The sequence below is a fragment of the Carcharhinus amblyrhynchos genome, unplaced genomic scaffold, assembly GCF_965287045.1.
Source record: "Carcharhinus amblyrhynchos unplaced genomic scaffold, sCarAmb.v2.hapA scaffold_43, whole genome shotgun sequence".
NCBI classification, from domain to species: domain Eukaryota; kingdom Metazoa; phylum Chordata; class Chondrichthyes; order Carcharhiniformes; family Carcharhinidae; genus Carcharhinus; species Carcharhinus amblyrhynchos.
The window spans coordinates 4,210,462-4,322,015 of NW_027649784.1; the positions used below are offsets into that span (position 1 = coordinate 4,210,462).

Sequence of the window (111,554 nt, forward strand, 5' to 3'; positions counted from 1 at the left end):
AGAACAATGTTGGTCAATGTGAGGTCATCCATTTTGGTAGGAATAACAGCAAAATGGACTGTTATTTAAATGGTAAAAAATTGCAGCATGCTGCTGTGCAGAGGGATCTGGGTGTCCTTGTGCAAGAATCACAAGGAGTTGGTTTGCAGGTACAGCAGGGAATGAAGAAGCAAATGGAATTTTATCCTTCATTGCTAGAGGGATGGAGTTTAAAAACAGTGAGGTTATGTTACAGCTGTATAAGGTGCTGGTGAGGCCACACCTGGAGTACTGTGTACAGTTTTGATCTCCTTACTTGAGAAAGGATATACTGGCACTGGAGGGGGTGCAGAGGAGATTCACTAGGTTGATTCTGGAGTTGAGAGGGTTGGCTTATGAGGAGAGACTGAGCAGGCTGGGGCTATACTCATTGGAATTCAGAAGAGTGGGGGAAGATCTTATAGAAACATATAAGATTATGAAGGGAATGGATAAGATAGAAGCAGGGAAGTTGTTTCCACTGGCGGGTGAAACTAGGACTAGGGGGCATGGCCTCAAAATAAGGGGGAGCAGATTTAGGACTGAGTTGAGGAGGAACTTCTTCACACAAAGGGTTGTGAATCTGTGGAATTTCCTGCCCAGTTGAGGCTCCCTCATTGAATGTTTTTAAGACGAGGATAGATAGATTTTTGAACAGTAAAGGAATTAAGGGTTATGGTGAGCGGGCGGGTAAGTGGAGCTGAGTCCATGAAAAGACCAGCCATGATCTTATTGAATGGGGGAGCAGGCTCGAGGGGCCGAATGGCCCACTCCTGCTCCTAGTTCTGATGTTCTTATGCTTCCAGACCTGCTGAGATTTTCCAGCATTTTCTCTTTTGGTTTTGGATTCAGCATCCACAGTAATTTGCTTTTACCCAGGGTCCTACTCTTTCCCTGGTTATCCTCTTCCCATTGATATACTTTTGGAATATTTTGGGATTTTCCCTACTTGTACCAGCCAGAGCTTTCTCATTTCCCCTGAGTGCTTCCTAAAGCTGCACCCTGTCCTTTCTACACCTCTCAAATCTCTGATTTACTCCCCTTGTACCACGGATGACAATAGTTAAGTCAGCAGCAACAGAAATTAAAAATGGAAAGATATTTGATTATGGAATGGATTTAGGAAAATGTTAACAGCGTTTAATTGAGCGTTTTGGAATAATTTGTATTGCAGAATTCTAATCTGCCACAGCGCCTAAAGCAACCACCGTCAGCAGTGATACATGTTTCTGTTTTATATTGCAACGCTGTTTTCGATTCGATCTGGTAGCAGATATTCATACTTCAGTTCCAGGTTCTCATTCCTCTTCTCAATCTCAAGGGTAACTTGCTGCAGATCTTTCTGGAAGGCCTCGATACAGGCCTGCGGCTCTGCCTCAGTGAAACGTTCTTCAACGTAAATTCCAAGTTTCGCCTGCAGGAAGAGAGAGGGAGAGAGCTTTGCTTGTGGTGAGGCACAGGATCAGAAACAGTCCCGACTGCAACACAACACCATATAAACAACATTGCACTTCCAATCTCAGAGGTGGACGCAGAATCTTTCATTGAATCATAGAACCTTACAGTGCAGAAAGAGGCCATTCGGCCCATTGAGCCTGCACCGACCACAATCCCAACCAGGCCCTACCCCCACAGCCCTACATATTTACCCTACTAATTCCCCTGATACTAGGGTGAATTTAGCACGGCCAAACAACCTAATCCGCACATCTTTGGACTGTGGGAGGAAACCAGAGCACCCGGAGGAAACCCACACAGACGCGAGGAGAATGTGCAAACTCCACACAGACAGTGACCCGAGCTGGGAATTGAACCCGGGTCCCTGTTGCTGTGAGGCAGCAGTGCTAACCCACTGTGTCACCGTGCCGCTGGGATTGAACCCGGGTCCCTGGCGCTGTGAGACAGCAGCGCTAACCCACTGTGTCACCGTGCCGCTGGGACTGAACCCGGGTCCCTGTGAGGCAGCAGCGCTAACCCACTGTGTCACCGTGCCGCTGGGATTGAACCCGGGTCCCTGTGAGACAGCAGCGCTAACCCACTGTGTCACCGTGCCGCTGGGATTGAACCCGGGTCCCTGTGAGGCAGCAGCGCTAACCCACTGTGTCACCGTGCCGCTGGGATTGAACCCGGGTCCCTGTGAGACAGCAGCGCTAACCCACTGTGTCACCGTGCCGCTGGGATTGAACCCGGGTCCCTGTGAGGCAGCAGCACTAACCCACTGTGTCACCGTGCCGCTGGGATTGAACCCGGGTCCCTGTGAGGCAGCAGCACTAACCCACTGTGTCACCGTGCCGCTGGGATTGAACCCGGGTCCCTGTGAGACAGCAGCGCTAACCCACTGTGTCACCGTGCTGCTGGGATTGAACCCGGGTCCCTGTGAGGCAGCAGCGCTAACCCACTGTGTCACCGTGCTGCTGGGATTGAACCCAGGTCCCTGGCGCTGTGAGGCAGCAGCGCTAACCCACTGTGTCACCGTGCCGCTGGGATTGAACCCGGGTCCCTGGCGCTGTGAGACAGCAGTGCTAACCCAGTATGCCAGCTTGCCACCCACATCTCACTCTAATCTTTCATTGGTTTGATTAGTAAGTTTGTGGATGACACAAAGGTTGGTGGATTTGCAGACGGCGGTGAGGACCAATAGAGGATACAACAGGATATAGATCGGTTGGAGACTTGGGCGGAGAGATGGCAGATGGAGTTTAATCCGGATAAATGTGAGGTAATGCATTTTGGAAGGTCTAATACAGATAGGAAATATACAGTAAATGGCAGAACCCTTAAGAATATTGATAGGCAGAAGGATCTGGGTGTACAGGTACACAGGTCACTGAAAGTGGCAATGCAGGTGGAGAAGGTAGTCAAGAGGGCACACGGCATGCTTGTCTTCATTGGCCGGGGCACTGAGTTTAAAAATTGGCAAGTCATGTTGCAGCTTTATAGAACCTTAGTGAGGCTGCACTTGGAATATGGTGTTCAATTCTGGTCTCCACACTACCAGAAGGATGTGGAGGCTTTGGAGAGGGTACAGAAAAGATTTACCAGGATGTTGCCTGGTATGGAGGGCATTAGCTATGAGGAGAGGTTGGAGAAACTTGGTTTGTTCTCACTGGAGCGACGGAGGTTGAGGGGAGACCTGATAGAAATCTACAAGATTATGAGAGGCACGGACAGAGTGGATAGTCAGAAGCTTTTCCCCAGGGTGGAAGAGTCAATTACTAGGGGGCACAGGTTTAAGGTGTGAGGGGTAAGGTTTAAAGGAGACGTACGAGGCAGATTTTTTACACAGAGGGGGGTGGGTGCCTGGAACTCGTTGCCGGGGGGAGGGAGTGGAAGCGGATACAATAGTGAGTTTTAAGGGGTGTCTGGACAAATCCATGAATAGGATGGGAATAGAGGGATATGGTCCTCGGAAGGGTAGGGGGTTTTAGTTCAGTCGGGGGCAGCATGGTCAGTGCAGGCTTGGAGGGGCCGAATGGCCTGTTCCCGTGCTGGAATTTTCTTTGTTCTCTCTGATGAACAGATCCTAGAACAGCTGCTGGGTTCACTTTGCAGCACAGACTGTCCCAAAATCATAAAATCCTGCCCCAGGTCAGAGGAACTGTCCATGGGCCACCCACTCGTGGAGGATGTGGAGAGAGTACAGACAAGGTTTACCAGGGGGTGTTGCCCTGGTTTGGAGGCTATGAGGAGAGAGTGAATAAACCGGGATTGTTCTCCCTGGAAAGACGGGGGGTGAGGGGGGTGAGGGGTGCCCTGATAGAAGTGAATAAAATTATGAGGGGTGTGGATAGGGTGAACAGTTGGAAGCTTTTTCCCAGGGACAGAAATGACAAACACAAGGGGCACAAGTTCCAGGTAACAGGGGAAGGTTCAGTGGAGATTGGGGGGAGGGGGGGTGGAGTTTTTTACACAGAGGGCGGTGGGGGTCTGGAACTCGCTGCCAAGTGAGGTGGTTGAGGCAGACACATTAGCAACATTTAAGACTTATCTGGACAGACACAGGGACAGACGGGGAATAGAGGGATACAGGCGGCTGGTCTGGATAGGACAGTGTGATTGGGACAGTATTGGAGGGCCGAAGGGCCTGTTCCTTCACTGTCCTTTGTTCTATTCTGATTCCTATGGTGGGGGGAACGGAAAATTCTGGGCTATGGGTAACAGCTTCTTTCGTTTTTCATTCATTCCTGGGACATGGGCGCCTCTGGCTGGGTCCAGCGTTTATTGCCCATCCCTAGCTGCCCTTGGGGGACAGGTGTGAGTCACCCACATTGCTGTGGCTCTGGAGTCACATGTAGGCCAGACCGGGGTAAGGACGGCAGATTTCCTTCCCTAAAGGGAACCAGATGGGTTTTTCCGACAATGGGTCATCAGGAGATTCTTAATTCCAGATATTTTTTATTGAATTCAAATTCCACCGTCTGCCGTGGGTGGGATTCGAACCCAGGTCCCCAGAAACGTTACTCTGGGTCTCTGGATTACTAGCCCAGTGACAATACCACTGTGCCACTGCCTTCCTGACAGCAGGACCTTCTGGTCCCATTGAAGACATCCCCCCTCCCCTCAGCCCCATAACATGCTGTAAATATCAGCGGCACTGGAAGATCCCAGCAGCAGCCAATGGGGGGTCACCCCCCTCTTACAGCTGGAAATCACGTCACGGGAGGAAATCTACTCCAACAATAATCCATGTTTGATAAAGGGCAGTTGCTTCTTTTCTGTCTGAAATGGGGGGGGGGTTGCTGCTGCTACTTACTGTAGAGGGTGGTGTCTTACTGAGCAGGTAGATGGTGGCGATGACTGTCGCTGTTTCCAGTGTCCCAGGCAGTGTGCACATAATATCCGATTTAACCGTCTTGCCCTTCTCACTGGGTGCTGGTTTCTGCATTGTCGAGGGGTTATTTGGCATCCAGGAGCCCCAGTCATACTGGCAAAGTAACCAAGCAGGAGAAACAGCAATTACAGATCATCACTCAGTCAATCTGATAACAGACCCATAGAATCAAAAACTCCCTACAGTGAAGAAGGAGGCCATTCGCCCCATCAGGTCCACAGGGACTGTCTGACAGACTATCTTATCCAGGCCCAACACCCAAACTACCCCTGTAACTCATACATTTGCCCCACAAATCCCCCTAAGCTGCACATTTGGGTGGCACAGTGACACAGTGGGTTAGCACTGCTGCCTCACAGAGCCAGGGACCCGGGTTCAATCCCAGCGGCACGGTGACACAGTGGGTTAGCGCTGCTGCCTCACAGGGACCTGGGTTCAATCCCAGCGGCACGGTGACACAGTGGGTTAGCGCTGCTGCCTCACAGCGCCAGGGACCCGGGTTCAATCCCAGCGGCACGGTGACACAGTGGGTTAGCGCTGCTGCCTCACAGGGACCCGGGTTCAATCCCAGCGGCACGGTGACACAGTGGGTTAGCGCTGCTGCCTCACAGGGACCCGGGTTCAATCCCAGCGGCACGGTGACACAGTGGGTTAGCGCTGCTGCCTCACAGGGACCCGGGTTCAATCCCAGCGGCACGGTGACACAGTGGGTTAGCGCTGCTGCCTCACAGGGACCCGGGTTCAATCCCAGCAGCACGGTGACACAGTGGGTTAGCGCTGCTGCCTCACAGGGACCCGGGTTCAATCCCAGTGGCACGGTGACATAGTGGGTTAGCGCTGCTGTCTCACAGGGACCCGGGTTCAATCCCAGCGGCACGGTGACACAGTGGGTTAGTGCTGCTGCCTCACAGGGACCCGGGTTCAATCCCAGCGGCACGGTGACACAGTGGGTTAGCGCTGCTGCCTCACAGCGCCAGGGACCCGGGTTCAATCCCAGCGGCACGGTGACACAGTGGGTTAGCGCTGCTGCCTCACAGCGCCAGGGACCCGGGTTCGATTCCCAGCGGCACAGTGACACAGTGGGTTAGCGCTGCTGCCTCACAGCGCCAGGGACCCGGGTTCAATCCCAGCGGCACAGTGACACAGTGGGTTAGTGCTGCTGCCTCACAGGGACCCGGGTTCAATCCCAGCAGCATGGTGACACAGTGGGTTAGCACTGCTGCCTCACAGCGCCAGGGACCCGGGTTCGATTCCCAGCGGCACGGTGACACAGTGGGTTAGCGCTGCTGCCTCACAGGGACCCGGGTTCAATCCCAGCGGCACGGTGACACAGTGGGTTAGTGCTGCTGCCTCACAGGGACCCGGGTTCAATCCCAGCGGCACGGTGACACAGTGGGTTAACACTGCTGTCTCACAGCGCCAGGGACCCGGGTTCAATCCCAGCGGCACGGTGACACAGTGGGTTAGCGCTGCTGCCTCACAGGGACCCGGGTTCAATCCCAGCAGCACGGTGACACAGTGGGTTAGCACTGCTGTCTCACAGGGACCCGGGTTCAATCCCAGCGGCACGGTGACACAGTGGGTTAGTGCTGCTGCCTCACAGGGACCCGGGTTCAATCCCAGCGGCACGGTGACACAGTGGGTTAGCGCTGCTGTCTCACAGGGACCCGGGTTCAATCCCAGCGGCACGGTGACACAGTGGGTTAGCGCTGCTGCCTCACAGGGACCCGGGTTCAATCCCAGCGGCACGGTGACACAGTGGGTTAGCGCTGCTGTCTCACAGGGACCCGGGTTCAATCCCAGCGGCACGGTGACACAGTGGGTTAGCGCTGCTGCCTCACAGGGACCCGGGTTCAATCCCAGCGGCACGGTGACACACTGGGTTAGTGCTGCTGCCTCACAGTGCCAGGGACCCGGGTTCAATCCCAGCGGCACGGTGACACAGTGGGTTAGCGCTGCTGTCTCACAGCGCCAGGGACCCGGGTTCAATCCCAGCGGCACGGTGACATAGTGGGTTAGCGCTGCTGTCTCACAGGGACCCGGGTTCAATCCCAGCGGCACGGTGACACAGTGGGTTAGCGCTGCTGTCTCACAGGGACCCGGGTTCAATCCCAGCGGCATGGTGACACAGTGGGTTAGCGCTGCTGTCTCACAGGGACCCGGGTTCAATCCCAGCGGCACGGTGACACAGTGGGTTAGTGCTGCTGCCTCACAGGGACCCGGGTTCAATCCCAGCGGCACGGTGACACAGTGGGTTAGCGCTGCTGCCTCACAGCGCCAGGGACCCGGGTTCAATCCCAGCGGCACAGTGACACAGTGGGTTAGCGCTGCTGCCTCACAGGGACCCGGGTTCAATCCCAGCGGCACGGTGACACAGTGGGTTAGCACTGCTGCCTCACAGGGACCCGGGTTCAATCCCAGCGGCACGGTGACACAGTGGGTTAGCGCTGCTGCCTCACAGGGACCCGGGTTCAATCCCAGCGGCACGGTGACACAGTGGGTTAGCGCTGCTGTCTCACAGGGACCCGGGTTCAATCCCAGCGGCACGGTGACACAGTGGGTTAGTGCTGCTGCCTCACAGCGCCAGGGACCCGGGTTCAATCCCAGCGGCACGGTGACACAGTGGGTTAGCGCTGCTGTCTCACAGCGCCAGGGACCCGGGTTCAATCCCAGCGGCACGGTGACACAGTGGGTTAGCGCTGCTGCCTCACAGGGACCCGGGTTCAATCCCAGCGGCACGGTGACACAGTGGGTTAGCGCTGCTGCCTCACAGGGACCCGGGTTCAATCCCAGCGGCACGGTGACACAGTGGGTTAGCGCTGCTGCCTCACAGGGACCCGGGTTCAATCCCAGCGGCACGGTGACACAGTGGGTTAGCGCTGCTGCCTCACAGGGACCCGGGTTCAATCCCAGCGGCACAGTGACACAGTGGGTTAGCGCTGCTGCCTCACAGGGACCCGGGTTCAATCCCAGCGGCACAGTGACACAGTGGGTTAGCGCTGCTGCCTCACAGGGACCCGGGTTCAATCCCAGAGGCACGGTGACACAGTGGGTTAGCGCTGCTGTCTCACAGGGACCCGGGTTCAATCCCAGCGGCACGGTGACACAGTGGGTTAGCGCTGCTGCCTCACAGGGACCCGGGTTCAATCCCAGCGGCACGGTGACACAGTGGGTTAGTGCTGCTGCCTCACAGCGCCAGGGACCCGGGTTCAATCCCAGCGGCACGGTGACACAGTGGGTTAGCGCTGCTGTCTCACAGCGCCAGGGACCCGGGTTCAATCCCAGCGGCACGGTGACACAGTGGGTTAGCGCTGCTGCCTCACAGGGACCCGGGTTCAATCCCAGCGGCACGGTGACACAGTGGGTTAGCGCTGCTGCCTCACAGGGACCCGGGTTCAATCCCAGCGGCACGGTGACACAGTGGGTTAGCGCTGCTGCCTCACAGGGACCCGGGTTCAATCCCAGCGGCACGGTGACACAGTGGGTTAGCGCTGCTGCCTCACAGGGACCCGGGTTCAATCCCAGCGGCACGGTGACACAGTGGGTTAGCGCTGCTGCCTCACAGGGACCCGGGTTCAATCCCAGCGGCACAGTGACACAGTGGGTTAGCGCTGCTGCCTCACAGGGACCCGGGTTCAATCCCAGAGGCACGGTGACACAGTGGGTTAGCGCTGCTGTCTCACAGGGACCCGGGTTCAATCCCAGCGGCACGGTGACACAGTGGGTTAGCGCTGCTGCCTCACAGGGACCCGGGTTCAATCCCAGCGGCACGGTGACACAGTGGGTTAGTGCTGCTGCCTCACAGCGCCAGGGACCCGGGTTCAATCCCAGCGGCACGGTGACACAGTGGGTTAGCGCTGCTGCCTCACAGGGACCCGGGTTCAATCCCAGCGGCACGGTGACACAGTGGGTTAGCGCTGCTGCCTCACAGCGCCAGGGACCCGGGTTCAATCCCAGCGGCACGGTGACACAGTGGGTTAGCGCTGCTGCCTCACAGGGACCCGGGTTCAATCCCAGCGGCACGGTGACACAGTGGGTTAGCGCTGCTGCCTCACAGGGACCCGGGTTCAATCCCAGCGGCACGGTGACACAGTGGGTTAGCGCTGCTGCCTCACAGGGACCCGGGTTCAATCCCAGCGGCACGGTGACACAGTGGGTTAGCGCTGCTGCCTCACAGCGCCAGGGACCCGGGTTCAATCCCAGCGGCACGGTGACACAGTGACTTCATGAAGTCACGTGTTGGTCTGATCAGCTAGGGCTGGCAGATTTCCATCTCTAAAGAGACTTGAATGAACCAAATGGGTTTGTGATAATATTTTTGTGGTCGCCTTTCAAGCTTAATTTCCAGATTCTTCCGGAATCCAGATTTCACTGTCTGCTAGGGAGGGATTCAAGTCAAATCCTCATTGCTGGTAAGAATGCCATTGTGCCTCCACTACAGTCCGCAGTTCAGCTCTGTCTGTTTCGAATGTCAAGTTACTGTAGCCCACGAAACCCAATCCATCACACAAACCAGCCTCCCGTCCATTGACTCTGTCTACACTTCCCGCTGCCTCGGGAAAAGCAGCCAGTATAATTAAGGACCCCACACACCCCGGACATTCTCTCTTCCACCTTCTTCCATCGGGTAAAAGATACAAAAGTCTGAGGTCACGTACCGACCGACTCAAGAACAGCTTCTTCCCTGCTCCTGTCAGACTTTTGAATGGACCTACCTCACATTAAGTTGATCTTTCTCTGCACCCTCGCTATGACTGTAACACTGCATTCTGCACCCCCTCCTTTCCTTCTCTATGAATGGTCTGTATAGCGCACAAGAAACAATACTTTTCACTGTATCCCAGTTGATGTGACAATAATAAATTAAATGAAAGTTATTTTGGTTGAATGGGAGGGTTACCTGTCCACTATTCACGGCCGCATGCCTGGCTGAACAGGTGAACATGATCATAGTCAGAAATTTGATGAGTTCTGCTCTGGTGTGGAAGGTTGTTGGAAAACCTGGAGAGAGAATATTTACCATGTATCAGGAAGTTCCCTGACAGGGATGTGTCATTCACAATTATAACTTGTTCTTTTTTACTTCTAGGAACGCAGGCTCCATCACAAATCACATCAGCTCCTAAAGAATTAACCATCCAGCGAGAAGGAGCACTTTAAACGATAGATTCACAAGTTTATTAACTATTATAAAGGTAACAAGTCAGAAAGGTGAAAGAATATAAAGTGTCAATGACCAGCCATGATGTGGAGATGTTGGTGTTGGACTGGGGTGGGCACAGTAAGAACTCTCACAACACCCGGTTAAAGTTTTCGGAACACTGCTCCCCACTCACCCAATGAAGGGGCAGTGCTCCGAAAGCTCGTGCTTCCTGATAAACCTGTTAGACTTTAACCCTGGTGTTGTGAGATTTTTTAATTAACAGCGATCGGGAGTTAGAATAGCTGCTCCTTTAACGGCCTCTTTAAGTTTGGGAGTCTAACGAAGTAATGGAAACACAGAAATTAGAAGCAGGAGGAGGCTGTTCGGCCCTTCCAGCCTGCTGCCCCATTCACTTTGATCATGGCTGATCATCAAATTCAATATCCTGATCCCCTCCCTTTCCCCCCCATATCCCTCAATCGTTTAACCCCCAAGAGCAAAATCTAATTTCTTCCTGAAATCACAATGTTTTGTCCTCAGCTACTTTCTGTGGGAGTGAATTCCACACATTCCCCACCCTCTGGGTGAAGAAATTTCTCCTCACCTCAGTTCTAAATCCTCAAACTCTGACCCCCCTAGTTCTGGACTCCCCCCACCATGGGGAACATTCTTTCTGAATCTACCCTGTCTAACCCTGTGTGAATTTTATAAGTTTCTATCAGATCCCCTCTCACTCTTCTAAACTCCAGTGAATATAATCCTAACCCACTCAGTCTCTCCTCATATGACAGACCTGCCATCCCAGGAATCAGCCTGGTAAACCTTCACTGTGCTCCCTCTATAGCAAGGACATCCTTCCTCAGATAAGGAGTCCAAAACTGTACACAATATTCCAGGTGAGGCCTCACCAACGCCCTGTACAATTGCAGTAAAACATCCCTATCCCTATACTCCAATCCTCTCACTCTGAAGGCTAACATACCATTTCCCTTCTTTACTGCCTGCTGTATCTGTGCGCTTACTTTCAGCGACTGATGCACGAGGACTCCAAGGTCTCACTGAGTATCCGCCTCTCTCAATTTACACCCATTCCAGTAATTATCCTGGCTCACCAATTGGCAGGAACGTTTGGTTTGTGACCGCTGCAATGTATGACCTCCAGACGGTCATATTTGGGCTGGTGCTCACACGTGGTCTCGAAGAGGCGCTACTAAGCGGTGGAATCCCATCGGAGCGCATTCCTGCCCGGAAAGGATTCCACATTCCCCAGACCCACTCCCCCGGGGATGGACCCCACCGTCTGAGCTGCCTGATGGAAATACTCTCCCTGCTCTTTGCCGTGGCACGGAGGGGTTATGCTGTACGGACTGAGCTGCACACCTTCCTGTGCCGTGCCCTCACCCAATGCTCAGACAAAGGTTCATAAGATACAGGAGCAAATTAGACCATTCGGTCCATCAAGCCTGCCCCTTGATCCTGTCTGATATGCTCCTCATCCCTGTTTTCTCCCTGTAACCCTTCACCCCCCCATTTCCCAATTAAAAATCTGTCTAACTCCCCCTTAAATTTACTCACTGCCCCGTCCTGAACTGTTCAATCTCTCTTCATACACCAAACCCCTGAATCAATCTAGTGAACTCTCCTCTGAACTGCCTCCAATGTCACACATCTTTCTCCAAATTTGGCGACCAGAACTATGCATGGACATGGCGTGTCTTGTCGCTGTCCAGCGGCGGATGTCCCCAGTGGAGACCCCTCTCCGGAGGGGTCCTTCCCCTTAACACCAGGGACCTGGGGTGGAGGGTAGCGCCACAGCGGTTCCACACAACCGAAACTTGTACCCAAAGCCAAGAAACCGGCCCTTTCTGTGGTCTTGAGGAGTTCGGAATCATGCCTACATTAAATGTTTTAGGCTGCACGTTTTAAAAAGGTTTTTAAAATTTCTTAATCATGTTCTGTTTACACCTCGGCCTCACACTCCTGATCTAGGGGCACGGGGTGTGTGTGTGTGTGTGTGTGTGTGTGTGTGTGTGTGTGTGTGTGTGTGTGTGTGTGTGTGTGTGTGTGTGTGTGTGTGTGGGGGGGGAGAGGGGAAGGAGATGGACCTTCTCATGGACCTGCACCTGGGGTCTGGCCAGACTCACCATAAACAGGTGCAAGCAGCAGGCAACTGGGGTGGTGGGAGGGGGCTAGGAGGAGAGGGAGATAGAGGGGGTGGTGTGGGGATCGTCCGACCTGACTGCCTGCCCCTCTACGTAGCTACATTCGAGACTGGCTGTCTGACAGTGTGATTGGGATAGTATTGGAGGGCCAAAGGGTTTGTTCCTGCACTGTACTGTTCTTTGTTCTCACAGTCTATATTATCCAGTCTCTTTAGAGTCCTCCAGAACAACAATCATACCATCTTCTGTCGTTAGAAAGTATTCTGGTTATTGTTTTCTTGGAGGAATCACTTTATGTCATGTTGTTTCTTCAATAACTTCACTAATTTGAATTTGAGGTTTTGTTATTGGACAGTTGGGTGTTTTGTTCTCTGAGTCACACCTGGCCAGCCTTGACCAAGCTAAAACCCAACTGCACACTTAACCAGTTCAGTTAATTACCCCAAAGAGAGAGAGCAGATTGTGAGGGATCAGGAATCATGTTCAAAGTCAGACCTGATGATTGTCTTGCCAAGAATCCTTCGGTAAAAATTTCTGTGGCCCACTCTTGAATTTCAGAGTCACCCAGAACTGTGGCATCATCCTTGTAGTAGATTTTAACAATGTTTTCCACAAACCTTCCACAGAGAGAAAAAATATCTGTTAGTTCATGGAAACCTTTTCCAGCAATCCTGATATTGTTCAAAAACCACCTATATTGATAACCACCTATAGATTACCACCTACAGAGTGTCACCTATACATTACCAGCTATACGTTACCACCTATAGATTACCACCTACAGAGTGTCACCTATACATTACCAGCTATACGTTACCACCTATAGATTACCACCTACAGAGTGTCACCTATACATTACCAGCTATACGTTACCACCTATAGATTACCACCCACAGAGTGTCACCTATACATTACCAGCTATACGTTACCACCTATAGATTACCACCCACAGAGTGTCACCTATACATTACCAGCTATGCGTTACCACCTATAGATTACCACCCACAGAGTGTCACCTATACATTACCAGCTATGCGTTACCACCTATAGATTACCACCCACAGAGTGTCACCTATACATTACCAGCTATGCGTTACCACCTATAGATTACCACCCACAGAGTGTCACCTATACATTACCAGCTATGCGTTACCACCTATAGATTACCACCCACAGAGTGTCACCTATACATTACCAGCTATGCGTTACCACCTACAGATTACCACCCACAGAGTGTCACCTATACATTACCAGCTATGCGTTACCACCTATAGATTACCACCCACAGAGTGTCACCTATACATTACCAGCTATACGTTACCACCTATAGATTACCACCCACAGAGTGTCACCTATACATTACCAGCTATACGTTACCACCTATAGATTACCACCTACAGAGTGTCACCTATACATTACCAGCTATACGTTACCACCTATAGATTACCACCCACAGAGTGTCACCTATACATTACCAGCTATACGTTACCACCTATAGATTACCACCCACAGAGTGTCACCTATACATTACCAGCTATACGTTACCACCTATAGATTACCACCCACAGAGTGTCACCTATACATTACCAGCTATACGTTACCACCTATAGATTACCACCCACAGAGTGTCACCTATACATTACCAGCTATACGTTACCACCTATAGATTACCACCCACAGAGTGTCACCTATACATTACCAGCTACACGTTACCACCTATAGATTACCACCCACAGAGTGTCACCTATACATTACCAGCTACACGTTACCACCTATAGATTACCACCCACAGAGTGTCACCTATACATTACCAGCTATACATTACCACCTATAGATTACCACCTACAGAGTGTCACCTATACATTACCAGCTATACATTACCACCTATAGATTACCACCTACAGAGTGTCACCTATACATTACCAGCTATACGTTACCACCTATAGATTACCACCCACAGACTGTCACCTATACATTACCAGCTATACATTACCACCTGGACATTACCACCTACAGACTGTCACCTATACATTACCAGCTATACATTACCACCTATAGATTACCACCTATAGATTACCACCTACAGAGTGTCACCTTTACATTACCAGCTATACATTACCACCTATACATTACCACCTACAGAGTGTCACCTTTACATTACCACCTATAGATTACCAACTACAGAATGTCACCTATACATTACCACCTATAGATTACCAACTACAGAATGTCACCTATACATTACCACCTGTACATTACCACCTACAGAGTGTCACCTTTACATTACCACCTGTACATTACCACCTACAGAGTGTCATCTATACATTACCACCTATACATTACCACCTATACATTACCACCTACAGAGTGTCACCTATACATTACCACCTATACATTACCACCTACAGAGTGTCACCTTTACATTACCACCTATAGATTACCAACTACAGAATGTCACCTATACATTACCACCTATAGCCAGAGGGTGGTTGTAGAGGGTTGTTTTTCAAACCGAAGGCCTGTGACCAGCGGTGTGCCTCAGGGATCAGTGCTGGGCCCACTGTTATTTGTCATTTATATTAATGATTTGGATGAGAATATAGGGGGCATGGTTAGTAAGTTTGCAGATGACACCAAAATTGGTGGCATAGTGAACAGTGAAGAAAGTTATCTCCAATTGCAATGGGATCTTGATCAATTGGGCCAGTGGGCTGACGAATGGCAGATGGAGTTTAATTTAGATAAATGTGAGGTGATGCATTTTGGTCGATTGAACCAGGGCAGGACTTACTCAGTTAATGGTAGGGCGTTGGGGAGAGTTACAGAACAAAGAGATCTGGGGATACAGGTTCATAGCTCCTTGAAAGTGGAGTTACAGGTGGACAGAGTGGTGAAGAAGGCATTCGGCATGCTTGGTTTCATCGGTCAGAACATTGAATACAGGAGTTGGGACGTCTTGTTGAAGTTGTACAAGACATTGGTAAGGCCACACTTGGAATACTGTGCACAGTTCTGGTCACCCTATTATAGAAAGGATATTATTAAACTAGAAAGAGTGCAGAAAAGATTTACTAGGATGTTACTGGGACTTGATGGATTGAGTTATAAGGTGAAATTGTACAAGACATTGGTAAGGCCACACTTGGAATACTGTGTACAGTTCTGGTCACCCTATTATAGAAAGGATATTATTAAACTAGAAAGAGTGCAGAAAAGATTTACTAGGATGTTACTGGGACTTGATGGATTGAGTTATAAGGTGAAATTGTACAAGACATTGGTAAGGCCACACTTGGAATACTGTGTACAGTTCTGGTCACCCTATTATAGAAAGGATATTATTCAACTAGAAAGAGTGCAGAAAAGATTTACTAGGATGTTACCATAAGAACATAAGAAATTGGAGCAGGAGTCGGCCATCTAGCCCTTCGAGCCTGCCCCGCCATTCAATAAGATCATGGCTGATCTGAAGTGGATCGGTTCCATTTTCCCGCTTTCTCCCCATAACCCTTAATTCCCCTGTCTATCAAAAACCTATCTACCCGTGATTTAAATATATTTTGTGAGGTAGCCTCCACCACTTCAACGGGCAGAGAATGCCAGAGATTCACCACCCACTGAGTGAAGAAGTTCCTCCTCAACTCTGTTCTAATGTGCGCCCCCCCCTTATCTTGAGGCTGTGCCCTCTAGTCCTGCTATCCTTTCTAAGCGGGAAGAATCTCTCTACCTCTACCCTATCCATCCCGTTCATTATCTTATACATCTCTATAAGATCCCCCCTCATCCTTCTAAACTCCAATGAGTACAGACCCAGTACTGGGTCTTGATGGATTGAGTTATAAGGAGAGGCTGGATAGACTGAGACTTTATTCTCTGGAACATAGGAGCTTGAGGGGTGATCTTATAGAGGTCTAAAAAATAATGAGGGATACAGATCAGCTAGATAGTCAATATCTTTTCCCAAAGGTAGGGGAGTCTAAAACTAGAGAGCATAGGTTTAAGGTGAGAGGGGAGAGATACAAAAGGGTCCAGAGGGGCAATTTTTTCACACAGAGGGTGATGCGTGTCTAGAACAAACTGCCAGAGGCAGTAGTCGAGGCAGGTACAATTTTGTCTTTTGAAAAGCGTTTAGACAGTTAAGATGGGTATAGAGGGATATGGGCCAAATGTGGGCAATTGGGATTAGCTTAGGGGTTTTAAAAAAAAGGGTGGCGTGGAGAAGTTGGGCCGAAGGGCCTGTTTCTATGCTGTAAACCTCTCTGACTTACAGAGTGTCACCTACACATTACCACCTCCAGATAGTCACCCATAGATTGGCACCTACAGATGACCACTTACAGAGTGTCGCTTTAAAATATTTTAGCCTCCCTCCCTGTGTGTGCCTGCAGCAATGAAGAGAATGGAAGATCCGGGAGATGGATCTCCGAATGACAGCTGCCCAGCGGGGGGAATGACCAATTTCAACATCCTGACTAATAGGAACAAGAGTCGGAGTTTTAACTCAATGAGACTGCAGTGTGTAAGGCAGCGAGATTTTAGCAGCAGCAACTCCAGGAGAGGAACCAGAATAAAACCTCAATAAGGAAAAGACCAGAGAGAGAGGGACAGACACAGAGAGACAGGGACAGAGACGGACAGAGAGAGAGACAGGGACAGAGAGAGAGACAGGGACAGAGAGAGACAGGGACAGAGAGAGACAGGGACAGAGAGAGAGACAGGGACAGAGACAGACAGAGAGAGACAGGGACAGAGAGAGAGACAGGGACAGAGACGGACAGAGAGAGACAGGGACAGAGAGAGAGACAGGGACAGAGAGAGACAGGGACAGAGACGGACAGAGAGAGACAGGGACAGAGACAGACAGAGACAGACAGAGAGAGAGACAGGGACAGAGAGAGAGACAGGGACAGAGACGGACAGAGAGAGACAGGGACAGAGAGAGAGACAGGGACAGAGACAGACAGAGAGAGACAGGGACAGAGACAGACAGAGAGAGAGACAGGGACAGAGACAGACAGAGAGAGACAGGGACAGAGACAGACAGAGAGAGAGACAGGGACAGAGAGAGAGAGACAGGGACAGAGAGAGAGACAGGGACAGAGACGGACAGAGAGAGAGACAGGGACAGAGAGAGAGACAGGGACAGAGAGAGACAGGGACAGAGAGAGACAGAGAGAGAGAGACAGGGACAGAGAGAGAGACAGGGACAGAGACAGACAGAGAGAGACAGGGACAGAGAGAGAGACAGGGACAGAGACAGACAGAGAGAGACAGGGACAGAGAGAGAGACAGGGACAGAGACAGACAGAGAGAGACAGGGACAGAGACAGACAGAGAGAGAGACAGGGACAGAGAGAGAGACAGAGAGAGAGAGACAGGGACAGAGACAGACAGAGAGAGAGAGACAGGGACAGAGAGAGAGACAGAGAGAGAGAGACAGGGACAGAGACAGACAGAGAGAGACAGGGACAGAGACAGACAGAGAGAGAGACAGGGACAGAGAGAGAGACAGAGAGAGAGAGACAGGGACAGAGACAGACAGAGAGAGAGAGACAGGGACAGAGAGAGAGACAGGGACAGAGACAGACAGAGAGAGACAGGGACAGAGAGAGAGACAGGGACAGAGACAGACAGAGAGAGACAGGGACAGAGACAGACAGAGAAGCGACAGGGACAGAGAGAGAGACAGAGAGAGAGAGACAGGGACAGAGACAGACAGAGAGAGACAGGGACAGAGACAGACAGAGAAGCGACAGGGACAGAGAGAGAGACAGGGACAGAGACAGACAGAGAGAGACAGGGACAGAGACAGACGGAGAAGCGACAGGGACAGAGAGAGAGACAGGGACAGAGACAGACAGAGAGAGACAGGGACAGAGACAGACAGAGAAGCGACAGGGACAGAGAGAGAGACAGGGACAGAGAGAGAGAGACAGGGACAGAGAGAGACAGAGAGAGACAGGGACAGAGACAGACGGAGAAGCGACAGGGACAGAGAGAGAGACAGAGAGAGACAGGGACAGAGACAGACAGAGAGAGACAGGGACAGAGACAGACAGAGAGAGACAGGCACAGAGACAGACAGAGAAGCGACAGGGACAGAGAGAGAGACAGGGACAGAGAGAGAGAGACAGGGACAGAGACAGACAGAGAGAGACAGGGACAGAGACAGACGGAGAAGTGACAGGGACAGAGAGAGAGACAGGGACAGAGACAGACAGAGAGAGACAGGGACAGAGACAGACAGAGAGAGACAGGGACAGAGACAGACGGAGAAGTGACAGGGACAGAGAGAGAGACAGGGACAGAGACAGACAGAGAGAGACAGGCACAGAGACAGACAGAGAAGCGACAGGGACAGAGAGAGAGAGAGACAGGGACAGAGACAGACAGGGACAGAGACAGACAGAGAAGAGACAGGGACAGAGAGAGAGAGACAGGGACAGAGACAGACAGAGAGAGACAGGGACAGAGACAGACGGAGAAGCGACAGGGACAGAGAGAGAGACAGAGAGAGAGAGAGACGGGGACAGAGACAGACGGAGAAGCGACAGGGACAGAGAGAGAGGGACAGAGACAGGGACAGAGAGAGAGACAGGGACAGAGAGAGAGAGACAGGGACAGAGAGAAAGTGATAGAGAGAGAGGATAGAGGGAGAGAGAAACAGAGGGAGTTAGATAGAGGGAGGGAGAGACAGATAGAAAGGGAGAGGCAGAGAGCATATAGAGAGAGGGAGAGACAGAGATAGAGAGGGAGAAACAGAGTGTAGAGACAAAAAAGAGGGAGAGACAGAGAGAGAGAGGGACAGAGTGGGAGAGACAGAGAGAGTGAGAGAGACAGAGAAAATGGAAGAGACTGAGAGAATGGGAGAGACAGAATGAGAGAGATAGAGAGAGTGGGAGTGACAGAGAATGGGAGAGACAGAAAGTGAGAGAGAATGGGAGAGACAGAGAGAGAGAATGGGAGAGTCAGAGAGTGGGAGAGACAGAGAGAATGGGAGAGACAGAGAGCACATAGATAGAGTGAGAGACAGAGAGGGTCAGAGAGAGAGCGCAGATAGTGTGAGAGACAGAGAGGGTCAGAGAGAGAGTGCAGATAGTGTGAGAGACAGAGAGGGTCAGAGAGAGAGTGCAGATAGTGTGAGAGACAGAGAGGGTCAGAGAGAGAGTGCAGATAGTGTGAGAGACAGAGAGGGTCAGAGAGAGTGTGCAGATAGTGTGAGAGACAGAGAGGGTCAGAGAGAGAGTGCAGATAGTGTGAGAGACAGAGAGGGTCAGAGAGAGTGTGCAGATAGTGTGAGAGACAGAGAGGGTCAGAGAGAGTGTGCAGATAGTGTGAGAGACAGAGAGGGTCAGAGAGAGAGTGCAGATAGAGTGAGAAACAGAGAGGGTCAGAGAGAGGGTGCAGATAGTGTGAGAGACAGAGAGGGTCAGAGAGAGTGTGCAGATAGTGTGAGAGACAGAGAGGGTCAGAGAGAGAGTGCAGATAGAGTGAGAAACAGAGAGGGTCAGAGAGAGGGTGCAGATAGTGTGAGAGACAGAGAGGGTCAGAGAGAGTGTGCAGATAGTGTGAGAGACAGAGAGGGTCAGAGAGAGTGTGCAGATAGTGTGAGAGACAGAGAGGGTCAGAGAGAGAGTGCAGATAGAGTGAGAAACAGAGAGGGTCAGAGAGAGGGTGCAGATAGTGTGAGAGACAGAGAGGGTCAGAGAGAGAGTGCAGATAGTGTGAGAGACAGGGTCAGAGAGAGAGTGTAGATAGTGTGAGAGACAGAGGGTCAGAGAGAGGGTGCAGATATTGAGAGACAGAGAGGGTCAGAGATAGAGTGCAGATAGTGTGAGAGACAGAGAGGGTCAGAGAGAGAGTGCAGATAGTGTGAGAGACAGAGGGTCAGAGAGAGGGTGCAGATATTGAGAGACAGAGAGGGTCAGAGATAGAGTGCAGATAGTGTGAGAGACAGAGAGGGTCAGAGAGAGAGTGCAGATAGTGTGAGAGACAGAGAGGGTCAGAGAGAGAGTGCAGATAGTGTGAGAGACAGAGAGGGTGCAGATATTGAGAGACAGAGAGGGTCAGAGATAGAGTGCAGATAGAGTGAGAGACAGAGAGGGTCAGAGAGAGAGTGCAGATAGAGTGAGAGACAGAGAGGGTCAGAGAGAGAGTGCAGATAGTGTGAGAGACAGAGAGGGTCAGAGAGAGAGTGCAGATAGTGTGAGAGACAGAGAGGGTCAGAGAGAGAGTGCAGATAGTGTGAGAGACAGAGAGGGTGCAGATATTGAGAGACAGAGAGGGTCAGAGATAGAGTGCAGATAGAGTGAGAGACAGAGAGGGTCAGAGAGAGAGTGCAGATAGAGTGAGAGAGAGGGAGAATGAGATTACAGAAAGTAATGCCAGAAGCAATGTGATTGAAATTCAGAGAGTGCCTATACTTTGTCACACCTTCCCTCAGGGGTAGGCAGGCGAGGATGAATATTGCAATAATATTTGAGGAGTAAAGAGGATGTGATGGAAACTGCGGCTGTAGAAATCTCACCTGTTAATTGCGGACCATATTTTCAGCGCATCATCTCTGTAATAATATTTGGGCAGTTTTCCCACTCCTCGAGAAGCGATATTTTCCGGGAGACATAGAGATGAATAAGTAATCTGTTCCGTAGCTCGTTGCAGAATTTGTACTTTAGCAATTCCACCTGTGGAGAATGCCTAGGATTACAGAATTCAGAGTCCGATTACCCAGTCCTCCTGCTATATTTAAGAACATCAGAACTAGGAACAGGAGTGGGCCATTCGGCCCCTCGAGCCTGCTCCCCCATTCAATAAGACCATGGCTGGTCTTTTCATGGACTCAGCTCCACTTACCCGCCCGCTCACCATAACCCTTAATTCCTTTACTGTTCAAAAATCTATCTATCCTCGTCTTAAAAACATTCAATGAGGGAGCCTCAACTGGGCAGGGAATTCCACAGATTCCCAACCCTTTGTGTGAAGAAGTTCCTCCTCAACTCAGTCCTAAATCTGCTCCCCCTTATTTTGAGGCCATGCCCCCTAGTCCTAGTTTCACCCGCCAGTGGAAACAACCTCCCTGCTTCTATCTGATCGATTCCCTTCATCATCTTATATGTTTCTATAAGATCTCCCCTCATTCTTCTGAATTCCAATGAGTATCGCCCCAGCCTGCTCAGTCTCTCCTCATAAGCCAACCCTCTCAACTCTGGAATCAGCCTAGTGAATCTCCTCTGCACCCGCTCCAGTGCCAGGATATCCTTTAACAATCTCTAACAGCTCCCTGAGGGAATGCCGGACTGTGAGGGGATCACTGAACCCACTCAGCCTCTTCTACAATACCCTGCCTGGATCCTATGGAGCAGTCCCCCCCCCCCCCCCACTCCCCCCCCCAATACCCTGCCTGGATTCTATGGAGCAGTCCCCCTCCCCGCCAACTCCCCCCCCCCAATACCCTGCCTGGATCCTATGGAGCAGTTCCCCACCCCCCCCCCCCACTCCCCCCCCCCCCCCCCCCAATACCCTGCCTGGATTCTATGGAGCAGTCCCCCTCCCCGCCAACTCCCCCCCCGCCCCCCCCCAATACCCTGACTGGATCCTATGGAGCAGTCCCCCCCCCCCCCCCCGCCCCCCCCAATACCCCTCTTAGTTAATCAAACTCTGACATCTCGATGTAAAACTAACAAACTGATCTAGCATCAACCAGTGGGAGTAAGCTCCAAGTTCCTCACACCCTTCCTTTGTTGAAACGTTTCCTAATTTCACCTCTGAGAGTTTGGACTCTAAATTCTAAGATGACAGAATCACAAAATGGTTAGCACAGAATGAGGCCATTCAGCCCATCAGACCCGTACTGGCCCTCTGAGGGAACATCTCATTCCTGCTGCCCTCCTCATCCCAGCAACCTTTTCCCATTCAGATGATATTCCAATTCCCGTTTGCAAGCCCCCTTTGAATCCGTCATTCCCACATTCTCAGGGCAGTGCCTCCCAGATCCTAACCAGGCGCTGTGTGAAAGTGCTTCTCGTGTCCCCATGGCTTCTCTCTCTTTCAGTCTGTGCCGTCTTATTCACACTCCTTCCACAATGGGAAGAGTTTCCTCCCGCTACTCTGTCCCAGCCCCCTCATCACTCTGAACAATCAAATCCCCTCTCCATCTTCTCCCGTCCAGGGAGAAAGGTCCCAACCTCTCCAATCTCTCCACATCACTAAAGACCCTCATCCCTGGAAACATTCCCATCAATTTTTCCTGCATCCTTGTTAATGCCTTCACTTTCTTCCCAAAGTGCGGCTCCCAAAGCAGACAAATCTTCCAGCTCTGCGTGAGCCAGTGTTTATAATAAGTTTAATACCTCTCCCCAGTCTCCGATTCCCCAACCAGCAAACATTATCTATCGCTATCCATCCTATCCAGAAAGTGGCAGAGAGCTTCTGATCTGAGAGGTTCATATTCACTGGGAGAGGGTAAAAGAAAGTCCCCTTTCTATATTCCACTGTCCCCCAGTATATCCCCTCTATCCCACTGTCCCCCAGTATATCCCCTCTATCCCACTGTCCCCCAGTATATCCCCTCTCTATTTCTCCTGTTCCCCAGCCTGTCCCCTCTCTATATCTCGCCATCCCCAGTCTGTTCTCTTTCTATATCCCACTGTTCCCCAGTCTGTCCTCTCTCTCTATCTCACTGTTCCCCAGTCTGTCCTCTCTCTCTATCCCACTGTTCCCCACTCTCCCCTCTCTCTCTATCATACCGTTCCCCAGTCTCTCCCCTCTCTATATCTCGCCATCCCCAGTCTGTCATCTCTCTCTATCCCACTGTTTCCCACTCTCCCCTCTCTCTCTATCCCACTGTTCCCCAGTCTGTCCTCTCTCTCTATCTCACTGTTCCCCAGTCTGTCCTCTCTCTCTATCCCACTGTTCCCCAGTCTGTCCTCTCTCTCTATCCCACTGTTCCCCAGTCTGTCCTCTCTCTCTATCCCACTGTTCCCCAGTCTGTCCTCTCTCTCTATCCCACTGTTCCCCAGTCTGTCCCCTCTCTCTCTATCCCACTGTTCCCCAGTCTGTCCTCTCTCTCTATCCCACTGTTCCCCAGTCTGTCCTCTCTCTATATCCCACTGTTCCCCAGTCTGTCCCCTCTCTATCCCACTGTTCCCCAGTCTCCCCTCTCTCCCTATCCCACTGTTCCCCAGTCTGTCCCCTCTCTATCCCACTGTTCCCCACTCTCCCCTCTCTCTCTATCCCACTGTTCCCCAGTCTGTCCTCTCTCTCTATCCCACTGTTCCCCAGTCTGTCCTCTCTCTCTATCCCACTGTTCCCCAGTCTGTCCCCTCTCTCTCTATCCCACTGTTCCCCAGTCTGTCCTCTCTCTCTATCCCACTGTTCCCCAGTCTGTCCTCTCTCTCTATCCCACTGTTCCCCACTCTCCCCTCTCTCTCTATCCCACTGTTCCCCAGTCTGTCCTCTCTCTCTATCCCACTGTTCCCCAGTCTGTCATCTCTCTCTATCCCACTGTTCCCCAGTCTGTCCCCTCTCTCTCTATCCCACTGTTCCCCAGTCTGTCATCTCTCTCTATCCCACTGTTCCCCAGTCTGTCCTCTCTCTCTATCCCACTGTTCCCCAGTCTGTCCCCTCTCTCTCTATCCCACTGTTCCCCAGTCTGTCCTCTCTCTCTATCCCACTGTTCCCCAGTCTGTCCTCTCTCTCTATCCCACTGTTCCCCAGTCTGTCCTCTCTCCCTATCCCACTGCCCCAGTCTGTCCTCTCTCTCTATCCCACTGTTCCCCACTCTCCCCTCTCTCCCTATCCCACTGCCCCAGTCTGTCCCCTCTCTATCCCACTGTTCCCCAGTCTCCCCTCTCTCTCTATCCCACTGTTCCCCAGTCTGTCCTCTCTCTCTATCCCACTGTTCCCCAGTCTGTCCTCTCTCTCTATCCCACTGTTCCCCACTCTCCCCTCTCTCCCTATCCCACTGCCCCAGTCTGTCCCCTCTCTATCCCACTGTTCCCCAGTCTCCCCTCTCTCTCTATCCCACTGTTCCCCAGTCTCCCCTCTCTATCCCACTGTTCCCCAGTCTGTCCTCTCTCTCTATCCCACTGTTCCCCACTCTCCCCTCTCTCCCTATCCCACTGTTCCCAGTCTGTCCCCTCTCTATCCCACTGTTCCCCAGTCTCCCCTCTCTCTCTATCCCACTGTTCCCCAGTCTGTCCTCTCTCTCTATCCCACTGTTCCCAGTCTGTCCTCTCTCTATATCCCACCGTTCCCCAGTTGTCCCCTCTCTCTATCCCACTGTTCCCCAGTCTGTCCTCTCTCTCTATCCCACTGTTCCCCAGTCTGTCCTCTCTCTATCCCACTGTTCCCCAGTCTCCCCTCTCTCCCTATCCTACTTTTCCCCAGTCTGTCCCCTCTCTATCCCACTGTTCCCCAGTCTGTCCTCTCTCTACCCCACTGTTCCCCAGTCTGTCCCCTCTCTATCCCACTGTTCCCCAGTCTCCCCTCTCTCCCTATCCTACTTTTCCCCAGTCTGTCCCCTCTCTATCCCACTGTTCCCCAGTCTCCCCTCTCTCTCTATCCCACTGTTCCCCAGTCTCTCCTCTCTCTCTCTATCCCACTGTTCCCCCGTCTGTCCTCTCTCTCTATCCCACTGTTCCCAGTCTGTCCTCTCTCTCTATCCCACTGTTCCTCAGTCTCCCCGCTCTCTCTATCCCACTGTTCCTCAGTCTCTCCCCTCTCTCTATCCCACTGTTCCCAGTCTGTCCTCTCTCTCTATCCCACTGTTCCCCAGTCTGTCCTCTCTCTCTATCTCACTGTTCCCCAGTCTGTCCTCTCTCTCTATCCCACTGTTCCTCAGTCTCCCCGCTCTCTCTATCCCACTGTTCCTCAGTCTCTCCCCTCTCTCTATCCCACTGTTCCCAGTCTGTCCTCTCTCTCTATCCCACTGTTCCCCAGTCTGTCCTCTCTCTCTATCTCACTGTTCCCCAGTCTGTCCTCTCTCTCTATCTCACTGTTCCCCAGTCTGTCCTCTCTCTCTATCCCACTGTTCCTCAGTCTCCCCGCTCTCTCTATCCCACCGTTCCCCAGTCTGTCCCCTCTCTATCCCACTTTTCCCCAGTCTGTCCCCTCTCTCTCTATCCCACTGTTCCCCAGTCTGTCCTCTCTCGATATCCCACTGTTCCCCAGTCTCCCCTCTCTCTCTGTCCCACTGTTCCCCAGTCTGTCCCCTCTCTATCCCACTTTTCCCCAGTCTGTCCCCTCTCTCTCTATCCCACTGTTCCCCAGTCTGTCCTCTCTCGATATCCCACTGTTCCCCAGTCTCCCCTCTCTCTCTGTCCCACTGTTCCCCAGTCTGTCCCCTCTCTCTATCCCACTGTTCCCCAGTCTCTCCCCTCTCTCTCTATCCCACTGTTCCCCAGTCTGTCCTCTCTCTCTATCCCACTGTTCCCAGTCTGTCCCCTCTCTCTATCCCACTGTTCCCCAGTTGTCCCCTCTCTCTATCCCACGGTTCCCCAGTCTGTCCTCTCTCTCTATCCCACTGTTCCCAGTCTGTCCCCTCTCTATATCCCACCGTTCCCCAGTTGTCCCCTCTCTCTATCCCACTGTTCCCCAGTCTGTCCTCTCTCTATCCCACTGTTCCCCAGTCTGTCCTCTCTCTATCCCACTGTTCCCCAGTCTCCCCTCTCTCTCTGTCCCACTGTTCCCCAGTCTGTCCCCTCTCTCTATCCCACTGTTCCCCAGTCTCTCCCCTCTCTCTCTATCCCACTGTTCCCCAGTCTGTCCTCTCTCTCTATCCCACTGTTCCCAGTCTGTCCCCTCTCTCTATCCCACTGTTCCCCAGTTGTCCCCTCTCTCTATCCCACTGTTCCCCAGTCTGTCCTCTCTCTATCCCACTGTTCCCCAGTCTGTCCTCTCTCTATCCCACTGTTCCCCAGTCTCCCCTCTCTCTCTGTCCCACTGTTCCCCAGTCTGTCCCCTCTCTCTATCCCACTGTTCCCCAGTCTCTCCCCTCTCTCTCTATCCCACTGTTCCCCAGTCTGTCCTCTCTCTCTATCCCACTGTTCCCAGTCTGTCCCCTCTCTATATCCCACCGTTCCCCAGTTGTCCCCTCTCTCTATCCCACTGTTCCCCAGTCTGTCCTCTCTCTATCCCACTGTTCCCCAGTCTGTCCTCTCTCTATCCCACTGTTCCCCAGTCTCCCCTCTCTCTCTGTCCCACTGTTCCCCAGTCTGTCCCCTCTCTCTATCCCACTGTTCCCCAGTCTCTCCCCTCTCTCTCTATCCCACTGTTCCCCAGTCTGTCCTCTCTCTCTATCCCACTGTTCCCAGTCTGTCCCCTCTCTATATCCCACCGTTCCCCAGTTGTCCCCTCTCTCTATCCCACTGTTCCCCAGTCTGTCCTCTCTCTATCCCACTGTTCCCCAGTCTGTCCTCTCTCTATCCCACTGTTCCCCAGTCTCCCCTCTCTCTCTGTCCCACTGTTCCCCAGTCTGTCCCCTCTCTCTATCCCACTGTTCCCCAGTCTGTCCTCTCTCTATCCCACTGTTCCCCAGTCTGTCCCCTCTCTCTATCCCACTGTTCCCCAGTCTCTCCCCTCTCTCTCTATCCCACTGTTCCCCAGTCTGTCCTCTCTCTCTATCCCACTGTTCCCAGTCTGTCCCCTCTCTATATCCCACCGTTCCCCAGTTGTCCCCTCTCTCTATCCCACTGTTCCCCAGTCTGTCCTCTCTCTATCCCACTGTTCCCCAGTCTCCCCTCTCTCCCTATCCTACTTTTCCCCACTCTCCTCTCTCTCTCTATCTCACTGTTCCCCACTCTCCCCTCTCTCTCTATCCCACTGTTCCCCAGTCTGTCCTCTCTCTCTATCCCACTGTTCCCCAGTCTGTCCCCTCTCTATCCCACTGTTCCCCACTCTCCCCTCTCTCTCTATCCCACTGTTCCCCAGTCTGTCCTCTCTCCCTATCCCACTGTTCCCCAGTCTGTCCCCTCTCTATCCCACTGTTCCCCACTCTCCCCTCTCTCTCTATCCCACTGTTCCCCAGTCTGTCCCCTCTCTCTATCCCACTGTTCCCCAGTCTGTCCTCTCTCTATCCCACTGTTCCCCAGTCTGTCCTCTCTCTATCCCACTGTTCCCCAGTCTCCCCTCTCTCTCTGTCCCACTGTTCCCCAGTCTGTCCCCTCTCTCTATCCCACTGTTCCCCAGTCTCTCCCCTCTCTCTCTATCCCACTGTTCCCCAGTCTGTCCTCTCTCTCTATCCCACTGTTCCCAGTCTGTCCCCTCTCTATATCCCACCGTTCCCCAGTTGTCCCCTCTCTCTATCCCACTGTTCCCCAGTCTGTCCTCTCTCTATCCCACTGTTCCCCAGTCTCCCCTCTCTCCCTATCCTACTTTTCCCCACTCTCCTCTCTCTCTCTATCTCACTGTTCCCCACTCTCCCCTCTCTCTCTATCCCACTGTTCCCCAGTCTGTCCTCTCTCTCTATCCCACTGTTCCCCAGTCTGTCCCCTCTCTATCCCACTGTTCCCCACTCTCCCCTCTCTCTCTATCCCACTGTTCCCCAGTCTGTCCTCTCTCCCTATCCCACTGTTCCCCAGTCTGTCCCCTCTCTATCCCACTGTTCCCCACTCTCCCCTCTCTCTCTATCCCACTGTTCCCCCGTCTGTCCTCTCTCTCTATCCCACTGTTCCCAGTCTGTCCTCTCTCTCTATCCCACTGTTCCTCAGTCTCCCCGCTCTCTCTATCCCACTGTTCCTCAGTCTCTCCCCTCTCTCTATCCCACTGTTCCCAGTCTGTCCTCTCTCTCTATCCCACTGTTCCCCAGTCTGTCCTCTCTCTCTATCTCACTGTTCCCCAGTCTGTCCTCTCTCTCTATCCCACTGTTCCTCAGTCTCCCCGCTCTCTCTATCCCACTGTTCCTCAGTCTCTCCCCTCTCTCTATCCCACTGTTCCCAGTCTGTCCTCTCTCTCTATCCCACTGTTCCCCAGTCTGTCCTCTCTCTCTATCTCACTGTTCCCCAGTCTGTCCTCTCTCTCTATCTCACTGTTCCCCAGTCTGTCCTCTCTCTCTATCCCACTGTTCCTCATCTCCCCGCTCTCTCTATCCCACCGTTCCCCAGTCTGTCCCCTCTCTATCCCACTTTTCCCCAGTCTGTCCCCTCTCTCTCTATCCCACTGTTCCCCAGTCTGTCCTCTCTCGATATCCCACTGTTCCCCAGTCTCCCCTCTCTCTCTGTCCCACTGTTCCCCAGTCTGTCCCCTCTCTATCCCACTTTTCCCCAGTCTGTCCCCTCTCTCTCTATCCCACTGTTCCCCAGTCTGTCCTCTCTCGATATCCCACTGTTCCCCAGTCTCCCCTCTCTCTCTGTCCCACTGTTCCCCAGTCTGTCCCCTCTCTCTATCCCACTGTTCCCCAGTCTCTCCCCTCTCTCTCTATCCCACTGTTCCCCAGTCTGTCCTCTCTCTCTATCCCACTGTTCCCAGTCTGTCCCCTCTCTCTATCCCACTGTTCCCCAGTTGTCCCCTCTCTCTATCCCACTGTTCCCCAGTCTGTCCTCTCTCTCTATCCCACTGTTCCCAGTCTGTCCCCTCTCTATATCCCACCGTTCCCCAGTTGTCCCCTCTCTCTATCCCACTGTTCCCCAGTCTGTCCTCTCTCTATCCCACTGTTCCCCAGTCTGTCCTCTCTCTATCCCACTGTTCCCCAGTCTCCCCTCTCTCTCTGTCCCACTGTTCCCCAGTCTGTCCCCTCTCTCTATCCCACTGTTCCCCAGTCTCTCCCCTCTCTCTCTATCCCACTGTTCCCCAGTCTGTCCTCTCTCTCTATCCCACTGTTCCCAGTCTGTCCCCTCTCTCTATCCCACTGTTCCCCAGTTGTCCCCTCTCTCTATCCCACTGTTCCCCAGTCTGTCCTCTCTCTATCCCACTGTTCCCCAGTCTGTCCTCTCTCTATCCCACTGTTCCCCAGTCTCCCCTCTCTCTCTGTCCCACTGTTCCCCAGTCTGTCCCCTCTCTCTATCCCACTGTTCCCCAGTCTCTCCCCTCTCTCTCTATCCCACTGTTCCCCAGTCTGTCCTCTCTCTCTATCCCACTGTTCCCAGTCTGTCCCCTCTCTATATCCCACCGTTCCCCAGTTGTCCCCTCTCTCTATCCCACTGTTCCCCAGTCTGTCCTCTCTCTATCCCACTGTTCCCCAGTCTGTCCTCTCTCTATCCCACTGTTCCCCAGTCTCCCCTCTCTCTCTGTCCCACTGTTCCCCAGTCTGTCCCCTCTCTCTATCCCACTGTTCCCCAGTCTCTCCCCTCTCTCTCTATCCCACTGTTCCCCAGTCTGTCCTCTCTCTCTATCCCACTGTTCCCAGTCTGTCCCCTCTCTATATCCCACCGTTCCCCAGTTGTCCCCTCTCTCTATCCCACTGTTCCCCAGTCTGTCCTCTCTCTATCCCACTGTTCCCCAGTCTGTCCTCTCTCTATCCCACTGTTCCCCAGTCTCCCCTCTCTCTCTGTCCCACTGTTCCCCAGTCTGTCCCCTCTCTCTATCCCACTGTTCCCCAGTCTGTCCTCTCTCTATCCCACTGTTCCCCAGTCTGTCCCCTCTCTCTATCCCACTGTTCCCCAGTCTCTCCCCTCTCTCTCTATCCCACTGTTCCCCAGTCTGTCCTCTCTCTCTATCCCACTGTTCCCAGTCTGTCCCCTCTCTATATCCCACCGTTCCCCAGTTGTCCCCTCTCTCTATCCCACTGTTCCCCAGTCTGTCCTCTCTCTATCCCACTGTTCCCCAGTCTCCCCTCTCTCCCTATCCTACTTTTCCCCACTCTCCTCTCTCTCTCTATCTCACTGTTCCCCACTCTCCCCTCTCTCTCTATCCCACTGTTCCCCAGTCTGTCCTCTCTCTCTATCCCACTGTTCCCCAGTCTGTCCCCTCTCTATCCCACTGTTCCCCACTCTCCCCTCTCTCTCTATCCCACTGTTCCCCAGTCTGTCCTCTCTCCCTATCCCACTGTTCCCCAGTCTGTCCCCTCTCTATCCCACTGTTCCCCACTCTCCCCTCTCTCTCTATCCCACTGTTCCCCAGTCTGTCCCCTCTCTCTATCCCACTGTTCCCCAGTCTGTCCTCTCTCTATCCCACTGTTCCCCAGTCTGTCCTCTCTCTATCCCACTGTTCCCCAGTCTCCCCTCTCTCTCTGTCCCACTGTTCCCCAGTCTGTCCCCTCTCTCTATCCCACTGTTCCCCAGTCTCTCCCCTCTCTCTCTATCCCACTGTTCCCCAGTCTGTCCTCTCTCTCTATCCCACTGTTCCCAGTCTGTCCCCTCTCTATATCCCACCGTTCCCCAGTTGTCCCCTCTCTCTATCCCACTGTTCCCCAGTCTGTCCTCTCTCTATCCCACTGTTCCCCAGTCTCCCCTCTCTCCCTATCCTACTTTTCCCCACTCTCCTCTCTCTCTCTATCTCACTGTTCCCCACTCTCCCCTCTCTCTCTATCCCACTGTTCCCCAGTCTGTCCTCTCTCTCTATCCCACTGTTCCCCAGTCTGTCCCCTCTCTATCCCACTGTTCCCCACTCTCCCCTCTCTCTCTATCCCACTGTTCCCCAGTCTGTCCTCTCTCCCTATCCCACTGTTCCCCAGTCTGTCCCCTCTCTATCCCACTGTTCCCCACTCTCCCCTCTCTCTCTATCCCACTGTTCCCCAGTCTGTCCTCTCTCTCTATCCCACTGTTCCCCAGTCTGTCCTCTCTCTCTATCCCACTGTTCCCCAGTCTCCCCTCTCTCCCTATCCTACTTTTCCCCACTCTCCCCTCTCTCTCTATCCCAATGTTCCCCAGTCTCCCCTCTCTCTCTATCCCACTGTTCCCCAGTCTGTCCTCTCTCTCTATCTCACTGTTCCCCAGTCTGTCCTCTCTCTCTATCCCACTGTTCCTCAGTCTCCCCGCTCTCTCTATCCCACTGTTCCTCAGTCTGTCCCCTCTCTATCCCACTTTTCCCCAGTCTGTCCCCTCTCTATCCCACTTTTCCCCAGTCTGTCCCCTCTCTCTCTATCCCACTGTTCCCCAGTCTGTCCTCTCTCGATATCCCACTGTTCCCCAGTCTGTCCTCTCTCTCTGTCCCACTGTTCCCCAGTCTGTCCCCTCTCTCTATCCCACTGTTCCCCAGTCTCTCCCCTCTCTCTCTATCCCACTGTTCCCCAGTCTGTCCTCTCTCTCTATCCCACTGTTCCCAGTCTGTCCCCTCTCTCTATCCCACTGTTCCCCAGTTGTCCCCTCTCTCTATCCCACTGTTCCCCAGTCTGTCCTCTCTCTCTATCCCACTGTTCCCCAGTCTGTCCTCTCTCGATATCCCACTGTTCCCCAGTCTGTCCTCTCTCTCTGTCCCACTGTTCCCCAGTCTGTCCCCTCTCTCTATCCCACTGTTCCCCAGTCTCTCCCCTCTCTCTCTATCCCACTGTTCCCCAGTCTGTCCTCTCTCTCTATCCCACTGTTCCCCAGTCTCCCCTCTCTCTCTGTCCCACTGTTCCCCAGTCTGTCCTCTCTCTCTATCCCACTGTTCCCAGTCTGTCCCCTCTCTATATCCCACCGTTCCCCAGTTGTCCCCTCTCTCTATCCCACTGTTCCCCAGTCTGTCCTCTCTCTATCCCACTGTTCCCCAGTCTGTCCTCTCTCTATCCCACTGTTCCCCAGTCTCCCCTCTCTCTCTGTCCCACTGTTCCCCAGTCTGTCCCCTCTCTCTATCCCACTGTTCCCCAGTCTCTCCCCTCTCTCTCTATCCCACTGTTCCCCAGTCTGTCCTCTCTCTCTATCCCACTGTTCCCAGTCTGTCCCCTCTCTATATCCCACCGTTCCCCAGTTGTCCCCTCTCTCTATCCCACTGTTCCCCAGTCTGTCCTCTCTCTATCCCACTGTTCCCCAGTCTGTCCTCTCTCTATCCCACTGTTCCCCAGTCTCCCCTCTCTCTCTGTCCCACTGTTCCCCAGTCTGTCCCCTCTCTCTATCCCACTGTTCCCCAGTCTCTCCCCTCTCTCTCTATCCCACTGTTCCCCAGTCTGTCCTCTCTCTCTATCCCACTGTTCCCAGTCTGTCCCCTCTCTATATCCCACCGTTCCCCAGTTGTCCCCTCTCTCTATCCCACTGTTCCCCAGTCTGTCCTCTCTCTATCCCACTGTTCCCCAGTCTGTCCCCTCTCTCTATCCCACTGTTCCCCAGTCTCTCCCCTCTCTCTCTATCCCACTGTTCCCCAGTCTGTCCTCTCTCTCTATCCCACTGTTCCCAGTCTGTCCCCTCTCTATATCCCACCGTTCCCCAGTTGTCCCCTCTCTCTATCCCACTGTTCCCCAGTCTGTCCTCTCTCTATCCCACTGTTCCCCAGTCTCCCCTCTCTCCCTATCCTACTTTTCCCCACTCTCCCCTCTCTCTCTATCCCACTGTTCCCCACTCTCCCCTCTCTCTCTATCCCACTGTTCCCCAGTCTGTCCCCTCTCTATCCCACTGTTCCCCAGTCTCCCCTCTCTCTATCCCACTGTTCCCCAGTCTGTCCCCTCTCTATCCCACTGTTCCCCAGTCTCCCCTCTCTCTCTATCCCACTGTTCCCCAGTCTGTCCCCTCTCTATCCCACTGTTCCCCAGTCTGTCCCCTCTCTATCCCACTGTTCCCCAGTCTCCCCTCTCTCTCTATCCCACTGTTCCCCAGTCTCTCCCCTCTCTCTCTATCCCACTGTTCCCCAGTCTCTCCCCTCTCTCTCTATCCCACTGTTCCCCAGTCTGTCCTCTCTCTCTATCCCACTGTTCCCAGTCTGTCCCCTCTCTATATCCCACCGTTCCCCAGTTGTCCCCTCTCTCTATCCCACTGTTCCCCAGTCTGTCCTCTCTCTATCCCACTGTTCCCCAGTCTCCCCTCTCTCCCTATCCTACTTTTCCCCACTCTCCCCTCTCTCTCTATCCCACTGTTCCCCACTCTCCCCTCTCTCTCTATCCCACTGTTCCCCAGTCTCCCCTCTCTCTCTATCCCACTGTTCCCCAGTCTGTCCTCTCTCTATCCCACTGTTCCCCAGTCTCCCCTCTCTCTCTGTCCCACTGTTCCCCAGTCTGTCCCCTCTCTCTATCCCACTGTTCCCCAGTCTCTCCCCTCTCTCTCTATCCCACTGTTCCCCAGTCTCTCCCCTCTCTCTCTATCCCACTGTTCCCCAGTCTGTCCTCTCTCTCTATCCCACTGTTCCCAGTCTGTCCCCTCTCTATATCCCACCGTTCCCCAGTTGTCCCCTCTCTCTATCCCACTGTTCCCCAGTCTGTCCTCTCTCTATCCCACTGTTCCCCAGTCTCCCTTCTCTCCCTATCCTACTTTTCCCCACTCTCCCCTCTCTCTCTATCCCACTGTTCCCCACTCTCCCCTCTCTCTCTATCCCACTGTTCCCCAGTCTCCCCTCTCTCCCTATCCTACTTTTCCCCACTCTCCCCTCTCTCTCTATCCCACTGTTCCCCAGTCTCCCCTCTCTCTCTATCCCACTGTTCCCCAGTCTGTCCCCTCTCTATCCCACTGTTCCCCAGTCTCCCCTCTCTCTCTATCCCACTGTTCCCCAGTCTGTCCCCTCTCTATCCCACTGTTCCCCAGTCTCCCCTCTCTCTATCCCACTGTTCCCCAGTCTGTCCCCTCTCTATCCCACTGTTCCCCAGTCTCCCCTCTCTCTCTATCCCACTGTTCCCCAGTCTGTCCCCTCTCTATCCCACTGTTCCCCAGTCTGTCCCCTCTCTATCCCACTGTTCCCCACTCTCCCCTCTCTCTCTATCCCACTGTTCCCCAGTCTCCCCTCTCTCTCTATCCCACTGTTCCCCAGTCTGTCCTCTCTCTCTATCCCACTGTTCCCCAGTCTGTCCTCTCTCTCTATCCCACTGTTCCCCACTCTCCCCTCTCTCTCTATCCCACTGTTCCCCAGTCTGTCCCCTCTCGATATCCCACTGTTCCCCAGTCTGTCCTCTCTCTCTATCCCACTGTTCCCCAGTCTCCCCTCTCTCTCTATCCCATTGTTCCCCAGTCTGTCCCCTCTGTATATCTCACTGTGATGTCCTGTGGTGAATCCATTATTACAATGTCAGAATGATTTTATTTGAGAATGCTGGGAGAACGTACCCACCTGATCAAATACTCCCCCCTCGGAGATAAGGAGTTGTCTTGCGGATGTGTTGATGTGCAAAGTGAATTTCAGATGTGGCATAAGGAGCTAAAAGATGGAAGAGGTTTTGGGTTGAGATTTATTCTCCACAATCTCCCACATAACAAAGCGATAACATTACTCCGTTCAATTCCAATATCACCATTGCTTCTTATTTTACCCAATGACATGAAGTCCCATGGTTCATTCGGAGATCCAGTTAATGTTTCTGGGGACCTGGGTTCGAATCCCGCCACAGTAGATGGTGGAATTTGAATTCAATAAAAAATATCTGGAATTAAGAATGTCCTGATGACCCATTGTCGGAAAACCCGTCTGGTTCACTAATGATCCTTTTCATCTATTGAGGTATTATGGGCTGAGTTTAGACACAGAAGAGGAGAGGTCACCTTCCTGGGAGTTTTTTATAGGTCTCCGAAAAGTTCCAGGGATGTAGAGGAAAGGATTGCAAAGATAATCCTGGATAGGTGCGAAAGTAACAGGGTAGTTGTTATGGGGGACTTTAACTTTACAAATATTGACTGGAAAAGCTATAGTTTGAGTACTTTAGATGGGTCAGTTTTTGTTCAATGTGTGCAGGAGGGTTTCCTGACACAGTATGTAGATCTCTCTATCACAGTATCTCTCTCTATCCCACTGTTCCCCAGTCTGTCCCCTCTCTATACCTCACCGTTCCCCAGTCTGTCCTCTCTCTCGATCCCACTGTTCCCCAGTCTGTCCTCTCTCTATCCCACTGTTCCCAGTCTGTCCTCTCTCTATCCCACTGTTCCCAGTCTGTCCTCTCTCTATACCTCACCGTTCCCCAGTCCGTCCTCTCTTGATCCCACTGTTTTCCAGTCTGTCCTCTCTCTACATCCCACCGTTCCCCAGTCTGTCCTCTCTCTATCCCACTGTTTCCCAGTCTGTCCTCTCTCTATACCTCACCGTTCCCTAGTCTGTCCTCTCTCTATCCCACTGTTCCCAGTCTGTCCTCTCTCTCTATCCCACTGTTCCCCAGTCTGTCCCCTCTCTATACCTCACCATTCCCCAGTCCGTCCTCTCTCGATCCCACTGTTCCCCAGTCTGTCCTCTCTCTACATCCCACCGTTCCCCAGTCTGTCCTCTCTCTATACCTCACTGTTCCCTAGTCTGTCCCCTCTCTATCCCACTGTTCCCAGTCTGTCCTCTCTCTATCCCACTGTTCCCAGTCTGTCCTCTGTCTATATCCCACCGTTCCCTAGTCTGTCCCCTCTCTATCCCACTGTTCCCAGTCTGTCCTCTCTCTCTATATCCCACTGTCCCCCAGTCTGTCCTCTCTCTCTATCCCACTGTTCCCCAGTCTGTCCTCTCTCTATACCCCACCGTTCCCCAATCTGTCCCCTCTCTATCCCACTGTTCCCCAGTCTGTCTCCTCTCTATCCCACTGTTCCCCAGTCTGTCCTCTCTCTATGCCCCACCGTTCCCCAGTCTGTCCTCTCTCTATCCCACTGTTCCCAGTCCGTCCCCTCTCCATATCCCACTGTTCCCCAGTCTGTCCCCAAGAGATGATGCCACATTGGATTTGGTACTGGGTAATGAACCAGACCAGGTGTTAGACTTGGAGGTAGGTGAGCACTTTGGTGATAGTGACCACAATTCGGTTACGTTTACCTTAGTGATGGAACGGGATAGGCATATACCGAAAGGCAGAAGTTATAGCTGGGGGAAAGGAAATTATGATGATATTAGGTGAGATTTAGAATGCATAGGATGTGGAAGGAAACTGCAGGGGATGGGCACAATTGAAATGTGGAGCTTGTTCAAGGAGCAGCTACTGCGAGTCCTTGATAAACATGTACCTGTCAGGCAGGGAGGAAGTGGTCGAGCGAGGGAACCCTGGTTTACAAAAGAAGTTGAATCTCTGGTGAAGAGGAAGAAGGAGACTTATGTAAAGATGAGACATGAAGGCTCAGTTAGGGCACTGGAGAGTTATAAATTAGCCAGGAAGGAGCTAAAGAGAGAGTTGAGAAGAGCTAGAAGAGGACATGGGAAGACTTTGGCGGATAGGATCAAGGAAAATCCTAAAGCTTTCTACAGGTATGTCAAGAATAAAAGATTGGTTAGGGCAAGATTAGGGCCAGTCAGAGACAGCAGTGGGAAATTGTGCATGGAGCCTGAAGAGATAGGAGAGGCACTGAATGAGTATTTTTCGACAGTATTCACACAGGAAAAAGTCAGTGTAGCCGAGGAGAATATAGAGACAGAGGGTATTAAACTAGACGGGATTGAGGTACATAAGGAGGAGGTGTTAGCAATTCTGGAAAGTATGAAAATAGATAAGTCCCCTGGGCCAGATGGGATTTACCCTAGGATTCTCTGGGAGGCTAGGGGAGGAGATTGCAGAACCTTTGGCTTTAATCTTTATGCCGTCATTGTCTACAGGAATAGTGCTGGAAGGCTGGAGGATAGCAAATGTTCAAGAAGGGGAGTAGCGACAACCCTGGTAACTATAGACCAGTGAGCCTTACTTCTGTTGTGGGTAAAGGTTTGGAAAGAATTATAAGAGATAGAATTTATAATCATCTAGAAAGGAATAATTTGATGAGGGATAGTCAACATGGTTTTGTGAAGGGTAGATTGTGCCTCACAAACCTTATCGAGTTTTTTGAAAAGGTGACCAAAGAGGTGGATAAGGGTAAGGCAGTTGACGTGATGTATATGGATTTTAGCAAAGCATTTGATAAGGTTCCCCATGGTAAGCTAATGCAGATGCATGGGATTGAGGGTGATTTAGCAGTTTGGATCAGGAATTGGCTAGCTGATAGAAGACAGTGGGTGTTGGTTGATGGGAAATATTCAACCTGGAGTTCAGTTACAAGTGGTGTACCTCAGGGATCTGTTTTGGGGTCACTGCTGTTTGCCATTTTTATAAATTACCTAGATGAGGGTGTAGAAGGATGGATTAGTAAATTTGCTGATGACACCAACGTTGGAGGAGTTGTAGCCAGTGAGGATGGATGTTCCAGTTTGCAGAGGGACATAGATAAGCTGCAGAGCTGGGCCGAGAGGTGGCAAATGGAGTTTAATATGGAAAAGCGTGAGGTGATTCACTTTGGTAAGAGTAACAGGAGTACAGAATATCGGGCTAATGGAAGGACTCTTAGTAGTGTCGACGAGCAGAGAGATCTCGGGGTACATGTGCAAAGCTCCCTGCAAGTTGGCACCCAGGTTGATAAGGTTGTTAAGAAGGCGTACGGTGTGTTAGCTTTTATTGGTAGAGAGATTGAATTTCGGAACCGTGAGGTCACGTTGCAACTGTACAAAACTCTGGTGCGGCCGCACTTGGAGTATTGCGTACAGTTCTGGTCGCTGCATTATAAGAAAGATGTGGAGGCATTGGAAAGGGTGCAGAGGAGGTTTACCAGGATGTTGCCTGGTATGGTGGGAAGGTCTTATGAGGAAAGGCTGAGGGACTTGAGGTTATTTTCATTGGAGGTTAAGAGGTTAATAGAGGCATACAGGATGATCAGAGGATTAGATCGTACTGAAGATTTGTGTTCCAGAACTTGCTGCTCCCCTAGCCAAGCTCTCCCAGTACAGTGACAACACTGGCATCTACCCAACAGTGTGGAAAATTACCCAGGTACGTCCTGTACACAAAAACCAGGACAAATTCCAACCCAGCCAATTACCACCCAGTCTACTCTGGAACATCAGTAAACTGATGGAAGGGGTTATCGACAGTGCGATCCAGCAGCACCAGCTCAGCAATAACCTGCTGAGTGACGCCCAGTTTGGGTTTCGTCAGGGTCACTCAGCTCCTGACCTCATTACAGCCTTGGTTCAAACACGGAATTCCTGAGGTGAGGTGAGAGTGACAGCCCCTGGCATCGAGGCAGCATTCGACCGAGTGAGGCATCAAGGAGCCTGAGTGAAACTGGAATCAGTGGGTATCGGGTGTGGGGGGGGGAGCAAACTCTCCGCTGGTTAGAGTCAGACCTGGGACACAGGAAGGTGGTTGTGGTTGTGGAGGGTCAGTCATCTCAGCTCCAGGATATCTCTGCAGGAGTCCCTCAGGGGAGTGTCCGAGACCCCAACTATCTTCAGCTGCTTCATCAATGACCTTGGTGGAGGGGCAGCACTGCGGGGGTCCCGGGCTGGCCAGTGATCGAGCTGTGTGGGTGGGGTGGGGAGGGGTAGCACTGTGGAGGTCCCGGGCTGGCCAGTGATCGAGCTGTGTGGGTGGGGAGGGGTAGCACTGTGGGGGTCCCGGGCTGGCCAGCGATCGAGCTGTGTGGGAGGGGAGGGGAGGGGTAGCACTGTGGGGGTCCCGGGCTGGCCAGTGATCGAGCTGTGTGGGTGGGGAGGGGTAGCACTGTGGGGGTCCCGGGCTGGCCAGCGATCGAGCTGTGTGGGTGGGGAGGGGTAGCACTGTGGGGGTCCCGGGCTGGCCAGTGATCGAGCTGTGTGGGTGGGGAGGGGTAGCACTGTGGGGGTCCCGGGCTGGCCAGTGATCGAGCTGTGTGGGTGGGGAGGGGAGGGGTAGCACTGTGGGGGTCCCGGGCTGGCCAGTGATCGAGCTGTGTGGGTGGGTGGGGAGGGGTAGCACTGCGGGGGTCCCGGGCTGGCCAGTGATCGAGCTGTGTGGGTGGGGAGGGGTAGCACTGTGGGGGTCCCGGGCTGGCCAGTGATCGAGCTGTGTGGGTGGGGAGGGGAGGGGAAGCACTGTGGGGGTCCCGGGCTGGCCAGTGATCGAGCTGTGTGGGTGGGGAGGGGTAGCACTGTGGGGGTCCCGAGCTGACCAGTGATCGAGCTGTGTGGGTGGGGTGGGGAGGGGTAACACTGTGGGGGTCCCGGGCTGGCCAGTGATCGAGCTGTGTGGGTGGGGAGGGGTAGCACTGCGGGGGTCCCGGGCTGGCCAGCGATCGAGCTGTGTGGGTGGAGTGGGGAGGGGTAGCACTGCGGGGGTCCCGGGCTGGCCAGTGATCGAGCTGTGTGGGTGGGGAGGGGAGGGGTAGCACTGTGGGGGTCCCGGGCTGGCCAGTGATCGAGCTGTGTGGGTGGGTGGGGAGGGGTAGCACTGCGGGGGTCCCGGGCTGGCCAGTGATCGAGCTGTGTGGGTGGGGAGGGGAGGGGTAGCACTGTGGGGGTCCCAGGCTGGCCAGCGATCGAGCTGTGTGGGTGGGGAGGGGTAGCACTGTGGGGGTCCCGAGCTGACCAGTGATCGAGCTGTGTGGGTGGGGTGGGGAGGGGTAGCACTGTGGGGGTCCCGGGCTGGCCAGTGATCGAGCTGTGTGGGTGGGGAGGGGTAGCACTGCGGGGGTCCCGGGCTGGCCAGCGATCGAGCTGTGTGGGTGGAGTGGGGAGGGGTAGCACTGCGGGGGTCCCGGGCTGGCCAGTGATCGAGCTGTGTGGGTGGAGTGGGGAGGGGTAGCACTGCGGGGGTCCCGGGCTGGCCAGCGATCGAGCTGTGTGGGTGGGGAGGGGTAGCACTGTGGGGGTCCCGAGCTGACCAGTGATCGAGCTGTGTGGGTGGGGTGGGGAGGGGTAGCACTGTGGGGGTCCCAGGCTGGCCAGTGATCGAGCTGTGTGGGTGGGGAGGGGTAGCACTGCGGGGTCCCGGGCTGGCCAGCAATCGAGCTGTGTGGGTGGAGTGGGGAGGGGTAGCACTGCGGGGGTCCCGGGCTGGCCAGTGATCGAGCTGTGTGGGTGGAGTGGGGAGGGGTAGCACTGCGGGGGTCCCGGGCTGGCCAGCGATCGAGCTGTGTGGGTGGGGAGGGGTAGCACTGTGGGGGTCCCGGGCTGGCCAGTGATCGAGCTGTGTGGGTGGAGTGGGGAGGGGTAGCACTGTGGGGGTCCCGGGCTGGCCAGTGATCGAGCTGTGTGGGTGGAGTGGGGAGGGGTAGCACTGTGGGGGTCCCGGGCTGGCCAGTGATCGAGCTGTGTGGGTGGAGTGGGGAGGGGTAGCACTGTGGGGGTCCCGGGCTGGCCAGTGATCGAGCTGTGTGGGTGGGGAGGGGAGGGGTAGCACTGTGGGGGTCCCGGGCTGACCAGCGATCGAGCTGTGTGGGTGGGGAGGGGAGGGGTAGCACTGTGGGGGTCCCGGGCTGGCCAGTGATCGAGCTGTGTGGGTGGAGAGGGGAGGGGTAGCACTGTGGGGGTCCCGGGCTGGCCAGTGATCGAGCTGTTCAGCAAATGGGGAGACTGACGGTCCAAGGCCAGTGCGCATGCGGAAAGTTCCAGAACTGTCAAACTCCGGTGCGAATTGGGCTCTGGGCCCAGTGCTGGCAAGTGGGATTCGGTGGGCAGGCCATGGCCTTTCATGCGTCAGTACAGACTCGATGGGCCGAATGGCCTCTTCTGCACTGTAAGAATCTGTGATTTTGCTGTCACTTTTCTTGTCTTTCTCCTCCAATCGATCTTTGAGCCTCCTGTGAATGAGAAACAAGTTCTCTGCGTTGCCCAGATCCCTCGTCACAATCCCAGCTTCCCCGATCCATCCCTCAAACCTGGGAGCGCTGTCATCCGCACACTTCCCCAGGATGAAGCTCCCAACCCAGAGTCCAGCATTTCACCGGGAAATTACCTTGAAAAGAGGGTGTGCGTTTGGCAGTTTTCTCAACGTTGCGATGCAGAAGATCTCCGCAAATAGGTGTGTCTCCAACAGGTGTGACACCAACTGATGTATCTGCATGTCAGCGTGGCGAACCCAGATCTTAGCAAGCAGCCAATCGTACTTGCTGTCACTCGGAAGGAAGATGGGGTTTTGTGGTCCTGGTTCCTGGCGGATCTGTTAATTATACAGAGCGGATTGTTAGCACATTGGCTGTTCGTCAGGGCAGGGGCTGGACAGGATAAGAGGATGTTACAGTGACGGACATGGTCGTTCTCAAGAGAGACTTAGGACAGAATGCACTGAAGAACTGACGTTAGGGGGAGAAAAACCAGAGGGCATGAAAGGAGAAAAGTTTAAAGGGAATATTCGGGGGGGATTCTTCACACAGAGAGTGGTGGGAGTGTGGAATCAGCTGCCGGATAAAGTGGGAAATGTGGGCTCATTTTTAACATTTAAGAAAAACTTGGACAGGTTCATGGATGAGAGGGTGTGGAGGGATATGCTCCAAGAACAGGTCAGTGGGACTGGGCAGAAAAATGGTTCAGCACAGACAAGGAGGGCCGAACGGCCTGTTTCTGAGCTGGAACCTTCTATGGTTTCTATGGTAACTCCAAAGGTATTTTTTGAGACTGACGAAATTATGTTATTGTTTGTTAGTGAATGAACCTTATATTTATTTGAACAGCATTCCAGCAGACTCTTACTTTAATCAATATATTGCTTGTTTGGTTAAAGTTCCCGGTTGGTTAAATAAATAACTTGTTCACTTAATGTGGGGTATTTCTGTTAATGAACCTCTAAACATTAATGAAGAACAGTTCACACCTTCCCCAACACTTTTAACTGATTACAAGGTATTCCGCTTTGGGGGATTCGGCGTGGGATCCACCTTGGCATCGTAACAAGAGAAAGGCAAGAAACAAACGAAGGAGAGAATTGATAGAAAGGAAAGAAATGGATTCACAAAGAAACAGGAAAAATCTGAGTAACAGCGGCACCCAGGATGGTAAGAGCTCTACTTCCTTGTGATAAATATATAAAGGTATTTGTAAAGATTAATAACGAACACAGAAATATCCTACAAATACACAGAATCAATAGAGGTACAGATAGTCAGCAGAGGAACCATACCTGAATTGCAATGGGAATTAACTCATTCTCTGGATTCAAGTACAAAAGACACATTGGTGCTTCGAGACACTGCTGTTTTCCACAGATTGAATTGGCTGGAATCCCATCCAGCATCTCGTAATCAACAATGTAAATGTTCCCCTTCTGCAGTGAGAAGAGAAGCAGTCATTTTGGGAAAACAAAAGTTACAGTTTCATTTATCATGGGATGGCACGGTGACACAGTGAGTTAGCGCTGCTGTCTCACAGCGCCAGGGACCCGGGTTCAATCCCAGCGGCACGGTGACACAGTGAGTTAGCGCTGCTGTCTCACAGGGACCCGGGTTCAATCCCAGCGGCACGGTGACACAGTGAGTTAGCGCTGCTGTCTCACAGCGCCAGGGACCCGGGTTCAATCCCAGCGGCACGGTGACACAGTGAGTTAGCGCTGCTGTCTCACAGCGCCAGGGACCCGGGTTCAATCCCAGCGGCACGGTGACACAGTGGGTTAGCGCTGCTGCCTCACAGGGACCCGGGTTCAATCCCAGCGGCACGGTGACACAGTGGGTTAGCGCTGCTGTCTCACAGGGACCCGGGTTCAATCCCAGCGGCACGGTGACACAGTGAGTTAGCGCTGCTGTCTCACAGCGCCAGGGACCCGGGTTCAATCCCAGCGGCACGGTGACACAGTGGGTTAGCGCTGCTGCCTCACAGGGACCCGGGTTCAATCCCAGCGGCACGGTGACACAGTGGGTTAGCGCTGCTGTCTCACAGGGACCCGGGTTCAATCCCAGCGGCACGGTGACACAGTGGGTTAGCGCTGCTGTCTCACAGGGACCCGGGTTCAATCCCAGCGGCACGGTGACACAGTGGGTTAGCGCTGCTGCCTCACAGGGACCCGGGTTCAATCCCAGCGGCACGGTGACACAGTGGGTTAGCGCTGCTGCCTCACAGGGACCCGGGTTCAATCCCAGCGGCACGGTGACACAGTGGGTTAGCGCTGCTGTCTCACAGCGCCAGGGACCCGGGTTCAATCCCAGCGGCACGGTGACACAGTGGGTTAGCGCTGCTGCCTCACAGCGCCAGGGACCCGGGTTCAATCCCAGCGGCACGGTGACACAGTGGGTTAGCACTGCTGCCTCACAGGGACCCGGGTTCAATCCCAGCGGCACGGTGACACAGTGGGTTAGCGCTGCTGTCTCACAGGGACCCGGGTTCAATCCCAGCGGCATGGTGACACAGTGGGTTAGCGCTGCTGTCTCACAGGGACCCGGGTTCAATCCCAGTGGCACGGTGACACAGTGGGTTAGCGCTGCTGCCTCACAGCGCCAGGGACCCGGGTTCAATCCCAGCGGCACGGTGACACAGTGGGTTAGCACTGCTGCCTCACAGGGACCCGGGTTCAATCCCAGCGGCACGGTGACACAGTGGGTTAGCGCTGCTGTCTCACAGGGACCCGGGTTCAATCCCAGCGGCACGGTGACACAGTGGGTTAGCGCTGCTGCCTCACAGGGACCCGGGTTCAATCCCAGCGGCACGGTGACACAGTGGGTTAGCGCTGCTGTCTCACAGCGCCAGGGACCCGGGTTCAATCCCAGCGGCACGGTGACACAGTGGGTTAGCGCTGCTGCCTCACAGGGACCCGGGTTCAATCCCAGCGGCACGGTGACACAGTGGGTTAGCGCTGCTGTCTCACAGGGACCCGGGTTCAATCCCAGCGGCACGGTGACACAGTGGGTTAGCGCTGCTGTCTCACAGGGACCCGGGTTCAATCCCAGCGGCACGGTGACACAGTGGGTTAGCGCTGCTGCCTCACAGCGCCAGGGACCCGGGTTCAATCCCAGCGGCACGGTGACACAGTGGGTTAGCGCTGCTGCCTCACAGGGACCCGGGTTCAATCCCAGCGGCACGGTGACACAGTGGGTTAGCGCTGCTGCCTCACAGCGCCAGGGACCCGGGTTCAATCCCAGCGGCACGGTGACACAGTGAGTTAGCGCTGCTGTCTCACAGGGACCCGGGTTCAATCCCAGCGGCACGGTGACACAGTGGGTTAGCGCTGCTGTCTCACAGGGACCCGGGTTCAATCCCAGCGGCACGGTGACACAGTGGGTTAGCGCTGCTGCCTCACAGCGCCAGGGACCCGGGTTCAATCCCAGCAGCACGGTGACACAGTGGGTTAGCGCTGCTGCCTCACAGGGACCCGGGTTCAATCCCAGCGGCACGGTGACACAGTGGGTTAGCGCTGCTGCCTCACAGGGACCCGGGTTCAATCCCAGCGGCACGGTGACACAGTGGGTTAGCGCTGCTGCCTCACAGGGACCTGGGTTCAATCCCAGCGGCACGGTGACACAGTGGGTTAGCGCTGCTGCCTCACAGCGCCAGGGACCCGGGTTCAATCCCAGCGGCACGGTGACACAGTGGGTTAGCGCTGCTGCCTCACAGGGACCCGGGTTCAATCCCAGCGGCACGGTGACACAGTGGGTTAGCGCTGCTGCCTCACAGGGACCCGGGTTCAATCCCAGCGGCACGGTGACACAGTGGGTTAGCCCTGCTGCCTCACAGGGACCCGGGTTCAATCCCAGCGGCACGGTGACACAGTGGGTTAGCACTGCTGCCTCACAGGGACCCGGGTTCAATCCCAGCGGCACGGTGACACAGTGGGTTAGCGCTGCTGCCTCACAGGGACCCGGGTTCAATCCCAGCGGCACGGTGACACAGTGGGTTAGTGCTGCTGCCTCACAGCGCCAGGGACCCGGGTTCAATCCCAGCGGCACGGTGACACAGTGGGTTAGCACTGCTGTCTCACAGCGCCAGGGACCCGGGTTCAATCCCAGCGGCACGGTGACACAGTGGGTTAGCGCTGCTGCCTCACAGGGACCCGGGTTCAATCCCAGCGGCACGGTGACACAGTGGGTTAGCGCTGCTGCCTCACAGGGACCCGGGTTCAATCCCAGCGGCACGGTGACACAGTGGGTTAGCGCTGCTGCCTCACAGGGACCCGGGTTCAATCCCAGCGGCACGGTGACACAGTGGGCTAGCACTGCTGTCTCACAGCGCCAGGGACCCGGGTTCAATCCCAGCGGCACGGTGACACAGTGGGTTAGCGCTGCTGCCTCACAGGGACCCGGGTTCAATCCCAGCGGCACGGTGACACAGTGGGCTAGCACTGCTGTCTCACAGCGCCAGGGACCCGGGTTCAATCCCAGCGGCACGGTGACACAGTGGGTTAGCGCTGCTGTCTCACAGCGCCAGGAAGTCAGGTTCGATACCCAGCCTGGGTCACTGTGTGGAATCTGCACATTCTCCCCATGTCTCCGTTGGTTTCCTCCGTGGGCTCCAGTTTCCTCCCACAGTCTGAAAGACGTGCTGGTTAGGGTGCATTGGGCCGTGCTAAATTCTCCCTCAGTGTAACCCCAACAGGAGCCGGAGTGTGGGCGACTAGGGGGATTTTCACAGTAACTTCATTGCAGTGTTAATGTAAGCCTACTTGTGACACTGATAAATGAACTGTGATTTTGGCAGGAAATAACACTTACAGTGTTCCTGACATCAGTGAGTCCAATAAACCACTCGATTCCTATCAAACATATCGATTAACCTAACCTCTGTGACCTCTCTGTGAACTCACTAGTAAAACTGTGGAAAGCCAGTTGGAAATGGGATTGACTGGGTTTGAGGGGGTGGGGGAGATATGGAGAGTTGGTTAAACATTGCTTCCCCCTCAGAGTATCTCATCGGTGTGACCCTGACAGAACCAACAGGAGTTAGTGTGTTACATCACTTTGTTCAGGAACTCCCAGCCCAGCACAGGGAAATTAAGGAGTAAAACCGGACCACAGAGCATCCCAGAGGAATTTCCCACTGGGATATCCCTCCAAATCCAACACTGGGGAGTCAGGAGCTTCCGGGTTTCTTACCCAACACCGGAGCAGCAATATCCAAAAGACCGAATCCATTATCTTTCCTCTGTCATAAACCCATCGATACATTCACTCCGGCCATTCCCTCCCGCTCTCCGGCCATTCCCTCCCGCTCTCCGGCCATTCCCTCCCGCTCTCCGGCCATTCCCTCCTGCTCTCCGGCCATTCCCTCCTGCTCTCCGGCCATTCCCTCCTGCTCTCCGGCCATTCCCTCCTGCTCTCCGGCCATTCCCTCCTGCTCTCCGGCCATTCCCTCCTGCTCTCCGGCCATTCTCTCTCTCTCTCCGGCCATTCTCTCTCTCTCTCTCTCCGGCCATTCTCTCTCTCTCTCTCTCCGGCCATTCTCTCTCTCTCTCTCTCCTGCCATTCTCTCTTTCTCTCCGGCCATTCTCTCTCTCTCTCTCTCCGGCCATTCTCTCTCTCTCTCTCTCCGGCCATTCTCTCTCTCTCTCTCTCCGGCCATTCTCTCTCTCTCTCTCCGGCCATTCCCTCCCGCTCTCCGGCCATTCCCTCCTGCTCTCCGGCCATTCCCTCCCACTCTCCGGCCATTCTCTCTCTCTCTCTCTCCGGCCATTCTCTCTCTCTCTCTCTCCGGCCATTCTCTCTCTCTCTCTCTCTCTCTCCGGCCATTCTCTCTCTCTCTCTCTCCGGCCATTCTCTCTCTCTCTCTCTCCGGCCATTCTCTCTCTCTTTCTCTCCGGCCATTCTCTCTCTCTCTCTCCGGCCATTCCCTCCCGCTCTCCGGCCATTCTCTCTCTCTCTCTCTCCGGCCATTCTCTCTCTCTCTCTCTCCGGCCATTCTCTCTCTCTCTCTCTCCGGCCATTCTCTCTCTCTCCGGCCATTCTCTCTCTCTTTCTCTCCGGCCATTCTCTCTCTCTCTCTCTCCGGCCATTCTCTCTCTCTCTCTCTCCGGCCATTCTCTCTCTCTCTCTCTCCGGCCATTCCCTCCCGCTCTCCGGCCATTCTTTCTCTCTCTCTCCGGCCATTCTCTCTCTCTCTCTCTCCGGCCATTCTCTCTCTCTCTCTCTCCGGCCATTCCCTCCCGCTCTCCGGCCATTCTTTCTCTCTCTCTCCGGCCATTCTCTCTCTCTCTCTCTCCGGCCATTCTCTCTCTCTCTCTCTCCGGCCATTCCCTCCCGCTCTCCGGCCATTCTCTCTCTCTCTCTCCGGCCATTCTCTCTCTCCGGCCATTCTCTCTCTCTCTATCTCTGGCCATTCCCTCTCTCTCTCTCTCTGGCCATTCTCTCTCTCTCTCTCTCCGGCCATTCTCTCTCTCTCTCTCCGGCCATTCTCTCTCTCTCTCTCCGGCCATTCTCTCTCTCTCTCTCTCCGGCCATTCTCTCTCTCTCTCTCTCCGGCCATTCTCTCTCTCTCTCTCTCCGGCCATTCTCTCTCTCTCTCTCTCCGGCCATTCTCTCTCTCTCTCTCCGGCCATTCTCTCTCTCTCTCTCTCCGGCCATTCTCTCTCTCTCTCTCTCCGGCCATTCTCTCTCTCTCTCTCTCCGGCCATTCTCTCTCTCTCTCTCTCCGGCCATTCTCTCTCTCTCTCTCCGGCCATTCTCTCTCTCTCTCTCCGGCCATTCTCTCTCTCTCTCTCTCCGGCCATTCTCTCTCTCTCTCTCCGGCCATTCTCTCTCTCTCTCTCTCCGGCCATTCTCTCTCTCTCTCTCTCTCTGGCCATTCTCTCTCTCTCTCTCCGGCCATTCTCTCTCTCTCTCTCCGGCCATTCTCTCTCTCTCTCTCCGGCCATTCTCTCTCTCTCTCTCTCTCCGGCCATTCTCTCTCTCTCTCTCTCCGGCCATTCTCTCTCTCTCTCTCCGGCCATTCTCTCTCTCTCTCTCCGGCCATTCTCTCTCTCTCTCTCTCTCCGGCCATTCTCTCTCTCTCTCTCTCTCCGGCCATTCTCTCTCTCTCTCTCCGGCCATTCTCTCTCTTTCTCTCCTGCCATTCTCTCTCTTTCTCTCCGGCCATTCTCTCTCTCTCTCTCTCCGGCCATTCCCTCCCGCTCTCCGGCCATTCTCTCTCTCTCTCCGGCCATTCTCTCTCTCTGGCCATTCTCTCTCTCTCTCTCTCCGGCCATTCTCTCTCTCTCTCTCTCCGGCCATTCTCTCTCTCTCTCCGGCCATTCTCTCTCTCTCTCTCTCCGGCCATTCTCTCTCTCCGGCCATTCTCTCTCTCTCTCTCCGGCCATTCTCTCTCTCTCTCTCTCCGGCCATTCTCTCTCTCTCTCTCTCCGGCCATTCTCTCTCTCTCTCTCCGGCCATTCTCTCTCTCTCTCTCCGGCCATTCTCTCTCTCTCTCGCTCTCCGGCCATTCTCTCTCTCTCTCTCTCCGGCCATTCTCTCTCTCTCTCTCCGGCCATTCTCTCTCTCTTTCTCTCCGGCCATTCCCTCTCTCTCTCTCCGGCCATTCTCTCTCTCTCTCTCTCCGGCCATTCTCTCTCTCTCTCTCTCCGGCCATTCTCTCTCTCTCTCTCCGGCCATTCCCTCTCTCTCTCTCCGGCCATTCTCTCTCTCTCTCTCCGGCCATTCCCTCTCTCTCTCTCCGGCCATTCTCTCTCTCTCTCTCTCCGGCCATTCTCTCTCTCTCTCTCCGGCCATTCTCTCTCTCTCTCTCCGGCCATTCTCTCTCTCTCTCTCTCCGGCCATTCTCTCTCTCTCTCTCTCCGGCCATTCTCTCTATCTCTCTCCGGCCATTCTCTCTCTTTCTCTCCTGCCATTCTCTCTCTCTCTCTCTCCGGCCATTCTCTCTCTATCTCTCTCCGGCCATTCTCTCTCTCTTTCTCTCCGGCCATTCTCTCTCTCTCCGGCCATTCCCTCCCGCTCTCCGGCCATTCTCTCTCTCTCTCTCCGGCCATTCTCTCTCTCTCTCTCTCCGGCCATTCCCTCCCGCTCTCCGGCCATTCTCTCTCTCTCTCTCTCCGGCCATTCTCTCTCTCTCTCTCTCCGGCCATTCTCTCTCTCTCTCTCCGGCCATTCTCTCTCTCTCTCTCTCCGGCCATTCTCTCTCTCTCTCTCCGGCCATTCTCTCTCTCTCTCTCTCCGGCCATTCTCTCTCTCTCTCGCTCTCCGGCCATTCTCTCTCTCTCTCTCTCCGGCCATTCTCTCTCTCTCTCTCCGGCCATTCTCTCTCTCTCTCTCTCCGGCCATTCTCTCTCTCTCTCTCCGGCCATTCTCTCTCTCTCTCTCTCCGGCCATTCTCTCTCTCTCTCTCTCCGGCCATTCTCTCTCTCTCTCTCCGGCCATTCTCTCTCTCTCTCTCTCCGGCCATTCTCTCTCTCTCTCTCCGGCCATTCTCTCTCTCTCTCTCTCCGGCCATTCTCTCTCTCTCTCTCTCCGGCCATTCTCTCTCTCTCTCTCTCCGGCCATTCTCTCTCTCTCTCTCCGGCCATTCTCTCTCTCTCTCTCCGGCCATTCTCTCTCTCTCTCTCCGGCCATTATGAAGTATTATTATTATTGCCCCTATGGATTGGGCAGGGTGGGTGGAAGAATCTCGAGCTAGGCTTGTCTACCTGGACACGGGTGTCTCTGTGTTAAAGTGACATTGTTTCTAGTGCGGGTGACGAACTGCCCAATAGCTCCTGGACCAGGAGGGGCTTACTGCCCAGGGGTCGCCTGACTCATACTCTTAAAGGGGCAGTCCACAGATCACACAAAACTCTGGAATTCGTTCCCTAAACCTCTCTGCCCCTGGTTAAGACAGGAAGCTATCTCTTTGTGTCCCAGTGCCTCCTTACATGGCTCATAATCAGATATGGTTTTGATAATACCTGTGAGGAGGTTTTTATATTCGAGGTTCTGATATAATGAACATGTTGTTATTGTTTGTACACAATGGGCGGGATCTTTCCAGCCTCGCTCGTCCCGAGACCGGAACGTACCACCAAGGTCAACGGACTTTCCCACCGTCTGTCCCTCGCCTGCTCTAATTCCCGTGACGGGCGGGAGAGTAAAATTCCAGCCTGTAAACTATCGGAGTTCTGCACTGGTTGGTGACAAACTGAAGCTTGGGGACATCACTGTGATCTTTAGCAATGTGGGACGTTTCTCTGTCACGGTGAGGCTCTGTGCAACGGCGCGGTGAGGTCCTGTGTAACGGTGTGGTGAGGTCCTGTGTAACGGTGTGGTGAGGTCCTGTGTAACGGCGCGGTGAGGTCCTGTGTAACGGCGCGGTGAGCTCCTGTGTAACGGCGCGGTGAGCTCCTGTGTAACGGCGCGGTGAGGTCCTGTGTAACGGCGCGGTGAGGTCCTGTGTAACGGCGCGGTGAGCTCCTGTGTAACGGCGCGGTGAGGTCCTGTGTAACGGTGTGGTGAGGTCCTGTGTAACGGTGTGGTGAGGTCCTGTGTAACGGTGTGGTGAGGTCCTGTGTAACGGCGCGGTGAGGTCCTGTGTAACGGCGCGGTGAGGTCCTGTGTAACGGCGCGGTGAGCTCCTGTGTAACGGCGCGGTGAGCTCCTGTGTAATGGTGTGGTGAGCTCCTGTGTAACGGCGCGGTGAGCTCCTGTGTAACGGCGTGGTGAGGTCCTGTGTAATGGCGCGGTGAGGTCCTGTGTAATGGTGTGGTGAGCTCCTGTGTAACGGTGCGGTGAGCTCCTGTGTAACGGTGTGGTGAGGTCCTGTGTAACGGCGCGGTGAGGTCCTGTGTAACGGCGCGGTGAGCTCCTGTGTAACGGTGTGGTGAGGTCCTGTGTAACGGCGCGGTGAGGTCCTGTGTAACGGCGTGGTGAGGTCCTGTGTAACGGTGCGGTGAGGTCCTGTGTAACGGTGCGGTGAGCTCCTGTGTAACGGCGCGGTGAGGTCCTGTGTAACGGCGCGGTGAGGTCCTGTGTAACGGCGCGGTGAGCTCCTGTGTAACGGTGCGGTGAGCTCCTGTGTAACGGCGCGGTGAGGTCCTGTGTAACGGCGCGGTGAGGTCCTGTGTAACGGCGCGGTGAGCTCCTGTGTAACGGCGCGGTGAGGTCCTGTGTAACGGCGCGGTGAGGTCCTGTGTAACGGCGCGGTGAGGTCCTGTGTAACGGCGCGGTGAGGTCCTGTGTAACGGCGCGGTGAGCTCCTGTGTAACGGTGCGGTGAGGTCCTGTGTAACGGCGCGGTGAGCTCCTGTGTAACGGCGCGGTGAGGTCCTGTGTAACGGCGCGGTGAGGTCCTGTGTAACGGCGCGGTGAGGTCCTGTGTAACGGCGCGGTGAGCTCCTGTGTAACGGCGCGGTGAGCTCCTGTGTAACGGCGCGGTGAGGTCCTGTGTAACGGCGCGGTGAGGTCCTGTGTAACGGCGCGGTGAGGTCCTGTGTAACGGCGCAGTGAGGTCCTCTGTAACGGCGCGGTGAGGTCCTGTGTAACGGCGCGGTGAGGTCCTGTGTAACGGTGCGGTGAGCTCCTGTGTAACGGCGCGGTGAGGTCCTGTGTAACGGCGCGGTGAGGTCCTGTGTAACGGCGCGGTGAGGTCCTGTGTAACGGCGCGGTGAGGTCCTGTGTAACGGCACGGTAAGGTCCTGTGTAACGGCGCGGTGAGGTCCTGTGTAACGGCGCGGTGAGGTCCTGTGTAACGGCGCGGTGAGGTCCTGTGTAACGGCGCGGTGAGGTCCTGTGTAACGGCGCGGTGAGGTCCTGTGTAACGGCACGGTGAGGTCCTGTGTAACGGCGCGGTGAGGTCCTGTGTAACGGCGCGGTGAGGTCCTGTGTAACGGCGCGGTGAGGTCCTGTGTAACGGCGCGGTGAGGTCCTGTGTAACGGTGCGGTGAGGTCCTGTGTAACGGCGCGGTGAGGTCCTGTGTAACGGCGCGGTGAGGTCCTGCGTAATGGCGCGGTGAGCTCCTGTGTAACGGCGCGGTGAGCTCCTGTGTAACGGCGCGGTGAGGTTCTGTGTAACGGCGCGGTGAGCTCCTGTGTAACGGCGCGGTGAGCTCCTGTGTAACGGCGCGGTGAGGTCCTGTGTAACGGCGCGGTGAGGTCCTGTGTAACGGCACGGTGAGGTCCTGTGTAACGGCGCAGTCACATCACACTCACCTGCAGTTCCTCTTGGAGAGTGGTACCTGGCCCAAGGGAAGGGGTGACCATCTCATCTGTAACGGGGAACTTTGATGGGAGGTGTGTGCATTGTTTGATGAGTTGAGGGTTGGACCCATTCATGAACTGATAGCCAAAGAAGGTGTCTTTTTTCCAATGTTTTAAAACATACGCTGTACAAGACACAAGCCAGAGACATTGTTCACCTTGGGCAGTGCATTCCCCCCTTGCTCCTCCAGCCCGTACACCCCATCAACATCAGCAGCCGTCACCCCAGAGACATCACCAACCCACAATGGTTCAGGGTTTGCCAGCGGAAGTCACTCCTGCTCCAATACTTGCTGTGCTGCGAACGGAACTGGCCTTCCCACAGCATTTAAACCCCCGTCCCTTCCAGGGAATCACCTTGGAAAGCTCCGCTGTACTCTGTCCACGGTGAGGATATCTTTCAGTGGGAAGAAGACCAATGTTCCCAGCTGTGGGAGCACCAGAGACTCAGAGAGGCCCTGCAGTTGAGGAGGAGGCCATTCAGTCCATCGAACCTGTACCGACCCCAATCCCTATTCCCGTAACCCCACACATTTACCCTGCTAATCCCCCTGACACTAAGAGGGCAGAGGTTTAAGGTGAAGGGGGGGGGGATACAAAAGTGTCCAGAGGGGCAATTTTTTCTCACAGTGTCTGGAACGAGCTGCCAGAGGCAGGAGTAGAGACAGGTACAATTTTATCTTTTACAAAGCATTTAGACAGTTATACGGGTACGATGAGTTCAGAGGGATATGGGGCAAATACAGGAAATTGGGATTAGCTTAGGGGTTTCAAAAAAGGGCAGCATGGACAAGTTGGGCCGAAGGGCCTGTTTCCGTGATATAAACCCCCTCCCTATCTCTGTACCGCTCCCTCCAGCCCCTCCCTATCTCTATACCGCTCCCTCCAGCCCCTCCCTATCTCTGTACCGTTCCCTCCAGCCCCTCCCTATCTCTATACCGTTCCCTCCAGCCCCTCCCTATCTCTATACCGCTCCCTCCAGCCCCTCCCTATCTCTGTACCGTTCCCTCCAGCCCCTCCCTATCTCTATACCGCTCCCTCCAGCCCCTCCCTATCTCTGTACCGTTCCCTCCAGCCCCTCCCTATCTCTATACCGTTCCCTCCAGCCCCTCCCTATCTCTATACCGCTCCCTCCAGCCCCTCCCTATCTCTATACCGCTCCCTCCAGCCCCTCCCTATCTCTATACCGCTCCCTCCAGCCCCTCCCTATCTCTATACCGTTCCCTCCAGCCCCTCCCTATCTCTGTACCGTTCCCTCCAGCCCCTCCCTATCTCTGTACCGTTCCCTCCAGCCCCTCCCTATCTCTGTACCGTTCCCTCCAGCCCCTCCCTATCTCTGTACCGTTCCCTCCAGCCCCTCCCTATCTCTATACCGCTCCCTCCAGCCCCTCCCTATCTCTATACCGTTCCCTCCAGCCCCTCCCTATCTCTGTACCGCTCCCTCCAGCCCCTCCCTATCTCTGTACCGCTCCCTCCAGCCCCTCCCTATCTCTGTACCGTTCCCTCCAGCCCCTCCCTATCTCTATACCGCTCCCTCCAGCCCCTCCCTATCTCTATACCGTTCCCTCCAGCCCCTCCCTATCTCTGTACCGCTCCTTCCAGCCCCTCCCTATCTCTGTACCGCTCCCTCCAGCCCCTCCCTATCTCTATACCGCTCCTTCCAGCCCCTCCCTATCTCTATACCGTTCCCTCCAGCCCCTCCCTATCTCTATACCGTTCCCTCCAGCCCCTCCCTATCTCTATACCGTTCCCTCCAGCCCCTCCCTATCTCTATACTGCTCCCTCCAGCCCCTCCCTATCTCTATACCGTTCCCTCCAGCCCCTCCCTATCTCTATACCACTCCCTCCAGCCCCTCCCTATCTCTGTACCGTTCCCTCCAGCCCCTCCCTATCTCTATACCGTTCCCTCCAGCCCCTCCCTATCTCTGTACCGCTCCCTCCAGCCCCTCCCTATCTCTATACCGTTCCCTCCAGCCCCTCCCTATCTCTATACCGTTCCCTCCAGCCCCTCCCTATCTCTATACCGTTCCCTCCAGCCCCTCCCTATCTCTATACCGCTCCTTCCAGCCCCTCCCTATCTCTGTAACCTCCTCCAGCCCCCTACACCCCTCCCTATCTCTGTTACCTCCTCCAGCCCCCAACACCCCCTCCCTATCTCTGTAACCCCCTACACCCCCTCCCTATCTCAGTAACCCCCCCAGCCCCCTACACCTCCTCCCTATCTCTGTACCTCCACCAGCCCCCTACACCCCCTCCCTATCTCTGTAACCCCCTCCAGCCCCCTACACCCCCTCCCTATCTCTGTAACCTCCTCCAGCCCCCTACACCCCCTCCCTATCTCTGTAACCTCCTCCAGCCCCCTACACCCCCTCCCTACCTCTGTAACCTCCTCCAGCCCCCTACACCCCCTCCCTATCTCTGTAACCTCCTCCAGCCCCTACACCCCCTCCCTATCTCTGTAACCTCCTCCAGCCCCTACACCCCCTCCCTATCTCGGTAACCCCCTCCAGCCCCCTACACCCCCTCCCTATCTCTGTAACCTCCTCCAGCCCCCTACACCCCCTCCCTATCTCTGTAACCTCCTCCAGCCCCCTACACCCCCTCCCTACCTCTGTAACCTCCTCCAGCCCCCTACACCCCCTCCCTATCTCTGTAACCTCCTCCAGCCCCTACACCCCCTCCCTATCTCTGTAACCTCCTCCAGCCCCTACACCCCCTCCCTATCTCGGTAACCTCCTCCAGCCCCCTACACCTCCTCCCTATCTCTGTAACCTCCTCCAGCCCCCTACACCCCCTCCCTATCTCTGTAACCCCCTCCAGCCCCTACACCCCCTCCCTATCTCTATAACCTCCTCTAGCCCCTACACCCCCTCCCTATCTCTGCAACCTCCTCCAGCCCCCTACACCCCCTCCCTATCTCTATAACCTCCTCCAGCCCCTACACCCCTTCCCTATCCCAGTAACTTCCTCCAGCCCCTACACCCCCTCCCTATCTCTGTCACCCCCTCCAGCCCCTACATCCCCTCCCTATCTCTGTAACTCCCTGGAGGTTCCCTCTCTGAGTCACTCACCGTGCTGACTGGGAAATATATCGGCCGTTCCTTCACTGTCACTGGGTCAGAATCCTGGAACTCCCTCCCTAACAGCACGGTGGGTGTACCTACACCACAGGGACTGCAGCGGGTTCAAGAAAGCAGCTCACCCACCACCTTCTCGAGGGGCAATAGATGCCCACATCCCGTAAATATATTTAAAAAATAAGCTTAAACCAATATCCTTCCAAATCGTAGCTCTGAGGGGGCTGCTGCCTTCCTAACAAGGCAGAGGTTTGTAAAGTGCCTCTGGGATCTGCACTGGTTTTTCAGGAGGTTCCTTTGGCAGCTGACAGGAATGAGAGATAATCTACACTCGTGTATGTAAAGGTTGTATCTGGATTCCAGGAGGTTTGTGTGAAAGGGCAAGGCGGACTGTAAGAAACAGCTCTGAGAGATCTGGAAGGCACAATACCTCAAAAATATTAGAACGTAGAACACTACAGCACAAACAGGCCCTTCAGCCCACTAGTTACGCCGATCATATCCCTACCTACCAGGCCTTAGAACTATCTGTAACTCCCAATCCCATTAGATCCCATATACTCATCCAGAAGTCTTTTAAAAGACCCCAGCGAGTTCGCCTCCACCACCACCGACAGCAGCCGATTCCACTCACTCACCACCCTCTGAGTGAAAAACTTACCCCTAACATCTCCTCTGTACCTACTCCCCAGCACCTTAAACCTGTGTCCTCTCGTAGCGACCATTTCAGCCCTGGGAAATAGCCTCCGAGAATCCACCCTATCTATTCCTCTCAACATTTTATAAACCTCTATCAGGTCGCCTCTCAACCTTCGTCTCTCCAGGGAGAAGGGACCCAGCTCCCTTCTCCCTGGAAAGGGACGAGTGCCGGCCGAACGGGAGTGTGCTGAACTGGGGAAAGGCGAGCTATAGCAGGATTAGGAGGGAGCTGCAGGACACTGATTGGGAGGGACTGTTAGCTGGAAAGTCCACGGTTGGCAAGTGGGAGGCTTTTAAGGGCAAAATGAAATGGTTGCAGGGGAGGTATGTTCCGGTTAAGCGGAAGGATGGGAAAGGTAGGATTAGAGAGCCGTGGATTACAGGGGGTATTGAAGACTTGGTCAGGAAGAAGAGGGAGGCGTATGTTAGGTCGAAACGACTGGGTACGGAGAGTGCACTGGAGGACTATAGAGAGAGTAGGAGGGAGCTGAAAAGGGGAATTAGAAAGGCGAAGAGAGGGCATGAAATGGCTTTGGCTGGTAGGATTAAGGAAAATCCAAAGGCATTTTATTCCTATATTAAGAGCAAGAGAGTAGTTAGAGGGAAAATTGGTCCTCTTAGGGACAAGAGTGGAGAGTTATGTATTGAGTCGGAGGGAATGGGGGAGATCCTGAATGAATACTTTGCGTCGGTATTCACGAAGGAGAGGGGTTCGGAATCGTGCGGTCTCTTGGAGGGAGCTGAGGATCAGTTGCAGGAAATATCTATTACGAGGGAGGAAGTGCTAGGGCTTTTAGGTAGTGTAAGGACGGATAAAGCTCCGGGGCCTGATGGTATTTATCCCAGGCTGCTTAGGGAGGTGAAACATGAAATTGCTGGGCCTCTGGCACAAATCTTTGTCTCTTCTTTGGACACAGGTGAGGTCCCAGAAGACTGGAGGGGAGCAAATGTGGTGCCGCTGTTCAAAAAAGGTAGCAGGGATAACCCTGGAAATTATAGGCCAGTGAGTTTGACATAGGTGGTAGGGAAATTAATGAAAAAAATACTTAGGGGTAGGATGTATGAGCATCTGGAGCGTTGCAATCTGATTAGGGATACGCAACATGGCTTTGTTAGAGGGAGGTCTTGCCTTACGAATCTGGTGGAATTCTTTGAGGAGGTGACAAAAACGGTTGACGATGGGAGAGCCGTTGATGTCATCTATATGGATTTCAGTAAGGCGTTTGACAAAGTCCCTCATGGTAGGCTGGTAGAAAAGGTTAAGGCGCATGGGATACGAGGTCAGGTAGCTAGGTGGATTGAGAACTGGCTGGGTAATAGGAGACAGAGGGTAGTTGTGGAGGGGACCTTTTCGGGCTGGAGGCCAGTGACCAGTGGTGTGCCGCAGGGCTCAGTACTGGGACCTCTCCTCTTTGTAGTATACATAAATGATTGGAAGAGAGCGTAGGTGGAGTGATCAGCAAGTTTGCGGATGACACCAAGATGGCAGGGTTGGCGGGTACTGAAGTGGATTGTCAGGTGATACAACAGGATATAGATAGGTTGGTGCATTGGGCAGATAGGTGGCAGATGGAATTTAATCCTGACAAATGCGAGGTGATGCATTTTGGAAGGAATAATGCAGAGAGGAGCTATGAGATAAAATGTAGACAGATTAGGAGTATAGAAACACAGAGGGACCTGGGAGTGCAGGTTCACAAATCCATGAAGGTTGCGTCACAAGTGGAGAAGGTTGTTAGGAAGGCTTATGGAATGCTAGCCTTTATAGGAAGGGGTATAGAGTATAAAAGCTGCCGTCTAATGCTTCAGTTGTATAGAACGTTGGTTAGACCACATTTGGAGTACTGCGTCCAGTTCTGGTCACCTTACTACCAGAAGGACGTGGAGTCTCTGGAAAGGGTGCAGAGGAGGTTTACCAGGATGTTGCCTGGCATGGAGGGGCTGGGTTACGAGGAAAGGTTGGAGAAACTGGGACTATTCTCCTCGGAAAGACGGAGATTGAGGGGGGACATGATAGAGGTATATAAGATACTGAAGGGAATAGAGTTGATAGTGAGAGACTGCTCCCTAGACTGGGTACAAATACGAGAGGTCATGATTTAAGGGTGAGGGGGGAGACGTATAATTTGGACGTGAGAGGAAGGTTCTTTACGCAGAGAGTTGTGGGGGTATGGAATGCGCTACCGAGTGGGGTGGTGGAGGCGGGAACGTTGGACTCGTTTAAGGTTCAGTTAGATAGACACATGAGTGAAACGAGGATGGAGGGTTATGCTAGGGGCTATTAGATAAGGTCAGAACCTCGGGAGACACCGGAAATGCAGACTTGTAAGTTAACGTTTTTGTCTTTTTATTCCGCAGGTGGAGGTCCACCTTGTTGTCAAATGAGGGGCATGCACACGGTGGGTCGTGCGTGGCTGCTCTTGGAGGTTCCGGGAGTGGCCTAGTACTTCGTGTCGGTGTGTGTGCTTGATCCTGGACCGGTAGACGGGCGCCGCAACAGCTCAGTGACTAGCACTGCTAGCTGTGCAGATACATGGATTTGGGCCTGTGTCTGTGGGAGTTTGTGCATTCTCCCTGTGGTTGCGTGGGTTTCCTCCGGGCGCTCCGGTTTCCTCCCACACCCCAAAGGTGTGCTCTTAGGCTGATAGGTTTTTACCAAATTGACACCATTCTCCCCTGAATCTGGCTAAGTTAGGGGTTCCATTTGTAGACACGCAGGGTAGAATAGGTGTAGGGTGAGGTGGCGGCGTGGGCTCGTTGGGCCAAAGGGCCTGTTTCCCGTGCTGGGTTATTCTTTGTTCTTTGTTCTCCGTCAACCTATCCTCATAAGGCATGCCTCCCAATCCAGGCAACATCCTTGTAAATCTCCTCTGCAGCCTCTCAATAGCTTCCACATCCTTCCTATAGTGAGGCGACCAGAACTGAGCACAGTATCCAAGTGGGGTCTGACAAGGGTCCCGACTCCTAAACTCAATCCCTCGATTAATGAAGGCCAAACTGTAAGTTATCATGTTGACAGAAGGTTCCAGAAGGTGTCTCACTCCCAGCTTCCCACAAGTATTTAGGGATGAGTGAAAACTCACTAATATCTACCTACAGTGCAAAGATGTGTAGGTTAGGGTGGATTGGTCATGCTAAACTGTCCCTTAGTGTCCAAAGATGTGCAGGTTAGGGTGGATTGGCCATGCTAAATTGTCCCTTAGTGTCCAAAGATGTGTAGTTTAGGGTGGATTGGCCATGCTAAATTGTCCCTTAGTGTCCAAAGATGTGTAGGTTAGGGGGATTGGCCATGCTAAATTGCCCCTTAGTGTCCAAAGATGTGCAGGTTAGGGGGATTGGCCATGCTAAATTGTCCCTTAGTGTCCAAAGATGTGTAGGTTAGGGGGGATTGGCCATGCTAAATTGTCCCTTAGTGTCCAAAGATGTGCAGGTTAGGGTGGATTGGCCATGCTAAATTGTCCCTTAGTATCCAAAGATGTGCGGCTAAGGGGGATTGGCCATGCTAAATTGCCCCTTAGTGTCCAAAGATGTGCAGGTTAGGGTGGATTGGCCATGCTAAATTGTCCCTTAGTGTCCAAAGATGTGTAGGTTAGGGTGGATTGGCCATGCTAAATTGTCCCTTAGTGTCCAAAGATGTGCAGGTTAGGGGGATTGGCCATGCTAAATTGTCCCTTAGTGTCCAAAGATGTGTAGGTTAGGGTGGATTGGCCATGCTAAATTGTCCCTTAGCGTCCAAAGATGTGTAGGTTAGGGTGGATTGGCCATGCTAAATTGTCCCTTAGTGTCCAAAGATGTGTAGTTTAGGGTGGATTGGCCATGCTAAATTGTCCCTTAGTGTCCAAAGATGTGCAGGTTAGGTGGATTGGCCATGCTAAATTGTCCCTTAGTGTCCAAAGATGTGTAGGTTAGGGGGGATTGGCCATGGGAAATGTGTGAGGTTATGGGAATAAGGTTGGGGGAGAGGGCCTGTAGAAGCTACTCTGCCAGAGAGTTGGTGCAGACCTGATGGGCCAAATGGCCTCTTCTGTATTTTAGGGATTCTGTGATTCAACGAAATTAAAAAGAATCAAGAACAGAGCTTGGATTTTTCTCCCATGTTGCAGCCAAGCTGATTGGCTGTTTGCCATGATGTGGGATTAGCTTGCCTGGACTCCCCGGCCTGTTCTGGGTTTATTGAACAATTTGGAGAGACCGTTTACACCACCCAGCTCCAAAAGCTTCCTGTCTGAAACCAGAAATCAGACTGTCTGAAATCAGGGGGCAGATTCAACAGGAAGTTTCAAAAAAGGAACTGGATAAACACTTGGAGAGGAAACGGGGCGGGGAGAGAGGGAGGGGACACATTGGATAAATCTTTCACAGGGATATCACTGGGAGAATGGGGCTGTCTGTGTCCAACAGGATCACACACACACACACCCCCAACACAGAGACACACAAACACACACCCAACACAGAGACACACAACAGACACACACACAAACACACACCCAACACACAGAGATACGCAACTGACACACACACAACACACAGACACACAAAACACATACAGACACATAACAGACACACACTCCAACACACACAACATACACATACACACACACACAACACACAGAGACACACAACATACACACACACAACACACAGACACACACACAAAACACACACAGACACATAACAACTGACACACACCCTCCAACACACCCAACACTCAGAGAGAGACACACACGCACACACAACACACAAAAACACACGCACACACAACACACACACTCACACATTCACACACTCTCTCTCACACACACACACACTCACACTCTCACACATACACACACACACATACAACCACACACTCACACACACGCACTCAGACTCACACACACACACACTCTCACACTCAGACTCACACACACACTCAGACTCACACACACACACACACTCTCACACTCAGACTCACACACACACTCAGACTCACACACACACACACTCACTCTCACACATACACACACACACACACTCACTCTCACACATACACACACACTCAGACTCACACACACACACTCTCACACACACACACACTCACACACACACACTCTCACACACACACACTCTCACACACAGCGATGAAATAATGAATCACACATTTCAGTACTGACAGTTCAGAGATGAATAATGGGTCTGGATTCTGATTTGTTTGAATTCCAAAGAATGCCACAGAATCTTTAATCCCAGGTTTTAGGGATCTCGCATTAATATCAGAGATGTCATCAGTGTCCCAGTTGAATGTGCCCAGGTCTCTGGCTGGCCAACAAGACCCACAATCTGCCCATTCCAGAGGCATCAAACCTGCGGACAGTTCGATCACCACTGGACAAGGATGGGACGTGAGACCCTCCAGCTTTGTGTGGCTTCTGTATCCCGCAGTCACTGGCAAACCCTGCTCTTTATCAAAGACTCACCTGACCAGTGCCCCAAAAGCTGGTGATCCCAAATAAACCAGTCAGACTTTAACCCGCGGTGCTGAGATTCCGTACTATATCTGGGAATGCCAGTGTTGAACAATGTTCAGAATTACCTGCAATCGGAACTTTGCTCAAATCCATGGATTTCCGAATTTCTCCCAGATTATTCCACATTTTTTGAGAGGCCTTCAGTGGGTTGAGGCCGAGGTCCAGAAACCTGGGTTGACAAAACCACGGTCAGTTTAAATGTAATAAGTGCAGAAAGTGACTGTGTCAGCAATCCCAGCCAATGATACGACAGTTAAGAAAACCCCACCACCGCCTGTACTTCCTCAGAAGGCGAAGGAAATTTGGCATGTCCACTACGACTCTCTCCAACTTTTACAGATGCATCATTGAAAGCATTCTTTCTGGTTGTATCACAGCTTGGTCTGGGCTCCTGCTCTGCCCAAGACCACAAGGAACTACAAAGGGTTGTGAACGTAGCCCAATCCATCACACAAACCAGCCTCCCATCCATTGACTCTGTCTACACTTCCCGCTGCCTCGGGGAAAAGCAGCCAGTATAATTAAGGATCCCACACACCCCGGACATTCTCTCTTCCACCTTCTTCCATTGGGAAAAAGATACAAAAGTCTGAGGTCCCGTACCGACCGACTCAAGAACAGCTTCTTCCCTGCTGCTGTCAGACTGTTGAATGGACCTACCTCGCATGAAGCCACGGGGTCAATGAAGGCAGTGTGTTAGATGGAACAGCAAGCATACCGAAATGTGAAGTGTCAACCTGCTGAAGCATTAGTTGTGTACAAACACTACATGGTGCAACTGATAGACAGAGCTAGGCAACCCCACAACCAACAGATCAGATCGAAGCTCTGCAGTCCTTCCACGTCCAGTTGAGAATGGTGGTGGAAGATTAAACAACTCACTGGAAAAGGAGGCTCTGCAAATATCCTCATCGTCAATGATGGAGGAACCCAGCACATCAGTGCAAAAGGTAAGGCTGAAGCATTCGCAGCAATCTTCAGCCGGAAGTGCTGAGTGGATGATCTATCTCAGCCTCCTCAGTGCAGGCAAGTCTTCAGCCAATCAATCAGGTTTATCATCGTTCTGCTAGGGGTGACACAGTGGGTTAGCGCTGCTGTCTCACAGCGCCAGGGACCCGGGTTCAATCCCAGCGGCACGGTGACACAGTGGGTTAGCGCTGCTGTCTCACAGCGCCAGGGACCTGGGTTCAATCCCAGCGGCACGGTGACACAGTGGGTTAGCGCTGCTGTCTCACAGCGCCAGGGACCCGGGTTCAATCCCAGCGGCACGGTGACACAGTGGGTTAGCGCTGCTGCCTCACAGCGCCAGGGACCCAGGTTCAATCCCAGCGGAACGGTGACACAGTGGGTTAGCGCTGCTGCCTCACAGCGTCAGGGACCCGGGTTCAATCCCAGCGGCACGGTGACACAGTGGGTTAGCGCTGCTGTCTCACAGGGACCCGGGTTCAATCCCAGCGGCACGGTGACACAGTGGGTTAGCGCTGCTGTCTCACAGGGACCCGGGTTCAATCCCAGCGGCACGGTGACACAGTGGGTTAGCGCTGCTGTCTCACAGGGACCCGGGTTCAATCCCAGCGGCACGGTGACACAGTGGGTTAGCACTGCTGCCTCACAGGGACCCGGATTCAATCCCAGCGGCACGGTGACACAGTGGGTTAGCGCTGCTGTCTCACAGGGACCCGGGTTCAATCCCAGCGGCACGGTGACACAGTGGGTTAGCGCTGCTGCCTCACAGGGACCCGGGTTCAATCCCAGCGGCACGGTGACACAGTGGGTTAGCGCTGCTGCCTCACAGGGACCCGGGTTCAATTCCCACCTTGGGTCACCGTCTGTGCAGAGTCTGCACATTCTCCCCGTGTCTGCGTGGGTTTCCTCCGGGTGCTCCGGTTTCCTCCCACAGTCTGAAAGACGTGCTGGTTAGGGTGCATTGGGCCGTGCTAAATTCTCCCTCAGTGTAACCCAAACAGGTAACGGAGTGTGGGTGACTGGGGAATTTTCACAGTAACTTCATTGCAGTGTTAATGTAAGCCTTACTTGTAACACTAATAAATAAACTTAAAACATTGATAGGATAATGCCTTCACCAGCTGCTCCAGTGCTATTTTGAATATTTCTGATTTTTAGGCAATATTTACGCTGAATCGATGTTAAAGACAAGGTTAAGTTTTCTCCCAACTGTAAATTGTGCATCCTTGGGTAAGTCAGTGGTATTTTCGGCTTTAATATTTCGAGGAATCCCAGGAACAAATGTGCTCCACCTGAAAAGGCAAGACTTCCTTCAATAAGCAATGCAAATATTCAGTCACATCCTGTGTCAATTCCAAGAAAAAACACTCCCAGGACAGGTACAGCACGGGGTTAGATACAGAGTAAAGCTCCCTCTACACTGTCCCCCCATCAAACACTCCCAGGACAGGTACAGCACGGGGTTAGATACAGAGTAAAGCTCCCTCTACACTGTCCCCCATCAAACACTCCCAGGACAGGGACAGCGCGGGGTTAGATACAGAGTAAAGCTCCCTCTACACTGTCCCCCCATCAAACACTCCCAGGACAGGGACAGCGCGGGGTTAGATACAGAGTAAAGCTCCCTCTACACTGTCCCCCATCAAACACTCCCAGGACAGGTACAGCACGGGGTTAGATACAGAGTAAAGCTCCCTCTACACTGTCCCCCCATCAAACACTCCCAGGACAGGTACAGCATGGGGTTAGATACAGAGTAAAGCTCCCTCTACACTGTCCCCCCCATCAAACACTCCCAGGACAGGTACAGCACGGGGTTAGATACAGAGTAAAGCTCCCTCTACACTGTCCCCCATCAAACACTCCCAGGACAGGGACAGCACGGGGTTAGATACAGAGTAAAGCTCCCTCTACACTGTCCCCCCATCAAACACTCCCAGGACAGGTAGAGCACGGGGTTAGATACAGAGTAAAGCTCCCTCTACACTGTCCCCCATCAAACACTCCCAGGACAGGTACAGCACGGGGTTAGACACACAGTAAAGCTCCCTCTACACTGTCCCCCCATCAAACACTCCCAGGACAGGTACAGCACGGAGTTAGATACAGAGTAAAGCTCCCTCTACACTGTCCCCCCATCAAACACTCCCAGGACAGGGACAGCACAGGGTTAGATAGAGCGAAGGGTCTTTCTACTTTAAAACTCAGTTCGAGCAATGTTCTGAATTTTCCACTCTAATATATTGAATGATCTTCCTCAGACACATTTGCACCAGTTTGGGGTTTTGGTCAGTTTGGGGTTTGGGTCAGTTTGTGCTCTGGGTCAGTTTGGTGTCTGAACCAGTTTGGGGTTTTGGTCAGTTTGGGGTATGGGCTGGTTTGGGGCCTGGGCCAGTTTGGTGTTTGGGTCAGTTTTGGGGTCTGGGTCAGTTTGGGGTTTGGGTCAGTTTGGGGTCTGGGACAGTTTGGGGTTTGGGTCAGTTTGGGGTTTGAGCCAGTTTGGGGTTTGGGTCAGTTTTGGGGTTTGAGCCAGTTTGGGGTCTGGGTCAGTTTGGGGTCTGGGTCAGTTTGGGGTTTTGGTCAGTTTGGGGTTTTGGTCAGTTTGGGGTTTGAGCCAGTTTGGGGTCTGGGGCAGTTTGGGGTCTGGGTCAGTTTGGGGTCTGGGTCAGTTTGGGGTCTGGGTCAGTGTGGGGTCTGGGTCAGTTTGGGGTCTGGGTCAGTTTGGGGTCTGGGTCAGTTTGGGGTTTTGGTCAGTTTGGGGTCTGGGTCAGTTTGGGGTTTGGGTCAGTGTGGGGTATGGGTCAGTGTGGGGTCTGGGTCAGTTTGGGGTCTGGGTCAGTGTGGGGTATGGGTCAGTGTGGGGTCTGGGTCAGTTTGGGGTCTGGGTCAGTTTGGGGTATGGGTCAGTTTGGGGTCTGGGTCAGTGTGGGGTATGGGTCAGTGTGGGGTCTGGGTCAGTGTGGGGTCTGGGTCAGTGTTGGGTATGGGTCAGTTTGGGGTCTGGGTCAGTTTGGGGTCTGGGTCAGTGTGGGGTCTGGGTCAGTGTGGGGTCTGGGTCAGTTTGGGGTATGGGTCAGTTTGGGGTATGGGTCAGTGTGGGGTCTGGGTCAGTGTGGGGTCTGGGTCAGTGTGGGGTCTGGGTCAGTTTGGGGTCTGGGTCAGTGTGGGGTATGGGTCAGTGTGGGGTCTGGGTCAGTGTGGGGTCTGGGTCAGTTTGGGGTCTGGGTCAGTTTGGGGTATGGGTCAGTGTGGGGTCTGGGTCAGTGTGGGGTCTGGGTCAGTGTGGGGTCTGAGTCAGTTTGGGGTCTGGGTCAGTGTGGGGTATGGGTCAGTGTGGGGTCTGGGTCAGTGTGGGGTCTGGGTCAGTTTGGGGTCTGGGTCAGTTTGGGGTATGGGTCAGTGTGGGGTCTGGGTCAGATTGGGGTCTGGGTCAGTGTGGGGTATGGGTCAGTGTGGGGTCTGGGTCAGTGTGGGGTATGGGTCAGTGTGGGGTATGGGTCAGTTTGGGGTCTGGGTCAGTGTGGGGTATGGGTCAGTTTGGGGTATGGGTCAGTTTGGGGTCTGGGTCAGTGTGGGGTCTGGGTCAGTGTGGGGTCTGGGTGAGTTTGGGGTCTGGGTCAGTGTGGGGTCTGGGTCAGTTTGGGGTCTGGGTCAGTTTGGGGTATGGGTCAGTGTGGGGTCTGGGTCAGTTTGGGGTCTGGGTCAGTGTGGGGTATGGGTCAGTGTGGGGTCTGGGTCAGTGTGGGGTCTGGGTCATTGTGGGGTATGGGTCAGTTTGGGGTCTGGGTCAGTTTGGGGTCTGGGTCAGTGTGGGGTCTGGGTCAGTGTGGGGTCTGGGTCAGTGTGGGGTATGGGTCAGTGTGGGGTATGGGTCAGTTTGGGGTATGGGTCAGTGTGGGGTCTGGGTCAGTGTGGGGTATGGGTCAGTGTGGGGTCTGGGTCAGTGTGGGGTCTGGGTCAGTGTGGGGTCTGGGTCAGTGTGGAGTCTGGGTCAGTGTGGGGTATGGGTCAGTTTGGGGTCTGGGTCAGTCTGGGGTTTGGGTCAGTGTGGGGTCTGAGTCAGTTTGGGGTCTGGGTCAGTGTGGGGTTTGGGTCGGTGTGGGGTACGGGTCAGTGTGGGGTTTGGGTCAGTGTGGGGTCTCGGTCAGTTTGGGGTCTGGGTCAGTGTGGGGTCTGGGTCAGTGTGGGGTCTGGGTCAGTTTGGGTTCTGGGTCAGTGTGGGGTTTGGGTCAGTTTGGGGTATGGGTCAGTGTGGGGTCTGGGTCAGTGTGGGGTTTGGGTCAGTGTGGGGTTTGGGTCAGTGTGGGAATGGGTCAGTGTGGGGTCTGGGTCAGTGTGGGGTCTGGGTCAGTGTGGGGTATGGGTCAGTGTGGGGTCTGGGTCAGTGTGGGGTCTGGGTCAGTGTGGGGTATAGGTCAGTGTGGGGTCTGGGTCAGTGTGGGGTATGGGTCAGTGTGGGGTCTGGGTCAGTTTGGGGTCTGGGTCAGTGTGGGGTCTGGGTCAGTGTGGGGTATGGGTCAGTGTGGGGTTTGGGTCAGTGTGGGGTCTGGGTCAGTGTGGGGTCTGGGTCAGTGTGGGGTATGGGTCAGTTTGGGGTCTGGGTCAGTTTGGGGTATGGGTCAGTTTGGGGGTTTGGGTCAGTGTGGGGTATGGGTCAGTTTGGGGTCTGGGTCAGTTTGGGGTCTGGGTCAGTGTGGGGTCTGGGTCAGTTTGGGGGTTTGGGTCAGTTTGGGGTCTGGGTCAGTGTGGGGTCTGGGTCAGTTTGGGGGTTTGGGTCAGTTTGGGGTTTGGGTCACTTTGGGGTCTGGGTCAGTGTGGGGTATGGGTCAGTGTGGGTTATGGGTCAGTGTGGGGTCTGGGTCAGTTTGGGGTCTGGGTCAGTTTGGGGTATGGGTCAGTTTGGGGGTTTGGGTCAGTGTGGGGTATGGGTCAGTTTGGGGTCTGGGTCAGTGTGGGGTTTGGGTCAGTGTGGGGTCTGGGTCAGTTTGGGGGTTTGGGTCAGTTTGGGGTTTGGGTCAGTGTGGGGTCTGGGTCAGTTTGGGTCTGGGTCAGTGTGGGGTCTGGGTCATTGTGGGGTCTGGGTCAGTTTGGGGTTTGGGTCAGTTTGGGGTTTGGGTCAGTTTGGGGTATGGGTCAGTGTGGAGGATGGGTCAGTGTGGGGTATGGGTCAGTGTGGGGTATAGGTCAGTTTGGGGTTTGGGTCATTTTGGGGTATGGGTCAGTTTGGGGTATGGGTCAGTGTGGGGTCTGGGTCAGTTTGGGGTCTGGGTCAGTTTGGGGTTTGGGTCAGTGTGGGGTATGGGTCAGTTTGGGGTATGGGTCAGTGTGGGGTCTGGGTCAGTTTGGGGTCTGGGTCAGTTTGGGGTTTGGGTCAGTGTGGGGTATGGGTCAGTTTGGGGTATGGGTCAGTGTGGGGTTTGGGTCAGTGTGGGGTATGGGTCAGTGTGGGGAATGGGTCAGTGTGGGGTCTGGGTCAGTGTGGGGTCTGGGTCAGTGTGGGGTATGGGTCAGTTTGGGGTCTGGGTCAGTTTGGGATCTGGGTCAGTGTGGGGTATGGGTCAGTGTGGGGTCTGGGTCAGTGTGGGGTCTGGGTCAGTGTGGGGTATGGGTCAGTGTGGGGAATGGGTCAGTGTGGGGTCTGGGTCAGTGTGGGGTCTGGGTCAGTGTGGGGTATGGGTCAGTTTGGGGTCTGGGTCAGTTTGGGGTCTGGGTCAGTGTGGGGTATGGGTCAGTGTGGGGTCTGGGTCAGTGTGGGGTATGGGTCAGTGTGGGGTCTGGGTCAGTGTGGGGTTTGGGTCAGTGTGGGGTATGGGTCAGTGTGGGGTCTGGGTCAGTTTGGGGGTTTGGGTCAGTTTGGGGTCTGGGTCAGTGTGGGGTATGGGTCAGTGTGGGGTCTGGGTCAGTTTGGGGTCTGGGTCAGTTTGGGGTATGGGTCAGTGTGGGGTCTGGGTCAGTTTGGGGTATGGGTCAGTGTGGGGTATGGGTCAGTGTGGGGTCTGGGTCAGTTTGGGGTATGGGTCAGTGTGGGGTATGGGTCAGTTTGGGGTCTGGGTCAGTTTGGGGTCTGGGTCAGTGTGGGGTCTGGGTCAGTTTGGGGTATGGGTCAATGTGGGGTCTGGGTCAGTGTGGGGTATGGGTCAGTGTGGGGTTTGGGTCAGTGTGGGGTCTGGGTCAGTGTGGGGTTTGGGTCAGTGTGGGGTCTGGGTCAGTGTGGGGTATGGGTCAGTGTGGGGTCTGGGTCAGTGTGGGGTATGGGTCAGTTTGGGGTCTGGGTCTGTTTGGGGTCTGGGTCAGTGTGGGGTCTGGGTCAGTGTGGGGTCTGGGTCAGTGTGGGGTATGGGTCAGTGTGGGGTCTGGGTCAGTTTGGGGTTTTGGGTCAGTGTGGGGTCTGGGTCAGTGTGGGGTCTGGGTCAGTTTGGGGTCTGGGTCAGTGTGGGGTCTGGGTCAGTGTGGGGTCTGGGTCAGTGTGGGGGTCTGGGTCAGTGTGGGGTATGGGTCAGTGTGGGGTATGGGTCAGTGTGGGGTCTGGGTCAGTTTGGGGTCTGGGTCAGTGTGGGGTCTGGGTCAGTGTGGGGTCTGGGTCAGTGTGGGGTATGGGTCAGTGTGGGGTATGGGTCAGTGTGGGGTATGGGTCAGTGTCGGGTCTCGGTCAGTGTGGGGTATGGGTCAGTGTGGGGTCTGGGTCAGTGTGGGGTATGGGTCAGTGTGGGGTCTGGGTCAGTGTGGGATCTGGGTCAGTTTGGGGGTCTGGGTCAGTGTGGGGTCTGGGTCAGTTTGGGGTATGGGTCAGTGTGGGGTTTGGGTCAGTGTTGGGTACGGGTCAGTGTGGGGTCTGGGTCAGTGTGGGGTATGGGTCAGTGTGGAGTCTGGGTCAGTGTGGGGTTTGGGTCAGTGTGGGGTCTGGGTCAGTTTGGGGGTCTGGGTCAGTGTGGGGTCTGGGTCAGTGTGGGGTCTGGGTCAGTGTGGGGTCTGGGTCAGTTTGGGGTCTGGGTCAGTGTGGGGTTTGGGTCAGTTTGGGGTCTGGGTCAGTGTGGGGTCTGGGTCAGTTTGGGGGTATGGGTCAGTGTGGGGTATGGGTCAGTGTGGGGTTTGGGTCAGTGTGGGGTATGGGTCAGTTTGGGGTCTGGGTCAGTGTGGGGTCTGGGTCAGTGTGGGGTCTGGGTCAGTGTGGGGTCTGGGTCAGTTTGGGGTCTGGGTCAGTGTGGGGTATGGGTCAGTGTGGGGTATGGGTCAGTGTGGGGTCTGGGTCAGTGTGGGGTTTGGGTCAGTGTGGGGTATGGGTCAGTGTGGGGTATGGGTCAGTGTTGGGTATGGGTCAGTGTGGGGTCTGGGTCAGTTTGGGGGTATGGGTCAGTGTGGGGTATGGGTCAGTGTTGGGTATGGGTCAGTGTGGGGTCTGGGTCAGTTTGGGGGTTTGGGTCAGTTTAGGATCTGGGTCAGTGTGGGGTCTGGGTCAGTGCGGGGTATGGGTCAGTTTGGGGGTTTGGGTCAGTGTGGGGTATGGGTCAGTTTGGGGTCTGGGTCAGTCTGGGGTCTGGGTCAGTGTGGGGTCTGGGTCAGTGTGGGGTCTGGGTCAGTTTGTGGGTTTGGGTCAGTTTGGGGTCTGGGTCAGTGTGGGGTCTGGGTCAGTTTGGGGGTTTGGGTCACTTTGGGGTTTGGTTCACTTTGGGGTATGGGTCAGTTTGGGGTCTGGGTCAGTGTGGGGTCTGGGTCAGTGTGGGGTTTGGGTCAGTGTGGGGTCTGGGTCAGTGTGGGGTTTGGGTCAGTGTGGGGTCTGGGTCAGTGTGGGGTCTGGGTCAGTGTGGGGTCTGGGTCAGTGTGGGGTTTGGGTCAGTGTGGGGTCTGGGTCAGTGTGGGGTCTGGGTCAGTTTGGGGTCTGGGTCAGTTTGGGGGTTTGGGTCAGTTTGGGGTCTGGGTCAGTGTGGGGTCTGGGTCAGTGTGGGGTCTGGGTCAGTGTGGGGTCTGGGTCAGTTTGGGGTCTGGGTCTGTTTGGGGTATGGGTCAGTGTGGGGTATGGGTCAGTTTGGGGTCTGGGTCAGTGTGGGGTCTGGGTCAGTTTGGGGTATGGGTCAATGTGGGGTCTGGGTCAGTGTGGGGTATGGGTCAGTGTGGGGTTTGGGTCAGTGTGGGGTCTGGGTCAGTGTGAGGTTTGGGTCAGTGTGGGGTATGGGTCAGTGTGGCGTCTGGGTCAGTGTGGGTATGGGTCAGTGTTGGGTATGGGTCAGTGTGGGGTCGGGGTCAGTTTGGGGTTTGGGTCAGTGTGGGGTTTGGGTCAGTGTGGGGTTTGGGTCAGTTTGGGGGTCTTGGTCAGTGTGGGGTCTGGGTCAGTTTGGGGTCGGGGTCAGTGTGGGGTCTGGGTCAGTTTGGGGGTCTGGGTCAGTGTGGGGTATGGGTCAGTTTGGGGTCTGGGTCAGTGTGGGGTCTGGGTCAGTTTGGGGTCTGGGTCAGTTTGGGGTATGGGTCAGTTTGGGGTATGGGTCAGTGTGGGGTCTGGGTCAGTGTGGGGTCTGGGTCAGTGTGGGGTCTGGGTCAGTTTGGGGTATGGGTCAGTGTGGGGTATGGGTCAGTGTGGGGTCTGGGTCAGTTTGGGGTGTGGGTCAGTTTGGGGTATGGGTCAGTGTGGGGTATGGGTCAGTTTGGGGTCTGGGTCAGTTTGGGGTCTGGGTCAGTGTGGGGTCTGGGTCAGTTTGGGGTATGGGTCAGTGTGGGGTCTGGGTCAGTGTGGGGTATGGGTCAGTGTGGGGTTTGGGTCAGTGTGGGGTCTGGGTCAGTGTGAGGTTTGGGTCAGTGTGGGGTATGGGTCAGTGTGGGGTATGGGTCAGTTTGGGGTCTGGGTCAGTTTGGGGTCTGGGTCAGTGTGGGGTCTGGGTCAGTTTGGGGTATGGGTCAATGTGGGGTCTGGGTCAGTGTGGGGTTTGGGTCAGTGTGGGGTCTGGGTCAGTGTGGGGTTTGGGTCAGTGTGGGGTCTGGGTCAGTGTGGGGTCTGGGTCAGTGTGGGGTCTGGGTCAGTGTGGGGTTTGGGTCAGTGTGGGGTCTGGGTCAGTGTGGGGTCTGGGTCAGTTTGGGGTCTGGGTCAGTTTGGGGGTTTGGGTCAGTTTGGGGTCTGGGTCAGTGTAGGGTCTGGGTCAGTGTGGGGTCTGGGTCAGTGTGGGGTCTGGGTCAGTGTGGGGTCTGGGTCAGTTTGGGGTCTGGGTCAGTTTGGGGTATGGGTCAGTGTGGTGTCTGGGTCAGTGTGGGGTCTGGGTCAGTTTGGGGTATGGGTCAGTGTGGGGTATGGGTCAGTGTGGGGTCTGGGTCAGTTTGGGGGTTTGGGTCAGTTTGGGGTCTGGGTCAGTGTGGGGTCTGGGTCAGTTTGGGGGTTTGGGTCAGTTTGGGGTTTGGGTCACTTTGGGGTCTGGGTCAGTGTGGGGTATGGGTCAGTGTGGGTTATGGGTCAGTGTGGGGTCTGGGTCAGTTTGGGGTCTGGGTCAGTTTGGGGTATGGGTCAGTTTGGGGGTTTGGGTCAGTGTGGGGTATGGGTCAGTTTGGGGTCTGGGTCAGTGTGGGGTTTGGGTCAGTGTGGGGTCTGGGTCAGTTTGGGGGTTTGGGTCAGTTTGGGGTTTGGGTCAGTGTGGGGTCTGGGTCAGTTTGGGTCTGGGTCAGTGTGGGGTCTGGGTCATTGTGGGGTCTGGGTCAGTTTGGGGTTTGGGTCAGTTTGGGGTTTGGGTCAGTTTGGGGTATGGGTCAGTGTGGAGGATGGGTCAGTGTGGGGTATGGGTCAGTGTGGGGTATAGGTCAGTTTGGGGTTTGGGTCATTTTGGGGTATGGGTCAGTTTGGGGTATGGGTCAGTGTGGGGTCTGGGTCAGTTTGGGGTCTGGGTCAGTTTGGGGTTTGGGTCAGTGTGGGGTATGGGTCAGTTTGGGGTATGGGTCAGTGTGGGGTCTGGGTCAGTTTGGGGTCTGGGTCAGTTTGGGGTTTGGGTCAGTGTGGGGTATGGGTCAGTTTGGGGTATGGGTCAGTGTGGGGTTTGGGTCAGTGTGGGGTATGGGTCAGTGTGGGGAATGGGTCAGTGTGGGGTCTGGGTCAGTGTGGGGTCTGGGTCAGTGTGGGGTATGGGTCAGTTTGGGGTCTGGGTCAGTTTGGGATCTGGGTCAGTGTGGGGTATGGGTCAGTGTGGGGTCTGGGTCAGTGTGGGGTCTGGGTCAGTGTGGGGTATGGGTCAGTGTGGGGAATGGGTCAGTGTGGGGTCTGGGTCAGTGTGGGGTCTGGGTCAGTGTGGGGTATGGGTCAGTTTGGGGTCTGGGTCAGTTTGGGGTCTGGGTCAGTGTGGGGTATGGGTCAGTGTGGGGTCTGGGTCAGTGTGGGGTATGGGTCAGTGTGGGGTCTGGGTCAGTGTGGGGTTTGGGTCAGTGTGGGGTATGGGTCAGTGTGGGGTCTGGGTCAGTTTGGGGGTTTGGGTCAGTTTGGGGTCTGGGTCAGTGTGGGGTATGGGTCAGTGTGGGGTCTGGGTCAGTTTGGGGTCTGGGTCAGTTTGGGGTATGGGTCAGTGTGGGGTCTGGGTCAGTTTGGGGTATGGGTCAGTGTGGGGTATGGGTCAGTGTGGGGTCTGGGTCAGTTTGGGGTATGGGTCAGTGTGGGGTATGGGTCAGTTTGGGGTCTGGGTCAGTTTGGGGTCTGGGTCAGTGTGGGGTCTGGGTCAGTTTGGGGTATGGGTCAATGTGGGGTCTGGGTCAGTGTGGGGTATGGGTCAGTGTGGGGTTTGGGTCAGTGTGGGGTCTGGGTCAGTGTGGGGTTTGGGTCAGTGTGGGGTCTGGGTCAGTGTGGGGTATGGGTCAGTGTGGGGTCTGGGTCAGTGTGGGGTATGGGTCAGTTTGGGGTCTGGGTCTGTTTGGGGTCTGGGTCAGTGTGGGGTCTGGGTCAGTGTGGGGTCTGGGTCAGTGTGGGGTATGGGTCAGTGTGGGGTCTGGGTCAGTTTGGGGTTTTGGGTCAGTGTGGGGTCTGGGTCAGTGTGGGGTCTGGGTCAGTTTGGGGTCTGGGTCAGTGTGGGGTCTGGGTCAGTGTGGGGTCTGGGTCAGTGTGGGGGTCTGGGTCAGTGTGGGGTATGGGTCAGTGTGGGGTATGGGTCAGTGTGGGGTCTGGGTCAGTTTGGGGTCTGGGTCAGTGTGGGGTCTGGGTCAGTGTGGGGTCTGGGTCAGTGTGGGGTATGGGTCAGTGTGGGGTATGGGTCAGTGTGGGGTATGGGTCAGTGTCGGGTCTCGGTCAGTGTGGGGTATGGGTCAGTGTGGGGTCTGGGTCAGTGTGGGGTATGGGTCAGTGTGGGGTCTGGGTCAGTGTGGGATCTGGGTCAGTTTGGGGGTCTGGGTCAGTGTGGGGTCTGGGTCAGTTTGGGGTATGGGTCAGTGTGGGGTTTGGGTCAGTGTTGGGTACGGGTCAGTGTGGGGTCTGGGTCAGTGTGGGGTATGGGTCAGTGTGGAGTCTGGGTCAGTGTGGGGTTTGGGTCAGTGTGGGGTCTGGGTCAGTTTGGGGGTCTGGGTCAGTGTGGGGTCTGGGTCAGTGTGGGGTCTGGGTCAGTGTGGGGTCTGGGTCAGTTTGGGGTCTGGGTCAGTGTGGGGTTTGGGTCAGTTTGGGGTCTGGGTCAGTGTGGGGTCTGGGTCAGTTTGGGGGTATGGGTCAGTGTGGGGTATGGGTCAGTGTGGGGTTTGGGTCAGTGTGGGGTATGGGTCAGTTTGGGGTCTGGGTCAGTGTGGGGTCTGGGTCAGTGTGGGGTCTGGGTCAGTGTGGGGTCTGGGTCAGTTTGGGGTCTGGGTCAGTGTGGGGTATGGGTCAGTGTGGGGTATGGGTCAGTGTGGGGTCTGGGTCAGTGTGGGGTTTGGGTCAGTGTGGGGTATGGGTCAGTGTGGGGTATGGGTCAGTGTTGGGTATGGGTCAGTGTGGGGTCTGGGTCAGTTTGGGGGTATGGGTCAGTGTGGGGTATGGGTCAGTGTTGGGTATGGGTCAGTGTGGGGTCTGGGTCAGTTTGGGGGTTTGGGTCAGTTTAGGATCTGGGTCAGTGTGGGGTCTGGGTCAGTGCGGGGTATGGGTCAGTTTGGGGGTTTGGGTCAGTGTGGGGTATGGGTCAGTTTGGGGTCTGGGTCAGTCTGGGGTCTGGGTCAGTGTGGGGTCTGGGTCAGTGTGGGGTCTGGGTCAGTTTGTGGGTTTGGGTCAGTTTGGGGTCTGGGTCAGTGTGGGGTCTGGGTCAGTTTGGGGGTTTGGGTCACTTTGGGGTTTGGTTCACTTTGGGGTATGGGTCAGTTTGGGGTCTGGGTCAGTGTGGGGTCTGGGTCAGTGTGGGGTTTGGGTCAGTGTGGGGTCTGGGTCAGTGTGGGGTTTGGGTCAGTGTGGGGTCTGGGTCAGTGTGGGGTCTGGGTCAGTGTGGGGTCTGGGTCAGTGTGGGGTTTGGGTCAGTGTGGGGTCTGGGTCAGTGTGGGGTCTGGGTCAGTTTGGGGTCTGGGTCAGTTTGGGGGTTTGGGTCAGTTTGGGGTCTGGGTCAGTGTGGGGTCTGGGTCAGTGTGGGGTCTGGGTCAGTGTGGGGTCTGGGTCAGTTTGGGGTCTGGGTCTGTTTGGGGTATGGGTCAGTGTGGGGTATGGGTCAGTTTGGGGTCTGGGTCAGTGTGGGGTCTGGGTCAGTTTGGGGTATGGGTCAATGTGGGGTCTGGGTCAGTGTGGGGTATGGGTCAGTGTGGGGTTTGGGTCAGTGTGGGGTCTGGGTCAGTGTGAGGTTTGGGTCAGTGTGGGGTATGGGTCAGTGTGGCGTCTGGGTCAGTGTGGGTATGGGTCAGTGTTGGGTATGGGTCAGTGTGGGGTCGGGGTCAGTTTGGGGTTTGGGTCAGTGTGGGGTTTGGGTCAGTGTGGGGTTTGGGTCAGTTTGGGGGTCTTGGTCAGTGTGGGGTCTGGGTCAGTTTGGGGTCGGGGTCAGTGTGGGGTCTGGGTCAGTTTGGGGGTCTGGGTCAGTGTGGGGTATGGGTCAGTTTGGGGTCTGGGTCAGTGTGGGGTCTGGGTCAGTTTGGGGTCTGGGTCAGTTTGGGGTATGGGTCAGTTTGGGGTATGGGTCAGTGTGGGGTCTGGGTCAGTGTGGGGTCTGGGTCAGTGTGGGGTCTGGGTCAGTTTGGGGTATGGGTCAGTGTGGGGTATGGGTCAGTGTGGGGTCTGGGTCAGTTTGGGGTGTGGGTCAGTTTGGGGTATGGGTCAGTGTGGGGTATGGGTCAGTTTGGGGTCTGGGTCAGTTTGGGGTCTGGGTCAGTGTGGGGTCTGGGTCAGTTTGGGGTATGGGTCAGTGTGGGGTCTGGGTCAGTGTGGGGTATGGGTCAGTGTGGGGTTTGGGTCAGTGTGGGGTCTGGGTCAGTGTGAGGTTTGGGTCAGTGTGGGGTATGGGTCAGTGTGGGGTATGGGTCAGTTTGGGGTCTGGGTCAGTTTGGGGTCTGGGTCAGTGTGGGGTCTGGGTCAGTTTGGGGTATGGGTCAATGTGGGGTCTGGGTCAGTGTGGGGTTTGGGTCAGTGTGGGGTCTGGGTCAGTGTGGGGTTTGGGTCAGTGTGGGGTCTGGGTCAGTGTGGGGTCTGGGTCAGTGTGGGGTCTGGGTCAGTGTGGGGTTTGGGTCAGTGTGGGGTCTGGGTCAGTGTGGGGTCTGGGTCAGTTTGGGGTCTGGGTCAGTTTGGGGGTTTGGGTCAGTTTGGGGTCTGGGTCAGTGTAGGGTCTGGGTCAGTGTGGGGTCTGGGTCAGTGTGGGGTCTGGGTCAGTGTGGGGTCTGGGTCAGTTTGGGGTCTGGGTCAGTTTGGGGTATGGGTCAGTGTGGTGTCTGGGTCAGTGTGGGGTCTGGGTCAGTTTGGGGTATGGGTCAGTGTGGGGTATGGGTCAGTGTGGGGTCTGGGTCAGTTTGGGGTGTGGGTCAGTTTGGGGTATGGGTCAGTGTGGGGTATGGGTCAGTTTGGGGTCTGGGTCAGTGTGGGGTCTGGGTCAGTTTGGGGTATGGGTCAATGTGGGGTCTGGGTCAGTGTGGGGTATGGGTCAGTGTGGGGTTTGGGTCAGTGTGGGGTCTGGGTCAGTGTGAGGTTTGGGTCAGTGTGGGGTATGGGTCAGTGTGGGGTCTGGGTCAGTGTGGGTATGGGTCAGTGTTGGGTATGGGTCAGTGTGGGGTCGGGGTCAGTTTGGGGTTTGGGTCAGTGTGGGGTTTGGGTCAGTGTGGGGTTTGGGTCAGTTTGGGGGTCTTGGTCAGTGTGGGGTCTGGGTCAGTTTGGGGTCGGGGTCAGTGTGGGGTCTGGGTCAGTTTGGGGGTCTGGGTCAGTGTGGGGTATGGGTCAGTTTGGGGTCTGGGTCAGTGTGGGGTCTGGGTCAGTTTGGGGTCTGGGTCAGTTTGGGGTATGGGTCAGTTTGGGGTATGGGTCAGTGTGGGGTCTGGGTCAGTGTGGGGTCTGGGTCAGTGTGGGGTCTGGGTCAGTTTGGGGTATGGGTCAGTGTGGGGTATGGGTCAGTGTGGGGTCTGGGTCAGTTTGGGGTGTGGGTCAGTTTGGGGTATGGGTCAGTGTGGGGTATGGGTCAGTTTGGGGTCTGGGTCAGTTTGGGGTCTGGGTCAGTGTGGGGTCTGGGTCAGTTTGGGGTATGGGTCAGTGTGGGGTCTGGGTCAGTGTGGGGTATGGGTCAGTGTGGGGTTTGGGTCAGTGTGGGGTCTGGGTCAGTGTGAGGTTTGGGTCAGTGTGGGGTATGGGTCAGTGTGGGGTATGGGTCAGTTTGGGGTCTGGGTCAGTTTGGGGTCTGGGTCAGTGTGGGGTCTGGGTCAGTTTGGGGTATGGGTCAATGTGGGGTCTGGGTCAGTTTGGGGTCTGGGTCAGTTTGGGGTCTGGGTCAGTTTGGGGTATGGGTCAGTGTGGGCTCTGGGTCAGTGTGGGCTATGGGTCAGTTTGGGGTCTGGGTCAGTTTGGGGTCTGGGTCAGTGTGGGGTTTGGGTCAGTTTGGGGTCTGGGTCAGTGTGGGGTCTGGGTCAGTTTGGGGTCTGGGTCAGTTTGGGGTCTGGTTCAGTGTGGGGTATGGGTCAGTGTGGGGTCTGGGTCAGTGTGGGGTCTGGGTCAGTGTGGGGTATGGGTCAGTGTGGGGTCTGGGTCAGTGTGGGGTCTGGGTCAGTTTGGGGTCTGGGTCAGTGTGGGGTCTGGGTCAGTGTGGGGTATGGGTCAGTGTGGGGTCTGGGTCAGTGTTGGGTCTGGGTCAGTGTGGGGTATGGGTCAGTGTGGGGTCTGGGTCAGTGTGGGGTATGGGTCAGTTTGGGGTCTGGGTCTGTTTGGGGTCTGGGTCAATGTGGGGTTTGGGTCAGTGTGGGGTCTGGGTCAGTGTGGGGTCTGGGTCAGTTTGGGGGTTTGGGTCAGTATGGGGTCTGGGTCAGTGTGGGGTCTGGGTCAGTTTGGGGTCTGGGTCAGTGTGGGGTCTGGGTCAGTGTGGGGTTCTGGGTCAGTGTGGGGTTCTGGGTCAGTGTGGGGGTCTGGGTCAGTGTGGGGTCTGGGTCAGTTTGGGGTCTGGGTCAGTGTGGGGTATGGGTCAGTGTGGGGTCTGGGTCAGTGTGGGGTCTGGGTCAGTGTGGGGTTTGGGTCAGTGTGGGGTATGGGTCAGTGTGGGGTCTGGGTCAGTGTGGGGTCTGGGTCAGTGTGGGGTTTGGGTCAGTGTGGGGTATGGGTCAGTGTGGGGTCTGGGTCAGTGTGGGGTCTGGGTCAGTGTGGGGTTTGGGTCAGTGTGGGGTATGGGTCAGTGTGGGGTCTGGGTCAGTGTGGGGTTTGGGTCAGTGTGGGGTATGGGTCAGTGTGGGGTCTGGGTCAGTGTGGCGTTTGGGTCAGTGTGGGGTATGGGTCAGTGTGGGGTCTGGGTCAGTGTGGGGTATGGGTCAGTGTGGGGTCTGGGTCAGTGTGGGGTTTGGGTTAGTGTGGGGTATGGGTCAGTGTGGGGTCTGGGTCAGTGTGGGGTCTGGGTCGGTGTGGGGTTTGGGTCAGTGTGGGGTTTGGGTCAGTGTGGGGTCTGGGTCGGTGTGGGGTTTGGGTCAGTTTGGGGGTCTGGGTCAGTGTGGGGTCTGGGTCAGTGTGGGGTATGGGTCAGTATGGGGTTTGGGTCAGTTTGGGGGTCTGGGTCAGTTTGGGGTCTGGGTCAGTGTGGGGTTTGGGTCAGTGTGGGGTCTGGGTCGGTGTGGGGTTTGGGTCAGTTTGGGGGTCTGGGTCAGTGTGGGGTCTGGGTCAGTGTGGGGTTTGGGTCAGTGTGGGGTCTGGGTCAGTGTGGGGTCTGGGTCAGTGTGGGGTCTGGGTCAGTGTGGGGTCTGGGTCAGTGTGGGGTATGGGTCAGTATGGGGTCTGGGTCAGTGTGGGGTCTGGGTCAGTGTGGGGTTTGGGTCAGTGTGGGGTCTGGGTCAGTGTGGGGTATGGGTCAGTATGGGGTCTGGGTCAGTGTGGGGTCTGGGTCAGTGTGGGGTTTGGGTCAGTGTGGGGTCTGGGTCAGTGTGTGGTTTGGGTCAGTGTGGGGTCTGGGTCGGTGTGGGGTTTGGGTCAGTTTGGGGGTCTGGGTCAGTGTGGGGTCTGGGTCAGTGTGGGGTTTGGGTCAGTGTGGGGTCTGGGTCAGTGTGGGGTATGGGTCAGTATGGGGTTTGGGTCAGTGTGGGGTCTGGGTCAGTTTGGGGTCTGGGTCAGTGTGGGGTTTGGGTCAGTGTGGGGTCTGGGTCGGTGTGGGGTTTGGGTCAGTTTGGGGGTCTGGGTCAGTGTGGGGTCTGGGTCAGTGTGGGGTTTGGGTCAGTGTGTGGTCTGGGTCAGTGTGGGGTCTGGGTCAGTGTGGGGTATGGGTCAGTATGGGGTCTGGGTCAGTGTGGGGTCTGGGTCAGTGTGGGGTTTGGGTCAGTGTGGGGTCTGGGTCGGTGTGGGGTTTGGGTCAGTTTGGGGGTCTGGGTCAGTGTGGGGTCTGGGTCAGTGTGGGGTTTGGGTCAGTGTGGGGTCTGAGTCAGTGTGGGGTCTGGGTCAGTGTGGGGTCTGGGTCAGTGTGGGGTCTGGGTCCGTGTGGGGTATGGGTCAGTATGGGGTTTGGGTCAGTGTGGGGTCTGGGTCAGTGTGGGGTTTGGGTCAGTGTGGGGTCTGGGTCGGTGTGGGGTTTGGGTCAGTTTGGGGGTCTGGGTCAGTGTGGGGTCTGGGTCAGTGTGGGGTTTGGGTCAGTGTGGGGTCTGGGTCAGTGTGGGGTCTGGGTCAGTGTGGGGTCTGGGTCAGTGTGGGGTCTGGGTCAGTGTGGGGTATGGGTCAGTATGGGGTTTGGGTCAGTGTGGGGTCTGAGTCAGTGTGGGGTCTGGGTCAGTGTGGGGTTTGGGTCAGTGTGGGGTCTGGGTCGGTGTGGGGTTTGGGTCAGTTTGGGGGTCTGGGTCAGTGTGGGGTCTGGGTCAGTGTGGGGTTTGGGTCAGTGTGGGGTCTGAGTCAGTGTGGGGTCTGGGTCAGTGTGGGGTCTGGGTCAGTGTGGGGTCTGGGTCAGTGTGGGGTATGGGTCAGTATGGGGTCTGGGTCAGTGTGGGGTCTGGGTCAGTGTGGGGTCTGGGTCAGTGTGAGGTCTGGGTCAGTGTGGGGTCTGGGTCAGTGTGGGGTTTGGGTCAGTGTGGGGTATGGGTCAGTTTGGGGTTTGGGTCAGTGTGGGGTCTGGGTCAGTGTGGGGTCTGGGTCAGTTTGGGGGTCTGGGTCAGTTTGGGGGTTTGGGACGCTGGGTTATCAGTTGCAAACTAACTGCTGCCCCTGGGGGGTAGGGAAGGGCAGATTTCACTGAATTCACTGCACATCACCCTATCAGAGTGACCCTCAGGCTGCGGGAGGGGGAGGTTAATGGGACTGCCACACTGCCTCAGAGCACCCAACACTGAACTCTGGTAAGCTGTAACGTTTGGTGATTTTTGTGTGGACCCATGGTTCAAAAAGTGATGTCCAAACTCCAGACTGACCAGATGTCCTGCGCTGCTGTGATCTGTATGCAGCAGGTGATGGATTTAGCCCGGTCTGTGTGGAGACGGTGGTCCCGTTAGCAGCAGGAAATATTTATTAGTGTCAATTCTGATAGCATGTTTTCACTCAGGTACTCACTGATAGGCTTCTTGTCTGCTTTGGATCTCATTAATCCAGTGTTCCTCCAAGATGGGGGATTGATAATCACATCGCCTTCGTGCTACAAAAACAAATTCAAACACTTTAAAATCACCGCGCTGGAACAATGGTTAACACCCTGTCTCACAGCGCCAGGGACCTGGGTTCAATCCCAGCGGCACGGTGACACAGTGGGTTAGCGCTGCTGCCTCACAGCGCCAGGGACCTGGGTTCAATCCCAGCGGCACGGTGACACAGTGGGTTAGCGCTGCTGCCTCACAGCGCCAGGGACCTGGGTTCAATCCCAGCGGCACGGTGACACAGTGGGTTAGCGCTGCTGTCTCACAGCGCCAGGGACCCGGGTTCAATCCCAGCGGCACGGTGACACAGTGGGTTAGCGCTGCTGTCTCACAGGGACCCGGGTTCAATCCCAGCGGCACGGTGACACAGTGGGTTAGCGCTGCTGTCTCACAGGGACCCGGGTTCAATCCCAGCGGCACGGTGACACAGTGGGTTAGCGCTGCTGTCTCACAGCGCCAGGGACCCGGGTTCAATCCCAGCGGCACGGTGACACAGTGGGTTAGCGCTGCTGTCTCACAGGGACCCGGGTTCAATCCCAGCGGCACGGTGACACAGTGGGTTAGCGCTGCTGTCTCACAGGGACCCGGGTTCAATCCCAGCGGCACGGTGACACAGTGGGTTAGCGCTGCTGTCTCACAGCGCCAGGGACCCGGGTTCAATCCCAGCGGCACGGTGACACAGTGGGTTAGCGCTGCTGTCTCACAGCGCCAGGGACCCGGGTTCAATCCCAGCGGCACGGTGACACAGTGGGTTAGCGCTGCTGTCTCACAGCGCCAGGGACCCGGGTTCAATCCCAGCGGCACGGTGACACAGTGGGTTAGCGCTGCTGTCTCACAGGGACCCGGGTTCAATCCCAGCGGCACGGTGACACAGTGGGTTAGCGCTGCTGCCTCACAGGGACCCGGGTTCAATCCCAGCGGCACGGTGACACAGTGGGTTAGCGCTGCTGCCTCACAGGGACCCGGGTTCAATCCCAGCGGCACGGTGACACAGTGGGTTAGCGCTGCTGTCTCACAGGGACCCGGGTTCAATCCCAGCGGCACGGTGACACAGTGGGTTAGCGCTGCTGCCTCACAGGGACCCGGGTTCAATCCCAGCGGCACGGTGACACAGTGGGTTAGCGCTGCTGCCTCACAGGGACCCGGGTTCAATCCCAGCGTGGGTCACTGACTGTGCAGAGTCTGCACATTCTCCCCGTGTCTGCGTGGGTTTCCTCTGGGTGCTCCAGTTTCCTCCCACAGTCCAATGATGTGCAGGTTAGGGGGATTAGCCATGCTAAATTGCGCCTGGTGTCAGGGGGTTTAGCAGGGTAAATATGCGGGATTACGGGAGTTAGGCCTGGCTGGGATTGTTGTCGGTACAGACTCGGTGGGCTGAATGGCCTCCTTCTGCACTTGTAGGGACTTTATGATCCTAAGCTGAGCTGCTCCGTTCATCACTCTGCCAGGATAAACTGCTCGCTTCCTGCCTCCACCTCCATTTCCAATGCTGGGCTGCGGGATGCCCTGGACCCTTCTCTGTCACCGTCCCAGATCAGTGCTGAGCCTGGGTCTCCCCCCCCCACCCCACTCCCCCCAGCAACTAACACAATAAAGGTCCAATGTTTGACCAGGGGTGGAGGGGTGAGGTGAGGCTGAGGGTGGGGGGAGACAAAGCGGGGTGGAGGGGAGGGGAGGGGGTAATGTGGTAGGCGGGCAGTGCAAGGAGTGGGGGGTGAAGGCTCACGATGGCAGGCGGTGGGGGCGGGTGGGGGTTGGGGGGGGGTCACGGATTAAGAAGAGGAATACTGGGAGGGAGAGGGAAGCTGGATCCAGACCAGGCTCCTTGACAAATAAGGGGGTCTGAGGGGTAGTATGGGAAGGAGGTGGCATACAGACCACAGATTTTGGGTTGGGGGGGGTGGTACAAGGAGTCCAACAAGGGGAGGGGGTATGGGTCAATTAACAAAAGCATGAAAATGGAGTTTGGATACAAATTAACCATGAATAACAGAAGAGACTTGAGGGACCGAACGGCTTCCCACGAGGTCAATTTTATTTTCAATGTGAATGTAGCAAACCACCTTCAGTCCAGTGTTCTGGGATTAGTCCAAAGCATAAAGTTTATCTATCGCCAGTCACCGTCTATTCCCGGCTAACATATTGAGACAAGATTTCAGAATTTACAATCTTTGGAATTTCTCCCACAGGGAGTTGCAGACACTCCACCCTCAAATACATTCCTTTACTTTATTTATCTGTCTCACAAGTAAGGCTTACATTAACACTATAATGAACTTAATGTGAAAATCCCCTAGACCCACACTCCAGTCCCTGTCCAGGTGACACTGAGGGAGAATTTAGCACGGCCCAATGCACCCTAACCAGCACGTCTTTCAGACTGTGGGAGGAAACCGGAGCACCCGGAGGAAACCCACGCAGACACGGGGAGAATGTGCAGACTCTGCACAGACAGTGACCCAAGCCAGGAATTGAACCCGGGTCCCTGGCGCTGTGAGGCGGCAGCGCTAACCCACTGTGTCACCGTGCCGCTGGGATTGAACCCGGGTCCCTGTGAGACAGCAGCGCTAACCCACTGTGTCACCGTGCCGCTGGGATTGAACCCGGGTCCCTGTGAGGCAGCAGCGCTAACCCACTGTGTCACCGTGCCGCTGGGATTGAACCCGGGTCCCTGTGAGGCAGCAGCGCTAACCCACTGTGTCACCGTGCCGCTGGGATTGAACCCGGGTCCCTGGCGCTGTGAGACAGCAGCGCTAACCCACTGTGTCACCGTGCCGCTGGGATTGAACCCGGGTCCCTGGCGCTGTGAGGCAGCAGCGCTAACCCACTGTGCCAAGGTGGTGTTGCGGTGCCACCCCTGTGTCACGGTGCCACCCCGTGCCGCTCCCGTGCCATGGTGAGAGCTCTTTCATCTCAGCACCAAAAATAATTAAAATGGACAAAGTAACTGCTGACTTTGTTGTAATGAAATGTCTCATATTTCTAGGCAATTATACAATTTCTGCAGCAAACAAAGAGGCCATTCCACCCATCAGGAAGCTGCTAGCTCTTTGAAAACTAATTTATTGTGTTTCGTTGCCACCACACCCCCCCCCCCCTTGACTGCACCCTCCCCCAAACCCCTTCCCCAACTCTGATTGGAATATTTTCCACACCCGTTCCTTTCTGGTAAACTCTGATCCCACCCACAATTTCTCACTGAGAATTCCTTGTCCTAATGAATCTGTAAGATTATAATGTTGGCTTTTGGCTTTTGTTGTACATCTCGCTGTCGATCAGTAGTTGCTGCTTTAGTCTCCGCAAGTTCTGGTTAATGTGTACAGGTTTTAAAAGCACGGGGGAGAGTTCGCTGATCTCACTAATTTCTGAGAAGTCTAATGAAATTTGACATGTCCGCTACGACTCTCACCAACTTTTACAGATGCCCCATAGAAAGCATTCTTTCTGGTTGTATCACAGCTTGATCTGGGCTCCTGCTCTGCCCAAGACCACAAGGAACTACAAAGGGTTGTGAATGTCGCCCAATCCATCACACAAACCAGCCTCCCATCCATTGACTCTGTCTACACTTCCCGCTGCCTTGGGAAAAGCAGCCAGTATAATTAAGGACCCCACACACCCCGGACATTCTCTCTTCCACCTTCTTCCATCAGGGAGAAGATACAAAAGTCTGAGGTCACGTACCGACTGACTCAAGAACAGTTTCTTCCCTGCTCCTGTCAGACTGTTGAATGGACCTACCTCACATTAAGTTGATCTTTCTCTACACCCTAGCTGTGACTGTAACACTACATTCTGCACTCTCTCCTTTCCTTCTCTATGAACAGTATGCTTTGCCTGTACAGGCACAAGAAACAATACTTTTCACTGTATCCCAGCACCTGTGACAATAATAAATCAAATCAAAAATTTGAGGTCACTGCAAGCCGCGACTGAGTGAAATCTGGGATCGCAGCCGGATAAATAACATCCAGCCACAGCTTCTCATTCTCAGGGGGAGAATCGACTTTGAGAAATGGCTGCTGTACCAGTGATGGGGAACCCAATCTCCTTGAAAGGGCGGCATGGACAAGTTGGGCTGAAGGGCCTGTTTCCATGCTGTAAAGCTCGATGACTCTGCGAATGCGCCTATGTATAAATTCTTTAATTGTACCTTTCCCTTCAATGATGGTCAGAGTATTCTCATCCACTAGCCAGGAGTAGCAGGGGAAGTTGTAGACTGTGTTATTCGGTGCTTTGACAGTGACATATTGACAATACCAGCTGTCTTCGGGCAATAACAAGTGTTTATCTTTGTACAGTTTCACCAGCAGAATCTCTCCAAGCTCATGTTTGCTTTCAATGGTCATGGTCTTGCTCTAAATGAAAAGCAAATTCAATGGCTGGTTAGCTTTTGATTTCCATCAGCAGGGGCTAGGTGGAGGGGGAAATTACAGAGGAAGGATTCCTTATTCACCAAGTTCTGCTTTGAGGTGGTCTGGTGACGCAGTCCCTGTCGCTGAGCCAGGAGCTGCTGTTTCCAGTCCCACCCCGGGACTTGGCACCAAGGAAGGTACGCTTACGATGTGGCCAAACAGGCTGGGAGTCAACCAGCCAAATCCTTCCAAACACGCCCATGGCAGGCAGGGAAAGGGAGAGAGACTCCCAGTCAGTAAACACTCAATGTAGGGAGTGGTGTCCCCCGCTCGATCTCCCCAACCCACCTTCCAGCTTCCCCGCCCCCCCACAAGCGATAAGACCCCGGAGACAGACTAGCAACCCATTTTTCCACCTTCCTCCCTCTGATCCCTCCCCCAAATCCCCTCAGTGTCAGTTCGGCTCCCACAATTTCGGGCGGTCAGCACTGCGCCAGGGAACCGGGTTCAATTCCAGCCTCAGGGTAACTGCAGAGTCTGCACATTCTCCTTGTGTCTGTGAGGGTTTCCTCTGGGTGCTCCAGCTTCCTCCCAAACTCCAAAGATGTGCAGGTTAGGGGGATTGGCCATGCTAATTGCCCCTTAGTGTCCAAAGATGTGCAGGTTAGGGGGATTGGCCGTGCTAAATTGTCCCTTAGTGTCCAAAGATGTGTAGGTTAGGGTGGATTGGCCGTGCTAAATTGTCCCTTAGTATCCAAAGATGTGTAGGTTAGGGTGGATTGGCCATGCTAAATTGTCCCTTAGTGTCCAAAGATGTGTGGGTTAGGGGGATTGGCCATGCTAAATTGTCCCTTAGTGTCCAAAGATGTGTGGGTTAGGGGGATTGGCCATGCTAAATTGTCCCTTAGTGTCCAAAGATGTGTGGGTTAGGGTGGATTGGCCATGCTAAATTGTCCCTTAGTGTCCAAAGATGTGTGGGTTAGGGTGGATTGGCCATGCTAAATTGTGATGTGGAGATGCCGGCGTTGGACTGGCGTAAACACAGTAAAACGTCTGACAACACCAGGTTTTAGTCCAACCGATTTATTTGATAATAGACTCACAAGCTTTCGAGGGAAACCTCGAAAGCTTGTGAGTCTATTATCAAATAAATCGGTTGGACTAAAACCTGGTGTTGTCAGACTTTTTACCATGCTAAATTGTCCCATAGTGTCCAAAGATGTGTGGGTTGGGGGATAAGTGGGGTAATATTTGGTGTTACTGGGATAGGGTTTGGGGGGGGGGGTGCTCATTCAGAGAGTCAGCACAGATTAGATGGGCTGAATGGCCCCTTTCTGCTCTGCAGGGATTCTACGACTCTGTGAATCTAAAGCCAGTGCCCCTCGCACCGCCTTCAATCCCAACCACTCTCTGAAAAGCACCAGCTGCACCCTCACACATTTCTTCCTCCCTCCGTCACTCATTCTCTCTCTGTCTCTGTGTCATTACAAGAGAGTGGGGTGGGGTGGGGGGGAGAGGTCTGTGAAATCTGCACTCGTTGTGTTACTGAGCGAGGGGAACATTCAGAAACCTGGGACTCACTACAACACCCCCCCACATCAAGGAAAACATCTGGTTCGCCCAAAACCAAGTCAGCCTGGGGAGAAATACTTACAGAACCGCAGTATAAACCGGACAGGGTCCAGACCCGAAACTTGTCTGAGCTGCTCAGAGAACCCACCAGCGACAAATAGATCTTATCGATGGTGCCAGCGTTGCAATCGTCCCCGGTGTCCAGGGTAACCTCATAATTCGCAGACATTGTGATACAGAACTGCTGGCAGTACCTGGAGCATCGAATAAGCTTGCCTTTATACCAGTGTGAGAGAGGGGGCAGGTCTGAAGTATCTTGGTGGGGGAAGTGGGGAGGGAGATGTTGAAATGGAGGGGGTGGGGGCATAGTGGCCAAGTTTGCATTTCAGATCAATCCATATTTGGTAAATGTGAAGGGGGAAATTTGAATGTTCCAAGAAGTTTGACAAGTCTTAACCAGTTTGGCAGTTTGAAGGTTTGCATTGAGAGTTCTGACCTCAGTGTAAACGATCTCTGAAAGGCAGCTCTCAAAATCCCCCTGCAAACTTTCCAATGAACAATTCACTCATTAACAAGGCTACAATGTTCCAGCAACAGCGCTTCCCACTGCTTTTGTTAATGAGCAGGGTTAGTGTCAGGGTAGAAAAACCTGCATCACTTAACTCAGAGACACAGATATATGGTGTTGACACACCGATCACATTAAACAGAGTGTACAACATCACACATTGACAGTAAAATCACCGCGGATGCTGGAATCTGGAACCCAAAGAGAAAATGCTGGAAAATCTCAGCGGGTCTGGCACCATCTGTAAGGAGAGAAAAGAGCTGACATTTCAATTCCAGATGTTCCCTTTGTCCAAACTAAAAGTTCCTGACACATGAGGACAGCCTTAACCGGGATCTTGGGTTCATGTCACACTATCTGTAACCCCCATGACTTGCCTGGACTCGTAAAATCTCACTTACTGTCCTGTCTGGAGACAATACACATCTCTTTAACCTGTGCTTAACCCTCTCTCCACTCACACTGTCTGTACCTTTAATAAGAACATAAGAAATAGGAGCAGGAGTCGGCCATCTAGCCCTTCGAGCCTGCCCCGCCATTCAATAAGATCATGGCTGATCTGTGGTGGCTCAGTTCCACATTCCCACCCTCTTGCCATAACCCTCAATCCCCTCGCTTATCAAAAACCCATCAACCCGCATCTTAAAAATATTTAGCGAGGCAGCCTCCACCACTTCAACGGGTAGAGAATTCCAGAGATTCACCACCCTTTGAGTGAAGAAGTTCCTCCTCAACTCCGTTCTAAACCACCCCCCCCCTTTATAAGACTTGAATTACCTGTAAAGACTCACATTCCAACCATTATTTTGTAAATTGAGTTTGTGCCTGTATATGCTCTGTTTGTGAATAGAAATCCCACTCACCTGATGAAGGAGCAGCGCTCCGAAAGCTCGTGCTATCAAATAAACTTATTGGACTTTAACCTGGTGTTGTGAGATGACACCTTTGTCAAAGCTAAAAGGCAGAGAAAGTGGGGGATATTTAAACGGCTGGGGGAGGGAATGAAAGATGAGTCCTAGCCACAGAAACCAGGGAGAAAGGCTGCTAATGGCAGCCCATAGAGAGAATAGAAGGTGTGAGTGGCCAAAGAGCAGAGAAACTAAAACCAGAGGGTCAGCTGTGACAGATGTGGGGGGAGAGAGAGGGGGAGGGTGACAGAGAGACCAGAGGGTCAGATGTGGGGGGAGAGAGGGGGAGGGTGACAGAGAGAGAGACCAGAGGGTCAGCTGTGGGGGGAGAGAGGGGGAGGGTGAGACAGAGAGAGAGAGACCAGAGGGTCACATGCGGGGGGAGAGAGGGGGAGGGTGAGACAGAGAGAGAGAGAGACCAGAGGGTCAGCTGTGATAGATGTGGGGGGAGAGAGGGGGAGGGTGAGACAGAGAGAGAGAGACCAGAGGGTCAGTTGTGGGGGGAGAGAGGGGGAGGGTGACAGAGAGAGAGAGAGACCAGAGGGTCAGCTGTGACAGATGTGGGGGGAGAGAGGGGGAGGGTGAGAGAGAGAGACCAGAGGGTCAGCTGTGACAGATGTGGGGGGAGAGAGGGGGAGGGTGACAGAGAGAGACCAGAGGGTCAGCTGTGACAGATGTGGGGGGAGAGAGGGGGAGGGTGACAGAGAGAGAGACCAGAGGGTCAGCTGTGGGGGGAGAGAGGGGGAGGGTGACAGAGAGAGAGAGAGACCAGAGGGTCAGCTGTGACAGATGTGGGGGGAGAGAGGGGGAGGGTGACAGAGAGAGAGACCAGAGGGTCAGCTGTGGGGGGAGAGAGGGGGAGGGTGACAGAGAGAGAGAGAGACCAGAGGGTCAGCTGTGACAGATGTGGGGGGAGAGAGGGGGAGGGTGACAGAGAGGTAAAATTGAGAAAAAGGGGAAGCGGGGGGAGAAATGGTAAGGGGGGGGTGAAGTAAGGGGAAAGGTTGGGAGGGGGAAGAAAAATGAAGAAAAACAATAAAGAAATAAAAGGTCAAGAACGGTTAAAAAAAAAGGAAAATGAAATGGAAACAAAAGGGCGAGGTGGGATAGTGCCAGTCATCTGAAATTATTGAGTCTGATGTTGAGACAGGAAGTGCTGACCTGGAAGATGAGATGCTGTTTGTCCAGTTTGTGCTGAGTTTCACTGGAACAGTGCAGCAGGGCCAGGGACAGGCCTGTGGGAGTGGGAGCAGGAGAGTGTGTTCAAATGGCAGTAACCGGAAGATGTGATGTGGGTATGCCGGCGTTGGACTGGCGTAAACACAGTAAAAAGTCTGACAACACCAGGTTTTAGTCCAACCGATTTATTTGATAGTAAACGCACAAGCTTTCAGGGTTAGTCCCTTCGTCAGGTGAATGGAGAGTTCTGGCCTCAGACAGAGCATATAAAGCACAGACTGTTTAGAGATTACTGATTAGAATGCGAATCCTTACACCTAACCTGCTGTTCAAGACCTGAAGTGGCTGACAGTGTGTGTGGAAGGAGCACTGATCACAGGTTACAGAGATGTGTATTGTCTCCAGACAGTACAGTAAGTGAGGTTTTGCAAACCCAGGCAAGTCACGGGGGTTACAGATAGTACAGATAATGTCGCACTATCTGTAACCCCCGTGACTTGCCTGGGTTTGCAAAACCTCACTTACTGTACTGTCTGTTATATACTGAGTATATTATCAAATAAATAGGTTGGACTAAAACCTGGTGTTGTCAGACTTTTTACTGTGTTTACGCCAGTCCAACGCCGGCATACCCACATCATCCCTTCCACACATTGTCAGCCACTTCAGGTCTTGAACAGCAGGTTAGGTGTAAGGATTCGCATTCTAATCAGTAATCTCTAAACAGTCTGTGCTTTATATGCTCTGTCTGAGGCCAGAACTCTCCATTCACCTGACGAAGGGACTAACCCCGAAAGCTTGTGTGTTTACTATCGAATAAACCAGTTGGACTAAAACCTGGTGTTGTCAGACTTTTTACTGTGTAACCGGAAGGTCAGGGTCCTGACTGCAGACGGATTGATGGTGCTGAGTAAAGCGATCACTCACTGGGTCTGTCTCTCCGAGATAGAGGCAAGCACATTGAGAGCAGTGAATGTAATCGGTCAGATTGAAACACTGACCAACCTGGAATGAGAGTTTCAGATCTCGCATTGTGAAAATGGGGGAAGTAAAGGGACAGATCTTATACCTTCTGTGATTGCGTGGGAAGGTACGGTGGGTGGCGGTGTTGGGTATAGAGGGGGAGTGGACTAGGTTATCCCAGAGGGAATGGTTTCTGTGGATCGAGGGAGTGTTTGGTGGTGTCATCATGCTGGAGTTGGTGAAAGTGGCGGAGGATTGTGCTTTGCATGCAGAGGCTGTTGGGGTGAAATGTGAGAACAAGGGGGAGTCTATCCTTGTTCTGGGGGGGGTGGGGGAGGGTGAGAAGGGGGTGGGGGTCGTGGCGAGGGAGGCGGACCACACACTCTTGAGAACCCTGTCGATAACTCTGGATGGGGATCCCCAGTTGAGGGAGAAGGAGCACATGTTAGAACCACTTTGGAAAGTTGGATCATTGGAACAAATGTGACGGAGGTGAAGGAGCTGGGAGAAAGGGATAGAGTCCTTACAGGGTGTGGGATGTGAAGAGTTACAGTCCAGATTGACAGTAACTCCAGCTAACATCAGCTCCAGCAGCTGAATAAAGATCTCACTCTCTGAATATTTCCATTCCAGTCCAGTCCAGTGTTCTTCCCTCACTTTCTGCAATGGAGTGTCAAATTCATTTAATCCTTCTTTGTCTTCCCTGCAGGATTACACTGGGAAGCAAGTGTGACCCCGTCTTTCCAAGGTCTTGCCATCAAGAGCAGCTTTGGTTCAAAGAGAGAAGAAAGAAAATTCCAGCCCAGGAACAGGCCATTCGGCCCCTCCAAGCCTGTACCGACCATGCTGCCCCCAACTGGACTAAAACCCCCTACCGTTCCGGGGACCATATCCCTCTATTCCCATCCTATTCATGGATTTGTCCAGCAGCCCCTTAAAACTCACTATCGTATCCGCTTCCACTCCCTCCCCCGGCAGCGAGTTCCAGGCACCCACCCCCCTCTGTGTAAAAAATCTGCCTCGTACATCTCCTTTAAACCTTGTGTGGCCTAATTAAGGTTCTATAAAGCTGCAACGTGACTTGCCGATTTTTAAACTCCAAGATTTATACTCCGGTCGAGGCAGCTGAGGGGCGTCACTGGTGCATTCTGGGAGAACTCAGACCAGCAACATCTACTAAGAAGTGGGAAGTGGGAGATTCGGGGTCAAGGAGCAGAAATCCCGAAACTCTACAGTACTGTTCCCTTCCCTCCCTCTTATCTGACCAATGGCCATTATGAGGAGACAAAAGTGAAGGTAAGAGTTTTATACATTTTCTTAAATAATTTAATTGGCGCTCAAAATGTCAATCAATGGGACAAAGTGCTGCACTTGTGAGACGTGGGAAATCCGTGATGCTTCCAGTGTCACGGATAACTACACCCAGTTACAGCTCCTTACACTCTGCATGGATAGGTTGGAGCAGCAGCTGGATGCACTGAGGAGCATGAAGGAGGTGGAAAGCATCATAGACAGGAGCTTCAGAGACATGGTCACACCCAAGGTGCAGGCAGATAGATGGGTGACTGCCAGAAGGAGCAGGCAGTCAGTGCAGGAATCCCCTGTGGTCACCCCCCTCTCTCTAACAAGTACACTGTTTTGGATCCTGTTGGGGGAGATGGGCCATCAGGGGAAACCAGCAGCAGCAGCCAGAGCAGTGGTACCACGGCTGGCTCTGTTATTAAGGAGGGAGGGACAAAGAGGACTAGAGCAATCGTTATAGGGGACTCTATAGTCAGGGGTACAGATAGGTGTCTCTCTGGACGTGACAGAGACTCCAGGATGGTATGTTGCTTCCCTGGTGCCAGGGTCCAGGATGTCTCTGAACAGCAGAAAGCATTCTGAAGGGAGAGGGTAAACATCCAGAGATCTTGGTACACATTGGTACTAATGACATAGGCAGGAAGAATGATAAGGTCCTGTAGCAGCAGTTTAAGGAGTTAGGTAGAAAGAAATTAGGGTTGTAATCTCAGGATTACTCCCTGTGCCACATGCTAGTGAGGCTAGGAATAGGCAGATAGTGCAGCTCAACATGTGGCTAAACAGCTGGTGTAGGACAGAGAGTTTCAGATATAGAACCATAGAAGATTCCAGCTCAGAAACAGGCCGTTCGGCCCTCCTTGTCTGTGCTGAACCATTTTTCTGCCCAGTCCCACTGACCTGTTCTTGGACCATATCCCTCCACACCCTCTCATCCATGAACCCGTCCAAGTTTCTCTTAAATGTTAAAAGTGACCCCGCGTTTCCCACTTTATCCGGCAGCTCATTCCACACTCCCACCACTCTCTGTGTGAAGAAGCCCCCCCCCTAATATTCCCTTTAAACTTTTCTCCTTTCACCCTTAACCCATGCCCTCTGGTTTTTTTCTCCCCTAGCCTCAGTGGAAAAAGCCTGCTTGCATTCACTCTATCTGTACCCATCTCACCTTATACACCTCTATCAAATCTCCCCTCATTCTTCTACGCTCCAGGGAATAAAGTCCTAACCTATTCAATCTCTCTCTGTAACTCAGCTTCTCAAGTCCCAGCAACATCCTTGTGAACCTTCTCTGCACTCTTTCAACCTTATTTACATCCTTCCTGTAACTAGGTGACCAAAACTATACACAATACTCTAAATTCTGCCTCACCAATGCCTTATATAACCTCACCATAACACTCCAACTTTTATACTCAATACTCCGATTTATAAAGGCCAATGTACCAAAAGCACTCTTTACAACCCTATCCACCTGAGACGTCACTTTTAGGGAATTCTGTACCTGTATTCCCAGATCCCTCTGTTCAACTGCACTCTTCAGAGTCCTACCATTTACCCTGTACATTCTACTTTGGTTTGTCCTTCCAAAGTGCAATCCCTCACATTTGTCTGCGTTAAATTCCATCTGCCATTTTTCAGCTCATTTTTCTAGCTGGTCCAAGTCCCTCTCCAAGCTTTGAAAACCTTCCTCACTGTCCACTACACCTCCAATCTTTGTATCATCAGCAAATTTGCTGATCCAATTTACCACATTATCATCCAGATCATTGATATAGATGACACACAACAGTGGACCCAACACTGGTCCCTGTGGCACACCACTAGTCACAGGCCTCCACTTGGAGAAACAATCCTCCACTACCACTCTCTGGCTTCTTCCATTGAGCCAATGTCTAATCCAATTTACAATGTCCCATGTATACCTAGTGACTGAACCTTCCTAACTAACCTCCCATGAGGGACTTTGTCAAAGGCCTTGCTGAAATCCAGGTAGACAACATCCACCGCCTTCCCTTCATCCACATTCCTGGTAACCTCCTCGAAAAACTCCAATAGATTGGTTAAATATGACCTACCACACACAAAGCCATGTTGACTCTCCCCACTAAGTCCCTGTCTATCCAAGTATTTGTAGATCCTATCTCTTAGTCCTCCTTCCAAGAACTTTCCTACTACTGACATCAAGCTTACCGGCCTATAATTTCCTGGATTACTTTTCGAGCCTTTTTTAAACAACGGAACAACACGAGCTATCCTCCAATCATCCGGCACCTCACCCATGGATACTGACATTTTAAATATATCTGCCAGGACCCCTGCAATTTCAACACTCGCCTCCTTTAAGGTCCGAGGGAATACCCTGTCCGGTCCTGGGGATTTATCTACTCTGATTTGCCTGAAGACAACAAGCACCTCCTCCCCTTTAATCTGTATGGATTCCATGACCTCCCGACTTGTTTGCCTTATTTCTGTAGACTCCATACCAATTTCCTTAGTAAATACAGATACAAAAAACTCATTTAATATCTCCCCCATTTCTTTTGGTTCCATACAAAGCCGACCACTCTGATCTTCAAGAGGACCAATTTTATCCCTTACTATCCTTTTGCTCTTAATATACCTGTAGAAGCTCTTAGGATTATCCTTCACCTCGTGTCTTTTAGCCCCCCTGATTTCCTTCTTAAGTAGTTTCTTGCACTTTTTATACTCCTCAAGCATCTGATTTGTTCCCTGTTGCCGATACATGTCACACATCTCTCTTCTTCTTTATCAGAGTTGCAATATCCCTCGAGAACCAAGGTTCCTTATTCTTACTCACTTTGCCTTTAATCCTGACAGGAACATACAAACTCTGCAGACCACTGGGGTCTCTTCCAGGGCAGGTGGGACATGTACAAGAAGGACGGGTTGCATCGAAACTGGAAGGGCACAAATATTCTGGCTGGAAGGTTTGCTAGTGTCATGTGGGAGGATTTAAACGAGTTTGGCAGGGGGGTGGAAACCAAAGTAAAGGTGAATTAACTGAAGAGGAACAGAGAGTAGGGTCAGTAAGACTCAGAGAAAGAGCAGGCAGGGTGGGATTGCTAATCAGAGAGGGTCTGGTGGACTGAAGTGTATTTGTTTCAATGTGAGAAGTGTAACCGGTAAGGCAGATAAACTTAGAGCTGGGGTTAGTACTGGGAACTATGATGCTGTTGCCATTACAGAGACTTGGTTAAGGGAAGGACAGGATTGGCAGCTTAACGTTCCAGGGTACAGATGTTTTAGGTGGGATAGAGGGGGATGTAAAAAGGGATGGCAGGGGGTTGCACTACTGGTGAAGGAGAAGATCACAGCTGTACTGCGGGGGGACATCTCGGAGGGATCATACAGAGAGGCAACGTGGGTAGAGCTCCAGTATAGGAAGGGTGTAGTCACAATGTTCACCCCAAACTGCCAGCGTGAGGTAGAGGAGCAGATATACAGGCAGATTTTGGTAAAGTGTAAAAATAACAGGATTGTGTGGTGGGAGATTTTAACTTCCCCGAGATTAGAGTCACAGAGGTTTACAGCACGGAAACAAGTCTTTCAGCCCAACTTGTCCATTCCGCCCTTTTTTAAAACCCCTAAGCTAATCCCAATTGCCCGTGTTTCTCCCATATCCCTCTATACCCATCTTACCCATCTAACTGTCTAAATGCTTTTTAAAAGATAAAATTGTACCCACCTCGATTACTGCCTCTGGCAGCTCATTCCAGACACTCACCACCCTCTGGGTGAAAAAATTGCCCCTCTGGACCCTTTTGTATCTCCCCCCTCTCACCTTAAACCTCTGCCCTCTAGTTTTAGACTCCCCTACCTTTGGGAAAAGATATTGACTATCTAGCTGATCTGTGTCCCTCATTATTTTATAGACCTCTATAAGATCACCCCTCAGCCTCCTACACTCCAGAGAAAAAAGTCCCAGTCTATCCAGCCTCTCCTTATAACTCAATCCATCAAGTCCCGATAACATAAGAACATAAGAAATAGGAGCAGGAGTAGGCCATCTAGCCCTTCGAGCCTGCCCCGCCATTCAATAAGATCATGGCTGATCTGTGGTGGCTCAGTTCCACGTTCCCGCCCTCTCCCCATAACCCTTAATCCCCTCTCTTATCAAAAACCCATCAACCCGCGTCTTAAAAATATTTAGCGAGGCAGCCTCCACCACTTCAACGGGCAGAGAATTCCAGAGATTCACCACCCTTTGAGTGAAGAAGTTCTTCCTCAACTCCATTCTAAACCGCCCCCCCTTTATCTTGAGGCTGTGCCCCCTAGTCCTACTGTCCTTTCTGAGCGGGAAGAGTCTCTCCACCTCTATCCTATCCATCCCATTCATCATCTTATACATCTCAATGAGATCTCCTCTCATTCTTCTAAACTCTAACAAGTACAAGCCCAGTTTATTCAGCCTCTCCTCATAGCTCAACCCCCTCAACTCCGGCATCAGCCTAGTAAACCTCCTCTGCACTCCCTCCAAGGCCAAAATATCCTTGCGTAAGTACGGCACCCAAAACTGCACACAGTACTCCAGCTGCAGCCTCACCAGTGCCCTATACAGCCGCAGCAAGACCTCCCTACTTTTATTTTCAATCCCCCTCGCTATGAAGGCCAGCATCCCATCCGCCTTCCTGACCACCTGCTGCACCTGCAAGCTGGGTTTTTGCGACTCATGCACAAGGACCCCGAGGTCCCTCTGCACCGTCGCCTGCTGCAGTTTTTCTCCACGTAAGTAATAGTCCTTCCTACCATTATTCCTACCAAAGTGGACCACCTCACACTTGCCAACATTAAATTCCATTTGCCAGTTCCTGGCCCATTCGCCCAGCCTATCTAGATCCTTCTGCAGACTCTCCACACCCTCCGCGCAATTTGCCGTTCCACCAATCTTGGTGTCATCAGCAAATTTCAACACCATACACTCGGTTCCCTCCTCCAGATCATCTATATAAATGGTAAATAGCTGAGGCCCCAGCACCGACCCCTGGGGCACTCCACTAGTCACCAACCGCCAATCTGAATAGCACCCATTGACCCCCACTCTCTGCCTCCTATTTGACAACCAGTCGTCTATCCACGCTAACACCCTACCCCCAACTCCATGTCCCCTGACCTTCTGCAATAACCTCTTGTGAGGTACCTTGTCAAACGCCTTCTGAAAATCAAGAAAGACCACATCCACCGGCTCTCTTCTATCCACCGCCCTAGACACATCCTCATAGAACTCCAGTAAATTTGTCAGACACGACTTCCCCTTAACGAAACCGTGCTGCGTCTGCTCTATCAAGCACTTTCTCTCAAGATGCCTCGCTATTTTCTCCTTGATCACGGATTCTAACATTTTACCTACAACAGACGTTAAACTAACCGCCTATAATTCCCCGCCTTTTGCCTGCCACCCTTCTTAAACAACAGCGTAACATTAGCCGTTTTCCAATCTTCCGGCACTTCCCCGGAATCCAGTGACGTTTGGAAAATAACCACCAAGGCATCCACTATCACCTCCGCCATTTCTTTCAGGACCCTCGGATGCATTCCATCCTGTCCTGGGGACTTGTCCACAATCAGCCCCTCCAGTCTGTCGAGCACCACCTCTCTAGTAACAGTAATGTCATCGAGACCCTCCAGTCCTACCACCTTTCCATCGCTAACACCCGGCAAATTATTCACGTCCTCCTCTGTGAAAACCGAAACAAAAAAGTTATTCAAGGCCTCAGCCATTTCCCATCCCCTACCACTAAGTCCCCCCTCTCATCCTCTAAGGGTCCAACGTTCACCCTAGCCAGCCTCTTCCTTTTTATATACTTATATAAACTCTTGCTATCCTTTTTTATATTAAGCGCTAGCCCAGCTTCATAGTTTCTCCTACCCTTCTTTATCAATTTCTTTGTCAATCTTTGTTGACATTTAAACCTCTCCCAATCCTCTTCTTGCCCACTACTCTTAGCTACTCTAAACGCCTCCGCTTTTAATTTAACACTTTCCTTTACCTCCTTCGTTATCCACGGCTTATTACCTCTCCTCCTACGATCCTTTTTAACCATTGGAATAAATTTCTGCTGAGCACCAAGAAAGATCTCCTTAAAGATCCTCCACTGCTCCTCAGCAGACCTACCTTCCAACGCGCTCCCCCAATCAACATTCGCCAATTCCTCTCTCATCCTACCGTACTCCCCTCTGTTCAAACAAAGGACGCGTGTCCGGGAACCCACTTTTTCCTCCTCCATCTGCATCAGAAACTCCACCATACAATGATCACTCTTCCCAAGAGGATCCTTCACCACAAGGTCCCTAATTCTACCCGCATCACATCCTAGTAAATCTTTTCTGCACTCTTTCTAGTTTAATAATATCCTTTCTATAATAGGGTGACCAGAACTGCACAAGTATATTCCAAGAGTGGCCTTACCGATGTCTTGTACAACTTCACCAAGACGTCCCAACTCCTGTATTCAATGTTCTGACCGATGAAACCAAGCATACCGAATGTCCTCTTCACCACTCTGGGACTCACTTAGTGCAAGGGGCGTGGATGTGGCAGAGTTTGTGAGGACATCCAGGAGGGCTTCCTGAAACAGTATGTAGATAGTCCAACTAGGGAAGGGGCCATACTGGACCTGGTATTGGGGAATGAGCCCAGCCAGGTGGTCTATGTTTCAGTAGGGGAGCAGTTTGGGAACAGTGACCACAATTCAGGAAGCTTTAATGTACTGATGGATAAAGGTAAGTGTAGTCCTCAAGTGAAGGTGCTAAACTGGGGGAAGGCTAATTACAACAACATGAAGAAAGTAGATTGGGGGCAGATGTTTGAGAGCAAATCAACATCTGGCATGTGGGAGACTTTCAACTTTAAGCTGATAGGGATTCAGGACCGGTACACTCCTGTAAGGATGAAGGGTAAGTATGGCAAGTTTCGGGAACATTGGATAATGAGAGATATTGTGAGCCTAGTCAATGAGAATAAGGAAGTATTTGTCAAAGCCAGGAGGCTGAGAACACACAAAGCAAGTGTGGAATACAAGGAAAGTAGAAAGAAACTTAAGCAAGGAGTAAGAAGTGCTAAAAGGGGTCATGGAAAAGCATTGGCCAACAGGATTAAGGAAAATCCCAAGGCTTTTTATACATATATAAAGAGCAAGAGGGTAGCCAGGGAGAGGGTTAGCCCACTTAAGGACAAGGGAGGGAATCTGTGTGTGGAGCTAGAGGAAATGGGTGAGGTATTAAATGTGTACTTTGTATCAGTATTCACCAGAGAGAAGGGCTTGGTGGATGATGAATCTAGGAAAGGATGTGTAAATAGTTTGAGTCATGTTAAGGTCAAAAAGGAGGAGGCGTTGGGGTTCTTGAGAAACATTACGGTCGACAAGTCCCCAGGGCCTGATGGGAAATATCCCAGAATACTGAGAAAGGCAAGGGAGGAAACTGCTGGGGCCTTGAGAGAAATCTTTGTATCCTCACTGGCTACAGGGGAGGTCCCAGAGGGTTGGAGAATAACCAATGTTGTTCCTTTGTTTAAGAAGGGTAGCAAGAAAAATCCAGGGAATTACAGGCCGGTGAGCCTCACATCAGTGGTAGGGAAATTATTGGAGAGGATTCTTCAAGACAGGATTACTTGCCACTTGGAAACAAGTGGATGTTTTACAAACCATTCAGATTGGTTGTGTTGCACTCTGAGGAACTTCAATAAAGTTACACACAATCTGAGGCAGTTCACCCAGTTACTAGCCCCTCCCTCTACATTGGCTGAAAGGCCTCAGACAGTGGCCTTTCCCCATTGTGTCTTGACAGAGGATCCCTTAGCTTGACAGTGTCCCTCAGCCCGTAGTCCTGGGCCTTGGAATGGACCAGTCTGCAACACCGGCTGGAGGACAGGAAGGTCTGGACCTTTACACTGGAAGGTCAGCAGGTTTCAGACCAAAGGATGTCTTGCACCAAGGTGATGACCCTCCAGCAGCAGCTGATGTCTGATGCGGTGTGCTCCCCTGTAACCATAAAATCCCCACAGTCCATTCAGCCCATTGGGTCTGTACCAGCTACAATCCCAAACAGGCCCTATCCCCATAACCCCAGACATTTATCCTACGAATCCTCCTGATACTGGGGGCAATTTAGCACATTCAATGCACCCTAACCCGCACATCTACTGGACTGTGGGAGGAAACCGGAGCACCTGGAGGAAACCCACACAGACACGGGGAGAACATGCAAACTCCACACAGACAGTGACACAAGACTGGGAATTGAACCCAGGTCCCTGGCGCTGTGAGGCAGCAGCGCTAACCCACTGTGTCACCGTGCCACTGGGATTGAACCCGGGTCCCTGTGAGGCAGCAGCGCTAACCCACTGTGTCACCGTGCCACTGGGATTGAACCCGGGTCCCTGGCGCTGTGAGACAGCAGCGCTAACCCACTGTGTCACCGTGCCGCTGGGATTGAACCCGGGTCCCTGTGAGGCAGCAGCGCTAACCCACTGTGTCACCGTGCCGCTGGGATTGAACCCGGGTCCCTGGAGCTGTGAGGCAGCAGCGCTAACCCACTGTGTCACCGTGCCACTGGGATTGAACCCGGGTCCCTGTGAGGCAGCAGCGCTAACCCACTGTGTCACCGTGCCGCTGGGATTGAACCCGGGTCCCTGGCGCTGTGAGGCAGCAGCGCTAACCCACTGTGTCACCGTGCCACTGGGATTGAACCCGGGTCCCTGTGAGGCAGCAGCGCTAACCCACTGTGTCACCGTGCTGCTGGGATTGAACCCGGGTCCCTGTGAGGCAGCAGCGCTAACCCACTGTGTCACTGTTGGTCTTGCTAAATTGCCCCTTAGTGCCAGGAGGACTAGCTAGGGTAAATGCATGGGGATAGAACCTGGGTTGGTGGTGCAGACTCGATGGGCCGAATGGCCTTTTTTGCACTGCAGGGATTCTGTGACACTATCTTCCAGCTGGGGACAAAGCTGTGTTTTTACAGTTTAAGGGAACTTCCTTGTTTTTATACTCGATATCCTCTATTTATTAAACCCATGATAGTGCTTGTTTTATTATCGCAATCTGTCTCCCCCACTCCAATCATTTACACACAGGTCCCTCCAACATCTAGTTCAGAACTGTAACCCTTCATTTCATATTGTTCATGGCATCCTCATTCTGAATACAAATCCGTTTACATCCCTCTGAACCAACAGAAAGCTTTTCCTGGTCTCTCTGAGCATAACTGAAGCGTACTTCCTGAATATCCAGTGACAGTTACAGACACACGCCCAGAGGCAGCACACACACACACACACACACACACACACCTTCATAGACAGACAGACACACACACACACACACACACACCTTCATAGACAGACAGACACACACACACACACACACACACACACACACACACACCCCTTCATAGATAGACAGACAGACAGACACACACACACACACACACACACCCCTTCATAGATAGACAGACAGACAGACACACACACACACACACACACACACACACACCTTCATAGACAGACAGACACACACACACACACACACACACCTTCATAGACAGACAGACACACACACACACACACACACACCTTCATAGACAGACAGACACACACACACACACACACACACACACACACACACACCCCTTCATAGATAGACAGACAGACAGACAGACACACACACACACACACACCCCTTCATAGACAGACAGACACAGACACACACACACACACACCTTCATAGACAGACAGACAGACACACACACACACACACACACACACACCCCTTCATAGATAGACAGACAGACAGACAGACACACACACACACACACACACACCCCTTCATAGACAGACAGACACACACACACACACACCTTCATAGACAGACAGACACACACACACACAGACACACACACACACCTTCATAGACAGACAGACAGACACACACACACACACACACACACACACACCCCTTCATAGATAGACAGACAGACACACACACACACACACACCTTCATAGACAGACAGACACACACACACACAGACACACACACACACCTTCATAGACAGACAGACACACACACACACACACACACACCTTCATAGACAGACAGACACACACACACACAGACACACACACACACCTTCATAGACAGACACACACACACACACACACACACACACCCCTTCATAGATAGACAGACAGACACACACACACACACACACACACCTTCATAGACAGACAGACAGACACACACACACACACACACACCTTCATAGACAGACAGACAGACACACACACACACAACACACACAACACACAGACAACATACACACACACAACATACACACCTTCATAGACACACATACACAGACACACACCTACCTTCATAGACAGACACACACACACACACAGACAACATACACAGACACACACACACACAACATACACACCTTTATAGACACACACACACAGACAACATACACACACAACATAGACAGACACACACACACCCACGCACACACACAACATACACACCTTCATAGACAGACACACACACACCCACGCACACACACAACATACACACCTTCATAGACAGACACACACACACCCACGCACACACACAACATACACACCTTCATAGACAGACACACACACACCCACGCACACACACAACATACACACCTTCATAGACAGACACACACACATACACACACACACATACATAGACAGACACACACACACCCACGCACACAAATAGATACACATACTCACACACACAGACACCCACCCTCATAGTCACACACACACACACACACACACACACACACGATTGTAAATGATGAGCAGATAGTTCTGAGGCAGTGTCCCTGAACGGTATCTCTCTGTCTAGAGGGCAATAGTTAAAATCCACGGGGGTGGTGGGGTGGTGAGGAGAACTCTCGGCAGAGAGAAATCTGTTCAGGCTAATTGATCGAAATGGATTTTCTAATCGAGTGTATCCCAGCGCTTGGTTTTATCAGCTCTGTTACAGAACCTTCAGACTCTGCTCTGACATTGAGTGACCTTGAGGTCGCTGGCACCTCCCACCCAGCAATGGATTAAATCATCTCAAATTAGGAAGATTATTGAAAATGAATAGATCAGATGGAGAGACAAGAAACAGAGTGTGACAGGGGGTCGTGAGGACCGATACAGAGAGAAACACACACACACAAAGACAGACACAGAAAGAGAGAGACAGTGACACATACACACAAACACAAAGAGAGAGAGACAGACAGAGACACACACATACACACAAACTGAGAGAGACAGAGGCAGAAGAGAGAGAGAGACAGAGAGAAAAACAAGGAGAATGCAACAAGAGGTCATGTGGAGAGACAGAGAGAGAGACAGATATATAGAGACAAAGAGAGAGACAGAGAAAGACAGACAGAGATGTATAGAGAGACATAGAGAGAAATATATAGAGAGACACACAGAGAGACAGACATATAGCGACAAAGATATAAAGAGACACAGAGAGAGTGAGACAGAGAGAGAGAGAGACAGAGACATATAGAGAGAGAGAGAGAGACAGAGACATATAGAGAGAGAGAGAGAGAGACAGAGGGCAGTGGATTGTGCAGAGAGAAGGTGAGAGGTAGAATCTGGGAGATAGAGAGTGAGTGCTGCAGGAAGGAGTTTCTTGCTGCATTGCTGTGTGCAGGCAGGGATTAAATGACTCTGTCTGTCTATACGTGCTTAGCTTCAGGTCAGCAGCAATTGTGTAAGCTGCTTCTGAACCTTAACCTTTCCCAATCTGGCAGGGAGTGCCAGGGACTGTCCACATTTTCCTCACTGTAGTCTGTGATGTAGATTATGCTCAGGATGTGGAGATGCCAGTGTTGGACTGGGGTAAACACAGTCTCACAAACACCAGATTAAAATCCTTCAGGTTTATTTGGTATAAACACCACTAGCTTTCGGAGCTGTGCCCCTTCGTCAGGTAAATGAGCATTCTATTTACAAACAGGACACATCCAGACACACACCCAGTTTACAGAATACTGATTAGAATGTGAGTCTTTACAGCTAATCAGATCTTAAAGGTACAGACAGTGTGAGTGAAGATAGCATTAAGTACAGGTTAAAGAGATGTGTATCGTCTCCACACAGGACAGTTGGTGAGATGTTGCAAGTCCAGGCAGCAAGTCATGGCGGTCACAGATACTGAGATACCAACCCAGGAGGAAATGAGTTGGGACAATCAGAGTCAAACTGAGAGGGGTTCAGTATTAGACAGAGACGGGGGGGTGGAGGGAATGGGGAACGGGGGGTCAGTGTCTGGGGAATGGGGGGGTCAGTGTCTGGGGGATGGGGGGGGTCAGTGACTGGGGAACGGGGGGGGTCAGTGTCTGGGGGATGGGGGCGTCAGTGACTGGGGAATGGGGGAGTCAGTGTCTGGGGAATGGGGGGGTCAGTGTCTGGGGGATGGGGGGGTCAGTGACTGGGGGATGGGGGGGGCTCAGTCACTGGGGGATGGGGGGGTCAGTGTCTGGGGGATGGGGGGGTCAGTGTCTGGGGAACGGGGGGGTCAGTGACTGGGGAATGGGGGGGTCAGTGACTGGGGAACGGGGGGGTCAGTGTCTGGGGGATGGGGGGTCAGTGTCTGGGGGATGGGGGGTCAGTGTCTGGGGGATGGGGGGGTCAGTGTCTGGGGGATGGGGGGGTCAGTGTCTGGGGGATGGGGGGGGTCAGTGACTGGGGAATGGGGGGGTCAGTGTCTGTGGAACAGGGGGGTCAGTGACTGGGGAACGGGGCGGGGTCAGTGACTGGGAACGGGGGGGTCAGTGTCTGGGGGATGGGGGGGGGTCAGTGACTGGGAACGGGGGGGTCAGTGTCTGGGGGATGGGGGGGTCAGTGTCTGGGGGATGGGCGGGGTCAGTGACTGGGAACGGGGGGGTCAGTGTCTGGGGGATGGGGGGTCAGTGTCTGGGGGATGGGGGGTCAGTGTCTGGGGGATGGGGGGGTCAGTGACTGGGGAATGGGGGGGGTCAGTGTCTGTGGAACAGGGGGGTCAGTGACTGGGGAACGGGGGGGTCAGTGTCTGGGGAACGGGGGGGGGTCAGTGTCTGGGGGATGGGGGGGTCAGTGTCTGGGGGATGGGGGGGTCAGTGTCTGGGGGATGGGGGGGTCAGTGACTGGGGAATGGGGGGGTCAGTGACTGGGGAATGGGGGGGTCAGTGTTTGGGGGATGGGGGGGTCAGTGACTGGGGAATGGGGGGGTCAGTGTCTGGGGGATGGGGGGGTCAGTGTCTGGGGATTGGGGGGGTCAGTGACTGGGGATTGGGGGCGGGGTCAGTGACTGGGGAATGGGGGGGTCAGTGTTTGGGGGATGGGGGAGTCAGTGTCTGGGGGATGGGGGGGCTCAGTCACTGGGGGATGGGGGGGGTCAGTGTCTGGGGGATGGGGGGGCTCAGTCACTGGGGGATGGGGGGGTCAGTGTCTGGGGGATGGGGGGGCTCAGTCACTGGGGAACGGGGGGGTCAGTGTCTGGGGGATGGGGGGGCTCAGTCACTGGGGGACGGGGGGGGTCAGTGTTTGGGGGACAGGGGGTCAGTGTTTGGGGAACGGGGGGGTCAGTGTTTGGGGGACGGGGGGTCAGTGTTTGGGGAACGGGGGGGTCAGTGTTTGGGGGACGGGGGGGTCAGTGTCTGGGGAACGGGGGGGTCAGTGTTTGGGGGACGGGGGGGTCAGTGTTTGGGGGACGGGGGGGGTCAGTGTTTGGGGGACGGGGGGGATCAGTGACTGGGGAACGGGGGGTCAGTGTTTGGGGGACGGGGGGGGTCAGTGTTTGGGGGACGGGGGGGATCAGTGACTGGGGAACGGGGGGGTCAGTGTTTGGGGACGGGGGGGTAGTTACTGGGGGATGGGGGGGTCAGTGACTGGGGAATGGGGGGGTCAGTGTCTGGGGGATGGGGGGGTCAGTGTCTGGGGGATGGGGGGGTCAGTGTCTGGGGGATGGGGGGGTCAGTGTCTGGGGAATGGGGGGTCAGTGACTGGGGAATGGGGGGATCAGTGTCTGGGGATGGGGGGTCAGTGACTGGGGGATGGGGGGGTCAGTGACTGGGGGATGGGGGGGATTAGTGACTGGGGAATGGGGGGGTCAGTGTCTGTGGAACGGGGGGGTCAGTGACTGGGGAACGGGGCGGGGTCAGTGACTGGGGAACGGGGGGGGTCAGTGACTGGGGAACGGGGGGGGTCAGTGTTTGGGGGACGGGGGGGTCAGTGTTTGGGGAATGGGGGAGTCAGTGTCTGGGGGATGGGGGGGACTCAGTCACTGGTGGACGGGGGGGGTCAGTGTTTGGGGGACAGGGGGGTCAGTGTTTGGGGGATGCGGGGGATCAGTTACTGGGGAACGGGGGAGTCAGTGTTTGGGGGACGGGGGGGGTCAGTGACTGGGGGATGGGGGGGTCAGTGTCTGGGGAACGGGGGGGGATCAGTGACTGGGGGATGGGGGTTCAGTGTTTGGGGGACGGGGGGGTCAGTGTCTGGGGAACGGGGGGGTCAGTGTCTGGGGAACGGGGGGGATCAGTGACTGGGGGACGGGGGGGTCAGTGTTTGGGGGACGGGGGGGTCAGTGTCTGGGGGATGGGGGGATTAGTGACTGGGGGATGGGGGGATTAGTGACTGGGGGATGGGGGGATTAGTGACTGGGGGATGGGGGGATCAGTGACTGGGGGATGGGGGGATCAGTGACTGGGGGATGGGGGGATCAGTGTCTGGGGGATGGGGGGATCAGTGACTGGGGGATGGGGGGGAGGTCAGTGTCTGGGGGATGGGGGGATTAGTGACTGGGGGATGGGGGGGATTAGTGACTGGGGGATGGGGGGATCAGTGACTGGGGGATGGGGGGGAGGTCAGTGTCTGGGGGATGGGGGGGTCAGTGTCTGGGGGACGGGGGGATTAGTGACTGGGGGATGGGGAGATCAGTGACTGGGGGATGGGGGGATCAGTGACTGGGGGATGGGGGGGAGGTCAGTGACTGGGGGATGGGGGGATCAGTGACTGGGGGATGGGGGGATCAGTGACTGGGGGATGGGGGGGAGGTCAGTGTCTGGGGGATGGGGGGATTAGTGACTGGGGGATGGGGGTGTCAGTGACTGGGGGATGGGGGGGATTAGTGACTGGGGGATGGGGGGATTAGTGTTTGGGGGATGGTGGGATTAGTGTTTGGGGGATGGGGGGATTAGTGACTGGGGGATGGGGGGATTAGTGTCTGGGGGATGGGGGGATTAGTGACTGGGGGATGGGGGGATTAGTGTCTGGGGGATGGGGGGATCAGTGACTGGGGGATGGGGGGATTAGTGACTGGGGGATGGGGGGATTAGTGACTGGGGGATGGGGGGATTAGTGACTGGGGGATGGGGGGATCAGTGACTGGGGGATGGGGGGATCAGTGACTGGGGGATGGGGGGATTAGTGACTGGGGGATGGGGGGGAGGTCAGTGTCTGGGGGATGGGGGGGTCAGTGTCTGGGGGACGGGGGGATTAGTGACTGGGGGATGGGGGGATTAGTGACTGGGGGATGGGGGGATCAGTGACTGGGGGATGGGGGGGAGGTCAGTGACTGGGGGATGGGGGGATCAGTGACTGGGGGATGGGGGGATCAGTGACTGGGGGATGGGGGGGAGGTCAGTGTCTGGGGGATGGGGGATTAGTGACTGGGGGATGGGGGTGTCAGTGACTGGGGGATGGGGGGGATTAGTGACTGGGGGATGGGGGGATTAGTGTCTGGGGGATGGTGGGATTAGTGTTTGGGGGATGGGGGGATTAGTGACTGGGGGATGGGGGGATTAGTGTCTGGGGGATGGGGGGATTAGTGACTGGGGGATGGGGGGATTAGTGTCTGGGGGATGGGGGGATCAGTGACTGGGGGATGGGGGGATTAGTGACTGGGGGATGGGGGGATTAGTGACTGGGGGATGGGGGGATTAGTGACTGGGGGATGGGGGGATCAGTGACTGGGGGATGGGGGGATCAGTGACTGGGGGATGGGGGGATTAGTGACTGGGGGATGGGGGGATTAGTGTCTGGGGGATGGGGGGGAGGTCAGTGTCTGGGGGATGGGGGGGTCAGTGTCTGGGGGACGGGGGGATTAGTGACTGGGGGATGGGGGGATTAGTGACTGGGGGATGGGGGATCAGTGACTGGGGGATGGGGGGATCAGTGACTGGGGGATGGGGGGATCAGTGACTGGGGGATGGGGGGGAGGTCAGTGACTGGGGGATGGGGGGATCAGTGACTGGGGGATGGGGGGATCAGTGACTGGGGGATGGGGGGATCAGTGACTGGGGGATGGGGGGGAGGTCAGTGACTGGGGGATGGGGGGATCAGTGACTGGGGGATGGGGGGATCAGTGACTGGGGGATGGGGGGATCAGTGACTGGGGGATGGGGGGAGGTCAGTGACTGGGGGATGGGGGGATCAGTGACTGGGGGATGGGGGGATCAGTGACTGGGGGATGGGGGGATCAGTGACTGGGGGATGGGGGGATCAGTGACTGGGGGATGGGGGGATCAGTGACTGGGGGATGGGGGGGAGGTCAGTGTCTGGGGGATGGGGGGATTAGTGACTGGGGGATGGGGGTGTCAGTGACTGGGGGATGGGGGGATTAGTGACTGGGGGATGGGGGGATCAGTGTCTGGGGGATGGGGGGGAGTCAGTGTCTGGGGGATGGGGGGATCAGTGTCTGGGGGATGGGGGATTAGTGACTGGGGGATGGGGGGATTAGTGTCTGGGGGATGGGGGGATTAGTGTCTGGGGGATGGGGGGATTAGTGACTGGGGGATGGGGGGATTAGTGTCTGGGGGATGGGGGGATTAGTGACTGGGGGATGGGGGGATTAGTGTCTGGGGGATGGGGGGATCAGTGACTGGGGGATGGGGGGATCAGTGACTGGGGGATGGGGGGATTAGTGACTGGGGGATGGGGGATTAGTGACTGGGGGATGGGGGGATTAGTGTCTGGGGGATGGGGGGATTAGTGACTGGGGGATGGGGGGGAGGTCAGTGTCTGGGGGATGGGGGGATCAGTGACTGGGGGATGGGGGGATCAGTGACTGGGGGATGGGGGGATCAGTGACTGGGGATGGGGGTGTCAGTGACTGGGGGATGGGGGGATCAGTGACTGGGGGATGGGGGGATCAGTGACTGGGGGATGGGGGGGTCAGTGACTGGGGGATGGGGGGGGTCAGTGACTGGGGGATGGGGGGGTCAGTGTCTGGGGAACGGGGGGGATCAGTGACTGGGGGATGGGGGGGGTCAGTGTTTGGGGGATGGGGGGATCAGTGACTGGGGGACGGGGGGGTCAGTGTTTGGGGGACGGGGGGGTCAGTGTCTGGGGGATGGGGGGATTAGTGACTGGGGGATGGGGGGGAGGTCAGTGTCTGGGGGACGGGGGGTCAGTGTCTGGGGGACGGGGGGGTCAGTGTCTGGGGGATGGGGGGATTAGTGACTGGGGGATGGGGGGGAGGTCAGTGTCTGGGGGATGGGGGGATCAGTGACTGGGGGATGGGGGGATCAGTGACTGGGGGATGGGGGGATCAGTGACTGGGGGATGGGGGGATCAGTGACTGGGGGATGGGGGGATCAGTGACTGGGGGATGGGGGGGAGGTCAGTGTCTGGGGGATGGGGGGATCAGTGACTGGGGGATGGGGGGATCAGTGACTGGGGGATGGGGGTGTCAGTGACTGGGGGATGGGGGTGTCAGTGACTGGGGGATGGGGGGATCAGTGTCTGGGGGATGGGGGGATCAGTGACTGGGGGATGGGGGGATTAGTGACTGGGGGATGGGGGGGAGGTCAGTGTCTGGGGGATGGGGGGACTCAGTGTTTGGGGAATGGGGGGTCAGTGTCTGGGGAATGGGGGACTCAGTGACTGGGGGATGGAGGGGTCAGTGACTGGGGGATGGGGGGGTCAGTGACTGTGGGATGGGGGGATCAGTGACTGGGGGATGGGGGGATTAGTGACTGGGGGATGGGGGGATCAGTGACTGGGGGATGGGGGGATTAGTGACTGGGGGATGGGGGGATCAGTGACTGGGGGATGGGGGGATCAGTGACTGGGGGATGGGGGGATCAGTGACTGGGGGATGGGGGGATTAGTGACTGGGGGATGGGGGGATCAGTGACTGGGGGATGGGGGGGAGGTCAGTGTCTGGGGGATGGGGGGATCAGTGACTGGGGGATGGGGGGATCAGTGACTGGGGGATGGGGGTGTCAGTGACTGGGGATGGGGGGATCAGTGACTGGGGGATGGGGGGATTAGTGACTGGGGGATGGGGGTGTCAGTGACTGGGGGATGGGGGGATTAGTGACTGGGGGATGGGGGGATTAGTGACTGGGGGATGGGGGATCAGTGACTGGGGGATGGGGGGATCAGTGTCTGGGGGATGGGGGGATCAGTGACTGGGGGATGGGGGGGTCAGTGACTGGGGGATGGGGGTGTCAGCGACTGGGGGACGGGGGACTTAGTGTCTGGGGGACGGGGGGTCAGTGACTGGGGGATGGGGGACTCAGTGACTGGGGATGGGGGGTCAGTGACTGGGGGATGGGGGACTCAGTGCTTGGGGATGGGGGGACTCAGTGACTGGGGATTGGGGGTCAGTGTCTGCGGAATAGGGGGATGCAGTGGTTGGGGCTTGAGGGAGGAATAGGTGTTTGAGGAGAGAGGGGGTGGGTTGAGGCTGGAGGAGGCTGGAAGGTTTACACCCACTCCCTGGCACTGAGGTGGGTCAGGAGCCGCTGGTCCCTTTCGTTTCTGAGAGCTGATGGAAAATGTGGACGGTGCCTCGAGCAGGCTGGGCGGGGCCGGGTGCAGTGGGCGGGGCCGGAAGGTTATAAAAAGCGGCAGCAGGAAGCGGGTCTGCGGCAGAGGGAGCGGCGGAGCGGGAGAGACAGGAGCGCAGAGCCGGAGCAGCAGGTAACCTGGGACACCCCCCCCCTCCCCCCGTGCCCAAATTATACCCCCCCCCCCAAAATGTGTATACCCGGAGTAATACCCTTCCCTGAATATACCCCTGTAAATGTATATGCCCATAAAAATACCCCCTCCCCATATATACCCCCAAAATAAACCCCCTCCCCAAATATACCCCTGTAAATGTGTATACCCATAAAAATACCCCTAAAATAAACCCCCTCCCCAAATATACCCCTGTAAATGTATATACCCATCAAAATACCCCCAAAATAAACCCCCCTCCCCAAATATACCCTGTAAATGTATATACCCATCAAAATACCCCCAAAATAAACCCCCTCCCCAAATATACCCCTCCCCAAATATAACCCTGTAAATGTATATACCCATCAAAATACCCCCAAAATAAACCCCCTCCCTGATTATACCCCTGTAAATGTATATACCCATAAAAATACCCCTAAAACAAACCCCTCCCTAAATATACCTCCCTCCCCAAATATACCCCCTTAATATATATACACATAAAAATACCCCTTAAAATAAACCCCCTCCCTGAATATACCCCCTTAATATATATACCTATAGAAATACCCCTTAAAATAAACCCCTCCCCAAATATACCCCCTTAATATATATTCCCATAGAAATACCCCCTAAAGTAAACTCCTCCCCATATATGCCCCCTTAATATATATATATACCCACAAATACCCCTAAAATTAATCCCCTCCCCAATAAAATATATATACCCATAAAAATACCCCTTATAGTATATACCCACTGCAAATATCTGTAAAATAAAACTCTCCCCAAGATATATGCACCCTGAAATATACCCTCTCCCCAGGGGTGTGCAGAGTGTGGAGCACAGCTGGTAAACTGGTGCCCCCCCCCCCCAATATACCCTCTCTCCAAATAACTCCTGTCCAAACAGGCACCCCAAAAACATATACCTCTGGAGAGAGAGTGGAGCAGCACTGCATCAGGTAAACTGGACCCCCTCCCCAAAAATGTATACCCCCCAACAATATATACCCACTAAAAATACCCCCAATATCCCCCCCTTCCCACAGGCTGCAGAGCTGGAGCAGCAGCAGGTAAACCTGTTCCCAAGATATATATCCCCAGTAAACCCCCTAAAATATACCCTCTCACCCCCAGAGAGAGTGGTGCACTGCCATAAAAAAAAACCCTTAAAATGAACCCCTCCCCACAGGGAGCCAGAGTGAGCAGCACAGCAACAGGTAAAACGGGGGACCCATCCCCCTGGCAAATAAATCCCCCGCATAGAAATATCTACACCCAATAAACCCCTCTGTACTCCACTCCCTGGAGAGAGTGGAACACACCAGGGACCTCCCCCACAAAAATATAT

At 54.2% G+C, this 111,554-nt stretch overlaps 1 protein-coding gene across 1 annotated transcript; it reads right to left on the reverse strand.

The window, feature by feature from the left end:
- Window positions 1-891: 891 nt before the first annotated feature.
- On the reverse strand, window positions 892-86,587 carry LOC145337141 (polyunsaturated fatty acid lipoxygenase ALOX15B-like). The gene is made up of 14 exons (XM_080181926.1): window positions 86,374-86,587; window positions 84,518-84,722; window positions 80,285-80,366; window positions 63,369-63,491; window positions 61,299-61,402; window positions 51,900-52,072; window positions 41,997-42,140; window positions 40,836-41,039; window positions 34,253-34,339; window positions 20,682-20,851; window positions 12,650-12,771; window positions 9,750-9,850; window positions 4,772-4,942; window positions 892-1,432 (listed from the first exon to the last, which is right to left on the reverse strand). Exons 1-14 carry the CDS (start codon window positions 86,518-86,520, stop codon window positions 1,253-1,255), a joined length of 2,013 nt encoding a protein of 670 aa, XP_080038052.1. The 5' UTR covers window positions 86,521-86,587; the 3' UTR covers window positions 892-1,252.
- Window positions 86,588-111,554: the final 24,967 nt, after the last annotated feature.

Excerpts from the sequence above, each read along its gene's own strand:
- LOC145337141 (XM_080181926.1), bottom strand. The coding sequence starts at position 86,520 with ATGTCTGCGAATTATGAGGTTACCCTGGACACCGGGGACGATTGCAAC. Across the intron at positions 61,403-63,368 it reads GTCTTTAACATCGATTCAGC|GTTTCTGGACCTCGGCCTCA; the intron begins GTAAATATTGCC and ends TTGTCAACCCAG. Across the intron at positions 20,852-34,252 it reads AGGGGGGAGTATTTGATCAG|GCATTCTCCACAGGTGGAAT; the intron begins GTGGGTACGTTC and ends CTGTAATCCTAG.